This window comes from Archocentrus centrarchus, chromosome 9, assembly GCF_007364275.1.
Source record: "Archocentrus centrarchus isolate MPI-CPG fArcCen1 chromosome 9, fArcCen1, whole genome shotgun sequence".
Lineage (NCBI taxonomy): Eukaryota > Metazoa > Chordata > Actinopteri > Cichliformes > Cichlidae > Archocentrus > Archocentrus centrarchus.
Genome location: NC_044354.1, coordinates 13,106,075 through 13,234,206, shown reverse-complemented (window position 1 = coordinate 13,234,206; position 128,132 = coordinate 13,106,075). Strand labels below are relative to the sequence as shown.

The following is a 128,132-nucleotide window of genomic DNA, read 5'->3' as shown; positions in this document are numbered from 1 at the left end:
AGATGCAACTACTGAAGACAGTGCCGAAAATGCATTCAGGAACAACATACAGTGGTGTGAAAAAGTGTTTGCCCCCTGCCTCATTTTCTGTTTTTTTGCATGTTTGTCACACTTAAGTGTTTCGGAACATCAAACCAATTTAAACAATAGTCAAGGACAACACAAGTAAACACAAAATGCAAGTTGTAAATGAAGGTGTTTATTAGTAAAGGTGAAAAAAAATCCAAACCATCATGGCCCTGTGTGAAAAAGTGATTGCCCCCCTTGTTAAAACATACTATAACTGTGGTTTTTCACACCTGAGTTCAATTTCCCTAGCCACACCTAGGCCTGATTATTGCCACACCTGTTCCCAATCAAGACATCACTTAAATAGGAGCTGCCTGACACAGTAAGGTCCACCAGAAGATCCTTGAAAGCTTCACATCATGCCGAGATCCAAAGAAATTCAGGAGCAATTGAGAAAGAAAGTAATTGAGATCTATCAGTCTGGAAAGGGTTATAAAGCCATTTCCAAAGCTTTGGGAATCCAGTGAACCACAGTGAGAGCCATTATCCACAAATGGCGAAGACATGGAACAGTGGTGAACCTTCCCAGGAGTGGCCGGCCGCCCAAAATTACCCCAAGGGCGCAGCGACGACTCATCCAAGAGGTCACAAAAGACCCCACAACAACGTCCAAAGAACTGCAGGCCTCACTTGCCTCAGTTAAGGTCAGCGTTCATGCCTCCACCATCAGAAAAAGACTGAGCAAAAATGGCCTGCATGGCAGAGTTCCAAGAAGAAAACCACTGCTGAGCAAAAAGAACATTAAAGCTCGTCTCAATTTTTCCAAAACGCATCTTGATGATCCCCAAGACTTTTGGGACAACATTCTGTGGACCGATGACACAAAAGTGGAACTCTTTGGAAGGTGTGTGTCCCATTACATCTGGCGTAAAAGGAACACTGCATTTCAGAAAAAGAACATTATACCAACAGTAAAATATGGTGGTGGTAGTGTGATGGTCTGGGGCTGTTTTGCTGCGTCAGGACCTGGAAGACTTGCTGTGATAAATGGAACTATGAATTCTGCTGTCTACCAAGAGATCCTGAGGGAGAATGTCAGACCATCTGTTCGTGTACTCAAGCTTAAACGTACTTGGGTTCTGCAGCAGGACAATGATCCTAAACACACCAGCAAGTCCACCACTGAATGGCTGAAGAAAAACAAAATGAAGACTTTGGAGTGGCCTAGCCAAAGTCCTGACCTGAATCCTATTGAGATGTTGTGGTATGACCTTAAAAAGGCTGTTCATGCTCGAAAACCCTCTAATGTAACTGAATTAGGACAATTCTGCAAAGATGAGTGGGCCAAAATTCCTCCAGAACGCTGTAAAAGCCTCATTGCAAGTTATCGCAGACGCTTGGTTGCAGTTGTTGCTGCTAAGGGTGGCCCAACCAGTTATTAGGTTTAGGGGGCAATCACTTTTTCACACAGGGCCATGATGGTTTGGATTTTTTTTCACCTTTACTAATAAACACCTTCATTTACAACTTGCATTTTGTGTTTACTTGTGTTGTCCTTGACTATTGTTTAAATTGGTTTGATGTTCCGAAACACTTAAGTGTGACAAACATGCAAAAAAACAGGAAATGAGGCAGGGGGCAAACACTTTTTCACACCACTGTATTTTTTGTTGCAATGGATAGCATCATCAGTGCCTTGAGTGCAAGGTTCCAGACCACAGCAAACATATGTGAAACATTTGCACCTATTCTGAAGCTGACTGATATGACTGAAGCGCAGATAAAAACAACATGCCGGGCACTGGCAAAAATATATGACATGGATCTCTCACAAGAATTTGAAAATGAAGTGCTACACTTCCGCACCATATATGATGCTACATTTCAAAAAAATCTGTCCTCTCTTGAGCTCCTTAATGCCATCTGGAAGATGCAGCTACAGAGCATTTTTGGAGAACTTTGTATTGCTTTGAGAATTTTCTGCACACTTCCTGTCACAGTTGCAGGGGGTGAACGGGCTTTCAGCAAGTTGAAGCTGGTTAAGAACTACCTGAGATCAACAATGGGTCAGGATAGACTGAACAGCCTCGCCATTCTGTCGATTGAAAGCCAATTAGCCAAACAATTGGACTTTACAGATCTTATTAGTGACTTTGCAAACAAAAAGACCCGTCAGTGGGCATTTACTGGGATGTAAATTACATCTTTACATATCGTGTCAGCAAGGCTTTATTTCTTTCTCTGCAAGCTGAAAAACAATTTGTTGACATTTTGTGCTATCGCAGGCTCTATTGATAAGATGACATAGGACATTGATGTAAAAAGCAGAAACCAGTCACAACCTCTTTTTTTCACATTGAAACAATATTTTTCTGTTCATTTCAATTGTACCTTCTCATTACAAAAGTAATGTAGCTTATTTGATTTGATTCTGAGTGTACAGTTGTCTGTACAGGTGTTTGTAAATCAAAATTTGCACGTGTCATGGATCAAAACGTTAGTACACAAACCAGATGTAGCCTAATGTTTTAGGTATTTGAGCACAAGTAGGCCAAATGCATCAATACAGGTGGTGAATGAAAGAACAACTCATCAATCTGATCTGATTGTAGCTTAAAACCTTATTTATGCTTTTTTATTTTAAATAAATACCCCTTCTTTTTTTCCCTTTTTTTTTCTCTTTCTCACTTGCCTAGTGTACTGACATGGATAGGGGCCCACTGACATTGAGAGTGTACAGGGCCCAGAATTTGCTGCCACACCCCTGGTCCCATCCCTAGTATCTTGTGCTACTGGCACCCATCCAGCTTTGTTTATGTATTGCGTTCGAGTTAATAAAACTGAATTTTGAATGTAGCTCTTGCCCAGTAAGTCCTGCTCTATGATCCTCTGCCATGCCTGCCACAGCATTATATGACACATGGTGGTGAGGTGTCTAACACTGTTGCCTCATAGTAAGAAGGTCCTGGGTTCAAATCTGCCATCTGGCCGGGGCCTTACTGTGTGGAGTCTGCCTGTTCTCCCCGTGTCCACGTGGTCTCTCTCTGTGTATGCTGGCTTCTTCCCACAGTCATACTCACACCATAGGTGTGAATAGTTGTCTGTCTCTCTCTGTGTTAACCTGTCCAGGGTGTACCCTGCCCCTCGCCCTGTGGCAGCTGGAATAGGCTCCATTTTCTTTGTAAAATGTAACAAACTGGGTGCCAGGGTGGCTCAGCGGTTGAGTGCTGCATGGTGGTGCAGATGGCGCAGGTTTGAGTCCCAGCCTAAGATTAAGATTAAGATAGTGTTTATTTGTCACATGCACAGTTATACACAGTACAATGCACAGTGAAATGTATTTTGTACCTGCAACCATATATACACACACATATAAATAAGAAGAATTAAAAAAAAAAAAAAAAGTAATTCACACTATACACTATACTCTATATACTATACACTATACACACTTTTAAAAATTATAATATTTACATTGTGCAATAATGGTCCAGTTAGGGCTCAGAGTTGAGCAGACGGATGGCTTGTGGGTAAAAACTCTTCTTCAACCTTTCAGTCTTAGCCCTCAGGCAGCGGTAACGCCGGCCTGATGGGAGCAGGGAGAAGAGAGAGTGTCCGGGGTGGCTGGGCTGTTTTAGGATCTTCATGGCCCTCAGCCTGCACTGCTTGGTGTAAATGTCCTGCAGGTTGGGGAGGGTGGTTCTGATGGTCCGTTCAGCTGAACGAACCACCCTTTTTAGGGCCATGAAGTCCTGCTTGGTGCAGTTTCCCATCCAGGTGGTGATGCTCCCACGCATGATGCTCTCGATGGTGCAGGTGTAAAAGTTCCTGAGCACCTTGAGTGGGAGCTTGAAGTCTCTCAGCCGCCTGAGGAGGTAGAGACGCTGTCTGGCCTTCTTCACAGTGATGTTTATGTGATGAGTCCAGGACAGGTCCTGTGAGATGGTCACTCCCAGGTATTTGAAAGTGTCCACTCTTTCCACCTCAGCACCACTGATGACAAGTGGATGGTAGTCCCTCTGCTGCTTCCTGCTGAAGTCCACGATCAGTTCCTTTGTTTTGCTGACGTTGAGCAGGAGGTGGTTCTCCTGGCACCAGTTCTCCAGGCGGGAGACCTCTCTCCTGTAGGCTGTCTCCTCATTGTGAGAGATTAGTCCTAGTTGCCATTCACTGCATGTCTTCTCCCATCTCTCCCGCCTTCCTGTCTCTCTCCACTGCAAAACACCATCAAATAAAGCTGCAAAAGGCCAAAAAAAAATCTTAAAAAAAAAACAAAGGTAACAAACTGAGGGTTGTCTCAAGTCTTTTGCACAGTACTTGAAGGCAGCTGAAGTGAAACACTGCACTTCCATGACATTTTGCATAGTCACTGGTCATGCAGCTAAATTATGTAAAACATGTCTGACAATAAAACTTTCTGAAAGGTGATAAATGACACAATTCCACCTGACAGTGCACATGTATACCTCTATCATCTGAAAGAAATACTCCGCAGGATGTGCAGCTCTGACACATGTTCCCCTCAACTGATATTTACATAGTTTCACTTCATGAATCAATAAAAGTGGGTGTTAAGTCATCTAGACATCTAGATGTGAGCTTCACTACTTCACAACTTTGTGAAGTACTACTACTTCACACAACTTTGTGTGAAGTAGTGTGTGTGTGTGTGTGTGTGTGGGGGGGGGGGGGGGGGGGGGGTGTCAGACCCTTGTATTTCTCATATTTATTTGCATTATGGAGTTAAATAATAATAATACACAATTTATTAAATTATTGAATTTACAAAAAAGCACCAGAAAATGGATGATAGAAATCAGTGGCGGTTTCTGATATGGGCGACATGGGCAGCCGCCCAGGGCGGCATTTCATCTAGGGCGGCATGACCGCCCCCCTCCCCCCAACGCATTGCGATCGCCGCAGCAACGCCTACCGCACTACTCCACTTGTGGGATAATGGGCGCCCTCTGCTTGCTGTGTATTGCATGTAGCTTTCTGCAATGGTCAGACAGGTTGTAACAGAAGGAAAGGGGCAGGCGGGGGATTCTCTCTCTGTCTCGCTGTCACTGCTTCACTCGATCGTCACACACACAGCGCTGCCCCGCCCCCTTCTCCTCTCAGCCTGGGGTGCGAGTCGAGTGAAGCAGTGATGGCGTGAGAGTGAGACTGTCAGCCGGGTTCATTCATTCATGCCTGTACAGTTTGGGCCTGGTTACAGCCAACAGTAACCGCTGAATTATAAATAAAGGCGACTTTTGCTGGCAGTCTCTCGCCAAACCTTTCATCCTCACGGACACTGCCATATCAAGATTAACGCGAAGTGTATGTCCTAATATTGAAAAGTTTTGCGAGATCTCGCAAAAGTAACTCAGGATCTCGCAAAACTTTTGCGAGATATGCAAAACTGACTCTTTTTTTTTTTTTTTTTCCTCCCAAGTTCCACAGAATGAATCTGTGCGTCTAATAAAATTAGATGCACACAACTGATAGAACACAAAGCCAATTTCATTTATAATACTGTAAATATGGTCATTAAATCACAGTATTTGTGTGAACCCGAATCCTGATAAAAAAAATAACACAAATACGAATCTAGACAGTTTGGACAAATGTTGGTGGATGGCGCAGTGTTGCCAGATTGGGCAGCTTGTGAACACATTGGGGTGGAATATTATATAGATATTTCTATATAATTATAAAATTATATAGATATATAATTTTACAATAAAAACTTCCTAAAAACCTACCAAATATGGTGAAAAGCAGCCAAAATTTTAACAAGTTACCCAAAGCTTGTATATTTAAATATATATCACACCTGGTGCTATTAACATGAGTTTCAGTGGAGGTTTTGTTGTGTTGGGCTGGCAACTGTCAGTCAGATCTGACAACCCTGGGGATGGGCGGTGGTGGTGGCGAATTGTGGCAGATGGAAAGGAAAAGGTCAAAGCCATCAGGTGCACAGTTTAGGAAAAAGAGAAAAGAAGAAGAGGAGAAACAAGCAAAGATAAAGTTAAGCAGAAGCTGTGTAATATTTCAGTTTCTTCCATGTTTTTTCAAATAAAAATTTAAAAGAAATTCTGAGTGTGCCTGTGATGGTGGGGGGACCTTCTGTTAAAGCCTGTCTGTCAGACCATGGCAGAAAGCTACATACACCACACAGCAGTCGCTCATTACCCCCCCAAGTGTAGTAGTGCGGCGATCGCTATTGTGTGTGTGTGTGTGTGTGGGGGGGGGGGGGGGGGTCGCCGGCGGGGATGCTCGCCCAGGGCGCCAAACAGGCTAGGACCGCCACTGATAGAAATCATCCGATTAAAAACAATTCAACTACTCGGATCTTTTTCTTTGTACAGTGGAAGTTGTTGCAGTCCTGTTAAGCCTGTTCAAACCGGATTTGGATAACTTCTGTCACAATTTTCTACGCATATCTTATAAAATCTCTTCACACTTTTTTTTTTTCTTTTTGCTGGTGCTTTGTCTAATCTTGTTTAGTCCGGTTCATTGACACCACCAGGCTCTGCAGTAAATGCTGGTCAAACACTGCATGCAACACGCAATGCATTTTGTGAACCACATAAAGCCAGCTCTTTACAGTGTGGCTTCTCATTATAGCTGTAAAGCTGCTTCAGGGGTGGGTGGGTTTAATCAAATAATAACCATCTTTGTGTTGTTATCATTTGATAGTATCCCAAGATAATAAACTAAATGCACAGCCATGCATAAAAACTGAAGAATAAAAGTAAACCATAAATCTTTATCTACACCCTTTTTGGTTCTAATTTCTTATAATACTTATACATGAAAGAAGAAGTAAAGTCAAGTAAGAGATGCCTCAGTTCTCCATATAAGGCTCTGTGTGGACAGAGCTGAGTATCAAAGTGAGGAGTGATTCACACAGGTAAGAGCTTACATGGTCATGAATTTGAATCAGTTGATCTGTTTTAACTGTGCAGTTATGCAGTGTAGCAAAGAACCTAACATGAGGGTTTACAAAAACTTAAAATATAAACCGGTATAAAATATTTCTGCATGCAAAGATATTGTAATTTTATGTCTTTTGTGTAAAAAGCAAGTGTTATTATTATTAATTTTATTAATAGCTTTCTAAAGAAATTGAACACCTTTAGATGTAGAACATCAGCACCTGCAACTAACTGCCTGACACCTAACAAAAAGCAGAACACACATTTCCGGGTAAGAGGCAAAACCACACCACCTCACTCGTTTTTGCATTTGCATTTCCCTTTAAACAGTGCAGGCAGTCCTAAAGGCGTTATTTCTTTGGTCTGAAGGCAACAAGGAAGCACACAGCTCAAGATGCATTGCAGCTTCAATGGGACTCTGCTGATTGCAGTACTCCCTCCACTGCTGATGACAGAGTTTATTCTGGGAGTCATTGGAAATGGTTTGGCTCTGTGGATCTTCTGCTTCCACCTGAGGCCCTGGAAAAGCAGCACGGTGTTGCTGTTTAATCTAGCAATGGCTGATTTTCTGCTAAATATTGTTTTGCCTCTCCGTGCCACCTACTACATGTCTGGGATCAAATGGAAGTTTGGAAGCACTTTCTGTAACATCTGCCTCTTCATGCTGGCACTGAATCGCAGCGGAAGCACTTTCTTCTTGATGGCCATCGCCTTGGACAGGTACATGCGTGTGGTGCATCCCCATCACCCCATCAACTCTCTGAGTGTCTCTAAAGCCATAATCGGAGCACTCGGACTGTGGTTGGTCACCACTTCAATGACTGCTCATGTCTTCTCTTTGGCACATGACAACACAACATTCTGTGAGAGTTTCACAGTTGACACCAAGAGCCATGGTAATCTTTCTTGGCATAAGTTTGCATTTCTCTTTTCCTTCTACATGCCTCTCCTGGTCATCCTGTACTGCACATTCTGCATTGTTTCTCGCCTGAGAGGCACACAGTTGGCCCAGCAAGCCAAGATTAAGAAGGCCCTGTACTTCATCATAGTCGTGGTGGTGCTCTTCATCATTTGCTTCCTCCCAAGCAACATTACACAGCTGTTGATCTGGGTCAGGACCCAAGAATTATCCAGTTCCCTCCCTGAAAATGAAATCTGTCCTGCCATGGAGAACCTTACCGTTGTGTTTTACATCACTATTAGCCTGACCTACCTCAACAGCGTATTGGATCCTGTGGTCTACTATTTCTCCAGCCCTCTCTTTAAGAACATCTGCAGGAAGGCTCTTCATCTGCCTCAAACAGAAACTGCTGAAAGTACAGAGAAGAAAACTCGGGAAACTGCCTCCCAGTCAATCAGCCAGCTGTGATCACGAAACCAAGGAGGTATAACAAGCAGCTTCATAGCTAAAGGTTAAATTTAAAGTAAGTTGATAAACTGCCTCATTAAGCTGCAAATGCTTAATGAGGGAATTAAGCAAATTGCAAGATGTTTTATTCACTTTTAACTGCACTTTTTTTTTACTGCATTTGCAAAACATGGCAATTATGGAATGAGTAAAACTTATATGATTTCATAAAATCAGAAAATGTAACTGTCTTTTATAGAGAGCCTTAACTAGCTAAAGCTATCTGTCATTAACTCACATTTTGTAACAATAAGCTACTGGTTACAGCAGACACTGTTAAAGAAAAAAAACCCTCAATATTATGAACTTGAGTGATTCAACCTTTCACCAGTGAAACAATATCTTAGTTACCAGCACACCGACTTGCTTCAAAGATGTTATATCAATGCTGACTGCACTTTTAAAAAAATATATTATTAAATATATTTGCCTTGCAAAACATGTAAATGACACAGATACACTATATTGCTTGTCTGCCTTCACACAAGTATGAACTTGAGTGACATTCCATTCTTTATCCATGATGTCAGCCCACTTTTTTGCAGCTAGAGCAGCTTCAGTTCCTCTGAGAAGGCTTTCCACAAGGTTTAGGTGCATTTATGGGAATATTTAACAGTGCTTTCAGAAGTGCATTTGTAAGGTCAGACACTGATGTCTGGCCTAGCTCACAGTGTCCCAAAGGTGTTCTTTCGGGTTGAGGTCAGGACTCTGTGCAGGCCAGTAAAGTTCTTCCACACCAGATTCGCTCATGTCTTTATGGACCTTACTTTGTGCACTGGTGTGCAGTCACGTTGGAACAGGAAGGGCCATCGCCAAACTGTTCCCATAAAGTTGAGAGCATGAAATTGTGCAAAATGTCTTGGTTGCTGAAGCATTAACAAATTATCAAATTTTACACTTGGCAATCAGACAAGTACCGTTCTCCTACAGAAAGTTGGTGACCTTTGTGCACTATGTGCTGACCCTGCTCCATGATTTTACATGGCCTAGTACTTTGTGGTTGACATTCTCAGTTGCTTCAAATTTGTTATGATACCACTAACAGTTGATTGTGGAATATTTAGTAGTAGTGAGGAAATTTCACAACTTGTATCACAGGTGGCATCCTATCACGGTACCACACTGGAATTCACTGAGCTCCTGAAAGCGACCCATTCTTTCACTAATGTTTGTAGAAGCAGTCTGCATGCCTAGCTGCTTGGTTTATACACCTGGAGGCTCTTTTGGCAATATAGTGTATGTGTGTGAATTATTTTGAAGTATTTTTTTGTTGAAATAGTGTATTATCAGACATTTATAACCTCATATAAAAAAATGTATTATTGTTGTCATGGGAAAATTAATAATAAAAACATATAACAATTATTATGATTAAAAAATATCACATAATGTTTAATAGGTTTGTCACATAAGATTAAATCATTATAATGATATATGATGGTCACTTTTAGGTTTAAAAAACCATGTAAATGTTTTTTTTTTTTAACCTTTGGTCAGTGCTACATGTATGTAAAATAAAAAATGTTTATTCTCATCACTGAGATGTTGCCTTTTCTCCTGGAATTTTTCATTTGATGTCTAATTAACACAGAGTGTAGGTGAGTCCTTTACGAGCAGTGTAAACCACATAAATCAAGGGATCATAATGGAATGGACAATAACCAACCATCTGCACCTTCTTCCACTTATCCAATTCAGGTTCCCCACAGGGGCTGGAGCCTATCCCAGCTACCATAGGGCAAGAGCCCCTGTGTACCCCCTGGGCAGGTCACCAGCCTGTGGCAGGGCTAACAGACAACCATTTGCACTCACATTCGCACCTATGGGCAATTTAGAATCACAGATAACTCCATTAACTGCTCTTTGGACAGAAAGAAGAAGCTGGCGTACCCAGAGAAAACCCACGCAGACAGTAGGAGAACATGCAAACTGCACAGGGTCCTAGCCAGATAGTGGATTCGAACCCACAACTTTCTTGCATCTCTCAGTACATGCAGATGGAGCAGATGACATGTAAAATGTAGATTTATTTATCATATAAATGGAGATGTGCACTCCATCTACACTGAGTTTTTTTAAAAAATCTACCCCCCCCATCCAAAACCCCCCCCAACAAAAAAACAAAAACTTTCACATGTATATTAAAGATATTTCTGCTTGTTGTATTATAATTTGTTTACTTGTTAGTGGACATTCATTATAAAATATGAAAATTATTTTCGCTAACTCACATTCCTGAAGTGAACTGCAGTTACATAATTACAACTAAATTTAAGGAAGTTATTTTCCTATGGCCTAGTTCAGTAAAGATGATTCAGATGCTTTGGTTTCTCTGAATATAGTTTATAAATATAACCTCATGACACTTGATCTCCACCCAGAGGCCCAAGCTATTTTTTCTTTTAAGTTCTGTAATTTTTTACACACTGAGCTAAACTTATGGTATTTGGGTAAAAGTTCAAACAAGTCCTTGAAACAGATTCAATCAATAGACTTAATGATGCATATAGTGTTTTAGCAACCGACCTATCTGTCTAGGAGCCGACCTAGCAAATAGCCTAGCAGCCCCCCTAGAAACCGCACTAGCAACCGGCCTATGTGCCTAGCAACCGGCCTAGCAACTGACTGAGCTTCCTAGAAACCATCTGTCATTGGCAGGTAGGCCGGTCGCTAGGGCAGTTGCTAGGGTGGTTGCTAGGCAGATAGGCTGCATAGCATACCTCCCAACCTGCATAGCAACTGGCCTTTCTGCCTAGCAACAGCCCTAGCAACTGACCTAGCAACTGACCTAGCAACCAGCCTATCACCCCAGCAATGCGACTAGCAATGGACCTAGCACCCAGCTTAGCAACTGGCCTATCTGCCTAGCAACCATCGATTATTGGCACATAGGTTGGTTGCTAAGCAGCCTATCTGCCTAGCGACTGGCCTAGCTTCGCAGAAAGCATCCTAGCAACCAAACTATCTGCCTAGCAATTGTTTCTAAAAGGCAACAGTCTGCATGTATAAATGTACATCTCATATTCATAAACTCATAAACACAATCTGTACTAGAATATTGTGAAAAAATCTTGAGACACCCCTTTTGCTAGGAAAGTGGGTGCAGTGGTTTGTACAGTTTAAATGAGCTTGAAAGTCAATATTTGGTGTGACCTCCATTATCCTTCAGCACAGCCTGAACTCTCTTAGGTAGCTTTCTTGTCATTTCTTAAATCTATTGACTAGAGTTAATATATCCATCCATGTTCTTCCACTTATCAAATTCAGGTTCCCACTAACCCCATTAACTGCTCTTTGGACAGAGAGAGGATGCTGGTGTACTTGGAGAGAACCCATGCAGACAGTAGGAGAACATGCAAACTGCACAGGGTCCTAGCCAGATGGTGGATTTGAACCCACAACTTTCTTGCATCTTTCAGTATATGCAGATGACATATAAAATATAGCTTTATCATATAAATGCAGATGTGCACTCCATCTACACTGAGTTTTTTTTTTTTTTTTACATCTACCCTCTCCCTCCAAAAAACAAAACAAAACAAAAAACTTTTACACGTATATTACAGAATCTGTATTTCTGCTTGTTGTATTATAATTTGTTTACTTGGTAGTGGACATTCATTATAAAATATTCTAGTTATTTTAGCTATCTCGCATTCCTGGAGTGAACTGCAGTTACACAATTACAACTAAAGTTAGGGAAGTTAGATTTCTGATGGCCTAGTTCAGTAAAGATGATTCAGATGCTTTGGTTTCTCTGAATATAGTTTATAAATATAACTTCATGACACTTGCTCTCTCCACCCAGAGGCCCAAGCTATTTCTTATTTTAGATTCTGTCATTTATTTCACACTGAGCTAAACTTACAGTACTTGGGTAATAAGCTCAAACAAGTTCTTGAATCACAAAACACATTCAACAGACTTAGTGATGTAAAGTGTATTTAAAAATCTACAAATTTACATTTATATAGTGTTTATAAAAAGGCAACAGTCTGCTTGTATAAATGTACAATACAACTCATATTCCACCCAGACTTTACAGCTCAAATAAACACAATCTGTTCTAGAATACTGTGAAAAAATCTTTAGCTACCCCTTTTTCTGCTTCAATAATGTTGAGGTCCAGGATCTGGGGAGGCCAATCCATCCTTTGTACATGCTGACACCAATTTAAAGACCTGTTGCCACTGATTTTCAGTCCAGTTCTTGTGTAATTTGGCACCCCTCTGCCTTTTCTCCCCATTACCCTTTCTTAAGAATGGCTTCCTGACAGCCACCCAACAGTAGATGGATCACTCGAAGGACCAGATGCATCTCTCAGGTCCCATGTCAGGTCTTTGCTAGATTTTTTTTCTCATTTCTTAAGGACATGACTTTCAGATATTGTTCATCTGCTATAAACAGTGTTTTTAAGCCTGCCACTTCTACTTCTGTCCTCCACTTGTTTAGTTTCCTAAAATTTTAAAGGACAAACTGCACACTATGCAGAGATATATAGTTTTCTCTTTGGGAATCAACTATATTATACTAATTATAATTATATTTTATGCCAACGTAAATATCAGTTGAGGGGAACATGTGTCAGCACTGCACATCCTGCAGAAAGTATTTTTTTCAGATGGTAGAGCAATGAAGGTTAACTGGCAGCCCCAGGGCCACATCCACTCCACCAGAGCTTTCCATCCGGCCCCGAATATTATTGAAATCAAGACTAGCCTAGTGAGGAGGAAAAAAATATGAAGAGTTCAGATGCAAAAGCTGTTAAATGCCACCTCTGTCAAAAATTAGATAATGATATTTACGGAATCCTGTCCACATGTACTATATGCCAATCCATTATGTCAGTCATGATCCGTTAAATACCCATCTCTGACTAGTCTGATTTATCAAAAGCCACAATATGCTACTTCCCATTGCCCGCAAATACCTCCATGTCCCTAGAACCAATCAGAATACAAGATCAGACCATATGTGACTTCAAGTATTTTGAGCACTGCGCTGCACTGAGGAGCCGGCTTTTGTTGTTGGTGATCAGATTTTAAACAGATGAAGGTGAGTTTAGCCTTCTTTTGTGTAGACAAAATCTTCAAACTTGTCAAACTAAAGGAAATAAAAGTTGTAACGAGATTTCGATATAAGTAAACCTGTGGAAGGATCGCTACTGGCTGCCCAGCGAACTTCAGCTGGCCTGGGAACACCTTGGGGTCCCCCTGGATGAGCTGGTGGAGGTGACCGGGGTGAGGGAGGTCTGGGCTTCTATGCTTAGGCTGCTACCCATGCGACCCAACCCCAGATAAGCAGAAGATGATGGATAGGCTTTTTAAAAATTTGTGTCCAGGCAGACTTTTAATGTTCCTACATTCACTTAAAAAAAAAAAAAAAAATCAACAAAAACACCTTCTGAAAAGTAGATTGTGCATAGATAAACTTGTTGCTCTCACTTAACATTTTATTGTTTCCCACACTCATGTCTATAATGAGAACAATTGCACACAATTGCAGTGTTTCCATAACCATCAACATAACAGAAGAACATGTAAGTGCAAGATTTGCGCATCACATCATTGAAAATAGTATAAATTTGGAAGGAAAATTGATACATCAAATGATAATATATTGATTTTATTTTACTTTACAAGAACATCTGGCCCTCACAGTGCCTCCATCCCTTGGACAAATGTATATGTCAGGTGTGATTATTAAACAAATTGTGTCACTCATCACCTTTCAGATAGTTTTATCGGACATGTTTTAAATAACACAGCTGCATCACTATGCAAAAAGCCTTGAGACAACCCTGTTATATTTTGCTAGGAAAATAGTTTCAGTAATTTATTGAGACATGGACATACTTGGAAATACAGTATTTGAGGCAAGAACAGCATTTGTCCAATTCTAATGAATTTGAAAATCAATCTCAAGTCTTCAAGATTAGTTCTCCAGGCTTCTTGAAGGACATTGAAAGCTCTTCTTTGGATGTTGGCTCCGTTTTGTTCCGTTCTCTGTCAAGATGATCCCACACTGCTTCAATAACATTGAAGCCAATCCAGGACTATGATAGTTTCACATTATGTGTTTTTCCAGCCATCCATACAATTCAGGGTCGTGGGGAGGCACTGGAGCCTGTCCCAGCTGCCACAGGGGGAGAGGCAGCGTACATCTTGCACAGGCTAACACAGAGAGAGAGACAGAGACAACTATTCACACCTATGGTGTGAATGTGACTGTGGGAGGAGGCCAGTGTACCTGGAGAGAACCCAGGCAGACACAGGGAGAATATGCAGACTCCACACAGAAAGGCCCTGGCAGATTCAAACCCAGGACCTTCTTGCTGTGAGGAAACAGTGCTTTCACTGCATTAGCTGTGCATTTGGGCTAATTGTCATGCTAAAAAAAAAAAAACAGATGAAGCTATTACCAAGATGTTTTTCCAGATTATACTGCATACGGGATCAAAATCAGATGGTAATTTACTGAGTTCATCAATTTTCACAAGATCTCCAACACTCCTGGCTGAAATGCCTCAATTTTTTTAAGGACACACTGCACACGATCTTGAGATATGCCAAGCTTTCAGCATATAACTTTTTGGGAATCACCTTGTTGGTGCAAAAATACAATTTTATGACTTTTAAACTGCGTTTCATTTTTCCTAGATTTAACTAAAGAAATGGGAACAAATTATGTATTTTTGCGACAGTAACACAGTGCCTAAAAATCCTATTTAAAATTTGCTCTTTGCTAAGATGTCTTATGTGTAGACACAACAGTGGTTCATGCCTTGAGTTAGGTGCTTTTTTTTTATGCTTGAACAATTCATAAGGACTGGACTGAAAATGAGTGAAAAAGCAGCAAATGTCCAACGAAAAACTTGGAAAGACCTTCAGAAAGTCTGAACTATTGCTCAAGGCTACTTTAAAAATTACAGGAAAGTCTGTCTCCTTGGAAACAAAATAAAAATAAATTGTGGGTGGCTCAAGACTTTCACAGCATCATATGGATGACATTTAACTAAGAATTCCATGGGTGTTCAGTAAAAAGTTTATTTGTGGTTGCAGTTCTTCTGCAGAGTACTTTTCCACATAAATGATGTTCACTGATATTAAATTTACGGGGAAGTTGAGCAACACTTACACAGAAGGTATAACATTACCTAACTTTCAGGCTTTTCCTCTGGCTGCAAGTCAACAACACATTTGCAGCATTTTAGTAAAGAAAACACCTGCACATTTCACCCTTAAGATCATATCACGGTATGATATGATCTTAAGGAAGTTTCTGTTCTGTTTTAACCTTCAAAGCAGATTAAATCAAACTCTGAATTTCCAACAGTGAGGGCGTTTGTGGAAGACGCACCACACAAGCCAATCTCTGAGTTGGACCTAAATCTGGACACTAAATTCAAAGACGGGTTATTTTAGTTTAAAAAAAAATAATAAAAATTAACTCAACTATAAACAGAAAAAAAAAATGCAGCTTCCTATGAAACAAGTGAAGTCACATGAATTTGAAAAGGAAGTTATCGTTATCTATCTCAAGACTGAAGGCTACAGAGGCCCCCGACATTCATTTCATGTGCTACTCTCAGGGATCAAAAGTAGTTTTATTGTCCATCCTCCAAAAAAGCAAACACAGGTATATTTGCTTTAAATCTTTGGCAAAACAGATACAAAACTTGTGCATTGCATGACAAGTGCAGCTGAAGGAAAACAAGGGGGAAAAAAAAAAAAAGAGCTGTAACAACTTATGGCCCAAAATTCATTCATTACTCTTATAATGAATGTAGAATTCAGAATGCAGAGTTCAGCTCTGACAGGCCTCAGTGTGAAAACATACTTCCTCTCAAACAGTACACAGGAACTTTGAAGCCCGAGTAAAGGGAACTGCTCCTTCAGAAATGAGACTAGAGTTTTAAAGAAACAAAAATGATATGAACTAAAAAAAGTGTGTCTAAGATAATCAAGCTGTACATAAAATGGGAAAGTTGGGAAAATAGCATTTTAAATGAAAACAGATAACTAAGAAAATGGGGTTTAATATTAAAAAAAAGGAGTAATGCCTTTGTGTGAGTATTTCAATAAGTGACAAAAGAACAAATAAAACAGCATTAAACTTAAACAGCACGCCAGTAGGTAATAAACATCCTGGAAAACAAACAAAAAAAAAAGTTGCATTTTGAAATTCTTTTAAATAATTCCTCCACACAGTTTTCAATAATACCGTTTATTCAAACATTACAGCTGAAAGATAAATGTCAAGTGCAAATACTGCATCTCAGCCCAAAACAGACCAAGAAGGATTATATAAATATGGCTGAAGAAATAGTGCTGGTTTATCCCAATACTCCATTTTACAAGATAAGAAAGTCCTGCAAAGCAAAAGAAATCATTAATGCACAGAGAGAAACTGCTTTTAAGCTGCTATCATTTCTGAAACAGTGATGCAACTGAGAAACTGAAAATATGCACAATATGAGCTAATAAGATATGAACAGAGTTCTACTTGACATCAAACACAATGACATCTAACTATTTGTGGCCTTTGCTCTCCGGTAGAGTGGGTCCAGGATATCAGCTTCAGTTACCTTCAGGCAGCTCGGTGACGGGGAGCCATTTGTCAGCGTTTCCCCTCTTTGATGCGCTCTGTGTTTCATGTACTGACGAGCGAGCGAGTCTGCATCATCCTGACTGTAGAGCAGATTGAAAGAAACCACTGAGAACTAAAATTATATAATCTGAAAAGCTTAAACACATGTTTCTTATCCAGTTCTGTTATGAATGTCAGCAATTATGCTAAACTGGAAGAAAGAGCAAACAAAATCTGAATTCAAGTAATGCATTAGCTACAGTCTGAGTCCATAACATAACATTAAAACAGCTGTATACCTCAGCAGGGTATACAACCAGGGTTTCTAACAAAAGCCCATATACAGAAAGACAAAGCAGCCAGCCAGGTGCTGCTACTCAAATTTACTTGATTAACTGGTCATGTGTGAGCAGCTCTATCAAAGCAGAGGTTTTGGCAGTCTGAAGAACAGGAGCATCCAGGTGTGTTAACACAAAACTGAAGAGGAAAGACAGCAGTGATCTTAGAGAAGCAACTGTTGTTGCCCATCAAGCTGGGAAGGGTTATAAGGCCATTTCCAAACAGTTAAAAGTCCATCACTTCACAGTGAGAAAGATTATTCACAAGTGGAAAACAGCGGACATCTCAGCACCCAAAGTCAGACGGTGCTGCAAAAAACCCAAGAGCTACATCTTAAACTCCACAGAACTCAGCTAACATGTTAAATGTTAAAATTCACGACAGTACAATTAGAAAAAGAATGAATACGTTTGGCTGATTTGAAAGTGTTGCCAGGAGAAAACCTCTTCTCTCTAAAAACAACACGTCAGCATGGGTTAGTTTTGCAAAGCTGCACCTGAACAAACCACAAGACGTCTGGAACAATGTCCTTTGGACAGACATTGTCCTGTAGCCCATCCCAGCCTTGTGCAGGTCTACAATTTTGTCCCTGGCATCCTTAGACAGCTCTTCAGTCTTGGGCATGGTGGAGAGGTTCGAGTATGATTGAGTGTGTGGACAGGCGTCTTTTATACAGGTAACGAGTTCAAATAGGCGCAATTAATACAGGTAATTATTACAGAATAGGAGGACTTCTTAAAGAAAATCTAACAGGTCTGTGAGAGCCAGAATTCTTGCTGGTTGGTGGGTGATCAAATACTTACTTCGTGCAATAAAATCTAATTAATTATTTAAAAACCATTCAATGTGATTTTCTGGGTCCTTTTTTAGATTCTGTCTCTCACAGTTGAAGTGTACCTACGATAAAAATTACAGACCTCTCCATTCTTCATAGGTGGGAAAACTTGCAAAATCGGCAGTGTATCAAAAATGTATTTTCTCCACTGTATATGATTATACCACTCTCAAATTTTAGATATTAAAAATATTAGATGTTTTTGGACTCTGTGTGTTTGTGCTGCTTTCCTGTGAAGTGTTGGGTAGGGTATGAATCGTACCAGTTCTGACTGATCAGATAGTCCACCAAATCTTTCACGTGGTTAGGCTGCCCCCTCGACACTACGAGCTGCTTCAGATGGTTGAAGTGTTTCGTCATCAGCAGTTTCTGGTGTTGTCCATTTTCACTGATAAAAGTTAATACAGTCTCCCTGACCTGATGGATCACAAAAGAAATAAATAATATGTTAAATATACACTACCAGTAAAAAGATTCAAAGGAATGGGTGAGTGTGTTACAGTTTAACATAATATACAATGTATAATGTCATTTATATAAGAATGTAATAACAATGAATAGAAATCAAGCAATGCAGATATATTTCAATGCACCAACCATCAGCTATTATAAAATAGCAAATCTGCTCATATGAAGATCATGGGTTTATTTATGTATGTGGTAAACAACACAGTTTTTTTTTTTTTTTTTTTTAAACACACATACACACACACACACACACACACACACTTCTAACTTCACACCATCAGCTCACCCGAGCAAACTTCCTGTTTAACAGAACAGTGTTCTAATAACTAGAAACTACCAAAATTCCCACAATAGAAAAACAGGTTGACCTATATACTGGAATAATAATAATAATAATATTTATAAAAAAAAAAAAAAAAAAAAAAAAAAAAGATCATGTCTTCAAAATGTTCTGTCTTAAGAAGCTGAAATTAAATGTATCTGAAGTGGAAATATTAAATAAAGGTGAACTGTCATTAAGTGGTGGAAGCAGTTAAATCTGTAAGAAGCTGAAAACCTTCACATCTAACCTGTGAAGGAATACCAGCCAGTTCCCCAGTGTTCATAAGCTCATCCACTTGTTCAAGGATGGCAAGCGGGTTACAGACCGAGAGAAAGCCCTGCAAACAACAAAAAGACAGCAACCGGTTAAAGTTAAAGCCTAAACTTTACGCTTACATCTCACGTGTATTTACACGAATGCGGTCACCTGAATTTGCTGCTCCTTCTTACTGGCACAGGGAATGAGGAGGAGCGTTCCCAAGGCGAAAGCGGGCAGATTGAACTGTGCAAAGCGATTGGCAATTCCGATCAAATCCAGATTCAACAAGAATGGGCACCTCAGGAGGGAAAGAGGCAAAGATATTAAGAATTAACATGAAGTGGACATGATGCATTGCCCAGGTCTAACACCAATTCCACCAATCAGAAATGGATCCATGAAACAGACAGTGTACAACACTGTCATTAGTGCCATGACTGACCAACACTGACTGAGGTCGGGCTACTGGCATGTTGGATACTTGCATGCATGGCTGGATTATTCTAGCAGCCTTGCATGTTCTGATTGTTCTTGGTAGAAATCTGACCGGACGGAGGCACTGCAACCTGTACTTTTACCAGTCTTGGCTATTTCAGCAGAACAGTGCACACCCACACACTGTCAGAGTACTGCAGGCCTTTCTGGATCAGGAGCATATCCAGGCACTTCCTTGGCCAATACAGTTCTGATTCTCCACCTACTGAACATGCTAGATCAGTACGTTCAAAGGCAACCACATCCAGTGAATGTTGCACAGCACTCATCCAGGGTAGAAAGCAGTTCCTCAACACCGCTGCCCATGTACAGATGGGTGACAGGAAGAGGCTGTACCTTATTTTTAGAACTCTTGTTTGTACATCTATTACAGTGTTGGTTTCTAATGTCTATTTAAAAACACATACTTGTGTTTCTTCATTGACAAGTATATTTTACATGATTCAGGTGTGAAGACTTTCATTTGAGTGAGACATACTTGAGGAGCAGAACAAAGGTTCTGTAGAGCGTAGCCTGCTGATCTGGACTCAGGGGAACAGAAGCTGTTGGCAAGAAAACACACGAGACAAAGCTGCATTTAAGAGAAGCACCAAATACAGCAAACACGTATTATCAATTATCAGCGAACTAGTATTCAAGATACAGGTCACTTCTACATTAATGACCCTCATTCAGTCAGTCGTAATGTGAAGCTGTTTCACAGTGACAAATTAATTTACACGGATCAAGCAAAATATTCTGACCACTGCCTGGTGTAGTGGATACAACTGATTATCTCTACATCATGGCACCTGTTAGTGGGTGGGATATATTAGGGAGCAAGTGAACATTTTAACATCAACTTTGACAAAAAAAAAAAAAAAAAAAGATGTTAAGATGTTTGTTTTTTTAAACAAACTCAGATAATAGTCATTAATTATTCTGACCTTTTAAAACAAAGGTAAAGTTGTGGCCCGTGAGTTATTAACCTTGTCTTTTAGTGAGCTCAGCAACTCAGCATATCTTGCGCATGCCTGTTATTGGGTTGTATTGCTGTAACTATACACAAAGCCTAAGGTTACAAAATTCTTATTGCAGCATTTCAACATATCAGCAAATATAAAAGCATTTACTTGACAACCTAAAAGGAACAAGACACACATAACTGGTTCGTAGAAGTCCTGAATAGGCCTGCGACGATTCTTCGAGTAACTCAATTATTAAAAAATTTTTTTACTTTGATGCTTTGTTTGTTTGTAGCGCTCAGTTGTCACCATGTAAGCGTGAGCATTTCACCCACATTTACAACTAAAAATACATGTGAAATAGAAACTTATGTAGGAGTACGTGTGTGAATAAAAAGTATTACAAAAGTAAGACTGTGCAGCCCCCAGTTTTTAAACAAACCAGCAGCAGTGATGGTGATGCCGTCATAGATCAATGTGAATCTGTCTACACACACACACACACGCCAAAGAACAAATAGGTGGAGTCGTTAGTGAGAAGATGAGCTTAGGTGGAGTGGAAGAAAATGTTTTTCTAGCATACAACACTACCGGAACTCTTTTTGCTTGCTCTTAATGTAAGAAAGCCTTTCAAGAGTAGAATAAAGACTATTTTGTTTCATGCCTTAGTTTAAGCTGCATGTATACCTTATTTTGACACTAATGTACTCTTTTTCTTTCTTTTAATACAATTTTAATATGGGACATAAATACAGTAAAGGGGTTTTGTTTTTTCTTATGGATGTTGTATGCAACTATTAAAAATGGAAATTTCTAAACCAGAAACCAATGAGCAGTTTATTTCAAAAGACCTGCTTTTTACTTTTGAATATTTATCATTACTCATTAATAAGACAAAAATATTCTTATCTGATTACTCAATCAATGCAATAAGCGATTACTAAAAATAAATAAATAAATAAATGGCCGCAGCCCTAGTTTTGAACTGGATATTGGTCATATGCCATTTAACATCAGCACCAAACACTTAAAAATCCATTCTGTTTGCTAATGGAAGTGAATTTGATTGTTTTATTCATCTGTGTGGTACCTGAGACAAAAGGTGCCAGTATCATGCTCCTCCAGGTCCGGGAGAAACTTGAAATCTGGGGCGTGAGAATTAAAAATTAATAAATAAATATTCTTATTAGCCAAACTGCAGCACTGGTTGGAGACATTTTTCTTATTTGTGGCACGTTTGCTCCAACCGGATATTCTGTGGCATAGTGGTTAATGCATGTTTTAGCAAATGCAATGCAACTTCTTTTTTTCCAGCTGACACACACACACACACACACACACACACACACACACACACACACACACACACACACACACACACACACACACACACACACACACACACACACACACACACACACACACACACACAGAAAGAAGAAGAAGAAGAAAGATAAAGATATGCATGCTCATTCCAAATGCACAAATATCTGAGCATCAAATCCGGTGTTACGTTACTGTTAAGACATATACTTTGTGTAACTTTGAAATAAAATGTTTTCTCAGTGGAAAAATATGGCTTTTTCAAATTTTAAAATAAAAAGTGACAAATTACCTCCCACAAAGCAGGCACAGCCACGATTTCCTCTAGAACCTTCTGGAGGTGGCTGATCTAAGGAGGAGAAATGTGTGCATTCAGGTGTTATTTCCTAAAGATAACCAAGCTTTTATTTAGCTTCAGTGCATTTTTGGATGTTCAGATTGAGAATATTTCTAAGAACTGTTACCAAAAAAAAAAAAAAAAAAAAATCTTATTTTTACTACTTCTTTTCAGAGTGCATGAATGATGCACGTTCTCTCACCAGGTTGAAGCCCAGCAGCTTCTGAAGTAGACTGTTCCACAGCTGAGGGTCATAAACCTGGTACTCCAGGCACAGGTCTGCCACCAACCGCACAGCCTGAAAGGATAAAGAGGGCTTCAGGTTGCCTGCATACTGTGTGTGTGTCTAACATTTCTAACCTAGAGAAGTAAAACTGAAGTAACAAACTGGAATCATTTTCATGTTTTCTGTCATAAAGTACCTGAGGCTCATGGCTGTGGTTCTTCCAAAGCCCTTTAACCAAACCCTCTTTGGGACTATTGAGGAAGGACTGAACTGTGTACGGGATGTTTAATGCTTCCAGTTGAGAGACAAAGATGTAACACTTCAGGTAATATCTGCATATAAATAGAAAATATAGAAACATTGGTGATTATAAACCTTCATTATATTAACTTCATGGGTACTTTTCATAGCTTCTTACGGGATTTTGGTGCTGGGAATCTGCAACTTAGCCTCCAGAGTTTCTGAATCAGCGAGGCGAATGAGACAGAGCAGCACTCGAGTCCGATGGCAGAAGGTCAGACGAGGTCCAGATGCGCTAAGCGGCTACAGAAGGGAAAGCAAAAACAGATGAGCCACTTTCATTCGACACTTTATCAACTGTTGACTTCTCTCCTGTTATTGCTTTTACTGTTTGTTTTAAAATGTACCCAGGTTTCTGCAGTTAGGATAGGGTTTAGAAGACGAACAGCATCTTCCATTGCGCAGGACTGCAGCATGTACACCACCCTGCAAGCATTAATAGCACAATAAATGAGTAGAATGACTATGATCCTAATGTAGGGTGTAATGTAGGAAACTGTAGCAAGGATTCTTCTGCCAGTGGTTTCTGCCAGTAAGACAATTTAAAGCGACCAAATTTATTTTATTCATACTACACATACCAAACAAAATCTGTGGCTTCTCTCAAAGCCTTTCATGACAGAGCAATCTATAACAGCAACTCAGGTAACTTTGAGCAGGGTTGCTGTGCAGCTGGGCATGGCTGTGGCTGCTCTGTGGTCCATGTGAGTGAGCTTTAAGGTCTTGGTCTGTGGTTGCTAATGAGGGCAGAGTTCAATCAGCCCTCCCTGACTCACTCTGTTCCCACACTGCGCTGCCACTGCAAATTTCCTCTATGACTGACAGGTAACCTGTACTGTTTCAGTGAATTGTGATTACGAGAAAACTAGAAATAATGCAAAAGGTGATCATGATAACGTTACCTCATCAAGTCTGGGTCTTCCTCAATGTTGCTGACACAGTCACTATTACCAACATCCTAAATTAAAGAAAAAAAAAAGTTCAGCTGAAATTTCACACAGAGGAGATCCAGAGCAACAAATCTGCTAAAACATATAATGTGCAGATAACTAATGCAGTGATAAACTGACAAGATTAAGCTAAGACTGACAAACCTTGACCACCGCTGGGCCGGTCTTACAGATCCATTTTTCTAACAACATGTTACGGATTTTTAGAAGATCCACATTGTTGATTGCTGCAATCTCCTTAACAGCAGCATGTATGTCTGAGAAACAGAGACATACAGAGACTGATCAAGTATGCAGAAAATTATCTAACAAAAATCCAGGACAAACTGAAATGGGCTGAAAAACCACATACATCATAAGTTCAATTCAATTCAATTCAATTTTATTTTCAATTCAATTCAATTCAATTTTATTTATATAGCGCCAAATCACAACAAACTGTCGCCTCAAGGCGCTTTGTATTGCGGGTAAAGACCCTACAATAATACAGAGAAAACCCAACAGTCAAAACGACCCCCTATGAGCAAGCACTTGGCGGCAGTGGGAAGGAAAATCTCCCTTTTAACAGGAAGAAACCTCCAGCAGAACCAGGCTCAGGGAGGGGCAGTCATCTGCCGCGACCGGTTGGGCTGAGGGGAGAGAAAGACATGCTGTGGAAAAGAGCCAGAGATTAATATCAATTAATGATTAAATGCAGAGTGGAGTATAAACAAAGTAAATAAGGTGAATGAGAAGAAACAGTGCATTATGTGAACCCCCCAGCAGACTAGGCCTATAGCAGCATAACTAAGGGATGGTTCAGGGTCACCTGATCCAGCCCTAACTATAAGCTTTATCATAAAGGAAAGTTTTAAGCCTAATCTTAAAAATAGAGAGGGTGTCTGTCTCCTGAATCCAAGCTGGAAGCTGGTTCCACAGAAGAGGCGCCTGAAAGCTGAAGGCTCTGCCTCCCATTCTACTCTTAAGTATCCTAGGAACCACAAGTAAGCCAGCAGTCTGAGAGCGAAGTGCTCTGTTGGGGTGATACGGTACTATGAGGTCTTTGAGATAAGATGGTGCCTGATTATTCAAGACCTTGTATGTGAGGAGAAGGATTTTAAATTCTATTCTAGATTTAACAGGGAGCCAATGAAGAGAAGCCAATATGGTAGAAATATGCTCTCTCTTTCTAGTCCCTGTCATTACTCTAGCTGCAGCATTTTGGATCAGCTGAAGGCTTTTCAGGGAGCTTTTAGGACAGCCTGATAATAATGAATTACAACAGTCCACCCTAGAAGTAATAAATGCATGAATTAGCTTTTCAGCATCACTCTGAGAAAGGATGTTTCTAATTTTAGAAATATTGCGCAAATGCAAAAAAGCGGTCCTACATATTTGTTTAATATGTGCATTGAAGGACATATCCTGGTCAAAAATGACTCCAAGATTTCTCACAGAGTTACTGGAGGCCAAAGTAATGCCATCCAGAGTATCTGGTTAGACACCATGTTTCTAAGATTTGTGGGGCCGAGAACAAGAATTTCAGTTTTATCTGAATTTAAAAGCAGGAAATTAGAGGTCATCCAGGCCTTAAAGTCTTTAAGACATTCTTGCAGTTTAATTAATTGATGTGTGTCATCTGGCTTCATTGATAGGTAAAGCTGAGTATCATCTGCATAACAATGAAAATTGATGCAGTGCTTTCTAATAATACTGCCTAAGGGAAGCATGTATAATGTAAATAAAATTGGTCCTAGCACAGAACCCTGTGGAACTCCATAATTAACCTTAGTGTGTGAAGAAGACTCCCCATTTACATGAACAAATTGGAATCTATTAGATAAATATGATTCAAACCACTGCAGTGCAGTACCTTTAATACCTATAGTATGCTCTAATCTCTGTAATAAAATGTTATGGTCAACAGTATCAAAAGCTGCACTGAGGTCCAACAGGACAAGAACAGAGATGAGTCCACTGTCTGTGAGCACTGATGTTGGAGTCGAGAAAAAAAAATCTGGTCCAGTGAACGTGAAATATTAATTTACCTACTGCCTCATTAAAGTGTGCTCACCTGGATACGTCTGACCTCCTGACTCTTTGTAACGCTGTTCCACACTGTTGTGCTCGTACAGGGCCACTATGAGCCTGGCTGGTAGCCCAGTCAGTTTCAGGTACTCCGGGCTGTTCAGCTGACTAGTTATCAAAGTATTCTCAGTTGCTGAGCGCTGAAACTGCAGCTTCAACTTGGATAGAAAGGTCTCTCCTCTGGCCCGCGCTGCCTCCTGTGTGAGATCAGAGAAGGGGAAGAGAAGAAGAAGAAAGAAAAAATATCAACTAATGAATGGAAAACCTTCTAGTTGAAGATCGGAGGCGTTTAAACATTTCTGCAGGTGAAAAACGGCAAACACTGACGTCAAGGTGTGGATCCTTCAGCCAAGCATCTCCAAGAGCCAAACAGAACCTAAGTGATTGTGTCTTCTCGTAGCCTGTAGAGAAGAGGAAACAGCTAAGCGCATCTATACGAACATACCCCGTAGTGCAGTGTAGAGGCTAATGTGCAGCTCAAACCTGGTGGAAGCTCCTGGGTTATCTTGTGGGCCGTGGCAGCAGCCCACTCCAGACTTTGAATGCACTGGATGTACTTCATCATAGTCTTGGCCACCTTTATAGTCTCCTTATTTTGGCCATGTCCCTGACCCATTTTCCTTTGCTCTAAGAGTAAAGGCTTCATCTTCTTCTCAAACACATGGTTTGCTGCTGACATGTAGAGCTTGTCAAGGCTAACCTGCAGAGCGATAGAAAGGTTTTAACAATCTCACTGACCAAATTTTATGAACAAAATAATAATTTCTGTGATTAAACAGACTGAAGCAATTTTTGAGATTACGGTGGTTTAACCTTCATGAGTTTGCTAATCAGTAGAAGTGTGGGGAAGGTTTCCTCACTGAGCTCAGGAGCTGAAAAAGAAGAATATTTTAGTTTCAGTACTTCTAAACCATGTCATCACTTCTATCAGTCTTTAAATATAATTATTTATAATTAAAAGTTAGAGATGCTAGCATGCAGACGTGTTTGCACAAATAGCTGAAATTATATTAGGACCACTTCCTTTTAGACTACACAACACCATAGCAACAGTCCTCCACTGCAGATGTGACAAAAATTAATTTAGCAGTATTAATACAGAGGCGTGAAAAATAAATTTAGCAGGCATGAAAAAGTATAGTGGATAACTCACAAATAATCTTCCAGTAATGTTTGGTCTGCATAAGCAGTTGGAAAGGAAGTCGGCTACCGGAAAGGGGGTTTGGCAGCAGACTGTTTTCAAGAAGATACGTGTTCTCCATGTCTGAGGGTGGAGAGACTCGCTTGTAGGACTTCAGATGCTGGAGGAGACCCATTGCCTGTAGGTTTACGTACAAAAGCTTCTAGTCTGAGCATTTCATTGTGACGACAAAGAACTACATAAGCTTCAATATGTTGGCGTGTTTTTACCTGACCAACGGAGAGGCTGGTCACGTTCTCATCTGCAGCCTGTATGATGTTCAGCACCACTTCAATTCTCTCGTAGTTGTAGGGGCTAAGCTGCATGAGAGGACAAAATTTAACCATCATCTGAACAAATGATTTTGGTAATTTGGAATGGTTGTAGCTTTTAGATTTTTTTGTTGTTGTTGAAAATATTAAAAAACACATAATTTCAGCCTACAGTGTTTTTTAATGAGAAAATACTTTCACACTCAGACCTTGAATATGGCAGCACAGAGGCTGTCTGTGAGCTCGCTGGTGCTGTGTAACATTGGGATAATCTGCAGGACTCGTTCCAGTGCGTCAGCGTGACTCAGAGGCTGCACCTCCTCCTGACCTGCAGCTGGGTCACCTGCCCCTTCCTCATCCTCCTGGTGCAGGAGTAAGGTGGTAATGTACTGGTTGATTACACTATCCTGGTCTAGGCCATAGGTACTGCAGAAGGGAAAAGAACAACACACAGCACAGGTAAGAGTGTGATATATACATGCAGGTCTACAGCAGACATTTAAAAATGACCTACACACATTTGTCCCAAACAACAAATGGCCAAAAGTGACAACAGGGAGTGAGGAGCTGACCTGCAGTACTGGAGGATAATGTCTGGGGTGATCCTCCTGTTTTTCACCAAAACAGGGATCAGACTGCCCTTCATCTCAGGTCGCTGACGGAACACAGGCTGGATCGATATCTGGGAGAGGACCGGGATACACATGGTATTTATGTGAAGACAGCTCTTTATAAACCTATTTATTCAGACCACAGTACCCTTGGCCACCTAATTTAAATACTTCATTACCTCCAACTTGCCAAGCTTGATTCCCCACTCAGCATCAGTGATGACAGAGAGAAACTTCTTCTGCTCCTCCACCTCATTGTATAAACAACAGAGGTTTGCTCCAATCTTCGCCACAGCCTAAAAAAATAAAACACTGTAATGGATTTCTTGATTATAACACCTATTTTTGTAGGGGTATTTTTCCCATTAAACTGATAATGGCTTGATACTACTGATATCTAGGTGCTTATCATCAAGTTCTACAAACAGTTTCAGTTGAATCCTGAGAGCCTTGCTGCTCTGCTACACAGAAAGAATAAAGTGTAGATTACCAGTACCTTTTTTTCCCCAGCTCTCTCTCTTAAATTTCAGCTGCTAAAAACAGTAAAACATTCAATTAAAAAAAAAGAAGAGATTTTATTGCCTACCAAAATTTTGTCATAGTTTTGCCAGGTGTTGTCAATAACTTTCCACAGTGTTTTGAAAACTTCTGCTTTGGAGAGGAGTGTGCAGAGACCAATAGCCAAATCACAATCCACCACCCTCCAGTTGAACACCTGGAGCCCATAGACAGAAACATAGATATTTGAAAGTGCTGTATGTATATATATATATATAATATAGCCCGCTATATTTTCATGGCAGTGGGCTCGCCTGACTCACCTTGTTCAAGAGCGCCACAGCTACAGCATTCAGAGTAGATGTAGTCGTCTTCCTGAGATCGTTCAGGCACAGGTTGTACTTCTTAAGCTCTTGTGTATCATAAAGCTGAGAGGAGTAAACGATGATTTTCAGTACAACTGTCTGAGAAACACAACAAGCAGCACTGTAAATACTGCAGTCATACCTGTACGCTTAGCTTTATATCCATGACGTTTGAGGTGACGTGCTGCAGGCAGCTGCTGTATGCGTTGACCAGCACTCTGAGGGCCAACTCCATCTGACTGCACTCCTGCAACATCTGTAATATGTTGCCCAGGGGGCCGAGCAGAGGCCGCAGGTAGTTTGAACCTGCACGCATGTCGAGACATGAGGTTGACTTTCAAAACTGTGATTTGATAAGAAAACAAATGAAGTTTTTACTTCCAAACTTACCATCTTCAAATGAGCAGTGTGACAGACAGGAACAGTCCAGAGGGTACAATTTGGTATCTGCAAAAAAGTTGGGAAAAAAAAAAAAAAAAAAAAAAGTCATGTATTTTTAAGCATTTTTAATATAACCAGAGGTGGCCAAAGTGCTATACACATTATAAGACAGGCAAAATAAAAAATATGCACTATAAAAGAAATACAATCAAATCCATTAGCAAAATTTAATAAATATCAGTGACTACAATATTGAGACCAACCCTAAATAAACATTTAACAGATAATAAATCTGAGGATTTCTTACCTCGAGAAATAGGCAGCAAGCAGTTGGTAATTTCATACTGGACAGGCAGCACTGACACCGGGTCCAGAACAATGCAATCTTCATTAAAAACATCTTGAAAACTCCACTGAGAGTAAGGGTCTTTTTCTGCCTCCAGAGTCAAATCCTGTCAAGTTACCCAGTTAAAATGTATGAAAGCATTCGATTCACTCCACAGCTTTGTGAAAGAGAAGCATTAAATAAAAGTCACTGATTATTATTTCTTATTATCTCTCAAAGGTAGTCCGAGTTATTATTTTGTGACAATATTAGGACCGTCTGCCAACAAATAAAAAATTATCTAAAAAAAAGTATTTCACATTTCAATTCCTCTGACCACAGAACAGTTTTCCACTTTGCCTCAGTTCATTTTAAATGAACTGAGGCAAATTGCCAGAGAAGCTGGCAGCCTTTTACAACAGAATCATGCTTGTTTTAATGCAGTGCTGCCTGAGGGCCTGAAGACCACGGACATACAATATTGAGTTTTGACCTTGTCCCTTGTGCACAGAGATTTCTCCAGATTCTCTGGACCTTCTGATATTATGTACTGTAGATGATGACGTATTCAAAATCTTTGCAATTTTAAGCTAAGAAACATTATTTTGAAATTATTTCAATTTGTAGCTACAAATGTTTGCAGACTGGTGAACCTCTGTCTATCTTTACTAATAAGAAACTAATACTCTCTAAGATGCTCTTCTTACACCCAATCATGTTACTGACCTGTTGCCAAATAAGCCTTTTTTGCCCCCACCCCCATGCTTTTGAGACAGGTTACTGCCATCAAATTTAAAACAAGCTAATATTTTTTTCCTGCAGTAATAAAATGTCTCAGTTCTATCTCTGAATAAAATCTGGATTTATGAGATTTGAATGCCACTGCATTCTGTTTTTATTTTTATTTTACACAACTTCCCACCTTTTTTGGAAGCTAGATAGGAAGATACTTACCTTGGCTATGAAACCATAGTTGTCTGATAACTGACACTGATGATAGACATCCATAGCTATCCGTGTGCACTTGCAAAGTTCCAGGCAATCCAGGAGAAGATCTGTAACCGTTAATACAACATTACCTTCATTAATTTGGAAACTTCCAAATTAAAATGCAGTGGTAAGGCGAAGAGGGCCTGTTATGCTCATTTAGACCTTCACATTTTTTGCATGATTCACAGTTGAAAATACTCCTCATCTTGTACGTTTTATTTTAATGTTTTTTTTTGTTTTTTTTTACCTGAGTGACACACAGTGATAGCTTGACAGGCCAGATCATGGATGACTGCTGGCAAATCCATGTCATCTGGAAGCACCATGGGGACATCTGCCTCCAGCATCTGGCATAACATCTTGGCAGCAGTGAACAAAACCTTCCCTGTGCTGCTGTTATAGTGGTGCTCATACAGCTCACTGAAGACATGAAGAGAAAGTACAAATAAAACTATAAGCGTGCTTCAAATGTTTAAATAATGCACCGATTCTTTTACTAAGACCAAACAAAAAAAAAGCTGGTCCTGCCAGTCTCCACGTGCAAACCTCAGGATCTTGAGGGCCTTGTCCACTTTGCCCACTTTCAGAGCTCGTAAGGCCAAGTCAGACCAGAGCTCCTGCTCGGTACGCTGCAGCTGCCTCCCCAGACGACGCAAACCAGCTTCTGTGGATATAGTTTTGGTCTTGCCATCTGGATCGTTAGCCACAACTAGAGTCGCCATGGCCTTCCCCTTATGTGAACGGCGTCCACGGGTGTTTTCGTAGGCTGTGATGTGATGCTCCTGGATCTGTTTTCGAATGTTTGGATCCTCATAGTTGGAGGGAGTGAAGAAAACGTCAAAGTCCTCCTTAAAAACAGAAAGACTGGATTTTAAAACAAAACCAAAGAACAGAGGGAGCAAAGCTGAGAAACTGCTGAGCGAAGCTCACCTGCAGGTGGGCGATCGCCTTGAACATGACGAGGTTGTTCTCACACTCCACACTTTTAAGAGCGTCGCCTGCAATGAACATGAAACCTGAATATTCAGGTACAGATTTATAGAGTTTCTTGCCAATAATCTTTGGTTAGACGGCCAGTGGGACTCGCAGGCAACCCACGATACCATATTATCCCAATACTTCACTCACAATGCAATTATCATGATTTTTAACATTTATATCCTTTTTTTTAAACAGCAAATTATGTCCTGGAAGTTAAACTTTGGCAATATCTGTTTTATCCAATATGATATTCAGTTATTTCACCGCAAAATGAGATTTTCAAGCATACCAAACAGAATATAACCAGCTGGCAGCTAGTGGAGTCTCCTCGAATTGTGCTCAGTGACAGAGACTCATTCAGACTCATGGCAACATGCTGGCAATCAGTCTGCATTTATGAATTAGATAGCAATTATTTGCAAACCTTTGACAATTTTTCTGAGAGTGACTGCAGTCAATCCAAGTCAGACTGTGGCTGCTTGCAGAAATGTTGCCTTGAGCTGATTTAATGCAAGTTTGCTCGGCTAAAGTTATCTTAGGATAGTGGTGCATGAGATGAGCCCTCTTTTATACAGTATTCCTGGAGTATTTTAACTCATTTAATACAATATAGATATTTAGTGTCCCTGTATTGATACAATATTGCTACGCAAAATATCATACCATGCTGTATCAATTTTTTCCCCACCCCACATTTTTGTTTTATATATCAATTTTAGCTGACAGATATCTTGTGTGATTTTTACAGTCGCACTTATCAAACTACAATCCAGGCAAAGAGCTGGAGCTGAGAGGAATTAGCTAAATAGATTACTTACATTTTTGGATTATATGCAGGTATTTCAGAGCCTCCACCATCACCTGAGCTATGACCATCTGATGTTTCTTGTGCTATCAAAGAGAAAATTCAAATAAACTTATATGTTTCAGATCATTAAACAAATTTTAATATTAGACAAAGATAACCCGAGTAAATACAAAATGCAGTTTTTAAATGATGATTTAATTTATTAAGAGAAAAAAAAAAAAGGTTATCCAAACCTACCTGGCCCTGTGTGAAAAAGTAACTGCCCCCTAAATGTAATAATTGATTGTGCCACCTGTGGCTGCAAGAACTGTAATCAAGCATTTGCAATAACTGGCAATGAGTCTTTCACACCACTGTGTAAAGACTCACCACAGAGTGATGTGAGAGTGATGGGTAAATACTTTTTCACAGCTCTGTATAAAAGAAACAAAACATTGAAATGCCTTTAGACTTTAGGAAGGTAACATCTTCCATTCTGTACCTCATCAGATATGTGGTCTTTGTCCTCCAGCTGCATCCTAGCCCACGACGTGAGACGGTCAATCACACACTCTGCCTCTGCAGGCGACAACTTCTTCAGGAGAGTCAATATTTCCTCAGTCTGCAAAAAGCAGCCCAAGACATTTCATACAAACACATCAGGAACACAAAAAAGTATGAATAATCAACAATGTGTGATTTAAAACTCGTGGAGTTACATACCTTGCCTTGGCCTATGAGCTGGATGACATACAGGTAATTTATCTGGGATGTTGGTAGTTTGTATGCCTCAGCTAACGTCAGCGAATCTTCTAAGGACATTGGCAAGTCTTGCTTGATGATGTATCTAATCAGCGTCTGAAGACGATATGGAAACAGATGTTATTTTAACAGGTAGGAACAACAGAAGTCACATGTTAGAGCAGTCAATATGTACCATAATTTGGGTGCTGTTAGACAGGTTGAAATTGCGGATGCCGTATCCCCTGAGAAGTTTCCTGATCTCCATCAGACGGTAGCTCTCTTTTAACAGCTCCTGTCTAGAAAATAAATGAATAAATAGGTAGGAGGAAAAAACATACACTTGTGGATCATATTGAATGTCTCACATTAATGGTACTTGAAGAAGGCAATAATACAATCATACTTTGGTCCATCCATCTCTAGGTACTGCTCAACCAGTTTTTCCACGACGTTACTCCAGGGTACCACAGCTTTCTGCATGATCTCCAGTACAGCATTAACCATCAGCTGGAAGAAAACACCATAACATGAGATTTTACAAATCCCACAGATTTTTCTTCTGCTGCAAAGTTGATTTTTTTTCCAAATATTTATGCACATTAACTGTCATGTTGTGTAATGGTAACAGAAACTTACATCAGTGTCAGTCATGCAGCCCAGCACAGCCACCGCTTTAGCTTCCCATTCTGTGAAAAGTGTTGTAGTCTGAGAACTGCAGCGCTCCAGCAAATCCTAGTGAAGACAATATTAGGAGAAACACAGGAATCTTCAAGTATTTGATAAACTAAAGGTGAAGTCCCAAATGTCTGTGTGAGGCTGCAATGGAGTTTTACCTTGATGTACTGCAGAAGCAGCTCATCAAAAGGAATCTCGTGCTCTTTAGCGTACGGCTTGACGCTATTCTCCACTGTGGCAGCGATCAGCTCCGGAGCCGGCACTTTGTCCAGCATGAAAAAGGCCACACTCCACACAGTCCTCTTTGAAATTGTGAAAGGAGAAAATTCCCAACATTATTACCTCCGTAAGTATCAGGACATAATCCTCTACAAAAAAAATATTCCATGTCCCAGTAGCAGCAGCCAGGCCCTCTGCCCCTGGCTGCCACACACTGCAACTGACCCCACAACGCCTCCTGTTGCTGGTGAACCCCCAGAAATAATACAATGCATGCAAGAAAAAAAGTGTAATATCCCTAACACAGTTCGATTTCTCCAATCATCAAATGTCATCTAGAGACAAAGACACAGGAAGCACAACTTCCACTAGAAGTACACAGAACTACTTTTGTGACCTTCATCAGGGTAATGACCTTGTTTTTAAATAATTATACAATCATCTGTAACCTAAATAATAACTTGTGATACTCGGTTGGACCTGAGGTGTAGCTACAAAGACAAACCTTTTCAAAGACTGAAAGGGAAAGTGTGCAGTTGTATTTCCGATGGAGGTCCAGGAGCTGACGTAGGTTGGACACCAGGGACTTAAGGCTCTCCACCTCTTCTACACAATTACTGTTATCCTGCAAAAAAAAGAAAAAAACTCAAATTAAACAAAGTGATAATAATTAAGGTTCATTTTATTCAAAAAAAAACAAACAAATAAACAAAAACTTACAGATTTCATCCATGTCCATAAAGAGGGCAGTCCAAGCACAGCCAAGTCCAACCCATTCTGAGGCCACGCACCCTGGGAAAAAGTATTGGAGTCTTATTGTGGGGTTTTTGTGCATAGAAAGCACTCTGGTACCCACCAAAGAGGTTTGTGCCTTTCATCACAGAAAAATCATAAGATCTATGGCAATTAGTTTACTTAAAAACATTTTTCTTTATCAATTGGCCAGAAATAACAGAAAGACTTCTGTTAAGTAAGACTTTAACTGTATGTGGACCAAGTGTAGCCCCCCCCTCAAAGGCCCATTTTGAGACAGGGAAATCCCAGTATCCACAAGTCAACCCAAAGATAAATCTAAACATGCATGTTTTTTATCCTACAATTCAATTAGTCTATTTCTAAAGCAGTGACCATCACAGCCATCTCAGGTCCATTTCCTTTTGTCTTTACCTTTTCTGTTAGCTCCAGATTTCTTGCTTTCTGCTCGAGCCACTTTGCCAGGATTCTCTATGGGAACATAGAGGCAGTGCCTTTATTAAACATACCACTATTTGTTGGAGACAATGGTATTTTATGAATGGGGGACTGTATCCCACCTGCCCTTGTGGGACCACTCTCCTCACAAAAGGGACAAAAACTGTCCTAAACCATGGACAGAGGTCTTGTGAGGGCAGGTCCTCTGGGATGGCACTGAGGATGGTTTCAAGGCTCCTCTCATGGAACTCTGCTGCAATCTGTCCCTGTCACAAAACACCACAACAGACCTAGAAACCATTCCTGAACTAACACATTTTTAACCATTGTTTTTGGACTTATTGTTGAATTTATGACAAGTTATGAAGATATGACAAGTTTTATGTACATTAAACCGCGCTGATTCAATTGTTACCTCGGATCTGAGCCAAAGAAGCTGTGCGCCCTTCATGTCTCCTTCTCTTAAATGGGTGAGAATATCTCCGAGATTATCAGTGCTGTTCAGAAACTCAATCCAAGCAATTCCACTGTGGATGGCAAAGTAGCAAACTAAGACCACTTAAAACTGTACATAAACAAACACTGTATAACAGAATAATGCAGAATTGGCCACTAAGTGATTTTACTTGAATTTTTCTACACTGTGGAGGCTGCAGAAGGTGGCCAATCTGGCCAAGGCCTCTTGAATCTGTAATGAGGAGTATCGCGTGGCAGCATGGTTTAGCATCTTCTCTGCTGTCTCAAAGGTAGGCCATGGAGCCTTGAGGCAGTATTCCACCACATACTGCTCATCCTAGACAACATAAAAACAAAACACATAAATCATCATTTATATACAGTGGGGGAAATGATCATTTGATCTGCTGCTGAATTAGCAAATTTGCTCACAAAGAAATGAACAGTCTAATTTTTATGGTAAGTCGAGTCAAAGTTCATTTCTATAGCACATTTCAAACAACCTCAAAGTGCTGCACAGGTTATACAAAATAGGCTATATTAGCAAAAGCATTCGCTCACTCACCCATCCATATCATTGAATTCAAGTGTTCCAGTCACTTCCATGGCCACTAGTGTATAAAACCAAGCACCTAGCCATGCAGACTGCTTCTGCAAGCACTTGTGAAAGAATGGGTCGCTCTCAGAAGCTCAGTGAATGGATGCTACCTGTGCAACAAGTCCAGTTTGCTTCAGTTTGGTTTTCTTCACGTTGGCACTTGCTGATATGGTAGTTTGATGGACTCCCACCAGCTGTTTTCCAGTAAAAGTTTTAATGGCGATTACAGGAACAAGTGCTGCTGTTTTGGACACTAGAAAAACATTTTCTTTCACTCCAGCTGAGCCCACTTTTAACAGCTCTGCCTCTTTGCATTTTGCTGTTTGTTTGTGTATGTGTGTGTGTGTGTGTGTGTGTGTGTGTGTGAGACGGACTCCAGCTACACACAAACTGTGACAGCATCATCTTGGTGCTGCTGTCTTTTTTGTTGAAAACTGGGGCCTACACGGGTTTAACGTTGTAATATTTTTTATCCACATGTGTGCTCCTAAAGAAATTCATATTGCAGATCTGTTCTTAGTCACAAATGTGAGTGAAACACTCGTGCTTACATGGTGACACCTGAGTGGTGCAGATTTGTGGATTAAACGAAACACTGAGTTGAGGTTTTTTTTTTTTTTTTTATAATCGAATGAATCATTGCAGCCCTACTTCAGATCATTAACAAGCTCCTCCCACGTAGTTTTGGGCTGGTCCACCACCTTTCTTATGATCATCCTCACTATAGGAGGCAAGATCTTACATGGAGCTCCATACCAAAGGCGACTGACGGTCATTTTATACTTCTTCCATTTCTGAACAGTTGTCACCTTCTCACCAAGCTTCCTGCGGATGGTCATGTAGCTCAATCTAGCCTCATACAGGTCGACAATCTTGTCTCTGATGTCCTTTGCCAGCTCTTTGCTCTGACTCTTTGGTGGTGGAGAGGTTGGAATGGAAGAAACAGATTCTGTGGACAGGTGTGTTTTCTACACATGAGCTGAGATCAAGAGTAGTGATTGATTGTAATCAGTGTGCTACATGGACACACAGCCAGTCTATGGGAGTCAGAATTCTGGCTGGGTTATAGGGGACCAAATACTTGTTTCACTCAATCAATTTGTCACTATTGTGTAATGTGTTTTTTCTATCATAAAAATTAGGCACTATTTATTTCTTTGTAAGGGAGCTGACTGACAAATTCAGCAGGGGATCAAATCATTATTTCCCCCCACTATAATTATATCAATATTTTTTAAACAGCAATTTGACACCCAATTTAAAAAAAAAAGCTGTGTAATACTCACTGTGATCTTCATCAGATTGGTCTTGGCTTCTTCTACTAGTTCAGACCACACATTTTCTCCATAACCACCTACTGATGCTGAAGCCAGCTGCTCCAGCACAAAGTCAAGCTTCACCTTATAGACAAGCTGAACAAAAAAATAGGAGTATTTGTTGTATATAGCACCAATTAGGAAGGTAAATTACTGTAAGAAGCACCACTTAACTAAGGTAACAATAAACATAGAAAACCAAAACCTCGGAAATCCTGCTAGATATTATGTGGTGCAAGTATAACCACAGCAAAACAATCGTGGCACACTACAGCCAGGCCTCCAGCTGAAGTGATATTTTAAGTTGATTCGCGGTGCACACTGCCCCCACCCCCACAGAAGACTTGATTACCTCTAAATCCAGTTCAAATGCAATGGCAAACTTTTCAGCCTCTTCAAACATGTGTTTGTGAAGAAGTCTGCTCAGCCTAGAAACAAAGAAGAGTCACATAAGTAAAATTATATCAACATCATATAGATTATTCATCATGAACTGCAATGAAATTATGTACCTGTTCTCAGGCAACGCCTCTGTGAAGCATCGGACAACAACAGAAGCTACTGGCTCTCCTCGACTATTTGAAGACCCAGAGATAAAAAACAAACAAAAAAGCAAAAATCAAAAACAAAACACAAAGCTTAACGTCTGAACAGTAAGTACTGGCTGATAAACACAGTAAAACTCTTTCAGTCATATCCTACCTCTCTGGGTTCTCACAGATCCCCTCAACTAAAAAAATTGCATCCTGGAAATACAGAAAAAAAATACAACTTTAATATGAAGAAATATTTACGGACAGAAACTGCAGTAGCAAAAATTTCGGTTTGAGTCGACTGTTTACCATGTTTATTTTTGTATGGACGAGACACGAGACTGAGGAAACATCAAGAGAGTAGCAAATAGTCATAGAAGGCAGGAATCGGATTTGCAGTGAGCTGATCTGCAAAATTAAAACCCAACATATCGAGCTCAGAGCAGGACTGCAGAAAATCATCGGTTAAAGCTTCTTTATATTCAGTTGTACTTCTACCTGACTGTTGTCTTGCTTTGTCAGCGTGATCATCTTCATGCTGCCCTTGTCTTGGCTGTAACACACATTAATGAACATTTTCAGCACGCTTTAAAGAAGGTACGTCTCTCTCTGCACGTCGACGGCTACAGCATGTGGTCAAACTGATACGTACGCCACCATGGAGGCAGAGCCGCATTCTGCGGTGAGCTGAAAGTCATGAATGGCGAGATCCGGCCAACAGTGAATCATGACAAGGAAGTGCAGGTCCCAAAGACTCAGAACATCCTGAGACGCAAGGAAAAAAGATTTAGGATATTTGAAACTCAAATACTGATTGATATAACAGGCTGCACTGCTTTGTCAGGCAGCTAATGGGAATTCACCTCAGTGTCAAGGATGTACAAGAGATTATCAACCACCATCATCTTTCTCACACCTACAAAGACAAACAGAAAAAAAAAAGAAAAAAAAAAAACAGCTCCTGAAATCATCACTTGTTGAATCATGTCTAGAGTCAACATTTTGGAACAAAGAGTGTTTACCTGGAATTAAGCTGCTGTTGACAGACTGGGCAAAGCACATCTTTGCCTGACAAGGGTCCATCATCCAGTGAGTCAAAACATTTTCTTTATCGCCCTGTCAGGATGATGTTGTGATACATGATATAATAAGAACACAGAGTTTTAGCTTTGTGGTAAAGAAAAGTGAAACTACCCTCACTGACCACTTCATTAGGTACACCTGTTCAGCTGCTCATCAACACAACTATCTAATCAGCCAATTGCATTAGAGCAACACAGTGCATTTAGGCATGCAAACAGTATGCAGATTGTAGGCAGTGAGCACAAGGCCACTGATTTAGAATGAGTCTGATTTAATAACATACACACAGTGGTAAGAACAAAATTGGCCTTTGCGCACATCTCATAAATCTGACAGTGATTTTGCGTGCACTCATTTTTTGCACAGAGTGAGAACATTTCCATGCACGTATTAGTAAATGAGGGCCAATGAGTTCACTGTAGTCCACAGCCACCAAATCTCAATAGTGCACCTTTTGGGATGTGGCGAAATGGGAAATTCACATCAAGGATGTGCAGCCGACAAGTCTGCAGAAACTGTGTGATGCTGTCATGTCAATATGGACCAAAATTTCTGAAGGCAAAAATCTAACCTGGTACTAGCAAGATGTACCTATTAAAGTGTCTGTGTGTGAATCATATAAATAATGCACGCGTGCGCACACACACACACACACACACACACACACACACACACACACACACACACACACACACACACACACACACAAATTGATTCTTTTTGCTTGGCAACTGTTGTGGACAGCAAAGACAGAATTTCACTAGACAGGGAAACATGTTTTTTTACTGTGCATATGACAATAAGCTTTTAAACACCATTTTCAATTTGAATTATGAAACATACTCGGTTTTCCTGTAAGTGTTATTTTGTAGCAATGAGCCTGTTTTTAAGAGTAACACACCCTTGCAGTATTTAGAACTGTCTGCCCTTGTCTGCTTCCTTTAATATGCAGCCAATATGTCAGAATATGTACAGCTGGAAATCAGATGAATAAAACTGACCCCAATCATTAGGTGGACTTCATGACCCAGACTGAACATCACTGCTGTACTGCAACCCTCCTCATGGTAAACCTCGGTGGAGTAAAAATCTATCTTGATCAGAGACTGGAGCTGAAATGGACAAAATTATCATTATTTCTCTATTGCTAAAAGAAAACAAAAAAAATTCTACGACATAAAAGGAAATTTTTGCCTTAATTTACCTCCTTCAGAGCTCCTACATCCATTTTTTCAATGGCTGGAATGAAAAAAAAAGACAGAGAAACGTGTTACTTGGTTAAAAAAAAAGTGGCTCTGAAAAAAAATAAAACTTGGCAAATGTGGCACATAAATTTTGATACCTGTCTCAAGCTTTGCCAAGGAAAGGTTTGTAATGTAGAAAAAACCATCCTTTATAAGAAGGAACATGTAGTACATCCCTGTCAATGATAAAAACACAAGTTTGGGGAAAAAAAAAAACCCAGACATGGCAGCTAAAGAATTGCTTCTAAATCCATTTACATATCCTGGACATATTAATTTCTCATTAGTCACTGTTCTCATGTCACCTGAGGATGCCTTGTCCTCATCCATGATGAGATAGCGGTAGGTTTTCTTATTGCCATTGGATGGTTTCTCAACCAAAGCCTTCCAGAAGATGACAGAGGATGTTAATAACGTAATCCCTCATGCATCATGCAGTGCAAACTCACCACAAAAAAAAAAAGAAAAAAAAGAGCACAGTCACCAGGCTTTATTTTTACTGCTGCTGCAACCATGCTTTGTCCTTCAGACAAGCACAATATAACAGAATGCTAAGTCCACTGTAATCCTGCTCTGGAAGACCTTAAAGATAACAGCAATCACACATACCCTGGTTAGGAGGATCCTCTTTTGTGGAACGTAGATCAAATGAAGATTACCATTTCTTTCACAAACTACCAGAAACTTTCCCTTCAGGCATACATCAATGGCATCCACATCAGTTTCTGAAAAACAAAACGTTTGCTGTTACCAAAAAATTAAAAATTACCCTTAAATGATTTTGTAGAGAACAGCTGATTTGTATGCAGCCACGCAAGTAATCTGAGAGGATACATATAAAATGCAAATGTTTACCAAAATTAAGGAGCAGGAGGATGCTCTGATAGCTCTGATCAAACATGATGACTGTCTTGTCAGCAACAATAAAACTCCAGTTTGAGCCACTGTAGGACGTGAGACGGGGATCTGCCTGCACCTGTAAGACGCAAGATTTCCATAAGATCAGTAAGGGGTACTTTACTTTTCTTAAAACAATAATACTGGCACAGAAAGTCTAGAAAGCCACACACCCCCTTTGGCATGAGTGTGTAGTGAATAAACAGACTAGCGGGTATCCGTTACCTCGTTAGCACTGGATATTTTGACCAGTGTGTCCACCTGGTACAGGCCACTGCCGTTTTCCTCCCGGGACACACCGTCGAAACGGACGGTGTTTGTGTCCTCGTTGGTCAGAAGCTCAACGTCGCTCCACAGCGCCATTTCCAGGAGCTGAGCCGGGAGAGACGAGATCTGAACTACACTAGCTGCTAGCTGTCATTAATGACGTTATAACGCCAATGCTAGCTATTTAGCAGAGAATTACAGAAGCGATCAAATGTGAGATGGTGATATCTATAAACAATGGGAAGTGGCTTTTTATTAAGTAGATATAGCTGGCAGTAACTTACCAATTTATTGAAATGATCAGCTAGTTTAAACAGAAAGCGCCGACATAACGCCACAGTGTTTAGCTTTAGAATTTGGCGGGTTGCTGCAGGTTTTTAGGGGTGAGTCGTTGTGAAGTTGGTTCCCAGACTTTAGCCTGTCAGGTACAATTTCCTTACATTATACAGTAAAACATTCAACACTATCTGTAGAGACGGCATAAGTAACCCACGCCACACTCAATATTTTATTATACATGTTTAATGCAACGTACCTGTGATCCAATATTATTCATTTAAATGTTTAAGCTAATTTGACCAGCGAAAAGAGATGCCTGAAAGGCTAAAATGAGAGTAAAAAGAAACCAATTGAAGAGCAGGAATATCCGGCGAGGCTCTGGTGTTGCCAGGTTTGATGATTTACTGCCGCATTTAATGCAGCGGTTTAAACATTAGGACTCGTAGCCATGTTTGCATTTTTACAACAAGCGAGCATCATTTAAACAGACATTTTTTGTAATACGTTTTTAAAGGTTGTAAAACTAATGACTGTTTAAAAGTCATTTTGTATTACAATATTATGTATGTATTCTAGTGTTACAGTCATTGTGTCATCGTGCTATTTAACATCATTTGTCCAATATATCCACCATCCCTTCTCTGCCCAAGTCCATTATTATTATTATTATTATTATTATTATTATTATTATTATTATTATTATTATGATATTTTTGTTCCTTCAGTTTGGTATTTACCTGATTCGGGGGCAACAACTGGCAACTCAGTTGTTACCTCTAAGGAGCTAGTCAGCGGGCCTTAGCAGTGAGCTACCTCTACCTTTCCGTCTTCGTTTACAAAGACAACAAAGAAATCGCAGTTACGCATATATATTATACTTCGACATAATGTCGGTAAGTATCGCTATGTTATCATAATAAAGATGGACATGAATTTAGTAACCGCTTTGTAATTTTAGTAGAAGTTTCGGCTGCAGTCAGGATTTTTTTTTCATAAAGATGGCGCCTAGCGTGTGTTAGCTTAGCGGCCGAGTTAACGATAAAATTGCTCAAAATATCTTCGTGGTGAAGGTTTGAGCAACGAGCATAGAGGGATTTAGCTCTTGTAGACTAGATTATGGGTTACTCGCTGTCTATTTCACGAGGTTAATAAAACGCATGTAATCCAACATAATAGCAACACGTTAGGACACAGGAGTGACATAGCTAACTATTAATTAACTCTGCGGTGACCTGTGGATTGTGAGTCGGCCGCGGCAATGACTGCACCTTGAAATGCGATGTATTTTAGTCTTTGTGAGCCACACACTAAATATCAGTATATTTTGGTAGTTAGTGTTATATTGCAGTATTGAAGGATGTTAATCGCCCATCAGAGTATGTTGAGAAATGCTGAGCAATACTGAAAAAGTCGTAATTTATGAATATTTAGTTTATGCCTGGCTCCCCTCCTAACTACAAGGCTATTCATGTCTAATTTACTACAGAAGTGATGTTAATCTGTTAGAGTAGATGTCAGCCTTGAGGATTATTTGGAAGGAGTAATATAAACTGATCGGACATTTAATCGTTCAAGGTCTGTTGGTGAATGTTCATAAAAATATACTCTAACTCAGTGCCATAAAACTCCGTTAGCAGATTTTTCCTGCTTATTAAAAATATGGGAAACCACCAAAGTAAAAATCACCAGGATTGAAACTTAGAAAAAATTTAAACAGTATTTATTTTTAAGTTGCGTTTAATTTACTCGAGCTTAAAATGCATTTTTGATTATCAAAAATCTTTGATTACTCCAGAAGTAACAGGAAAATGTATAAACCTGTGTTGATTAAGGGGACTTCATGCCCACTGGTGGTGCTTACATGCAAAATCGGCATTTTGTTACAGTCCTACTGTTTGTTTTTTCATTAGTACACAGGAGGAACTCTGATTAAGTTAAGGCCATAGCAGATAATAGTTTTTCAGCTCTATAACACTTGGGTATACTGCACTTCACTAATTAGCTCCTGTTGTGATTCCACATATCTTTGTTTCAGGCGAGTGACAATGACTCTGTCGACTTGACCAGATCTGGCTCTCCAGTTCATCACAGAAAAAAGCATATGGAGTCATCGAAGTCTCCCAGAAGCTCCAAACATCACCATTCACGGTCAAGGTCACGCTCCAGAGACCGAAAACGTTAGTATGCACCACCCAGGCAGTACAAAAATACATGCGTTGGAGCTATTTTATACAATTTTGTCACGTCCCAACTTAGTGGTAACCTAGACAAAAAAGGGCCAGCGGCACAGAACAATCCAAGATACTGAGCAGTGCCCAAAATAACACAAGTTCTAATGATCCCTACTAGGGCTGGGTGATGTAGTCTCAAAATTGTATAGCCTGCCATAAAGGCGCTCGGTGTTTAAAATGTGTGGTCATTATTTGCAATTTACTATAGAAGAATCTCTCAGCTAACAACACCAATCTCACTAAACTCAACTCTCAAGATTCAGCTCTTGATTTCTGATGAGGCTGCTCACACGCAACATCCAGTTCAAATAACAAACTATCTGCTGGCTGTCTTTGGGTGCAGAAGAGGCGAAGAGAGGTGTGAGGTTTAAAAATTAGAAGTGCTTTATTGTCATTATACAATGTATATTAATGAATTTACTGAGCAGCTACACTTTCAGATACAAAGAGAAATGAAGAATGACCATAAAGTCATTTACACAGTGAATATACAGTACTATATATTAAAACCTGAACCTACCTATCCCAGTGTATCTCTTTATGTTTTCCTGCTAAAAGGAGCGCCAGCAAAACGGCTGCACGACCTCAGACACCTGTCCCCCCCTGTTTGTTTCTGTTGTTTGTATTTCTCTTGGATGGGTGTTCTGGAACGCAAATTTCGTTATATGTTTACATATAATGACAATAAAGTCTTCTTGAATCTTGAATCTAGCCACATACTCTACGCGAATCTGGTCGACTAAATACTATGCACAGTGGCTTTGCTGTATACTTGTCCGGGGATCATCTTGTCAGAGAAATTTGATCAGAAATTTATTTCTGAAATGTACTCTACTGTCTTTTTTTCTCCAGGTGACAGAAAATACAGACGGAGTCGCAGCAGGAGCAAAGAGGTAATTAATACCTTTGTTTCTATAGTTAGAAACATTTGATGTAATTTTAAGGAGCCTAAGTTATATTGTTAGTTTTAAGTCAAGGTGAGTATGTTTTCTTAGGTTGAACATTTTATAATAGCCAAAGTTAAGAAGACAAGAAATAGATGGTGATGGGAAAGGGTCACATGGAAAGGGTCTTTTTTTGCCCTTGTTGTGCTCTCATGTCTCAAAGGAAGCTTGTGTCCTTGGTGATCTGTCATTGTTTGTAACCATTTTAAAAGGTGAAGAGTAGTTTTTCTCCTTTTATTTTTTGTTAAATCCTGTGTGGAGATCACATGATAACATTTCTACAATAAATCATACTCAGCGTGCTAACGCACGAAGAGACTGAACAGAAGACCCTGCTGACATAGCAAAATAATATGCCTACTACTGGGACAGGTAACTATCTGCCATTCAAACTCCTATTTGTCTCACATTATGAGTAGAAAGTTGGATTAACTGTTGCATCTCTTGCAGCTGAGGATGGGCATAATTAATCTAATTAAACTCAAATTGAATCCAAACGCAATCAAATGTGTGGGTGTAAAGAGTACGTTGGATGCTCAATCCTACATCAACCTTTCAGTGGGCACAAATTAATTGGTTCTGCACTCATTTGCTGCTGCCAAATTGGAAAACAAAAACTCCTTAAAGTGTTTTCTTCTCGTAGTTTTAATGCACACTGAATGTAATTAAGGCTTGCTGGTTCCTATAAGCCAAAGTTGTCCATGCAGTAAATGCCCACATTTGCACTTTTTCTCTAAGAATTACATTCTGTGATTTTTTTTTTTTCTTTTTTCTTTTTAAGGAAATGGGTTTGAAATGACAAGGTTTTGTTCAGCTTGTCAATTTTATTACATACCTTATGCTGTACGCCATGGTACTAACTCTTTTTGTTGCACTATTTTCCTGAAAGAGACAACTTCTTCTTAAAACAGGCACGAAAGAGGGATTCTGAGAAGCCATCGAAATCACACCGAAAAACAGATGAACTGCAAGAGAGACTTTCAGCAGAGAACGGGGAGGAGCGATCCAGGCGCAAGGACAGGAAGTCCTCGAAGGGCCGGAGCCTGTCCAGATCACAGTCCAGAGAGAGGTCAGTCTGCTCAATAAAGTGAGCAGTGAAGAAAGGAGCAAGTCTCCTTACTGGCTGTAGCTTCTGCTGAGTTATTTATTGAACTTTGCACACAAGTGTGCCAAGAATGGTTAGATTACTTGTTTGAATTGGTTGCATTTGAGTCATTTTATTAATGTTGCTTTCAGACGGCACCACAGCAGAAGTAGGGACAAGCGGCGATCAAGATCACGCAGCCGGGACAAGAAGAAGAAGGCCAGGTCTCGCTCAGGTTCAAGGACCAAACACCGTCACCATAGCAGAAGTCGCAGTAAGAGCAGGTGGGCTTAGCTGAAATGAGAGCATCAGCGATGAAGCACTTTTGGACTTTTTTTTTCGTCTTAGATTTTACATCATTAACAGTATTTTTGTTGACTGACTGGGTTTTATCTCCAGGGAACGAAAGAAAAGGACTGAAAAGGTGCGCAGGAAGAGTCGAAGCAGAACTGTTAGTCCACCTGCCTTCCGGGGCCGAAACACAGCCATGGATGCTCAAGAGGCGCTGGCAAGAAGGTAAGAAAATGACTGACGGGCAGTTGCAGTGTGCATAATTGGCTGTTACAGCTTTAAAGCAGTGTTTTTTTTTTGTTTTTTTTAAACGTTTAAACCCCAACCCAAAAATTAAGACATTTATTATTGCATCTCAGATGGAAGTTTAATACCACAATTTGTGGCTGCTGTCAGACTTCTCATTCATATTGCACTTGTTAGATAGTAATGTTGTTCATAAGAGGTAGTTAAATTTGTAGCTAAGAGAAGAAATGATGAGTGGCTGGTTTCAGAAAATGTGGGAGCAGAAAGAGAGCTAGCAGAAGCTTTAGCATCATTATATCAATCTAAGATGTAAAGGACTCTGGTACAAGAAGACATTAAATAGTTCAAATCCTCCTGCTGGGTCCCATCATGGAGTTTGGTATCCTCTGGCAGCTCTTGCTGGCTCTTGTGCAAAGGAAAAAAGAAAGTGGGAAACAGGAAGGTACAGCACAGTCAAAAACTGTTTGCTTTCATTCTCCATTCTCATTCTCCACTGCAGCACCTGTCTCAGGTGAAGTCACTAATTAAATGAGAAACTCCTCCCTTATTCACAAGAGGTTGCCACCAGAGGTTGCTCTCCTCTTCCTGACACAACCCCCAAGAGATTTGTCTGCTCCTGGGACTGAACCAGGGATTTGTTAGGCAAATGTGGAAGCCACTGATGAAATAAATACACTGGCCTCATTAGCGGCGTCTCCACTCCCCCTGCTGGTGGAAAGTTTTATAAAACAAAAATACAGTATGGCTTTTATAGATTAGTGGTTGTAAGAATCTCCTGGTGTCTTTTCAGCATTCATGGTTTATGTCTGGGTGGAGAGATTTTGTTCATTTTAACCAATTGAACTAAATAGTCTTCAGTCTTCTTCCCAGGCTGGAGAGAGCGAAGAAACTACAGGAGCAGAAGGAGAAGGAAATGTTTGAGAAACAGCAGCAGCAACAGCAGGAGATAGCCGCAGGTGAGAAGTGCTAACCATGCAGAGTTTTGAAACTTGAGAAGCTGACTCACGATTCAGTTCATCATGTTGGTCTGTGTTTTGTTTGCAGCAGCGGCTGCAGCTGCAGCAGCTGCCTCAAACCCCGCCCTCAATGTGGCAGCTCTCCTGGCCTCTGGGACGCAGGTTACGCCTCAGATCGCCATGGCAGCACAGATGGCGGCCCTACAAGCAAAGACACTGGCAGAGACTGGTATTGCCGTGCCCAGCTACTATAACCCGTCTGCTGTAAATCCAATGAAGTTTGCAGAGCAGGAGAAGAAGAGGAAAATGCTATGGCAGGGAAAAAAGGATGGGGTAAGATCTGATTTTTGCTGGTGGTTTTAATCAATACATTAGTACTCTCTGCCTTCTTTCTTTAAGTTGACTCAACAAACTTTTAAAATGTCATAAATTACAAGATTTTTTTATTTATTATTATTATTTTCTAAGGAGAAGTCCCAGACAGCGGAGCTGTGGGAGAAGCTTAACTTTGGAAACAAGGACCAAAATGTTAAATTTCGCAAACTGATGGGTATTAAAGTAAGTAAAACTGTTATTTTAATCAGCTTTTTTTTTTTTTTTTTTTTAGGTCAGGTCCACCACTTTTAGCTTTTCAAGCTACAACTCATTAAATTTAAACTGAATGGTTTTGTCTCTGCAGGGAGATGACGAAGTGGAAGCTGCCAAACCACTCAACGATGAAGGCATCAAGACTCTTCAGAAGCAGGAGGAGATGTTTAGGAACCTTGATGTTCAGTATGAGATGGCTCGTTCTCAGACACACACTCAGAGGGGAATGGGCCTCGGCTTTTCCTCCTCATTCTCACGTGGAATGGATTCCATGTAGTGCCAAACTGGTTGTCGTTGCCACTCTTGATCGTATGGGACTCCCAATTCATTGCTAGCCCTAAAGCTTTCACGGATGTTGCTCTGAATATGTAATTTATTTAAAGACAAAGGTCTCACATATTGGAACATTGTAAATAGCCAGTTGCTGAGTTTGTCTCAGTGTTTATTAATCTGTACATCTCTGGAAAAGGAAGCATCATTTTGTTGGGTTGATGCTGGATAAAAAAGTGCATATGTTTTGAATAATGTGCTAACTTTTTAAAAAACAAGTCAAATGTATATTGATGTGATTGTTTGAACATAAACTAAATATGTGGTTCAAGTGAACACTGTTTACATCCATTAGCAAAAGGTATCTGAGGTCAAAGTAGCATAATCAGAATCCTTTAGTTTCTCTTCTCCTGATTGGCAGAAACACCTTGTATAAAATGCAATATGTATTCTCTGTATTAGCGGATGGGTTGTAATACATACAGTCTTCTGAATTGTCCTGTAGAGAGATGAGCATGGCAGGAATAATTATGGTTCAAACATTCTTTAAATAAATTAGTTTTGTGTCTGAAAAAAGGTTTTATAATACGTCACAGTACTGGATTTTATATGCGATACATGTGGGTAATAACAGTTGCTACAAATTAAGGGGATCCTGGGAAAGTAACATTGCTTATAATCTGTATGTTTCCAGCATCCGTTTATTCAACACTGTGAAAAAGTCTTGAGCTACTTTTTTTTTTTTTTAAATACTTTGCTTGCAAAGAGTAACATAGGAGGACTGTGTTGTATTTTTTTTAAAGTGGTCTTGAGTAATAGTTCTGCTTTTCCCCTCATTTTCAGTTCAGTCGTTGTACCTGACCATTTTCAGAGGAATGTTTTGGTTGTTTTTTTAAGCCACTTAACACTGACCTATGAATCATTCAAGCATAAAGAGGCACCCAACTAGTTTTAAATTGTATCTTTAGGTACTTTACTAGCAACCTGTTGTAAAAAAATTATTTGTTCTCATTTCTTTAAATCTATGAAAAATGCCAAAGATAACAATTTGACATGCATAAAATAGCAGTTTTGCATCAACAAGGTGATTACCAAAAAGCTATTCACTGAAAACTTGGCATATCTGAGCATAATGTGACGTGTATCCTAAAAAAAGTCTTTTTTGAGGAATTGAACAAGGACAAAAGAAGTGGCAGGCCTAAAAACTATTGTAGATAAACCGTATCTAGAAGTCACATCCTTAAGAAATAGGAACAAATTGAGCAAAGACCTGACACAGGACCTGAGAGATTAATTTGGTCCTTCAGTTGATCCATCTGCTGTTCACCAAAGACACAGAAATGCTCTCAGTGGAAGGGTGGCTGTCACAAAGCCGTGCTTAAGGAAGTGAAACAGCGAGAAAAGGCTGGGGTATGCCACATTACATATGAACTAGACAGAAAAATTAGTGGCCACAGGTCTTATGGAGTGATTAATCTAAAATTGAAATACATTTTTTAAATGATTGTCAGTATGTACAGAGGTGGTCAGGAGAGGGGTACTACAGTGAGTGCCTACAACCATCTGTAAAATACCATGGGCCTGCATTTCAGCCAGTGGTGAGAGCTTGTTCGAACTGATGGCGTTAAAAATGCAGAAGATTTTGATCTACCATGCAAGCATGACAATGATCCCAAATACACTGCCAATGCTGTAAAGGCATACCTGGATAGGAAAACAGTGGAATATTAACAAAGGTGGTCATAATCAAATACTGACTTTCAAGCTTGTTAGAAGTTTACAAATTGTTTTTTGCCATATCACAGGCTGTATTTCTATTGATCTATTTCTCCATCCATTTCCCTTTTTATAGCAAAAGAGATGCTTTAGACTTTTGCACAGTACTGTGTAACAAATGTTTTTGACTAAACCTTGCCCTAGTTGTTACCCAACCTTAGAAGGTTAATATGTAAATATATGCATGCCAAAAATAAACTTTTATTTGAATATAACAAGTTGTTAAAAAAAAAAAAAAACAGGTTGTGTTGATACTCGTGAAAATCCACTTTTACTTGCATATAAGACTGGAGTACAACACATGAGCCACACCAGTGATGAGGTTGTGGTTGGCAAACTCGAGGATGAGGAGCAGGATTGGGTATTCGCTGTGTCTCTTTTCAATGTTGGATTCCTCACTTAAGCCCATCCAGTGAAGCAGCAGTGTCTGCATGGCTTCAGGGAAGAGCTCTGTGGCTAGTTCCTCAGCAGGTGGCAAGTCACTGATACGCTCAATATGCTGAAATTTAAAGCCCTCCACTTTCTGGCTGATGCTGCTGTTGGCTGCATGAAACTGCTGGCCAAGCCACTGTCCTACACAAGTAAGCAAGCAGCTTGAATACACCGGGCCCCAGTCTTTCGCCTTTAGCAGGGCCAGCACAGTCTCTGTCGCATCCTTTTCTTCAAGATTCCCATTTATGTAACGATCAATGTTCTCCAGGAGCAGCAAGATGGTCTCCAGCTGCTCTGAGCAGCTCTGAGTTATGGACGAGAACTGTTCATCCAAGCTGTGCAATTTTTGTCTCACTGTAGCTATAACTGGTTGTCTTTGCTCAGATTGTAAGCTCTGCTTGGGGAAAAAACAATAATCATGATCTGCTGATGTATCAGCTGTGTCCATGCAACTAACATGTACCAGCTCCTTGTCAGTCTGGCAATAAGGAGTTTGTGAAATTGGATCCCTTGGTTGTGTGTCACACTGGCTGAGAGACCCTGAAGAGTCCAGCTGCATGCTGAGGTTGTAACTCACTTGCAGAGGGCTGTCACTGATCTGTGCTTTCCAGACGTCCTGGAAGACAGACGTTATTAAAACATGTATAGTGATATAAAAATAAAATTAACACATATACACAATGTGTACCTGGAAGTTCTCCAGCACCGCAAGCTGCTCTTGCTTGCTGTACATCTCAAAGGCGACTCGAAACAGTCCCTGAATGCTGTAGAACCACAGGCTGTTATTTGCAGAAGGTACCTTCAACCCGTGAAACCTGAAAGCTTAAACAAAATCAGGGGAATAAGTGTGACATTGTGTGCGCCCTGGTAATTCTTTAATGTTTACTTAAAAAAAGATGTTCATAACATCAGTGCAATAGCATGAAGTTATTTATGTTTTCCCCCTAAAAAAATAATGATATTCCTTCACCTCAGTCATATTTGTTTCATCTGATTGTTTGCACCGCAGTTTGAGAGCCACTGGTGTACGCTATGTTCAACCCCCATGGTATGTCTACATTTTACCTGAGGAAAAAGTTATTTTTGTCGCAAGGCCTTTCTTGGCGAACTTGGCGTGGTATCTGGGATGGTTCTCCGTACGGACATCAGTATTTGAGAGGAGATCGGCTCCCAAATAGAGAGGAATCGTTGAACCCTGAAAGAGAGGATGAATATCGAGCCACCTCCATATGAAGCCTGACGATAACACCGGCCACTTTATTATGTACATATATTCAGCTGCTGCAGATAGCTGCAAAATATCTTAACCAGCCAATCACATGGCAGCAGCCCAATGTATTTAGCCATTCAGACATGGTCAAGGTGACCTACTGAACTTTAAACTGATCAGAATCTCAGCCACGAAGAATTAGGTCAGTTCTCGAGGCAAAAGTTTGTCCAACCCGACAATATCAACGTGTACCTAATAAAGTGACCGATGAATATATGTTGGTAAACTAAAATTTTAAAACTGTCGTATTGTGTTAGAGCTTTTAAATCAAGCCTAAAATACTTTTGTTTGTTACTACATTATTTTAATGTTAATCATTATCAGTATGTTGTCCAAAAGTCTGGGACCGTCATGGATGGAGATCTGTTCACTATGCTCGTGGTGATCCACCACCACTTCTCTATAAGAGCAGAACCACCTGATAACCATTAACTCACCTCTTCGGTGCACTCTGTCAGTCTGAACGACGTCAGACCCAGCAGGTAAATAAAACGAATCCTCCTCGAGCCCCCGTCCAACTGCGGCAACGTTAATTGGATAACCGAGCTATCTGACATTGCTGGAAGTCACAGGTATGTCCTGTCCCCCTGAAAATGTCCCTGGTGGAAGGGAGACTGAAAATTAAAGTGAAAAATAATAATTAAAAAATAGTCAAACCTAACTGAGTGCACACGAAACAGAAACAAATTATTTTCAACCCTCAACGTTGACTGACAGGACACGGTTCGTTTTACACATGCGCAAAAATTTACGTACTTCCTGTCCCCCCTCCAAATTAAAAAAAAAAAAAAGTTCTTTAAAACACTTTTCTGTAAACAAAGCCGAAAAATCAAAAAAAAAAAAAAGTTCAACTGCAATAATGACAAATTACAAAATGTGTGTGCGTGGCGATCAAGTGAAGGAGTGTGCGAGGCCGTGACAATAGACCCTCTTACAGCCTAAGTCATCAAAGGATGCGCGCGCATTTTGGTAACGGTAGTGAACTGCTACTCCATTCAAATCAATAAGAACAAGGAGACTGGGCAGCATTTAAACATGATTTAAAGGCGATATCAGCATCAAAATATGTGGTTGTTGTGTGTTTGGCTGTCAGAATTTCTACTCTACCAAAAGTGGACTGAAGTTGTACCGAATCCCAGGGGATCACGGCTGTTTGAGAGAAAACAGAGGCCTCTGTGGTTGCAAGCCATCAAATGTACTGATAAAAATTGGACTGAGGACACGATCAGAAAATGCTCATGTTTGAAGCGCCCATTTTATATCAGGTAAAGTTATTTAACTTCCTTTGTTTATACCGGGATGTCAGGTATCTAAACAGTATTAGCTGGTAAGCTATTTGGCTTTTAAACTGTAGTGTGGATGGCTATTTACAGGTGAGGCATCGCTGGACTCAGAGAGTCCTGATTTTTAAATTAATATTTAATTGCACTATAGATTACAAAATGCAGTGCCAGATAAAAGTCTGACTAGTCTCGCATATGAATGGTTGAGCGAGTCTTACAGTGTGACTAGAACAGTATATGTATATATTATTTTTTTTTCATTGTAAATCAATAATATCTGCAGCCGGAAAACTCTTAGCAAGCTAGAAAAGCAATTTGAAAAAGTACTCATGCTGCCATGCAGGTACAATCCGCTGTGAGGACGTAGTTCTCTGACTTGTTTACAATGGCCCGAGCCTCATACACAGCGGTCCTGTTTCCTTGTCTTTGACTTGGAAGAACTTTTGCTTTCAAGACACAAAACTCAGAGTCTGTGTCATGATATTTAGCGTTCGGTACATGGTCGCAAACAACATAATTGTAAGCATCCAGTGACTTAAATGCGCTGCAACTTCTCTCCGGTGTATACACTGGTTTTCTCCACCAAATACACATATATATCCGCCCACGGATATTGGGCCACTTGTTAACATACCACAGGGATCGGAGTCGGTTGCTGGTGGTCAAAATTAATTTTTGCAGGTAGTTTTCACGATCTTTCATTGATAATCCTTTCTCGTAGACTGAAACGCTATTGAACTCTATTTCCGTTTCCAAAATGCGCGCACATCGCTACCTACATCATCATTGTTTACAAACAGTAAAAGGGGATATATACAAACCAGCCTCCAAACAATGACAAAGTCAATCTTACTTAACTAAATTACCCCGAACTAACTACTCTGATTGTTGTTAAGTGCTTGGGTAACATTTTTAATACTATGTAGGTTTCCCCAAAGATAAATGGCTTTGAAAGCAAGGGGGAGCAGCTCTCAGAAGGAAAGTTTCTGTTAGCCATCATCCATGCTCTACAGCACATGTGTCAAACTCAAGGCCCGCGAGGCCTGATCCGGCCGGCGAGATAATTTCATATGGCTATTATTAATTACCATGCACTGCAACAGCTGCTGCACAGGCCAAGACCTGTGCCCTAACCTGTTTTCTAATGACACATTGATCACTGATTAGCGGATAAAAACATCGGTCAGCATTTTTTACAGTGACATTTAAGTTAGTCCCCCCCCCCTCAAAATGGCCAAACTAAAAGTGGAAAACAAATTTTCAAAACGGGGGGAGGCAGAGGACCTGATTGCTGACATTGGAGATAAACCCGTGTGGCTTTTCCCTGCCTGTGACATGGCGAAAAGAGCGGATTGGTGGGACGGATGCAGGGGAAGATGTAGAGGGAAACCTGCACAGGTGAGCTGACAATGCGTCACTGCGTTACACACCAGGAAACTGTGCAGCAAAGTCCTGGAGACAGAGAATGTCATAAGCACCGTAACACAGACAGTGACCTTTATAAGAGGGAAAGGTTTAAATCACCGCAGTTTCAGTCTTTTCTGAAGGAAATACCTTCTGAATTTGCTAACGTTCCTTATCACACAGGTGTGATGAGCTGCCTGAGGAAATCTGTCAAGTTCATGGAAAGTGAAGGAAAAGACTCAGCAGGGCTCTGGGATGAAAGTATCCCCTCGGCTCGCTGCCTGTACGTTGGCGTTTTCACCGGTAAACGAGAGGGTTGCTTCCCTGCGCCTTGAGACCGGGGAATGGGTCCTGACTGTTGCATGTGCTTATGCGCCAAATGACAGTTCAGAGTACCCACCCTTCTTGGAGTCACTGGGTGGGGTGCTCGAGGGTGCTCCATCCGGTGACTCCATCGTCCTGCTGGGAGACTTCAACACACGTGGGTAATGACAATGAGACCTGGAGAGGTGTGATTCGGTGGAACGGCCTGCCTAATCTGAACTCATATGGTGTTTTGTTATTGGACTTCTGTGCAAACCACAGTTTGTCCATAACTAACATCATGTTCAAACATAAGGATGTCCATAAGTGTATGTGGCACCAGGACACCCTAGGTCACAGGTTGATGATTGATTTTGTAATTGTATCATCACATCTGCGGCCGTATGTTCTGGACACTCAGATGAAGAGAGGAGCTGAGCTGTCAACTGACCACCACCTAGTGGTGAGTTGGATCAGGTGGCAGGGGAGGATGCTGGACAGACCTGGCACACCTAAACGTATTGTGAGGGTGCGCGGGGAACGCCTAGCAGAAGCTCCAGTCCGTTAGCTCTTTAACTCTCACCTCCAGCAGAACTTTGACAGCATTCCGAGGGAGGCTGAGGACAATGAGTCGAAACAGACCATGTTCCACACCTCCATTGTTGAGGCTGCTGATCAGAGCTGTGGCTGCAAGGTCGTTGGTGCCTGTCATGGTGGTAATCCCCAAACCAGATGGTGGTCACTGGAGGATAAGGGAGCCATCAAGAAGAAGGAGTCCTATGGGGCTTGGTTAGCTTGTGGGACTCCAGAGAAACCTGATGGGTACCAGCAGGCCAAGTGGAACACAGCTCAGGCGGTGGCTGAAGCAAAAACTAGGGTGTGGGAGGAGTTCAGTCAGGCCATGGAAAAAGACTTTCAGATCGCCTTGAAGCAATTCTGGCAAACCATCAGGTGACTCAAGAGGGGAAAGCGGTGCTGTACTCACACGGTCTATAGTGTGTGTGGGGCGCTGCTGACTTCAACTGAGGCTATAGTTAGGCAGTGGATGAAATACTTCGAGGACCTCCTTAATCCCTCTGACACACCTTCTGTAGTGGAAACAGTGTCTGGGGATGAGGGGGATGACTCGTCCATCACTAGGGGTGAGGTCACTGAGGTGGTTAAACAACTCCTTGGTGAAAGGGCCCCTGGGGTGGATGAGATTTGCTCTGAGTTCCTGAAGGCTCTAGATGTTGTATGGCTGTCCTGGTTGACATGCCTCTGCAACATTGCGTGGAGATCTGGGGTGATGCCACTGGATTGGCAGACTGGGGTGGTAGTCCCCATCTCTAAGATGGGAGAACGTGCGCTCCAACTATTGGAGGATCACACCCCTCAGCCTCCCCGGTAAGGTCTATGCCAGGGTGCTGGAAAGGAGGGTCCGTCTGTTAGTCAAACCTCAGATTCAAGAGGAACAATGCAGTTTTCGTCCTGGTCGCAGAATGCTGGACCAGCTCTTCATCCTCTCAAGGATATTCGAGCGTGCGTGGGAGTTTGCCCATCCAGTCTACATGTGTTTTGTGGACTTGGAGAAGGCATTCGACCGCGTCCCTCAGGGTATCCTGTGGGAGGTGCTGTGGGAGTATGGGGTGTCTGTTGTTGCAAGCGGTTCAGTCAATAAGTCGGACTCGTTTCCTGAGGGTGTTGGACTTCACCAGGGCTGCCCTTTGTCATAGATTCTGTTCATAATTTTTATGGACAGAATCTCTAGGTGTAGCCAGGTGGCGGAAGGCTTCTGCCTTGGTGAACTCAGAATCTCACCTCTGCTTTTTGTAGATGATGCGGTCCTGTTGGCTTCATCAGGTGGTGGCCTCCAGCTCGCAGTAAAATGGCTTGCAGCTGAGTGTGAAGTGGATGGCATGAGAATTAGCACCTCTAAGTCTGAGGCCATGGTCCTCAGCTGGAAAAGGGTGAAGTATTCACTCTGGCTCAGGGATGAGTTGCTGCCCCAGGTGGAGTTTAAATATCTCAGGGTCTTGTTCACGATTGATGGGAGAAGGGAGCAGGAGATTGACAGTCAGACTGGGGCTGCGTCTGCAGTGATGCAGACAGTGCATTGGTCTGTCGTGGTAAAGAGGGAGCTGAGCGTGAAAGTGAAGCTGTCGATTTACCAGTCAATCTACGTCCCTACCCTCACCTATGGTCACAAGCTTTGGGTAGTGGCTAGAAGAATGAGATCGCGAATACAAGCGTCAGAAATGAGCTTCCTACAAAGGGTGGCTGGCCTCTCCCTTAGAGATAGGGTGAGGAGTGCAGCCATTCAGGAGGGGCTCAAAATAGAGCCACTGCCCCTCCACATTGAAAGGAGCCAGTTGAGGTGGTTCGGGCATCTGACAAGCATGCTTCCTGGGCGACTCTTGGGTGAGGTGCTCCGGGCATGTCCCACCGGGAGGAGGGCTCGGAGCAGATCCAGGACACACTGGAGAGATTATATCTCTTGGCTGGCCTGGGAGTGCCTTGGGGTCCCCCTGGATGAGCTGGTAGAGGAGGCTGGGGAGTGTGAGGTCTGGGCTTCTCTGCTTAGGCTGCTGCTCCAGCAACCCAGCCCTGGCTAAGCAAAAGAAAATGGATGGATGGATGGATGTGTGTGTCATCTGGTTTCATGGATAGATAAAACTGTGTATAATCTGCATAGCAATGAAAAAGGATGTTATGCCTTCTAATACTGCTACTTAAGGGAAGCACGTAATGTACAGGTGGGACACTGTGTCACTGTGTCAAATTTAAATAAGAACAGAATGGAATTATCTACAAATCAAATGAGTTTTTCATTTATGCTGTTTATTTGTATATAACATATCAACTAATAAAATATGCTTAGTATGACCTTTAAAGTACCAGGAAAATAATATACATTTATTTCGTCTATAATAACAATTACTTTACGCAGCTACTGCAAGTTTAAAATAATCCAAGTGGTTTTTCGCAGTCACGCATTGTAATGGTTAAGTTGTTTTATTGTGAAAGGACAAGGAAGAATCTCTTTTGCGCATGCGTATTGCATATCGTGTTTCCGCGTATGGATCGGGTAGCGCCAGCTATGGCTGAGCTTGATTTCGGGGATAATGAGCTCTTTCAGCAGCTCGATGACTCTGGTCCGCCGCTTCCGACGCACCTTCGCTTCACAGATGACGAAGTTGAGCAGGACGAGAAGAGCCAGCTCCGGAGCAGGCTCGAGGAGAGCGATGATTACATCCAGAGACTCACTGAGGAGAATATCCTTGTGGCACTTTGTGCTAGCACTAGCTTACATTTGCTAACATAGGCTGCAACCAAAACACAACATAGAAATGTCTACTAACAGCCCTTTTTCTGCAGACTTGGTCTTTTTTCTTTAACTCCTAGATCACATAAAGTATTACGAAGGAAACTGAGGATCCTGACACGACCAAGGTAATTAGGAGATACTCAGCATTGATCATTTCAAATGAAACGAAACTGTTCACCAATCATGATCCTGCGCTGTCTCTCCCCCTCACAGCGGCATCACAGTTGAAGATGTTAACGCTGACGGGCCTCTTCTTCAGATCCTTTATACAAACAATATCATATCAAAGTAAGTTAGATTTCTTTTTATTTTAAATAGGTTTATTTTCATAAGTAAAAGTCTTTCTTTGGTGAAATATCTGACATCTCTTGTAATTTTATAGTATGTTTAGTCGGATGCATCCAAACATGTGAATTACACTTTATTTTAAATTCAAAAACAATTGCCCTGCTAGGAAGTGTCGTCAGGAAATTGAAGACTGCATCTGCAGTGTGATTTTGAAGCACCAGAAACCAGATCGTGAGAAGAAGTCCTCCTTTCACATCAAACCTCAGGTGTTTACCCAGAATATAGACAGCTGTGGAAAAGCATTTGCCCCTTTCTTGATCTCTTCCTGTTTTTTTTGCATATTTGTCACACATGTTTTAGATTGTCTAATATTAAATTTAGTTTGATGAAGAGTAAATAAATAAATGATGGTTTAATTTATTAAGGGGAAAAAAATTATCCAAACCTACCATAGCTGTGGAAAAAGTAATTGTCCCCTAAACCTAATAACTGGTTGTGCCACCTTTGACAGCAAGAACTGCAGCCAAGCATTTCTGATAATTGGCAGTGAGTCTTTAACATTGCTGTGGAGGAATTTTGTTGTACTCTTCTTTGTAGAATTGTTTTAATTCAGCCACATTGAAGGGTTTTCCAGCATGAATCTCATGTTTTAGGTTGCACCAAAGCATCTCAATCAGATTTAGGTCCAGACTTTCAGCCACTCCAAAAACCTTCATTTTGTTTTTTATGAGCCATTCAGAAGTGCAGTTGCTGGTGTGTTTTGGACAGTAATTGCCCTGCTGCGTAACTCAAGTGAGCTTGAGCTTCAAGAGCACAAACTGATAGCCGGACATTCTCCTTCAGGATTTTCTGGTAAAGAGCAGAATTCATGGCTCCATCAATTATGACAGGTCATCCAGGTCCCAAAGCAGCCTCCAACCATCACATTACCACCATCATGTTTGACTGTTGGTACGATGCTCTTTTTATGAAATGCTGTGTTAGTTTATTTCAGATATAACAGGACTCAAACCTTCCAAAATGTTCAGCTTTTGTCTTGTCAGTATTTCCTAAAAGTCTTGGTGACCACCAAGTTGTTTTTTGGCAAATGTGAGATGAGCCTTTGTGTTCTTTTTGGTCAGCAGTGGTTTTTACCTTGGTACTCTCCCATGGATGTCATTTTTGCCCAGTCTCTTTCTTATTGTTGAAAATGAACAGTGACCTTAACTGAGGCAAGTGGGGCCCACAGTTCTTTAGTTGTTCTGGGTTCTTTTGTAACCTCCTGGAGTAATTTTAGTTGGCCGGCCACTTCTGGGAAGGTTCACCGCTGTTCCAAGTTTTCTCCATTTGTGGATAATGGCTCTCACTGTTTTCTTAGTCTTCGAAATGACTCTGTAAGCATTTCCAGACCAATCGATATCAGTGACTTTGATTCTCAACTGTTTATTTATATTGTTTTATGACATGTTGCTTTTTGAGATTTTTTAGCTTATTTCACTTTGTCAGACAGGATCTATTTAAGTGATTTCTTGATTCAGCAGGTCTGGCGGTAATCAGGCCTTGAGTGTGGCTAGTAAAATTGAACTCAGCCTTCCAAAATAATGCACTTAATCACAGTTCATTCATGATATAACAAAGGAAGCAATTACTTTTTTCACACAAGTCCAGGTAGGTTTGGATAGCTTTTTTCCCCTTTTAATAAATGAAATCATCATTTAAAACCTGCATTTTGTATTTACTCAAGTTATTGTTGTCTAATATTAAAATATGTTTGATCTGAAACATTTAAATGTGACAAATGTACAAAACAAAAATAAGAAATCAAGATGGAGGCAAATACCTCTGTAAATAACATCAATATCACTATGCTGTTTAAAAATACATGTTTCTCCCTCTATAAAGAATTCAGCTTTTGCTTTGGATGAAGATCCACAGAAAATGTCTTCTAGTAGGGTGAGAACAACAATGGAAGCCTTTAAAGTGAGTACATGCAATTATTTCTCAATGGAACACACTGAAGATGGGATGCATAGGCTCACAAGTAGTAACTAATTGTATTATGTTTTTTTGTTTTAGGTAGTTGGAAGTGTCTTATATTTCACTACTTTCAATATTGATAAACTTGGACAGCCTCTGGTGAATGAAAACGCCCAGCTGACTGAAGGATGGGAACTTCCAACGTATCTTTAACATGAATAAATCAGCCATTTATTGGCTATGAAATGGTGTAGTCTGTTTTAAAAAGTTTAAGACGTATAACTGTATGGATGAATGTAATATAACTTCCTGAATTGTTACAAAGATATCAGCAAGTCTTCAATCAAGTCATTGGAACTGATGGACAGGAAATAGAAATGAAAGATAAAAGGCAAGACTGGAACCATTACAAACCTTTTTTTTTTTTTTTTTTTTTTAATTTCCATCTTCTGTTTATAACTTTGCTTGTTTACTGTCTCCCATATTAATATATGATTATTCTGTCTCTGTTCACTGCAGACCAAAGTCTATGTGTTTCAACTGTGGTTCAAGCGGTCATCAGCTGAGAGATTGTCCCAAGGTACCATTAATGATTTATTAATATGACAAAAATCTAAGGTGAGCACATTTTTTTTAAAAAAAGGCCAGAAAATAATTTAATTTAGTAATGAATTGTTACTCTCCTAGCCTAAAGACATGATTGCAATTAATGAGAGAAGAAAGGAGTTCAATCAGAGCAACAATCAAGCCATGCAGAGTAACCAGAGATACCATGCTGATGAAGTGGAGGAACGGTTTGCCAAATATAAGCCTGGAGTCATGAGGTAGGATTTTTTTTTTGCTCTGCACACATCTTCATTTAATCTCAAGCAATATCTAATGGAGTTGGGTACCTTTAACATTTGCATCGGTACCTGATGGTACCTTTTTCGGAACTCAATTTAAAATTGGTCGCATAATAAATCCGCACTTCATTATTGAAACGTTTTCTTATGTGTTCACAACATTTTACACACCACAGCAGCTTCCTTGGTTGCTGTCTGCCAATATCTGTGATCTTGATGTCACTGTCACAGTGTAGTACAGTATTAAATATTAAAATAGTATTAAAAGCCCTGTTTCTCTGACAGCAATTTACCAAAACTGCCTAAATAATTGTCTGAAAAAAAGGTTGAAGACACTGTCAGTGTCTCACTAAAAATTTCATCATCATCCTTGGGTTCTGCTTCTTGCATGTTGGTGACAGATGTAATAATGTTAGCTGCAGATCCTTCAGCGAATTTGGATTTCTTGCTATCAAATATGGTACATCCTTCAGTTTTGAAAAGTGTAACCACACCTGAGACTACTATGGGCTTGCTGCCACCGCCCGGTGTTTTTGTTGTTAAGAGGTTGAAACTCCGGAAACACTTGGACCTATGGCCTTCATCGCTGTTCCTGCCGAAGGCCACAGGCCAAAACGCATCAGTGTTGCTGGAGCTTCAACCTCTTTGGACTATTGGTCTTCTCTGTGCAGCTTGGATGCAGGTGAAGTTGTTTAGGATTTTGCAGGATTCAGGATTGATATCACAAGGTTTTACGCTCTAACCCAGATGTGCTCAACACTACTGCTAACCAAACAATCCTAGTGTTTAGCCTTTTAACTTAATTTAATTTTTTAACTGTGTTGTGCTTTTGAACAGTGAGGAGCTGCTGACAGCTCTGGGCATCGATGAAAACACCCTCCCTCCTCTGATCTATCGCATGAGGCAGCTAGGTTACCCACCGGGTTGGCTCAAAGAGGCAGAGATGGAAAACTCTGGCTTATCACTGTATGATGGAAATGGTAAGTTTTTAACTAAAAATAGAAACTTAAAAATAAACCACATTTATTTTCTTTCTCGAAAAGAACTAGTAGAAAAATTTAAGTTCCTGAAGTCCACAGAGATTAGAATTTTTTTATTTTTTGTTCTTTTTACAGCATCAAATGATGGCAGTCTAACAGACAACACTACTTCACAAAACATCTCTTATGATGTTTCCAAGCTGGTGGATTTCCCAGGCTTCAATGTACCTGCACCACACAAAATGAAAGATGTAAGTGCTGCAGTTTGCTTTTTCAGCTGTGTGACCCTCCAGTACAGCCTAGTTTCCCATAAAATGTGAATGAATATATGATGCGATGTTTGAAAACCATTTAAACAAAATATTTCATTGAAAAAAGTGCAAAAACAGGTCTAATGTTGCTGTGTTGTTAATTTTGAATTTGATGCCAGTAACCATTTTACAAAAATGGGACAAGGGGAATGAAAGACTAGAAAAATCTTTAAAAACTTGTTGAATAATCTTGACAATTTTTTAGGTAAAAACCAACTGATCAGTAACATGATTGGGTATAGCCTGCGTTCTTTACACTGTTTAATTCAAATCGACTAAATTAAATCAAACTGCCTCATTTCTCCCCTTGGTGCGGTTTCTCTGTGCAGATATGAACACAGTAACTGCACTCAGGTGTAGAGCAAAGCAACCTTAAAGGAGACGGTCTTGGTCCAGTTCTGAACAAACTACAAAGTGATTCATTTAGAAAGTGATCCAACCTCAGTCTGACTCGGCTACACTGTACGCTGCAAGTTTGAGTGAAACGCCTTCCATAGCCAGGTGTGCTTTGCATTCTGGCACACAGCAGAGTGGACAAACTTTCGCAGTTAGCTATAAATGAACTGATTGCTCTCTAGTGTAGAAAACAGCACCTTCTTCTTATATTTACTTTGCTTGCTCCTACCCCAGATACGTCTGGCCAGTAAGTGGACTGAACATTCTCATGTGGATTGTGATGCATTTTGATTCACTTAGTTTTCTCTGTGGTAATAGAAACCAAACTGTGGGAAAAAGTTAGGTTTATACACTTATCAACGGCATGGGCAAAGAGGCCACAGATATTTCAGGCTGTTTCTCAATTTAAAATTGCAAAGAGCTCGAGGTGTTCATCATCTACTCAAATAAATGATATTAATGTCAAAAAAATGATTTGAAGAAAAAAAATATCTACACATGGACATAGGGACAGAGTGTCTGCAACATCCAAAATTCTATGGTGGAGATTATTGAATGGGCTCAACATTGATTAGAAATGTAAACAGGATCCAGAAATTACACCACTGCCACCTAACAATTAAAAATGTAAAATTCTGAAGAGGAGCGGGTTCATCTGACTAGTTATCACCGCACAGTTCAAAGTCTGGTCTGGGTGTCCATCAGTGCACTGTGAAGGCCTCGTGTATGATGAAACACAGGATTTGGAGCAACAGTTGCAGCCATTCAGATGACCATCCTGTTTGTATTCCAACAGCCTGGCCCGCAGTAAAAGTTCACGTACTAAACTGGGTTCTAACACTACTAAAAATACTCTGAGCTGTTAAGCAGCTATAACAAACAAGAATAGGAAAACATTTCATTTTTTTAACCTCAGAAACTGGGCGATGCTTGGACATGACCCTTTCATGACTTTTTGACAGATGTTGCTGGCATCAACTTCAAAATTAGTTTTTAAGACTAATTAAATGTCTGTGTCCAAATTTACTGTGTTGTACTATTTTCAATTAAATATGGAGTTTAAATTATTTACAAATCATTGCTTTGTTTTTATTAACTTGCTTCAATTTAAGGCTGTGATTTTGTCCTTCACCAGGAGTTGGCATCATGATGATGGTACACTGTCTTTTTTTTTTAGATGGTGGGACCTTTTTTAAAGTGGAAAATGTCACTTTTTGTTTCTGTTTTTTTCCTCTTTCCTTCAGGAGTTCATGCACTTTGGTTCGATTCCAATGCAGAGCAGCCACATGAAGCAAAACTACGCAGCCTACCTGTCCAGCTTCTTTCCTGTGGTATATATCACAGCTCGCTCCTGACATCTCATGCCAACAACTTCCCAGCTTTAACCAAACTTTTTCAAATGTCACCATGCAGACATCTTGAGCACTATATATCAGATTCGCTCTCATTCCTGATAATATCACTTATTTAGATGTTTCAGCCATTACTGTTCTTTAAAGCCACAAAAATCTACACTCAGTATTGAGGCTACTTTGCTCTGTGCAGTAGTCCACATGAGCCACTTTTAAAAATCTATTTCACACAGCCACTTTACTAACCTGACTGAACAGGGCTCCATTCAGTCCACAGGATTTAAACATTTCATTACTTTAATTTAAAATCTTTTAATGGCACTAACAAAGAAAAGAAGTGCAGTTTTGGCCAGAGTCTTATTACATGTTGCCTTTCCTTGCCAACAGCCTGGCGCCCCTTCCAACAAGAGAAGACATGAATTTGACTCATCCCCACAGCTGAGGAAGAAGACCAAGTCTAGCCCGGACCGGACCTCGAACAGGAGCTCAGATATGGATATTGAATCAGGTAAGTATTCATCTTGGTCACTCAGCCTGTATTCACATGCTCCTCAAATGGTTAGATTTCAAGAGTTGGGATCACATTCCTTCAAATTCATTCTGTGTGTATATTTTGAAGTTCCATCCATCCATCCATTTATTTTTTTCCTCTTGGAATGTGAAAACAATATGGATCTTACTAACTTTTATGACTAATTTAGGTCATGCTATGTGGGCAGAAACAATGCTGTCATATTCTAAACAGATGTTCAGTTATTTGTAGCTCAGCTGCAGAACAATACTTAATAAATAGTCTGTGGATGACTTTATTTCTTCTCACAGATCCAGGAACACCTTATCATATTCATGGCCCTGGTGACTTCCAGTTCCAGCCACCACTGCCCCCTGGCTCTCCTTGCTTCAGTTCTCCCCCTCCTTTACCACAAGGCACTCCTCCTGCTACACCCACACCCCCACCTCTCCCTAAAGGTACACCTCCACCCACACCCACCAATGGCTCTCCAGCTGTGCGAGGGTGTGACTGGGTGGTGGTTGATGAGACCGCAGAGGGAACAGAGGACGACATGACACTGGAGGAACTGGAAGAGCAGCAGAGGCAGATCATGGCAGCTCTAGAAAATGCTGACACAACCACTAATAGTGACTGTGAGACACCTGCAATGCAAACTCCCGTACCAAGTTCACCAAGTGTGTCCACATCTGCACACATGGACACGGAAACAGAAGACATGGATGAAGAAATGGATTCAATGAGACCTGGAGAACCTTCTTTTAGCAATGAAATTCAACCAGACATTCAAGAGGGTTTCTCTCAAAGCCCTGGACCAGTCAAAGTTGAGGATGACAGCCCTCAGAGTCCCGACCCAGTGAAAGCCCAGGACAGCACCCCTCAGAGTCCCGACCCAGTGAAAGCCCAGGACAGCACCCCTCAGAGTCCCGACCCAGTGAAAGCCCAGGACAGCACCCCTCAGAGTCCCGAACCAATGAAAGCCCAGGACAGCACCCCTCAGAGTCCCGAACCAATGAAAGCCCAGGACAGCACCCCTCAGAGTCCCGAACCAATGAAAGCCCAGGACAGCACCCCTCAGAGTCCCGAACCAATGAAAGCGCAGGACAGCACCCCTCAGAGTCCCGAACCAATGAAAGCGCAGGACAGCACCCCTCAGAGTCCCGAACCAATGAAAGCGCAGGACAGCACTCCTCAGAGTCCCAAACCAATAAAAGCCGAAGCTGACAACCCACAGAGCCCTGAGTCAGATTTCCCTAATACGGTGGGAGGAGATTGTGCTTCTGTCGAGAAGATAACTGCTGTTCCTCATCGGAGCAAGTTTGCAGCTGGCATTGTTCCTTTTGAAGATACACCAGAATTCACTGAAGTTGCTGAAGCCACAGGAACATATCTTAGAATCAGAGACTTGCTTAAAAACTCCCCTCGAAGTTTGGCAAAGAAGAAGTGAAAATGTATTGCCTTGATTCAGAACACAGTATATTTTAATGGAAAGTCTTGTTTTCATCTCCATTGAGCATTTTTTGTTTTTGTTTTTTTTTAGCAGTTTTTGTACTAAAATGAATGTCTATGCCGTGTGTGTACAGTTGATGTGTAAAATTCAATGAGGGAAATCAGAATCAGAATCAGAAGGTTTTATTGCCATATGGGTGAACAGGTTCACAGCATTAGGAAATTGCTGCGGTACTTCGTGCTTACAGAAAAAAAAACAAATAAGTATAAAAACTATAAGACAATATACAAGTATACAAATTGCAAATATACAGAGATATTAGAGCTATAACTATAGCACAATATTACAAAATTACAAAATATACAGTGCAGAGACTAATTAAAAGATAAAAGAATGTAGACTATATTCCACTAATATGTACATCAGCCTTATAAGGATGCTGCAACAACTGCTTTTGACCAGCTAGTTTCAGATTTTTCCAGCATTAGTGTACTGTTTACTTCACTGTAAAATTTGTACAATAGTAATTTCTTGACATGGATTACTTTTCTTACTGTTGTGTTTTTCTGTTTCTCCCACTTGAATTTCTCTAAAATAGCTGAGTAAACATGATTGTTTCTGTTTCGGTGGCTTAGTTTTGTCCATGCATCCATACCTAGATGCAGATTTTGCAATGCGTATGACAACGGCAAGCGTGGCCAAATATGCAGATTAACAGTCTACACTTCATTGTGTAGCTATTTTTAGAGGAGCTCAGTGGACAATTAGCTGACTTGATCATATTAGAGCTACCTTTATAATGAAATCGCAGCACGATGAAATTCAGTTTAAGTACAATTTATTTTTTGTTTCTATGATAGAAGTTGGGTCTGCATTCATTCTTTACTACCGTATTTTTCGGACTATACGTCGCTCCGGAGTATAGGTCGCACCAGCCAAAAAATGCATAATAAAGAAGAAAAAACATATATAGGTCGCACTGGACTATAAGTCGCACTTTTTTTTGGGGGGGGGGGGGGGGGGGGGGGGGGGGGGGGGGGGGGTTGATAGAATCCGAGACTCAGAGCACAAATTCCATCTTGAACGGCAATTTAAAATAATAATGGATTAAAGAACAGGACGAACACGGTTACACCTACGTTATGCTAACGTAGCACATTCAGCTACATGACGCACAACGAACACGTGTTCGGTATTGTAACGTTGTAAACACACTTCCAAAGTCGGCGATATTCACAACAAAGGTCGTCTTTATTAACAGAAAAACGGCTGCTGTAGGCCACAGCCACGCCAACCACAACTACAACAGCGGAACAGCAACACACACACAGGCAAGCTCTCGGTCTTTTTCTCTCTCTCCATGCTGCCTTCACGAACCACCCGAACAGTCCGAAATCCCACAACATCAACACGCTCTCTAACTAAGAGAATCGCTACAGTATGTTAACGTAACATTAAGTTATTCAGATAACCATAGCATAAAGAACATACTAACAAGTTAACCAAACCATCAATCCATTGAATTCTTCATCCTCGGTGTCACTTCTAAACAATTCCGTACACTCCGTAGACGAAGCGCCGCTTCCTCTTCTGTGTCGCGTTAGTCAGACTCGTCGTCAGCTGCAGTTCCAATTATTCCAGCCTTTCTGAATCCCAACAGGATGGTTTGGTTGTCACTGAAGCCCATGTTTTCTTGATCCATCCAATGACTTCCAGGAAAGTTGGGTGGCGCATTCTCCCAGTTGCCGTTAAGCTGTGCTCTCCATCCATCATCCACTGCGCCCACAGGTTACGCAAGACTGCCTTAAAGCTGCAGTTCACGGAGATGTCAAGTGGCTGGAGTATTTTGGTTCATGTGTTATAAATGTCACATATACGTCGCTCTGGAGTATAGGTCGCACCCCCAGCCAAACTATGAAAAAAAGTGCGACTTATACTCCGGAAAATACGGTACTTGAAAAATAGATTTATCACAGAGCTGATATGCAACATGTTAAGAGATTTTTAAGAATTACCAGTCTGGTATCAACTCTTTAAAAGTAAGATTATCCAATAAAGTGAATGGGGGTCCATTGACCACTTTATTAGGTACAACTTGCTGTTACTGGGTTGGACCCCCTTAATTCTTCATGGCATAAATTAAACAAGGTGCTGGAAACATTCTTACAAGATTTTGGTCCAAATTGACATGATGGCATCACACAGTTGCTGCAGTTTTTGCACATCCATGATGAGAATCTCTTGTTCTATCACATCCCAAAGGGGCTCTGCTGGATTCAGATCTGGTGACTGGAGGCCATTTGAGTACAATGAACTCAGTGTCATGTTCAATAAACCAGTTTGAGTTGATTTGCGCTTTGTGACATGATGTGTTACCCTGCTGGAAGCAGCCATCAGAAGATGGGTGTGCTGTGGTCATAAAGGGATGGCCATTGTCAGCAACAATGCTCAGAAAGCCTGTGGGGTTTAAATGATGCTCATTTGGTACTAAAAAAAAAAAAATCCCCCACACCATTTCCCCACCATCAGTCTGAATCATTGATACAATGCAGGGTGGCTTATTGTAGCCTCAGTTTCTTGTTTTTAGCTGAGAGGAATTGCATCCAGTGTGCTCGTCTGCTGCTGTAGCCCATCTGCTTCAAAAGATGCTTGTCAGCATACCTTGGGTGTAACAAGTGGTTGTTTGAGTTGCTGTTGCTATCCTATCAGTTTGAAGTGGTCTGGGCTTTTTCCTCTGACATCAGCTGGAGCGCAATGGATAGTTTCTCTTTTTCAGACCATTCGCTGTAAACCCTAGAGATGGTTTATGAGAAAATATCCCAGTAGATCTTCAGTGTCTGAATAATTCAGATCAGCCTGTCTGGCACCAACAACCATGCCACATTCAAAGTAACTTGAATCACCATTCTGATTCTCCGTTTGAACTTATTGCAAGTCATCTTGATCGTGTCTACATGCCTAAATGCATTGAGTTGCTGTCATGTGATTGGCTTTGTTAGATGACTAGATAAACAAGCAGTTGAACAGGTGTACCTAATGAAGTGTCTGGTGAGTAGATGCAAATCCACATACGTGCAGATGTGAGGCAGGCTTATCACGCAGAATACCTGACAGCGCAAAAGGCAAATTCACTGAACCTCTCATAAAATCATGTAACCATTCACCTGCATCAACAGACAGGCTCTGGATTTCACATTTTAAAATTCAAGTTCCTAATATCAGGGAGTAATCAGTCAAGTCTAATTTCATGTCTCCTTTTTTATTGTTAATCTATTGAAGCTTGTTTAGACGACTGAAAAAAAAAACAATCAAGCAAACAAAAACAAACGTTTTTTGCTATACGTAAGATTTAATTTAAAGATAAAATTTTCAAGTAATTTTTCTCTATTTCGAGCTATTTTCTCAGACGTTTGAGTTAGTAAGTCGAAATTTTGAATTATGGATTGCAAAAAAGAAACAAAAATCAACAACTCCGGAAAGAAGCTTATTTATTGTTGATTGCCTGAAAATTGAATCGTTTTGCTCTCTCAGTAGCGATGGAGTGCTCCATCTTGCTGCACATATCATCTTTGGTCGGTTCCCGCCCCTGACGTTCCCCGCGGCCGTTGGACAGGCGGCTCGCACGCTGGGCTGTGCCTACCTCCCCGTGTGTGAGTCGAGCGTACTCCTTATAAAAGTCGTCGCGGTTCTCCTCTTAGCTCGCTAGCCGTGTAATTTTTTCCCCCTTGGACAACGAAGTCTGTACGTAAATACATCAGGTCAGTACTTCCTCACGCTGAGGTCATATATCTTACTGTATAAACCAGCGGCTTATAAACATAGGTGAAAGTTGGTCAGGTGTTGTGGAGGTTACTTGAGGTGTTAGTTTAGCTAACTAGCTAACCAGCCCTTATTGCTGTAGTCTTGACCACCGGCTCGCTGAACTGCTTTGGGCCTTGCTGCTAGCGTTACTTAGCAACTAATCACGTCTGTGCCCCCCCACCGGGATCCATTTAACCCGAAGAGGTGACTGTTAAGTAAAGGCAGCTCAGCGCCACAACATTATACGGGAATAAATTTGATAGAGTTTATCTAATCTAACAATTAGTGGTGCTGGGTGAACTTGTAGCAGCAGTGTTCCCTGCTGGAGCTTCGGTGACATTGCGGAGACTTTTGGACTTGTGGAATTTGCCTCAGTCACTTAGCTTATCACACCGTTATCCTTTAGACGGCTATTGGGAGGTTTTCAGTAGGTTTGTGAATCTACTGAACCGGTGTTGTGCTGATGTCTCCCATTCTCAGCGGAGAAGAGCTACCATACAGCTAGCTGGTAAGGTGAGTTAGCTGACAGGACTTTCAGTGCAGGGTTACCAGATGTGCCACCTCATCGAGAGCTCCTCGGTCCGTTAGCCACCGGCAGACAGAGATGACAAGGCGAGTGTCGTTTACAGGCAAACTAGCTGACCTGACACAAAGATAACTGAGTTTACAGCTCAGCCAGTGTGCAGTGTCAGTGAAGCTGCTGTTAATAATAGCGGAGGTGCTTTCGGTTTCAAGGTGTGACTTGGGCTGGTATAATTAAGCCTTTTTTGTTTCAGACAAAAAGCTTAGCTTGTTTGGACTAGTGGCATGGCTAAAGCTTCGGTGTGTAGTAGTCATTGGGACTGAAAAGGCCTCCTTGATATAGCTTTACTTTACTGATGCTCAAGGTATATGAGAAAATGGCTTACACTGTGGTCTAGGGGGGCTAATGAATGGCATGAATGCATTATATTTATTTCATGCCACTGTATTATTTTTCACTACAGTGATAACTTAGTAATAACACATTAGATGCAGAAAATCTGGATTTTGTCCTTCCAGGTGTCATTTGTGTCTAGGCACACATAATCTGTGTAGGACAGGGGTGTGTCAGTATACTGGCAGCAAAGTGAGGATTGCTAAATTCAAAACCAGTGAAGCTAAAGGACACAGGATGCTTTTAGCGCTTATTCTGTCCCTTTGGCACTTTCCTACGCCTTCATTTGTTAGCGCTATAGTAGGGGACTACATAATATCCCTGCAGATGTTTCCTCAGAAAGGAAGAGCCAGAACTTGAGGTGGCAAATGCAGGAGAGAGAATGTGCTAGTTACATAATTCACACATCTGAAGATGTAAAGGTGTTAGTTTGCTGCTTATGGATGACATAAAATACACCCTACTTGGTTTTTGTATAAAACAGGAGTTGAAAGGGATGCCTTGACAGCCAGGAATGCAGACTTAACTCAGTCAGACACAACTGGATTTGGTCCAGTAGTCTTAAAGTCTCTAGCTAATATTAACCGTTTGGAAGACCATGTGGAATGAAGGCAGTCTGACTTGTGTAACCATTAACCCCTTCCATCTTTGAGCTAGTATGTAGAAGAATTATTAAGACTTTTTTTTTTTTGCTTGGACGTTGATTTGTGGTGGAGGACAACGAAGTCATCATTTGAAGCCATATCACTCATATCCAATACTTGGACAGACACTTAGCATGCAAATGTATGCATTTGTGAAAATGGAAGTCAGCTATGTTAATGTGGAACTTTGAGAAGTCTCAGTTCTGCTTTATAAGCTGATGTCTACCTGTTTCTTTTTATTTTCACCAGAAAGGAAAAATAAAACCAGACTACATGTGACTTAGTGAGTCTTGTTCAGAATTATACGTTTTGCTTGTACCAGTGTATTAAATCTCTTTAACTTTTGCAAAGCTTGGGTATTTGGCTTTTTTCCCAAGCTACAGATTAGACTGAGTCAGTGGCAAAAGATTAACATTACTGCAATGAGAAATTCTTCAGTGTGAGTGGTTCATGTTCAGCTGACTGCATCAGCTCACCACTCAGAGCTGAAGTATTCTCTGTTCAAGCTCACACGACTTTTGTGGCCAACCTTTGTGTGTTTTTTTTTTTTTTCTTTTTTTTTCTTCTAATATTAACTGTCCCTATAAGACACATAATCTCATATTGTTACCACATTTCATGGGTCAATCAGACTAGATAGTGAACACATGCATAGACAGTCGTCAGCCATAGTGCCTTTCTTGTTTGGCTTCTTTTTGACCTGAGGGCTTTAATCAGTCATCACTCAAAGACACAGCGGGGTAAAAGTGGAGCACTGCCTTCAAACTGGGTCGTGTCTGCTGATGGCTACCTTTCACTCTCTGCTGAGAAATATCTTGCTTGAGAGATTCCCTTCTTAGGTTGTTTGGGTAAACCAGTGTAGTGCAGCTCTTAGGCCTTTGCAGGAATGAAAAGTATGTTTGCATGATGCTGTTGAACAAGTCCTATATTTAAATTCTGCTCTTTGAAGACAAGCATCTCGACTGACTCAGAACAGGTTCACGTCACAGTATATTTTGCAGTGAAGTACTTTTAAAGCACTTAGTAATTTCTTAACACAGACACAGCTTTTTTGTTAAATTGTCCTGGGATTTTTCAGGCATTTGCAGTCAGATTGTAGGGATAACTGAGTTTGATAAAAATCATTTTCTTGATATTATTCAAACCATTGAACTTCTTGTTTTCACTCATAAGGTGATAAGGCAAAGCCCAAGACAGAATTAAGTGTCAACAATAAAAACTCTTGCATGTGTATTGGTAGACTTTCTTTATAATAAATTTTTTTTGCAGATTACATACAAAAAGTGTTGTAATGTTTATATGCACATTGTCTAGGCTGGATGGCTATATGTGCAGGGTTTTTTTTCTGCATATAATATACCGACATTTTCTTTTGTCTTCCCCCAAAAGAAAATTTCTGGTATTGTAATAGGAAAAATAAAGTGTGCTGGTGTGGTGCAGTTTCATTTACTTGAGCTTAAAATCCATTTTTGTTTGTCAGATGATCAAAAATAAACTGCACAGACTTCATTCAAATCAGGTAACAAAGATTCCTTGCCATACCTGAATGCGGCCCAGTTCTGCCAAAGTGCATATTAAAAACCCCCACATATGTATAACTGTCAACATACTATATACCTGTGTAATATTAATTGAGTCATGTTGGTGATTAAGCAGCTCTTCCTTGCTTTTGGTTGGTTACATGATTAACATCAGACCCAACATACCAGAGTTTGTGTACCTGTTCTGCTGCCTTCACAGTGGTGTGATGCAGCCCTCCAGAGAAATGGAGTGTGATGCTGGAGATCTGTCAGTGAGTTGGTGTGATTTTTAATGAATGAGGTCAGTAAATGGTAAATGGACCAGTTCTTATATAGCGCTTTTCTACTCAGTATGAGCACTCAAAGCGCTTATACAACCTGTTTTGCATTCACCCATGCACTCCCATTCATACAAGCACTTCCATTTTTACTAAGCTAAGTGCTTTTAATTACCTAACATTCACACGCATTCATACTCCGACAGAACGGTCGGAGAGCAACTTGGGGTTAAGTATCTTGCCCAAGGATACATTGGCACGTAGCCCGGAGTAGCCAGGATTCGAACCGCTGACCTTCCGATCAGTAGGTGACCTGCTCTACCTACTGAGCTACAGCCACCCCAGTAGATGTATAAAATATTATTATTATGATTGGATGTCACAGAATCAAGTAAGTGACAAGCAGACCTTGTGAAAATGGAGCATCCAGCCAGTCTGTTTATATGGTGAGGTAATCTGACAAACAGGATAATCTGCTGCCTGCGGTTGTGTTTCTGCAGTAATCTAGTTTTATAAAAAGCTGCCAGCCAGCCTTACATGATGTTAGATGCCAGAATGATAGATTGAGAGAGACCCTCTGTGACACGGCTTGTGCGCTGTGGTCAAGGTCACACATTATCAGCTATTCAGACGTCCATGATGGCAGTACCACAGACTGCATATTGGTCGGCCTATGGTATTTTTAGGTCTAACTGATGTGTATGCAGAGGAACTTGTTGTCATAACAAAATGCCTCCATTAACACAGCACTGAAAATAAAGTCAGCGGGCATGGCTTAAAGGCACACTGCTGTTTAGCAGTTTAGTTAAATAAGTTTGTTTTGGTTTTTTTTTCTTTTTTCCAAAAGCACCTGCAGCAGAATCAAAGCCAGGGGAAGTCAGCAGATGGTACACTGTGGTTTATTGACTCATGAGTAAAAATATGAGTAAAGGTACACAAAATCAAGTAATGTCTCCCCCCCCCCCCCCCCCCCCCCCCCCCCCCTCTCTCCTAACAGGGTCCTTTTTGTAAGAAGCGCTTTTTCTCCCTTCTCCCTTTTCCTCATTTTTTTTTTCTTTTTGTTTTGATTTTGTTTTGATTTGTTTTTGGTGTGGAGAGAAATCGCATCACCATCACAGAGCAGCGGTCAGTTGTTTTGATGGTCTGGGGTCAATCTGTAACCAGTGACGAACACAGGCCTTGTGGTTCAGATCACAGGAGGAAACATGAGCACAGCCAAGGCCAGCGGCATCAAAGGACCTAGCAAGATAGCTAGGCCACCTGGAACAGGGGCTCCCAAGACTAACCCCAGTACAGGTATGAATCTGTATCTGACCTCTTCAGCTGAATAGCATTTGAATGTTCTATAGCCCTGTTTGAAACAATGTGAATTTTTGTTTTTATTTTACCCTAAGCATGAAAAGTGATTCCTGACTTTGTGGAATAAATGATTGGTAATTCTTGATGCAAGATTTACTAACCATACCCTTTTAAGTGGGCAGGTATACACTTTTAAATAGATGAGTACATTTATAGTGTAAAATAGGCATTAAAGCAGAGTTTGGAGTGTTTGCACTGCCTTTGTGACAGGTCTTTCTGATTCAAGTTAATTACTTAATGAGTTTTAAAAAAAAATAAAATAAAAATAGTCTGCTCTCTCTCCAAATGCAGCTAAAACTGCTGTTGTGGACAAAGCAGCTGCAAGTGCCAGTGCCAGTGCAGGAGAGTCCGGGAATGCGGAGGAGAACTTCCAGATTGGGGATCGAGTATGGGTGAATGGAAATAAGCCAGGCTACATACAGTTTTTGGGAGAAACACAGTTTGCCCCAGGACAGTGGGCAGGGATTGTTCTAGATGAGCCAATTGGGAAGAACGATGGGTCGGTGGCAGGGGTGCGCTACTTTCAGTGTGAAGCCCTGCGAGGGATTTTTACCCGCCCTTCCAAGTTGTCTCGCACAGAGGGGGAGGCTAATGGAACTCAGACGGCACCGACCTCCCGCGCGGCATCACCCACTCCCTCAGTTGGAAGTGTAGCCACAAAATCAGCACTGCCTTCAAGTACTGCAGTAGCCAAGAAGGCCTCTTCCACAACTGCGACACCACCAGCTACACCACCTTCCAACCTTGCACGCACAAATAGTGAATCTGTCTCCAACCTCTCAGAGACCGGATCAGTCAAGAAGGGGGAAAGGGAACTGAAGATCGGTGACCGTGTGTTGGTAAAGTTTATTACAGTTTCTAAAAGGAAAAAACAAAACAAAAAACAGTTTGTTCCAGTTTTCCTTCCCTGAACATTTCAGCAAAGTTACAAAAAGCTGAAGTTCTGCCTTTTAAATTTTTAGCAACATCAGCAGTGCTGTGAGAAGCTAATGACTCATGAAACCCTCTTCCAGTTTTTGGGAAGTTAACAAATGAAACCTGGTTCCTTTCACTCATGCTTTCAACCCTTCAATTCTGAGTCAGTGGAAGTAGTTTAAGTAACACTGAGTATACTGACTGTCAGTATTACTGACAGTCCTGTAGGTCTGCTTATATATGCTGATAAGGATCTTGCATCCTCCTTTCAAACCCCCCCACCCACCACCACCACCACTTTTTTTTCTTTCCCTTTCCAAAATCAGGCGTGTGTAGCACATAAAGAGGAAGTGTTACTCATTGAGCAGCAGAGGAAATGTGCTCACCATTACCAAATTTAGTAAACCTTGCAACTGTGCATTTTAAAATCATTTGTAAATTATTTACATTCTATTTTGGATGTTGCCCACCCCCCCAAATAAAAAAATAAATAAATAAAAATAAACAAAAAGTTCTGGCATGCTTGTGTCTGTTGCTTTTATGGAATTATCTCCCTTGGGATTTATTACCAAGCAAAGCTGATTAATTTTTATCCTGTCATCTGTTATGAGAATTAGATGTTGGCTAATGTTCGGTGTATATTCTCTCAGGTTGGCGGTACAAAGGCAGGAGTGGTACGCTTCCTTGGAGAAACAGACTTTGCCAAAGGCGAGTGGTGTGGCGTGGAATTGGACGAGCCCCTAGGAAAAAATGATGGGGCAGTGGCAGGCACAAGGTACAAAACCCACGAGATCTGTAAATAAGTTGTGTGTAAACTCAACCATAACCCTCCATGATTTATTTACATTATCTATTATTGTGGTTGTATTCAGATATTTTCAGTGCCAACCCAAGTATGGCTTATTTGCTCCAGTGCACAAAGTCACACGCATTGGCTTTCCTTCAACCACGCCTGCCAAAGCAAAAACAACAGTTCGGAAAGTAGTGGCCACCCCGGCAGGCCTGAAGAGAAGCCCCAGTGCCTCATCCATCAGCACCATGAGCTCCGTGGCATCTTCTGTTAGTGCTAAGCCGAGTCGCACAGGCCTGGTGAGACACTCATTTTTTTTTTTTTTTTTAATTTATATAGTGTATATTACCTGCAGTGTTGGGGTGAGACACACTCAGCAGTATGACCATGCTACCTTTCTGCTTTTTTACAGCTAACAGAGACATCATCAAGGTATAACCGAAAGATTTCAGGCACCACAGCCCTGCAGGAGGCACTCAAGGAGAAGCAGCAGCATATTGAGCAGCTCATGGCTGAGAGGGACATGGAGAGGGCAGAGGTTGCCAAGGCCACAAGTCATGTTGGCGAAATGGAGCAAGAAATTACCTTGCTCAGGGATGAGCATGAGCAGGTCAGCTCAGTCACTGATCCTAAACTGCAGTTAGAATTTAGTATCTATTAATTTTATCTCTATTAAATATTTGTCTGTGATTTATTTATTTATTTTTTAAAGATGGAGGCAAAGATGGATCAGTTGCGTGCCTTGGTAGAAGCTGCGGACAAAGACAAGGTGGAGCTGCTGAATCAGCTTGAGGAGGAGCGTAGGTAAGAATTGTGTGACTGAGTGATACTCAGGTTCTAGTTTTACTGTTTTGGGATCCATTTGAGAGACTTAGGGGGGAGAGTGGGGGCAGCACAGAGTGCTGTTGTATCTTACAGTCATGAGGTAATGAGTTTGTCTCAGTTGGCATTGCTCTTGATCACTGCAGTTAAGAGGTTGTTAGTGCCCCACTAGAGTTAATATTTTTCTATTAAATAGGAAGGTGGAGGACCTTCAATTTCGTGTTGAGGAAGCTTGCATTACCAAAGGAGACCTGGAGGTAAATACACCGCACAGATACACACTACTGACTTTATATCTAAGTTTACAGTTCTGAAACAGTGGACGCTCAATCACCGTGCCCAGGATTCACAATACACAAAATAAAGGGATTTTAAATTTGGTAAAGCTTACAAAATTGGAGGGGTTCCTCCACGGTCCAGTTTGGTTAAAAAAAGGATTATTTTGAACTGTGAAAAGCTTCTCTACTAGAGCCCCAGAATAAACTATTGAGCTGTAAATAAGCATAATCTTAATCTAATCTTAATTCAGTCTTCTAGATTCAATTGTCCCAAGTTGCAATATGAGAATGCCATAGCTCAGTAATATGTGTTCATTTCTAATATCTTATTTATTCCACAGTGTTGCACAGGAAACCACCTCTGTTACTCTGAAGGCATCCTAGCTCAAAATAGATCTTAGGAAGGGTTAGAAAAGCCATTTTTCTTCTCTTTAAACATGTGTACTAACAGTTGAAGCTGGAGAGAAGGTGTACTAATGTTGAGCTATAACCCTCAGTGCCTCCCTGTTCAGTGACGTGATCTTATTGCTTCTTCTTCCTTCCCGTCCTCGTCTTTCATGTTGGTCCAGTGCTCAGCATGGAACCACTGGAAATGCTTCTTTGTTTTTTCACTACCCAGTCACAGTCCTGATTTTTGAGCCTGCCCACTGCAACTAAAGAGGAATAACACTCATGTTAAGCCTTAAAATGTGATGTAATGTGTGTTTTTAAGGTTCCTAATCAAACCTTTCCAACTTCCTTACCATTGACTGGATGTTGTGCATCAAATTGTTAAACAGTAAACATTACATTATTTTTTTGTCCAGTTGTCTCCACTGAAGACCTGGGATAACCTGTGGTCTATGCACATTTAAAATTGGTGCTATTTCAATTTTCCAAACAAACCTTCTTTTTAACTTTCATTGTGTTTAAATTAGAAGAACAACATTTTTTTCAAAGTAATGCTTTATTAAGTTTCCATAAAAATCCATATTTGTAGCGCCAATAATGAAAAGTCCAATGAGATCCTTTCTATTTGTTGAGCCCAAAATGTTTCTGTTACTGATTGATTTGCCATGAAGTTGGTCACAAGTCTTGCACATGGTGGTCTGATAACTGCTGGTTTCTCATATAATACTTAATATATAAAATGTGGACAGTGGCCTCATCACCAAAGAGAGAAAGCAGTGTTGGTATTGGCAGTGCTACAAGCCATTTATAAAGCCAAAATGATAAATGCAAACAAATGTCTTGTCATAGGTGAACTTGGACATCTTCTGTATATTAACATGCACTGACTTTGTGTTAGTGGCATACAGGGATTAGCAGGAAACTCCCAGCACTGCCTTCTCTCCATGCTGTGGTGAAGTCATGTTAACTTGATTTACTTGCTGGCTTGGCACACATTATCAAATTTTCTCTGTATCATAACAACCAGTGTGATTTGTTTACCAGGTGACATTTTTGCATGGTTACTTGTAAACTGCTTCCATCAACATACTCATCCTGCACATCCATGCTACATGCCCCACATCTTCGCTGCTTGTGTTTTTTCCCCACAGTTTCTTTGAAAAATCCCTATTTGCAGCTGTTTATGGCACAGCCTGAAAGTTCTGCATGGGGGTGTTTTCTCATTTCCACTCATCCACCACTATCCACACCCACCCAGTGTCCTTCCCTCAACCCTTCAAAATCTCACCCAGTCACTCACAAAGACACACACACACACACACACACACACACACACACACACACACACACACACACACACACACACACACACACACACACTCTATCAATGTCATCACTATCCAAACCCCTCCTTCCTCTCTCCTGTCTCCCTTCCTCTCTGTCTGCGTTGGGCTGGCATGTGATGGTGGCACTGGTGTGTTTTCTTCCTCTCCCCCTTGTTTACTAACAGACGCAGACCAGACTGGAGCATGCCCACATTAAGGAGCTTGAACAGAGCCTGCTCTTTGAAAAGACCAAAGCTGAGAAACTCCAAAGAGAGTTAGAAGACACTAGGGTAATGAATTCTGCTCTGCAGCATGTTGCATTGGGAAAAAAGGGCCTTGGCCAAAAAATGTGCAACAGTTACAAAGAGGTGGCAAGCAGTAACCGGACTCTCGCTGTGTATGGGCTTGTGGTAAATGTACCCTACAGATGCATTTTTTTCCCCTCAGCTTTACATAAGAAAAATAACCCTGATTTTACAAAACAGATTAAATCATAAAATAGAAAACTGTACATCTTTAATTTAAAAAATGTAAATAAACCAGTTTTCTGCTTAAAGTTACTATGCAAGTGAAATGTCAGGGTTTGTAGTATTAGTTACTTTTGTCACCCCTTTTCAACTATTAAGCTATATCAAATTTACACTGGTCCACTCAAAGTCATGCATTAAAAATATTAATTTGTTATGACCTCCAAAACATTAACCATATGCATCTGTCAGCTGTCTAGAGAAACAGCTGTTTTACTTCTATTTTCTAGAAGATTCTTTACTGGTATCACTGCTTAACCAGACAGATGAACTCCTACCCCACCTTGTCCCAAGCTAATCATTTTCCCAGTTATCCTATGTTCTATTTTCCCAGTCCTTCCTGGCATCCATTTGTCCTGCTTATTTGGTGTCCCTGCATTTTGCTAGTCTAAAACCTGATCCACCTCCTAGATTATGCATCTACCTAGCATTACAGTCACAGTGAAAATATAGTTTTGAGGAGGAAAACTGTCTGTATCAAACACAAAGGGCTTGGGAAGGTTAAAATATGCAGTAGCTTTAAAAGCATGATAGGTTTATAACAGAACTTGATTGATTTTATAAAAGTACTATGACCTGTCAGTGTTCCATAAAATATATTTTTAGTTAATGTATTTATCAGTGATGACACTTTTTAGTTACACTTGGTGGAAAATGTCTTACACACTGCTGTAGCTCCATACATGCTTTCAGTGTTCACTTCCATTATTTGGACCATATACTTTATAACCACAAGAGGTCAGTATAATGACTTATTTTTAACATCAAATGTTTTGTATCCCTCTCATTAAGAAAGCAAATTGAAAGATTTCTCACCCAGGAAGCATGTTAAATAACTTTAACAATTTTTAAATAGTAAATTATTAATTTTTGTATTATTAATATATTTTTTTTGCACACAGAAATGTAATGGGCTAGCTTGAGATATGTTTTTAAATAAAATATTCCCACTTTTAAAGGTTGCTACTGTGTCAGAAAGATCCCGTATTATGGAACTTGAGAGGGACCTTGCGCTTCGAACAAGAGAGGTAGCTGACCTGCAGCTGCGTCTCGGGATCCAGCAGGGCTCTGAAGACTCGAATTCCACTCTTTCTCCCCTCCTGGAAGAAATAAACTCTCTGAGGGATCAGTTGTCTTCCCAGGTAACTAGTCATCAGGAAGAGCTGGGTAAATACAAGGAGAAGCTAGAAGCTCAAGAAAAAATCCACAGTGAGGCAGTTGCTCAGCTTCAGGCTACATCTGTAAGGCTGTCTGGTGACAAAGAGCAGTTGCAGATGCGTTTAAGTCAGGCAGAGAAGGAGAATACTGAGATTGTTAAACTGTGGCGTTCCAAGTTGGAGGCTACTGTTACCTCTCACCAGCAAGCCATGGAAGAGCTGAAGGTGTCCTTCAGCAAAGGTGCAGGTGCTCAGACAGAAGAACTCGTAGAAACCAAAAGTGCACTTGAGAAGCTGAAGTTGGAGCACAAGTCAGCTCTGGAGGAGGTTGAAGCCAAACACAAAGCTGAAGCCTCAGCATGGACTCAGGAGTTGCAGGCACTGAATGAACAGGTCCTGGCTCTGACTGAGGACAAGGAGCGAGTGGAGGAGTCACTCCGGTCCAGTGTTGAAAAAACAGAGGAGCAGCATCTTGTGGAGATGGAGGATGTTCTTGGAAAGCTTCATGCTGCTGAAATTAGGGTAAAGGAGCTTGAGGAGAAGGAAGCAGCGCTAGCACAACAGGCTCAAGACAAGGATAGAGAAACCAAAGAACAGATGGCTGAAATGGTGGCTCTGCGCAGCAAAGTAGCACAAAGTAACCAGGAGCTTGTAGATCTGAAGGCTCAGTTAAGTGAGGTACAGAGCCAAGGAGACAACCAGGGTGCTAAGGTGGGTTTTTATTAATTTCATCACCATTTTAATACTCCACTTTTATTAAGTGCCATCTTTTATCTAAGTGATATCATTATCATTGGTTTAGTGTAGCATTTTTATAAAATTGTTTTTGTTCAGTTATGCCCTGCATTTTACTTTGTGGTAAAGGTCGCTGAATTGAACACTCAGTTGGAGGGCAAACAGCAGGAAGTCCTCACTTTACACCAGAGTCTGACTGCTGTAAAGCATGAGAAGGACACCCTGGAACAAGAGCTTAGAGGCCTGGTGAGACCTGGTTTTTGGTATTTCTCTGCTGCAATTTCTTGTCACTTATGACTGGTTATTATTGTTGCACAACATATCTACATATATATGTGCAGTAAGCCAATGTCAGCTAATATCAACTCATCAAATATATGAACTGATCTCTGGATCAAACAGTTAAAACATCACATATTGATGGTTTGTCTAGTGCAGAATTGTATAAAGTGTACTTTTCCTTCACTTTGGCCACAGAAACAAAAGGTGACTGAAAGCACAGAGGAGCAGACTAAATCATCAAAAACTATGCAAGGTAAATGACATACCGAGTTATTCTGTGTTTGTTTCCACGCATTGTTTTCACATCATTTGCTCTCTTTTTTTAGTTTGTAAATTTTTCTAATATTTATGTTTTTAAAGAAACACTTGAGAAACTGAGTAAGAAGGAAGAGGAATGCATATCCTTGATCCAAGGATCAGAGTCATTAAGAAGTCAGCTTGCTGGTAAGCACATCAGTGCTGTATTGATCTGTTAAATGAAAGAAGTGTTCCCTGTTCCATAGCAGTGTGTATTTCAGGGCTTTCAGATTGTTTTGGAGTAGCAGGGGGGCATGCCAAAGTAGCAGGCACCTTATGACCGAGACCGAAGCATGACGGCAGCAGACGATATGAATAGTCACATGGCAGTCATGAACCAATCAAATGGCTCAGATTGAAAGAACGTAAATATTGCAACGCGTGTCCACATGGCACTGGAAATGGAGAGAGCGGACGGCGCAAAAAAAAGTTTTTAGGAAAATTAAAATGTAGACGGCGCAGAGTGGTGGAGTAGGTGGAAAATGCACCTGCTGCCGGCATAATTTGAAAGCCCTGGTATTTGTTTTCCCTTTGAACAAACTCATCGTTTTCGTTTACAGGGTTGGAGAGGAAGCTGAAGGCCTCAGATGAAAAGAATGAACAGCTTTCAAAAAACAAAAGCAAGCTGGAAAATGATATTTCAGACATGATGAAGGCATCAGGTGATAGTTCTGTACAGCTGACCAAAATGAATGAAGATCTCATACAGAAAGAAAGGTACCACACTTGAATTTTCCATCCTTAAATATGACCTGATTACACTACTTAATCACATGAAAGATGGATACTTCTTTTGCCTTTGTTTTAGTTCACCTTATTTTTAATTTATCCAGCTGGTCACTGCATGTCTTCCTTTTCTTTTGTCATCACCCAGGAGGCTGGAGGAGTTACAGAATCAGCTAGCAGAGGAGAAAGAGAAGGTGGCACGCTTGAATGAACAACTGCAACAGGAAGTGTCCCACAAAGAGCAGGAGCTGAAAGAGACTAGAGAGGCACATCAGACTGAATTAAGTAGCCTTCAGGAGAAGATCACGACCATGGTCAGTCACAAAAAAGATATATTGAAATATATGTTGAGCTAGCATTTTACAATCCACACATCTATTTTTAGTCACAGATGTGAGTGAAATTCTTACAGCCTCTCTATTTCACAAACACTTCATTTAACGTGAAAATAGTTTACTGATGGCAAGAATTACTCAGTTTTTCGACAGACTTTTATATATAAAATATACTGCTTGGTATTCATTGCATTTAAAAAAAAAAAAAAAAGATCAATAAAACCTGTGTTCTTCATTCATTTTAATGTCATTAGTTGTTGCCTTTCTTGTTTCCTGTTCTCTAGGAGAAGACTGTTAAACAGGGTGAGACGCTAGTTGAGGAACTCAAGGCCTCACATGAGAAATCCCTGAATCAGTCATCTGAGCTCCACGCGAAGGAAGTCGAGACGCTGCAGTGTCAGGTCAACAAGTTGGAGCAGGAGTTCTCCTCTTCCAAGAGCAAAACCCAAGAGCTAGAGAAGATGGTATCTGAACTGCAGCCATACAAAGAGCAGGCTCAGGTAAGCACAAACACCTTTTTTTCCTTTTTTTTTTTTTTTGTGTCTCATCAAAAATGATCAGGAGAAAATTTGATAGCCTCTAGCACAGGGCTCTTCAACTCCAGGCCTCGAGAGCCCCTGTCCTGCAGGTTTTAGATGTGTCTCTGCTTCAACACACCTGAGTCAAATATAGACGTCATTAGCAGGACTCTGGAGAACTTGACTGCATACTGAGGAGGTGATTCAGGTGTGTTGGATCAGGGAACCATCTAAAACCTGCAGGACAGGGGCTCTCGAGGCCTGGAGTTGAAGAGCCCTGCTCTAGCAGTTTTACACAGAAACGATGTGAAACAAAACTGTTTAACTATTTATTTTTTTGTTATTTATTTATTTTTTTGCCATATAGATTGTTTGTGATGAATTGCCCCTCACATTACAGTTAATAACCAGCTCTGTATTGAATGGCACAATGGGTTTCATGCGTGCAGGGGTACAGCTGTATTTTAAGAGAAATGATTTATTTTAGATGCTTTATGGATAGATAGCATGTATGTTTATCATCAGTTGAATCTGGATTGCCATAGATTTAAAGTTTTCAGACCTCTTTGGGGTTTTTTTTTTGCTGACTTTAGATCTGAATGATAAAATTACAAAACCCAAATGACAAAGTGTAAACAATGGGAACAATTTTAGTTATTGTTCCCATTTATTAAGGCATACTAAAATTTATCTTTAAATAAATCATACTGATTAACAATAATAGGAATACTAATAATAATTTTTGTATAGTGCCCCTGATAGCATGGTTCATAAGCCTGCTTTTTAAAAAATTTTATGTATTAGAACATTTTCACTTTTGAACAAATGAATGAAGGAATTTATCTAAATTAATCAATGCTTGCTTAAAAGGTTCACTTCACATTAAATTTTCATGAGATGATAAAATCTAGCAAATGTTTGTGCAATGGGAATGCCCAGAATCATTTGTGTGTCTATACTTTTATACAAGGCATTCGTAATAATGGTGCCAGTGATGTGCATTACAAATTTTGTGAACCCTTCTTAAATTTCCGGCATTTCTGAAGTTAGTACTCACAAAATGCATTATGAGTTTTCTTTTGAGTCGGAGTGTCTTCCAAATAAGACAATCAAGATGTGATTGAAGATGTGACTTTTAAATTCAACAGTTTAACTAAAGTATTAGATTAAGCAATAACCCTTTGTAGGGCACTCATTGAAATACTTGGAAATTCCGAATTTCAACCTTTGAGTGTTATTGGATGCAAGTCCTTTTATAGTTGACTGCTGCTGGAACCCATGGACTTAATCAAATTTAGAATTTGATTCCATGAGATGCTTTTGCAGGCCCTTTCTGCTTTTTTGAAAGATTTATTTGATTAAAAGAGAGTTTATGACCAAAGCAAAGTTGGGATTGTGTATGGGGTCACTGGGGTCAAGATCAAGGTCACTTTTACTAAAAATAGAAAAACTGTCTGCTCAGTAACTTGTGAATTATTTGACCTACACTCACCAAATTTCATGGGTAGATAGCTTATGACCAATGCAATGTTGTGATTGTAAGTGGATCACTCAAGCAAGATAAAGGTCACTGTTACTTACATTAGATTTTACTAGTTCACCATATCAAGATAATGTGCAGTGATCAACTTCTGAAGGTCAAGGTCATATGGTTAAATCTTTATTTCTTTTGGTAAGTTTTTTCATGTCCACTTCATATCTAAGATGAAGCTGTGGTGATTATTATTTCATGAGGAAATATCTGACTGTTGTCCAGTGACTTTTGAGCCTGTGAAATGGAGAGATAATGTATAATAAAGCAGCAAAATATTTTAGATGACTCTGTTACTGAGAGTTTTACATTGTGCCCATGAAGCTTAAAGGGAACTATTCCCAAAGCAACTGAGGGAATATTTTTGTTAACCATTTGAATTAACAATGGAAGTGACTTCAAATCACATCTTGATTGCTTCATTTCAGATGCATTGTCTGCATCACTGTCCAGATAGCTATCAACATAGCTGTCTTTAAATAAAAAGCTGAAGTGAAAATGTTCAGCCTCTTGATATATATATTTTATGTACAGTTTTTGAAAATCATTGTCGTGTAAGCTCTGGTGTGATCTTTTTATGCTTCTGCAGCTTAACCTTTCCATTTGCATATCACTGATATCCATATCTGCTTGGTTTATTTTGAATTCATTCATTCCTTTCCTTGAGTACTCCCTTCCTTTTTTTTTTCTTTCATCTTTTGTTTTCCTAGTGTTTTTCTGCTGAGCTTGACTCCTACAAGCATAATGTTGAACAGTTGTCCAAAAAACTGGAAAAGCAGAGCCTAGATCTGGAAAACGTGTGTAAGGAAAATGAGGATCTTAAAGCTGAAAAAGGCAACCTGGAGAAGCAGCTTTCAGATGTGCAGGCTAAGCTCTCCGCCCTTGATATTATTCACCAGGAACTCTCAGACAAGAATAAAGAACTGCTTATAACCAGAGATGAACTAACACAACATCAAGAGGAACTACTGGCCACCAAGAAGCATTCAGATGAAGAGAAGGCTTCGATGAACAAGGAATTTGAGAAGCTCAAAAGCTGCCTTCAAGAAGCACAGACTGAAATCAAAGATCTTAAACAAAGTAAAAGTGAATACCTGGCCCAAATTGAGGAGCTCCAAAGACAAAATGCAGAGAAGAATGATTCTCTGCTAAAGCATCAACAGGACACTCAGCAAATTGAGGCAAAAAAGAAGCAGCTACTCGAGGATTATGAAAAAGTCTGCAAGGAGAGGAACCGGTTTGAAGAGGACCTCAATGAAAGCAAGTCAAAGCACATGTGTGAGAAGGACAGTCTAATTTTAGAGAGAGATTCTGCTAGAAATGCCAAAAAGTCTCTTGATGCTAAGAATGCTGAGTTGCAGGCAAAACTGAAATCCCTGAATTTAGAAAAAGAAGACCTTACAATGAAGAATACCCAGCTCCAAGCCCTAGCAGAAACACTGACAAAAGAGAAAGCAGAGATGTCCTCTGAAATCAGTGCAGTCATGCTGGACAAAAAGAGCCTTGAGAATGTGAAGGAGGAGCTCCAGAATAAGCTTAGTATTATGAAGAAAGACTTGGAGAGCTGTGTTCGTGAATGTGAAGAACTTAAGGTCTCAAAAATGAGCTTGGTCCAGATGCTTGAAGAGTTCAAGACAAGCAGTAAAGTGACTGATTCTGAAAGGATTCACCTGCTACAGGAGAAAGAAGACCTACTTGCAATCCAAAGAAAATCCTCTAATGAGAAAGAAGAGCTTCTCAGAGAGATACAAGAATTGAAGGAAAGGCTTCAAGTATCAACAGAACACCTGACCCAGACCAGGGAGAAATTTGATGAAGCTTTATCATCTTTTGAGCAAGAGAAGCAGGTGCTTCGCCTTCTGAATTCTGAAACAGAGATGTCTCTACATGCTTTACGAAAAGAGAAGATGAGCCTGGATTCAACACTGGAACAGCAGAAAATGGACTATGAGCATTTGACTGAGGAGAAGGGAGAGTTAGAAGAGAAGCACACAAAGGCCATATCTGAGAAAAATGCTGTTTCTCTTGAACGTGATAAGCTAGCTGGTGATATCCGAACGTTGAAGGACCAATTGGCTAGTTCCTCCAGAACTAATGTTGACCTTATTCAGGAGAAGACACATTTATCAACAATGCTAGAGGAAACCAAACGGCAAAAAGAGGAGATTGAAGCAGAGTTGACCTCTTTGAAACGGGAAAAGACTAACCTGCAAAATGAACTGCAGAAACAGAACTCTGATAATGAAATGCTTGAGAAGTACAAAGTACAACTTGTTGAAGAGCACAGTAAATTAAAAGTAGATTTTGAGAAGGCTAATTTGGAGCTTGGTAGTCAGGTAAAGAAACTTACAGAAGAACATGAACATCTACAGTCATTACAGACCGAGGCCGAGAAAAAAGTGCAGTCCTTGCAGAAAGAAAACCAGGAGCTGCTTCAGGAGATCCAAGAGTTGAAAAGTCAGATTAATTCAGTGTCCGAGGCCAAGCACATGCTTGAGACACAGCTACAGGCTGAATCTAATGAACGGAATAAAGCAGTTTCTGACCATGATTGTCTTTCCAAGCAAATTGAGGAACTGCAGAAAAATTTAGACAAAGTTGCTCAGGAAAAAGAAGAAATTTCATCTAACCTCAGCAATGTTGAAGAGCAAAATAAGTCATTTAGGGTGGACATGGAGGCTTTGAAAACACAACTGAAGCAGCAGGAACAAGAAAATTCCCAGTTAACAAAAGATAAAGCTGAATTATTCTCAAAGCTGGAGGAGCTGGGGAGACAGATGACCTCACTGTCCACAGAGAAGGAAGCACTAGAGCAGGGGATTTCTTCTCTCCAGATGGACCAAGAGAACTGGCTTACAGAACGGTCAAGGCTTCTTGAAGAGTTGGAATGTTTGCGGGTTAGTCAGGAGCAACTACAGGCTGATGCTAAGGCCCTACAGACAGCCAAAGAAATTTTGGAAAAGCAGTATCAAAATGCTGTTGCAGAGGTATCTGTTTCCACCGCTGCAAAAGAAGAAATTTCCTCCAGCATCTCACATCTAACAGCTCAGAAGGATGTCCTGCAGGTGGAGAGAGATGGCGCCATCCAGCAAGTCAGGGAGCTGGAATCACAGCTAAAAAATGCCATTTCTAAGCAGCTTGAGGTATTTCTCCTCCAGTAGTAATCACTGACTAACACATGTTAGAATGGCTGGGGCTATGTTACCCTCACTGCATGCCTGCTTGTTTGTTGCCCTGTCCCTTTGTTCTTTTTGTCTTAACACTTTCCATTTACTAATCACTGTCTACTTCTCTTAGCTCCCAGCCTTAGCCTGTGGGTTTATAACGTGATCAACTGTTGGGCAAAAAAATCCTTTCGATTGTGATTACATAGGTGTGAGGTGATCTGTATCATGCTCAATGATAACAGCGATTTTTAGAAACACCATAGCTTAAATAGTTCATTATCTGACTTGTCTGTCAGTGTCCGTTCTGAGGCCACAGGTTTCAAGAGTCAGAATGTACTAATTATTTTCCCTCACTGTGAAATCTTTTTTTGTTGTTAATTTTCAGGCAGACTATAATAGAATTGCAAGAATCTGACATCTGATAATTGTCTAGCCATTTTAGGAAATAATTAAGCATTTAGTTAATTTATTAAGTAATATTAAAATAAGAAAATTGAATGTCACAACATTATGGGTAGTTTAATCAAATCAGCACTTTTTTTTTTTTTTAATTTATTTAAATTTTAGTTAGTTGGTTAAAATCACTTGGTGGTGGTAACCAACCATCTGCTGCTTTTAATTTCAGTCTGTTGTTCTGACCATTTAGGCTACAGAGGCCTCTGGCAAGACTGCTGAGGCTCTCGAACAGCTGACAAAAGAGAAGGCCATTTTGATTCAGCAGAAGAACGAAGTCCAGTCTTTGCTGGAAGGGCTGCAGACTTCCAAGCAGGAAATGGAGACCCAGGTAAGAGATGGGTCTTTGTAGAGGAACTGCTAATAATGCAGCCTTTGGTGAACTGGCCTTTCTCATCAAGCAATACTGTATATGTAATGGTGTGAAGTCAATTATTTTCCATGTAAATCTTCTAGTTCTAAATGTATCTTTTTTTTTTTTTTTTTTTTTTTTTTTTTTTTTTTAAAGCTGGAAACATTGAAGAAAGACAGTACTAAGTATCAAGAAGACCTTAATGTATCCAAAGAGCAGCTTTGCACTGAAACTCAGAGGACCAAGAGTATGTGCCAGGAAATGTGAGTCCATCCTCATCCTCACCTTTTCTGTTACAGAAACATATTTATTTTATTTTTTTCCCATTGTATTCAACTAATACAGTTAGCAGGTTATAGTAAACAGGCAACCGATATGGGGAAGAAAAGCCAGTGTGCAGTGAGTGTGAGTTGCCAGAATTGCTTGAATTGTGATGTTTTTTCTCCAGTGAGGAGCTTAAAGAAGCAGTTAATGTGAAGTCGCAGTCCCTGCTGACACTGCAAGATGAAAACAACAAACTGACTCAGGAGCTTGATAACAAACACAGAGACCAGAGTGATCTTGTGAAGGTTCAAAACTTTTTTTTTTTTTTTTTAAATCTTAATAAACCCACATCAGTGAGTTTTTTTTTTTTTATTTACTTTTTTTTAATCTGTAGACAGTGATTGAATTGTAACTGTTCTTTTTCCTTTGCTAGCTTAAGGATGAGCAGTCAAAACTCAAAAACCAGTTGGAAGAGTTGAAGCAAAGGTAAGATAATCTGCCTCCATTTTGAGATTCAGGCAGAGTGGACCTATTATGCTTTTATTTTCTATGATTATGTTATTATAAAGAGGATGTTCATATTAAACTTGACCAAAGTTTAAAATGATGTCAGCCTATGTGCAAGTAATCCCTTTGAGCTAAAAGCTTCAGACTGCTCTAAATGCTCAGTCGACGACAGTCAGCGGAGCTTCTCTGATGCCGTCCGTCTATCCATCAACTTTTTGCTAAATTTGCTACTCCTTGGGCATTTATGTTTGAAATCTTCTGAAACTTGGCACAGATACTCTCTGGGTAAGGTTCTACAAAACAGGGAAATGGATTTTCAGCTTTTGACTTTTTAAATTTTTTAAAAATTAATTTTCAAAGTTTTTGAGAAATGTTATACACTAATGTTTACCTTTTAATCCCTACTCTTCCCTTATTCCTAGGCTGACTCTTCTGAAACTTGTCATGAACATTCATTTGGCAATGGTCAACAAAATATTGGAAATAGATTTTTGATTTTTCACAAATTTTCAAGATCTACTGTACACTGGTGTTTAATATCAATCACTACTCCTTCCTTATCTGTTGGTAAATTCGGTGACCACTTTTGATCGACAAGCAATTGAACAGGTCTCAAATTAGAGACTGTCTGAAAAGAATGCCATCTAATTAATAAACACAGATTGGCAACACGCTGCAATGAGTCTGAGTCAGTCTGTGCTGGTCTCTTTGCAACTGGTTACCAGCTGGTTTTACTCTGGTTATGTTCCTATACAAAAGCAAGGTTAGAGCGTCTATCATTTTGCAGTTAAATTGCCGTCCTCACTATTTGTGGAGGAAATTTATAGCCCTCATAGAGTCGACATTCTGGCTGGACTCTGAATGTATGTTGCTAATGTGAATTTCTGTTTGCCTAGATGGCAATAGATTTGTGATTTTACCACAAACAGATTGCATATAATTGCCAAATACACCCTATTCAATAGCAGACTGATTCCATCTGTTTGCTGTTTCATCACTCTCTTGATGCACCAAAGTTGCTTTAAAGACAGCAACTGACTTTAAAGTAACAATTTCATAGGCAACAACATTACAAATTCATTGCACACATTTGTAATAATTTTGTTCGTGCTGCGGTCCTCATCCGGTGTTTTTCCTAGAATGAGGAACTTTGCTCTGGCAGTGACTACTGTGGTCCCACTGACTTCGTATGGCTGGCTTCGTATTTGTGTACGGCTTTGAAAACAAGTATGGAAATTCTTTGCATTTCCCTCATGCACACTTGTTACCAGGGACATAGATAGACATTTCTTTTGTACAGCTTGTGATTGAAAGACTGAATCCACAGTTATTTACAAGTAGCTAGTGAATGTAATATTTAAAAAAAAAAAAACCCCAGATATCCTGCTATAATCTTGCTCTTTTTATTTATTTATTTTGTTTGTTTGTTTGTTTTTTTCTCCTCAGCTTGTTTTCATAACTTCCAAACTGGCAGGCAGGAGGTGGGGCCCTTGAACACCAAGTTCAAAACAAGCTAAGATGCAGCAAATGATAGTGACCAAGAAAGAAAGGGAGATTGACTGAATGAGTTTGTTTCAGACAGAACTTGGGGGATGTATCATGTGCCGGTGCAAGATAATGATGGATTATTTGATGTGTCGGTCATAGAGTGCTACTTTACTACAGTGCAAGAATAAAAATATGGAGCTAGAAATGAGCATAATAGGTCCACTTCAAAGCCTGTTTATAAGCAAAGTAAGCGCATATTGTTTCATCTGCTTGAAAATATACAGTACATTGGTGATATAAGTGAATATCATGCTGTTCCTTTCTTTTAAAGCCTGCCAAATAATGCCTTCAGGTACTTTGCTTTGTGCATTTTAATATTACTCCATGTCAGTCATATCACAGGCCACATATGCATTGACTGGCCACTTCATTAGATACAAAATGAGCATAGGAATGGGGATAAAAAGGGGTTTTTTTTAAAATTACTTTGAATGTGAGATGGCTGTTCGGGATGGTTGTTCAGGCTGGTCTGAGTATTTCAGAAACTACTGGTCTACTGGTATTTTCCCACCCAACCACCTCTAGGGTTTAAAAAGAGAAAAGTGAGCTGCAGTTACAGACCCCATCTGGCGTGACTCTTGATTTCTGCTGTGACATTTTGATTTTAGGGTCAGAATGTGGTGTAAACAACATGAAAGCATGGATCCACCCTGCCTTGTTATCAACGGTTCAGGCTGCTGCTGGTGGTCTAATAGTGTAGGATGTTTTCTTTGCACACTTTGGGCCTCTTAGCTACAGCTGAGCATCGTTTAAACACAGCCTACCTGTGTATTCTTGCTGACCATGTCCATCCCTCTATGACCACAGTGTGATGGCTGCTTCTAGTAGGATACTGCTTCTATGTCACAAAGCTCACATCTCAAGCTGGTTTCTTGAACATGACAGATGTCAATTCAATAGAGCACCTTTGGGATGTGGTGGAATAGAAGATTCACATCATGGATGTGCAGCGGACAAAGCTGCACCAACTGTGAAAACGCTATCATGTCAACATGGATGGAAATCTCTGAGGAATGTTTCCAGCAGCTTGTTGAATCTATACCATTTAGAATTATGGGGGGTCTAACCTGGTACTAGCATGGTGTGCCTAATGAGTTGGCTGGTGAGTGTATATTGACCACATGTCTGTAAACTTGTATAAGACATTAATCTTTGTAATTTATCCTACAGCTCCATCCCATCTGCATGACATGTTCTTTGATGGCTTCAAAGTCCATCGTACTGGATCTCAGTTTTATCGTATTCAGTGGCATTTGCTATCTAACAAATAGCAAAATTTTGTCCATAGAAATAAGTGTTCTCTGTCTCCTGAAATCTGTGAAATAGTGAGAGCGCCTTGAAGGAACAGTTGGACAAGGAGAAGACTGCCCTCCAGCAGTCCATCCATAAAAACAGTGCCTTAATGTCAGAAAAGGACCAGCAGCTGGAAAACCTCAAGACTGAGGTAATTTCATCACAAACCTGTCAAGTGTCTTGTGCAATAACTGACTCAAGCAAGTTCACAATTTTAAAGCACAAACTTAAGTTTTGATCTGATGCTGCAGAAAAATCAAGACATTTTTTAATTGACTGATTCTGTGCACTAGAACGCTAAGTGTTTGTTCAAAGGAATGTTTTTATGTTAGCTAGCTGTTAAATGCTGTATGTGGCTTTCACAGTCATTTCCTTGTCATGGTTGGTATAACCTTAATTAACGGTTCAAGGCTCATTTCTTTAAATTCGGAGGCTAGCAACAGGAAGTTACTTCTGGGTCATAAAATGTGGCACAGCTTTCATTTTTCTGCTTACAAACGATCTTACACCTAACATGAAACATCTGGAGGTGGTGACACATTTCTGTATGCTTTCATTTTCTTTTTTGAACTTCATGTGGAGGACTAAACTCAAATTTTGACTTGAAGATTGTCTGAGATTGTATTTGTATCAGTGCTTTTGTAGTTTAAAAACACAATGTTTGTTTAAATAATAAAGTGATGAAAAAGAACAATTTTGTTCCTATGAATAATAGCATGGGTTGTTTTTTCTTCATAGCTGGCTGTTCTGCATGGGGAAAGTGCCTCAGTTAAGACACTGCAGGGTAAAATTCATGCCTTGGAGCAGGACAAAGCTACTTTACAGGAACGTGTTCAGAGATTGGAGAAGGACCTGGCCACAGGGCCCATCAATCAGTCCTCAGGTAACACTGCACAGCAGACACTGTTGAGGGGTGTACTACAAATCAGGTTCAGCATAACCAGGCTCTCTTTTTGTCACCTGGCCAAGATAATGTATATTACAACAGTGGCTATCAGCTTTTTCTGTTAAGCCAGGCTTCTGCTTCGGGCTCTGTGCATGCTCGCATAAAAAAAGGGGGTATTTGATGTGTAATTTCCCGGTTCTTCCCACAACGCAGCAAAGGCAGCATGACTTCCTTCAGCAGCATTAGTCATTTACTGCTCAATAGTTTGCATATATAAAATGTATTCCTTCAGCAGAGAATCCACACTGCTAAAAAAAATAAATTAGAGTTATTAATCCAAGTATAGCATCAAGTCAATTCTTGGAGAGGGGCTTTTGATCAGTTTCAGCTGCTTTGGTGTTGATGAAATCAACAACAGCTGCACTAAAGGGGCAACAACGAGACAACCCCCAAAACAGGAATAATTTTACAGGTGGAGGCAACTGACATTTTATCCCTCCTCATCTGTTCTGTTTTTTCACTAGTTTTGCATTTGGCTAGGGTTAGTGTCACTACTATATTATGAGGTGATACCTGGACTCTACTGGATATCCCCTGGACTACTGAGTACCATTTTGAGTTGGTGCAATGTAACTTTGGCAAAATGGACTAGTCTGCTGCATCATTCTTTCACTTTGATTTTTGAGGCGTCTTTGAATTCAGTCCTATTGGTACAGGAATCCACCGTGATTTATTTATATATATTTTTTTGCTGTTCTGATGTGTTTTCAAAGTGTTGCTTTTATTTTTTTTAGCTGTGTGTGTGTGTGTGTGTGTGTGTGTGTGTGTGTGTGTGTGTGTGTGTAGCACTTAGAGCATACTGATAACAAAAGGAGTCAATGAAAATATACTATTAAGGCTGATTTTAATCAAAGCTCTACAGACCTGCTTGTGCTTCAGACTGGAGTTACTATTGTGATTTGGCCAGGTCCACATACCTTAATAACCCTTTAATCTCACAAAATTAGTTAAATGCAAACAAAAAACTAGTTTATTTCTGTTTTCCAGGTGATGCAGTGTTGGACCAAATGAGGGAGGACAAGGAGACTGCAGAGAGTCAGGTGTGTACCGCTGCACTCCTGAATGATGCCAATCAATAGACTGACAGTTTTGCTTTCTTTTTTTTTTTTTTTTTTTTTTTTTTTTTTTTTTTTAATTAAAAAAAAACAAAAACATTCAGCATAATGATGCTTTCCTACTCTGCCCACTAAATTGTCTGGTTTGCCATTTCGAGGCAGTCGTATGGAAACAGACTTACTGAATGTTGTTTGTGACTGACTGGGCTGTTTGCTCATACAATACTACTAAATGAGACAGCACTTCTGTTTTATAGCAGCAGGCAGTGGATTTTTATAGTTCTGTTGACTCATTTGATTCTTACAGTATAATGTTTTATGGAGGTGAATTTAATGGCGTTTGATTTCACTGAAAGTATGTGAAGCTTCTATAATATCAGGTCCTAGCAGTGATGACTGATTAAAACCAAAAAAAATTGGTAACACGCTTTTATCGTCCCACCTCTGAGCATTTCAGTAGCAGCAGAGGGATGATGGTGTGTTATCAGTGGCACGAGTTTCCCTCCTGTGTTTATTCTAAAAATGTTATACTGTATTATGTGTCTGTGATGACTTGAGTCTGTTGTCCAGCAGAAGTCCTAATTTGAATTTCAATTTTTTTTTTTTGTCCTTCCCCTTCTCCTTCTTAATTCCAACTCTTCTCCTCTGCCCTGTCTCTGATGTTGGCAATGCTGCACCACCATCAGGCAGCGGTTTGTTATTGTTTTTCATCAGCTTCACTTGTGCATGTTTGTCTGTCACTATGGCTCTTATGTTTCATGTGGTTGAGTCACATTATTTGGTGTGAAAACGACAAAACGTCTTCAAAAGATGAATCAAGCTTGATTTATTCAAACCTTTTAAGTGTTCAGTGAGCACTCTGTTAAAATTCAGTTATCACAGAGCAATTAGCAGTCATCAGAGTTGATCATCATAAACGGGCTTTCGCTGTAACTCATTTCAAGCTTTGATTTTTCTTTGAAGACTCTCAGTAGCCATTCACAAACTTTTAATTTTTTTAGGATTTAATTTTTGGGAATATATAGTGACACACAGTTGCTGTGTTGTTACATTACTATAGTTAGTATCCACATTGTCTTAGTAAGCAAAGTCTTAGCACATAATCCAATAAATCTAAGAGGAAAATCCTCATTAACTGTTTATAATAATTAATTAGAAATTTGATGGATAACTGCTTGTTCTCCAGGAGCAGCCTTGATGCTACTGTTGTCTCCTTTACAGATTGATTTCCTGAATTCAGTCATTGTGGACCTCCAGAAGAAGAACCAGGAACTCAAGGACAAACTGGAGACAATGGCCGCTGCTTCCCTTAATGGAAATAATCCAAGTGAGCTGGATAACTATGATAGGTAAGTCCATTTCACAACCAACTTTCTCATGTTTAAAATGATGCACACTGAGTGGTGGTGACTCTGAGCTGCCTCTTCTCCTCCTCTGCAGCCACGACAAGCAACCTGCGAAGAAGAAACCTCCCCCGAGGCTTTTCTGCGACATCTGCGACTGCTTCGACCTCCATGACACAGAGGACTGTCCCACACAAACGCAGATGCCTGATTCCCCTCCACACACCACCTACCACGGCAATAAGGGCGAGGAACGGCCCTACTGCGACATCTGTGAGGTCTTTGGCCACTGGACCGACTCCTGTAATGATGACCAGACCTTTTAAAGCCTTGTTTTCCAAACCCTCGTTCGCACAATCACTATATTTGCACATCATGTTGGATTACGCTGTGCTTCTGGGGTCCTAGTTTATGCGTGTGCGTGCATTTTGTGTGCTTGTTTTTGCCAAGCATCTTTGTTGTCCACACCACCCCTTAAACACTCTTACAGGAGAATGGTCTCTACAGAATCTCTTCAGTCATCCAGAAAAAGTGCTACACATGAAATAAGTTTGATTTGTGATTGACTGGAGGAAAGATGTTTGATATCCCGGGTTTGTGTGAGTGAGACGGTAATCTAGGTGGATGTATCATTCTGGGAGAAGCAGCAGTCTTCTTCAAATCGTTTATTTATCAATATGTTAACACCGTTTGCACAGCTTGTCAGGGGGTTACAGAGATAATATACTATAATAAAGTTGTTTATTTGAAACTGTAAATGACTTGGTTGGAAAAACAAATATCAGTTTTGCGCAAAGTTGGGGAGTTATAGTATATTTTTTTAATGCCTGGAAATACTATGTACTTAAAGATTTGATAGTGTGTGTAAATTTGTGACAGGGAGAGGTTTGCTTGCTCTAATATGGAGTTAGAGCAGTGAAAGCAGTCCTGTTTGGCTTTAATATGGAACTTTTTGTGTTTTTTACGGAAAGGGACTGCAGGAAGATTAATAAGAAACAGTTAAAGCTCGTAATTCTTACTTTAAGCTCTCAGTTCCAGTCAAATGGCCTTTCCGAAAAAAGTTTCATAGAAGATATTTAAAAAAAAAAAAAAAAAAGAAAAGAAAATAATTTCTGTATGAAACGGTGAAACACTTCGGAATTTCTCTCAACATGTTTTCAGTATCTGTGTATAATAAAAATAAGTTTATGGGTAAATGAAGCATCTTTTTGCATAATTCATAATAGACTCTCATGCCTGTATCCTGCTTCCAGCATGCATCATACAGTGATCACTGTATACTAACTACACAGACTTTTGTTTTATACAAATCAGAATACTTAATATCACGGAGAAATTTGTTTAAAATAGCAGGAGAGACTGCACACAGGTTGATGCATGCACACTGAGAAAGCTCCAGAAACCAAATTGTTTTATTGTTTTGGTAACTTGTAAAATATTCTGTTAGACAAGCTTTGTCTCATTTCATAGTAATTTAAAAATAATTACTTAAAACCTTTTCTTTCTGTCTTACGTCATGAAATATTGTAACTGTTGCAGTTATCCCAAATTCCTGTGCATGTATGAAAATGCCTGAGGCATTTATTCACTTCATAAGTGTGTGATAAATATTCATAATATATCCCCTTAAGGACTTCATGGTTACTGTATGTCTTTCACATCTATAAGCACTATGATCTCACAGCTGCTCCCTTTAGGGGTCGCCACAGCAGATCATCTGCCTCCATCTCACCCCTCTGGACATGTCCAAACCATTTTAACTTTGTCTCCACGCTGCTCAACCTAGCTGTCCTTATTCACTCATTTCTAATCCTGTCCATCCTGGTCTCCTGTCTTTTTGTCAGTGCCACCTTCTCCAAACCATACATCATAACAAGACGGTAGTGAGACCAGCTAACTTTTCACTCTTGCTGCTATCCTTCTGTCACAAATCACCCCTGACATTCATCTCAGCCTACTCCACCCTATTTGAAAAAAAAAATGTTCACAAACAACTGAATGAATACTTTTCGTCTCACAGTACTTATAAGTACCGATCAAGTTCCAGAACCAACTACAGCACAGAAAACAGCTCTTACTAAAGTCATCAATGACCTGACGATCAACCCTGACTCACAGAGTTTCAGTCTTTGTTCTACTTGATCTCACTGCTGTCCTCATTTTGATCAGGACACTTTAATTCAAAGGCTTCATGATTCTTTTAACAGGTCAGGTTCTTGATTGATTTTCATCATACTGTATGTAAAGGGTAGACATTTATGTTTCAATTAGTAGCTTTAGATCTGAGTAAGTAAAAATTCGATCAGGGGTTCGTCAAAAAAAATTTAAAAAAAATTTAACCTGTACAGGGTGTACCCTGCCTCTCGCCCTATGACAGCTCCCAGACTCCTCTCCAGTACACAGGCGTAGACCTTCCCAAAGTAGCGTGAGCCCCCTGTAGTTGGAACATGCTCTCCAGTACTCCTTGAAGATGGGAACCACCACCTCAGTCTGCCAAACCAGAGGCACTGCACCAGAGCTCCACATGATATTACAGAGTATCAAGCAAGACAGCCGTACAACAGCCTTCAGGAACTCAGGGCGAATCTCATCCACCCCAGGGGCCCTTCCACCAAGGAGCTGTTTAACCACTTCAGTGACCTCAACCCCAGTGATGGTCAAGTTGTCCCCCTCGTCCCGACACTCTGCTTCCTCCACAGAACACTTCTCAGTGGGATTAAGGAGGTCCTTGAAGTATTCCTTCCACAGCCCAACTAGATCCCCAGTTGAAGTCAACAGTGCCCCACCTGCACTTTTCCCCTCTTGAGACGCTTCACAGTTTGCCAGTCATTTTGAGGCAGTTCAGAAGTCTTTCCATGGCCTCACCAAACTCCTTTCACAACCAAGTTTTAACTTCAGCTACTGTCAGAACCACGTTACACTTGGCCTGGAGCCCCACAGGCTAACCAAGCCCAATAGGACTCCTTCAGCTTGATGGCTCACTATCTGGTTCAGGGATTACCATCACAACAGGCACCAACCACCTTACAGCCACCTTAAAAACTGACAAACAGAACATGGTCCACTCAGATTAAATGTTCCCAGCCTCCCTTGGAATGCTGTCAAAGTTCTGCTTGAGGGGGACATTAAAGGTCTTGTAGACTGGGGCCTCTGCCAGATGCTGCCAATGATGGACAACAGAGTTGCCAGCTTGGGCATCCTTCAGCAGAGGTGAACCCCACTGTATCTAGCCAGTGTCTCTCGATTTCACTGACGGGATTTAAAAACTAAGTTTAAACAATAGCTTCCATGTAAGTAAAACGGTCAGTCTGGATGTTCTGGATGTTTTTGGGTTGGGTTGGGTATGGTAAAATGCTTAGTATCAACATTATCCAGTCCATTTAGACTCATAATTTGGCTGGAATAGGATGCAAACACAGCAGATTGATAACACTATACATTTAGGAGGTAATAGATTTATTATGCAGTTATCTCAATGGTGTGTTCACAGTCAACAGAGAAAAACCAGGAAGGAAGGACCCAGAGGAGAGGGATTTTTGGGTGAACTCTAACACTGGTTTAGCCTGTTGAATCTAACATGGTCAGGACTGGTTTGGAGGGATAAAGCTGCATTGACCCACACCAGGTTAAAAAAAGCCAGATTTACAACATAAACCCAGCTTTCTGCTTCGGGGGGTTTGGTGCGGTAGGAGAAAGTGGTGAGCTTCCGACGCAGACTGCCATTTCTCCAACTCCACACTCAGCTCCACAGTCACTGGTTCCAGTTGGCCAGTGACAGAGTCAAGCTCTTTATTTCCTTTTCCTTTATCTGCTGAGTACAACATCAAGCAGGATTACACAGATTGAAAAACAAGAGTTCACTGACCTTTAGCCTTCTTTATTAATATCCTCTACCAGATATAAACCACAGCATCTACAGCTGCTCTGACTTTCAAAGTGGTGAGGTCTGGGACTTTTATCAGATATATTTTACTTATGCAAAAGCAATTTTGAGATGAAACAGTTATCTTTTCCAGCTCATTATCTCACTAACCTTTTGACAGCGCTGTATTCTGCTGTCCTGCACCGCTGCCTCCCCTCCCTTTTTTTTCCTTGTCCTCCTTCTTCTTGCTCTCTTTATTTTTCTTTCCCAAAGCCTAAAGATGTATGAAAAAAATATCATAGACATGTATGTACATTGGGCAAGTTATAAAGTTCTTAGTGTCTTTTTGTTTTTAAATTGCTACACTTTTGGATGTGTTTTCCTATTTTAAAGTGTTTTGTCCAATGCAACTGAACCAAATGACGGCCTCAGCAATGCCTCGGCTGCATAAACTCATATATACCATGCAAACTTGCCTTTTGATGTGTTTGTGTAGCTTCCAGCTCAGAGTCTGTGTGCAAAGTGCCAAAGTCACAGAGGACTTTGACCTGTTGGCCTCCTCTGACCAGGCTTTGCAGGGGGATGTGTACAGAACCAAGGATTCGTCTGATGGGGGCATCTTGGAGCAGCTCAGGTGCAGATTTTTTCTTTTTGTCTTTATACTTGGATTCAGATTTAACTGGAGACTATAAAGACACGACCAGTGGCATTAAATTACTTTACACTTATGCAGTTTCATCAAGGCTCTCCCCATGGCTATTAAATTTCTGTTGACTGACTACCCCAGTTCTAAAAAGTTGGGACACTGTGTAAAATTTAAATAAAAGCAGAATGCAATGATTTGTAATGCTCATAAAGGAAAGGCAGAGTTTCTCGTAAGTAAAGATGGGCAGAGGTTAACCAATCTGCAAACAGCTGTGCCTATAAATCATGGAACAATTTCAGAATAATATCCCTCAACGTAAAATTGTGAAGACTTTGAATACCTTATCATCTACACTGCATAATATCATCAAAAATCTGTCTGTACAAGGAGTCTCTGGACCCTCAGGCAGTACTGTATTAAAATCATACAGTACTGTACTGGAGTACTGGAATAAAATTTGAAACCTTCTGATTATCATCTGACTACCGTGTGTCTGATATTGAACTATACGCTCTGTCATGTGGCCACAGGACATAGAGATTAAGAACAAGCAAGGCTTTAAATAAATGACTCTGAGCCTAAAAACAAGCCCAAACCAGAAGTAAGTGTATCTGTCTACATCATTACATTTTTTAACACAAGTTTCCATGTTCCACAACAGTCCAGGATTTTCCTGAAAAGCAAAGTAAATGGTAGACTTACTTCTTTCTCCTTCCTTCCTTTCTTCTCTTTTACAGTTTGGCTAGGTTTGGTCACCAAGACTTCTTCAGAAGTTACAGGCCACGACAGGACCTACAACGACAAACCTAAAATGAGTTTTGACGCATTTTACAGCTTGTACTGGTCAACAAATTTTCAGACGTCTGCTTCAGAAATAAAATGGGGTATTTCTTATGGCATTTGATGTGCTGAATCTGGAGAGGTACTTTTCTCCCTTATTGGATCTGGATGTTTGATTTGGAACAGATTATCACCAGATGACTTTCCTGATGCAACTGTTCCATTTCTCAGGACGGTGAGATCCAGACCAGAGAAAAAATTAATAGTGAACAGAACTGAGTTTATTATGGGGCCTGGGGAAAATTAATTGCACAGATAGTGGAGTTTTGATCATGAATTGTGAGCTTATGCCTCCTCGTCTGTTCACAATCCCTTCATATGGTAATATTTCACATTTATACATTATGCAAGAAGTGAAAAATCCGAAGCAGGTCTCTATAGAGAAGATGTAACACAAAACATTATATTAGAAAGCATATCATGGTCATTCCACCTCAATTCATAAAAAAAAAAAAAAAGTTGTAAATGCAAAGGTTATGAATTTCACCGAGTCACAGTTTCAAAACTCATATTGTGTTTGATGTGGGGTGTTTTAGTTTACTTAAAAAAACCCAAAAAAACATAACTCTGCAGCATTATAGACTTCCTGCTACAAGGAAGGTGAAACCAGAGAAGAGAGCCGAAAGTCAATTAGAGAAATAATATGTGAAATTTGACATACCCGATACATTTCCAGCTCATACAAGCCCAATTTCAGCAAAATTAGATGAATAATTTAGGAAGAATGGCCATCCCATCTGGAAATCAGCACCTAAGTCCCATTTCGTCATTTTTGCCAAAATGGTTTTTTTTTTTAGAAACAGAGCCGAGGTTCCTGGCACAACTTCACTTACTTCCAAGGTGCATGGAGAAGGGCAGGAAGTCTGAAGAGTGGTGACCCGGATGAAGAGCTTTAACCTCTTCAAAATGTGTTTTCATTTTTTGTTTCAGTTAAGTGCTTTTGGTCCCAGAAAGCGTAAGAAAACTAGAGCCAAAACTAGAGCCCAGAGTTATTAAAATTTGGACGCAGACTCGTGTAATCATACACCCCCTCTCAAACCTTATTTTCTGTACCTTTTCTTCCTCTAACCTAAGATGTAGTCCCCGATTGAGGAATTTCTTTAAATCTGCCAGAGCGCTCACAGTGTGGGTTTGTGTGTCACTGAAGTCCATGCTCTCTGACCACGACAGTTTGGATGTGCTGTGCCTTAACACTGTTGAGAAAGAAATGAGGAGAACGTACATGTCATGAATACTAATATTAAGCTAAAAGAACAGGAGATTAAGTGGTAACTTATCAGTGTCTTTGATGCTTATAAATGTGATAAAGGATCAGGCTCGTCATTTGGTTTCAGGATATGTGGGCCTACAACTCTTTACTGTCTGATCTGACTGTATGTTTCCTTGAAAGCACTTGTGTAAAGTCCACAGACTTTGATAAGAAAAAATTCCATCTCATTTGAACAGGATGCATCACTAAACTAAATTAACTGTCAAACAGGCATTTTTTCCAAACACTTTTTTATGCTTAATGTCACCCCGTGAGTTTTTTTTTAATGTGCAACATTTTACCTCGAATATGCACAGGTCAGATGAGAGAAGTGTTATTACCGTATGCAGTGTCACAGCAGGATTCCTCATAATTTAACACTAAAACGCCAGCATCCGGTTTGGACGTCTGTTTTTCACAGTTCTTGTTCGATTGTTGGTCGTCTGTCACACGTGCTGTCGATGCCGTGTCGGATTTTGCCTCAGTGTCAAGTTTCTGTAAACAAAAAATGTCAAATTTGAGCACACCTTTAGCAGTTCATATGATAGCTATCACTTTGGACTGAGTTTTTTGTGATGTTGCAGACTTAATATATTTTTTGTAACCTTTTTCATATATTCACACTTTCATATTGCAGCATCAGTGTCTAACAAGGTTTTTTTTGGGGGGGGGGGCATTTTTGCCTTTAATGGACAGCAGTACAGTGAAGATTGACAGAAAAGCAAGAAGGGGACACAGGTCGGACTTGAACCTGGGCCAGCTGTATTTGGGCCATGTGGCCTCTGGTCACCTGCTCACTCACTGAGCCGACCCCAGCATCCATGACAAAATTATTTATGATCTTTGCTTGTGACAAGTAATTTAGCTTCATATTGCATTATTTTTTCATGTAAAATTTATATTAACAATATTTTTCACTGTCAACGCTTGAACTTGTTGGACTTTCTCCATAAATATAAGTAAAACTTTGGAAACTGTTGCATTCAAGAGGAGTGATAGCTGTATCTCCCCTAATGTAATACCCACCTGTTTTTAAAGATGCTTTGAAAGTACATTTTTTGGCAATTAAATGAAGTAATCTGTTTGAAGTAATCTGATTGAAAGCACCGAGTTAATGCTGCACAGTATTAAGGAAAGCAAAAGATCTGAAGTTCTGACTGAGAAAAGTACAAACTGTTTTGATGAGCTGTGAGATTCAGATGAGAATTGCATCAACAAATATAACAAATATCTTTGGCACTACAGTATGCACAGGAACAGTAAGGCCTATGTGAGTGGGTAAATGCATTACTGATTTGAGAACTGCATTAAAAGTAGTGAGAATGTCATGATCCCGGGCCTTATGCCCAGCATTTTGTGTTTTTCTTCTTATGATTCAGTGTTATGGTGTTTCTTAGTTCATTCATTTAGAGTCTTAGTTTGTCTACTGTTCCATATTTGTTATAGTTATTCTGTTCTGTTCTGTTCCCTGTGTGGTACCCCTGTGTCTATTCTGTCCCTTTGTCGTGTCTCTGGTCTTTTGTGTATTGTGGTGTTGTTTACTTCCTGTGCAGTGTGTCAAGTCTGCGTTTTTGTCTTCATCTAGTTGTTTCCTGTTTTATTTTGTCAGTTCTTGTCCCATGTGCTCTGTGTATAGCTTTACTTCCCTGTCTCGTTTGTGTAATTATTTTCAGCTGTGCCCTCACCTGTTGCCCATTCCCCAATTACCCTGTTGTGTATTTATAGTCTCAGTCTTCCCTTTGTTGGATTGTTTTGTTGTTTTATGGCTGTGTCTGCTTTCTGGCTCTCTGTTTCCCTGATGTTTCTAGTTTGGTCCCAGTTTAGGTTTATTTTGTCTGTTTGCATCATCTTTTGGTTCCTGTTGCCACTGCGCTCCTACCTAAATAAATATTCACTTCCCATCACTCTTACCTGCCATCTCCTGCGTCCTGCAATTGGGTCCTCACCTCCATACACAGTCACACAGCCCAGTCACGCACTGTGACAGAGAATGACATTTCTGATATGAGAATTGCACCAAAGCCATTGAGAAAAACTGTAATCAGATGCTTAACACGATACCCAGTTTATGTTCAGTTTCCCTCCAGCCTTCTTTTCGTGATTCCTGTTTGATTATGTTGATTAGATTAATGTCAAAGTAATAAATTACCAGTGCACTACATTGTGATATCCCAGCAGTTATAATCACTCAGTTATTTTTTTTTTTAATGGTCAAAAAGGGATAAAAAGTATTCAAACTAATTTGATTTATTTTGAAAATATTTATGCTTTTGTGCCAGATAGTAACCATGGTATTCATTACTTAACTGCCATCATCAGTTGGTAAGATGCATTTGCATAATATTATTAAAAATGTAACTTAAAGGCATCACACCAAAGGACAACAAAACTTAACACTTTCAGTGGTTTGAAAACATTATTAAATATTTGAACAATCCTGAGAGATTTACCCAGTATGAAAATCTCACAAGCTTCACAGGTCATGGACTCATTAAATATTTTCTTTTTGATTCCTTGTATGCTTTTTGTTTATAATCTTTTTTGTTGAGGATGGGCTGTGCAGCAGGCAGGAGGTGGCCCCAAAATACAGGACAAAGCAGCTTTATTGCTGAGCACTTACTAAATACAAACTAAAGCAAATCAGGAGCAATTATTTCAAAACTAAGACTCTTCAAGGAACCAAAACTACAAGGAAAGACACAACCATGAGGGAGCATGCAACCAAGCACAAGCAAAGACAGACAATATATATACACACACAGGATAAAGCGGGAACAGGCAACAGGTGGGAGAGCAGCTGAAACTAATCACAGATAAAGAGACAAGGAAAGTAGAACTAAACCTAAAGCAAACAAGACAAGAGACTATCAAAATAAGATAGAAAGAAACTAACACTAAGACAGACTCAAGCATCCAAACTTGACACAAAGAGAGAAAAGTAAACAAACATTCAAACCGGAGATGAAAAGGAGAGAATACAGAAATGAGACAAGAACAGACTGGACATGAAGGAGGAACTAACATCATAAAACAAGAAACCAAAATGAACTCATAAGCACTAAAAAATAATATTCTATCCATCCATCCCATCCATTCTCTTCCGCTTATCCGGGGCCGGGTCGCGGGGACAGGAGCCTAAGCAAAGAAGCCCAGGCTTCCCTCTCCCCAGCCACCTCCTCCAGCTCATCCGGAGGGACCCCAAGGCGTTCCCAGGCCAGCCGAGAGATATAATCCCTCCAGCGTGCCCTGGGTCTACCACGGGGCCTCTTCCCGGTGGGACATGCCCGGAACACCTCACCTAAGAGGCGGCCAGGAGGCATCCTAATCAGATGCCCGAGCCACCGCAACTGGCTCCTTTCGATGTGGAGGAGCAGCGGCTCTACTCTGAGCCCCTCCCGGATGGCCGCACTCCTCACCTTATCTCTAAGGGAGAGGCCAGCCACCCTTCGAAGGAAACTCATTTCTGCCGCTTGTATTCGCGATCTTATTCTTTCGGTCACTACCCAAAGCTCGTGGCCATAGGTGAGGGTAGGAACATAGATCGACCAGTAAATCGAGAGCTTCGCTTTTACACTAAGCTCTCTCTTCACCACGACAGACCGGTGCAGCGTCCGCATCACTGCAGAGGCAGCCCCGATCCGTCTGTCGATCTCCCGCTCCCTTCTCCCATCACTCGTGAACAAGACCCCGAGATACTTGAACTCCTCCACATGGAGTAAGAACTCGTTCCTGAGCCGGAGAGAGCACTCCAACTTTTTCCGGCTGAGGACCATGGCCTCAGACTTAGAGGTGCTGATTCTCATACCGGCTGCTTCACACTCGGCTGCGACCCGTTCCACTGCGAGCTGGAGGCCACCACCTGATGAAGCCAACAGAACCGCATCATCTGCAAAAAGCAGAGATGAGACTCTGAGGCCACCGAGGAAGAAGCCTTCCGCCACCTGGCTACGCCTAGAAATTCTGTCCATAAAAATTATGAACAGAATCGGTGACAAAGGGCAGCCCTGACGGAGTCCAACACCCACAGGAAACGAATCCGACTTATTACCGGCTATACGGACCAAGCTCTCACTGCGGTTGTACAAAGACTGAATGGCCCGCAACAACGGGCCAGACACCCCATACTCCCGCAGGACCACCCTAAGGACACCCCGAGGGACGCGGTCGAATGCCTTCTCCAAGTCCACAAAGCACATGTAGACTGGTTGGGCAAACTCCCACGCACACTCGAATATCCTTTGAGGATAAAGAGCTGGTCCAGCGTTCCGCGACCAGGTCGAAAACCGCATTGTTCCTCCTGGATCCGAGGTTCGACTAACGGACGGACCCTCCTTTCCAGCACCCTGGCATAGACCTTACCGGGGAGGCTGAGGAGTGTGATCCCCCGAAAGTTGGAGCACACCCTCCGGTCTCCCTTCTTAAAGATGGGGACCACCACCCCGGTCTGCCAATCCATTGGCACTGCCCCAGATCTCCACGCGATGTTGCAGAGGCGTGTCAACCAAGACAGCCCTACAACATCCAGAGCCTTCAGGAACTCAGGGCGAATCTCGTCCACCCCAGGGGCCCTGCCACCAAGGAGTTGTTTAACTACCTCAATGACCTCACCCCCAGTGATGGTCAAGTCATCTCCCTCGTCCCCAGACTCTGCTTCCACTACAGAAGGCGTGTCAGTGGGATTCAGGAGGTCCTCGAAGTATTCCTTCCACCGTCCGACTATAGCCACAGTTGAAGTCAGCAGCACCCCACCCGCACTATAAACCGTGTGAGTGGAGCACTGCTTTCCCCTCCTGAGTCGCCTGACGGTTTGCCAGAATCGCTTTGATGCCGTCCGAAAGTCTTTTTCCATAGCCTCACCGAACTCCTCCCACACCCGAGTTTTTGCTTCGGCCACTGCCCGAGCTGCATTCCGCTTGGCCTGCCGATACCTGTCAGCTGCCTCCGGAGTCCCACAGGCTAACCAAGCCCGATAGGACTCTTTCTTCAGCTTGATGGCTCCCTTCACCTCCGGTGACCACCATCTGGTTCGGGGGTTACCACCACGACAGGCACCAACCACCTTGCAGCCACAGCTCTGAGCAGCAGCCTCAACAATGGAGGTGCGGAACATGGTCCATTCGGACTCAATGTCCTCAGCCTCCCTCGGAATGCTGTCGAAGTTCTGCCGGAGGTGGGAGTTGAAGATCTCCCGGACTGGGGCTTCTGCCAGGCGTTCCCAGCACACCCTCACAATACGTTTAAGTGTGCCAGGTCTGTCCAGCATCTTCCCCCGCCACCTAATCCAACTCACCACCAGGTGGTGGTCAGTTGACAGCTCAGCTCCTCTCTTCACCCGAGTGTCCAGAACAAACGGCCGCAGATCTGATGATACGATTACAAAATCGATCATCGACCTGCGACCTAGGGTGTCCTGGTGCCATGTGCACTTATGGACATCCTTATGTTCGAACATGGTGTTCGTTATGGACAAACTGTGGTTTGCACAGAAGTCCAATAACAAAACACCATTCGGGTTCAGATCGGACAGGCCGTTCCTCCGAATCACGCCCCTCCAGGTCTCACTGTCATTGCCCACGTGAGCATTGAAGTCTCCCAGCAAGACTATGGAGTCCCCAGATGGAGCACCCTCCAGCACCCCACCCAGCGACTCCAAAAAGGGTGGGTACTCTGAACTGTCATTTGGCGCATAAGCGCAAACAACAGTCAGGACCCGTTCCCCAGCTCAAAGGCACAGGGAAACTACCCTCTTGTCCACCGGTGTAAACTCCGACGTACAGGCAGCAAGCCGGGGGGATACAAAAATACCCACCCCAGCTCGCCGCCTCTCACCGAGGGCAACTCCAGACTGGAACAGAGTCCAGCCCTTCTCCAGGAGACTGGTTCCAGAGCCCAGGCCATGCGTTGAGGTGAGCCCAACTATATCTAGCTGGTATCTCTCAACCTCACGCACTCGCTCAGGCTCCTTCCCCACCAGAGAGGTGACATTCCATGTCCCAATAGCCAGTTTCGATAGCCAGGGATCGGTCCGCCAGGGCCTCTGCCCTCGGCCACCGCCCGACACACACTGCACCCGACCCCTACGACACGTCCTGCGGGTGGTGGGCCTACAGGAGGGCGGGCCCATGTAACCTCTTCGGGCTGCACCCGGCCGAGCACCACGGGCTAATGCCCGGCCACCAGACGCTCTCCCTCGAGCTCCCTCCCCAGGCCTGGCTCCAGGGTGGGGCCCCGGTAACCCTATCCCGGGCAGGGTAAACTGTTCCCTCGTTGTTGCAAACATAGGGGTCTTTTGAACCGCTCTTTGTCTGGACCCTCACCCAGGACCAGTTTGCCATGGGAGACCCTACAAGGGGGACAAGCCCCCGGACAACATAGCTCCTGGGATCACTGGGGCACACAAACCCCTCCACCACGATAAGGTGGCGATTCACGGAGGAGTCCTCCGTGAATAATATTCTACTCAAATCTAAAATCACAAAACGCAAAACCCTGGGTCCAAGACCATGACAGTAGTTGAGTCTAATTGATCCTCAGGGTTTGATTGGTTCCTTAATTCCAGGTGTTGATTGTTTCTGTATTTTCTTGTATTCTGTGTTCTGAGTTCCCATTAGGTTCTGAGTTTTGATTTGTTTGTTTTTGTGAGCTCTTGTCAAGCTTCCTATATTCTGCATTTTCAGTTACTCACTTTTGGTTTTACTTTGATAGTCATTGATCTCTTGTGTTTGGGTTCAATTTTACTTCCTTGTCTTGTTTTAATTAGTTTCAGTTGCGTCTTGTCACCTGGATAACGTCCCTCTATGTTCCCTTGCCAAAGAAAGGGGACTTGAAGCAGTGCACGAATTATAGAACGATAGCACTGGTCTCACGTGCCAGTGCTATCATTCTATAATTTGTTCCTTCAGTTGTTTAAATTTTACCAAAGTAAAGGTTAGGGTTATGATTATGGGTCCCCTTCCCACATCCTCATTCACAACTCATGATGACATGACCTTGAATGGGGCCCTTCAGCTAAGTATAATTGTCTATTAAAATGTTCAAACAGAATCAGATTATGGCGTGACTCCACAGGACAGTGTTTCCAGTTTCAAATTGCTATGATTTTAAAAATATACGTATGGGAGAAAAAAAAGCCATTTACTGCAATAGACACTTAACACAATTACACCAGAAATGTTTAGCAGCATTTTAAAATTTGTCTTTGATTTATAAATGTTTAATATTTATTGTCTTTGTCCAGACAGTCACACATTAGGCCAATTTTGAGATTCTGGCACAGAGTTTTAAAAGATTAAAAATGAGGTCAAGCTTAATGATAACAGGCCTCTGTAAAACAAATAAGAGTTTACCCATTTACAGCATGTTAAATGAGGACAATGCTAACTAATTAATTTTATCTCACAAGACAGTGAAACTGCCATGTCATGAGTAAAATCCAAATGTGTTTTTTTTTTTTTTTTTTTTGTCCTGGTAAGCACTGAAATTCAAGTTAATTTCATTAATGCTTCAAATTCACTTTTAAAGTTCCCTAAAAATTGAAGATGGCTGTTTGAATTACGAGATTTTGCCTTTAGATGAATGAATCATACCTTAGTTACATGTAATGAAAGAAATACTTTAATCACACATAACTAAATGGAAGGTGAAAACGTCACAGCGCTCAATTTGTGTTAAAAAGAGAAGTTGTAGTGGAGAGATTGCATAACCAATTTGGAAGCAACAAATGATGAACTTATCAGCGTGTGGGTAACATTATCTTTTTACGCAGGAAGGAAACATTTTGTGTGAATGTGGAAAAAAATAGCATTCATTATTTTCACCATTGTATGTTCAATGCAATGTTTCAAATCACATTAGAAACACAGAGTGATATCTTGAAAAGCACTTAAACTTACTTATATGGTAAAAGACTGAAAGGTGTAGGAAGGATACGTCACCAAGTGAGCAAGCGTCTGATGACTAAGGAACTCGTAGGTGATAAAATAGCAGTAGCTGACAACAGGGAAATCAGGAGCTGTGTCATCCACGGTCATCAGAGGGTCTGGGATTCCCATCAACCTTCCCACACTCACCGTGGCTGATGCCATGCCTACTACCAGATCTGTGCACAAGAAATGCATCCCGATGATATAATCTGTAAGCACACGCTTGACATGGATGAAATCAAGAAAACTGGAGCCCTCACTGACAAGAGTCAGAGGGCAGTTCACATTCTCACCACTCATCTGGGCCAAGCCCCTAAAATGACGTCTCTCATCAGGGGAGATCCATGAGGCGTCCAGATAGGAAAGCTGTGGGAGACTGTCCACAGTCAGTCCCGGATATGAGGGCGCAAGCGTGAAAGGATTTCCCTCTAGTACCAGGGTCTTGAGGCAAGGCAGGGTGCTCAAGGCATTCAGCAGAGCCGGCTGGTCCTGAAACTCACAATCACTGAGGTCCAGACACACCAGCTGTGGCCTAAAGACAGACAGAGGTGCTGGTTTTACTGGACAGATGTGCACGAGACAACTAGTAATGCAATTGAGAAAATGAAGAAGATCACAGCTGTTAACTGTGGTTTAAAATTGCTATTAAGAATTATTAATTATCAGTATCATTAACAAAAAGAACAAATATAAATAAATAAAGCAATTTTTACATAGTGTGCACCTGCAAAGGAAATGTACTCTCATTTTTGTTTAATTTGTGCCTCACTTGTTCCCTGTCAGATACTGTGTGTGTGTGTGTGTGTGTGTGTGTGTACCATCCATCCATCATAAAGGCACAATACTGAGCTAGGCTGTGGGGATTAAACAATGCTCAGGTGGTACTAAGGGGGCCGAACTGTGCCAAGAAAATATCCCCCACACCATTACACCACCACATTATCCTGAACCACCGATACAAGGCAGGATGGATCCACGCTTTCATGCTGTTTACATCAGATTCTAACTCTACCATCTGACTGTTGCAGCAGAAATCAAGACTCATCAGACCAGGCAACATTTTTGCAGTCTAATTTCAGCAAGCGTGTGTGAACTCAGTTTCCTGTTCTTATCTGACAGGCGTGGCACACGTACTACTGTAGCCCATCTGCTTCAAGGTTCCACCTGTTGTGCATTCATGCTTAGCTTAGCATAGCTTGGCTGTAACAAGCAGATGTGAGTTACTTTTGCCTTCTTATCATCTCAAAGCAGTTTTTCCCTTCTCGTCTGACCTCTGATATCAACAGAGCATTTTTGCAGAGAACTGTTGCTCACTGGATATTTTCTCTTTATCTCTGTAAACCCTAAGGTTGGTTGTGTGGGGAAAATCCCAGTAGATTAGCAGTTTCTAAAATACTCAGACCAGCCCGTTTGGCACCAACAACCATTCTCAGTTTGAACTTCAGCAGGTCGTCTTGTACATGCCTAAATGCAAATGCAAATGAGTTGTTGCCATGTGACTGGCTGATTAGATATTTGCATTAATGAGTGATTGACGAAGTGTACATATTATATATATATATATATATAAAAAAGAAAAAACTGAGGAGGAAAAAACTGTTTTTCACAGAAAAAGAGGAGCTATACCTCCTCATCCCTGGGTGTAATTTCCACCCAGGATTGCACTACTTTGCACTCCATTACTACACTATAACTGTGGACAGAAACAACACAGGATGTTATCACCTTGTAGGCTGTGTAAGAGGTTTTGAATTTATCTTAAAACGTTATCACTAAATGTCAACCACGGTGGATATCAGTTATACAAGTTCTCAGTGTACTAATTCCATTCTGCTTCCATGACGTATATCACCCTCCACCACATCCCAAAGTCTCTTAAATCACCTTTCTTCCTAATTCTGATGTTCAGGTTGTTTGCGTTAAGGAGCAGTTGAACAGGTGTGCCTAATAAAGTGGCTAGAGAGTATATACAGTGGGTACAGAAAGTATTCAGACCCCTTTAAATTTTTCACTCTTTGTTTCATTGCAGCATTTGCTAAAATCAAAAAAGTTCAATGTATTTTTCATTAATGTACACTCAGCACCCCATCTTGACAGAAAAAAAACAGAAATGTAGAAATTTTTTCAAAATTTATTAAAAAAGAAAAACTAAAATATCACATGGTCATAAGTATTCAGACCCTTTGCTGTGACACTCATATTTAACTCACACGCTGTCCATTTCTTCTGATCCTCCTTGAGATGGTTCTACTCCTTAATTGGAGTCCAGCTGTGTTTAATTTAACTGATTGGACTTGATTAGGAAAGGCACACACCTGTCTATGTAAGACCTCACAGCTCACAGTGCATGTCAGAGCAAATGAGAATGATGAGGTCGAAGGAACTGCCCAAGGAGCTCAGATTAGATTCAACTCACTGTCATTGTGTACACAAGGCACACAACGAAATGATCGTTCCAGATCACTCATCCAGAGACGAGCATCTGCGATCTTGCAGCCAGAAATCGGCGCTACCGTTAGGCAATGTGGTTTAAGTGTCTTGCCCAAGGACACAACGCAGCGCAGGGACAGGCTCGCCTACCCACAGTGCAGTAGTGCAGTGGGTAGGCAAGCACCTACTCACTGTGCTACTGCCCCTAATATAAGAGAGACAGAATTCTGCCAAGGCACAGAGCTGGCCAAGGTTACAAAATAATTTCTGCAGCACTCAAGGTTCCTAAGAGCACAGTGGCCTATATAATCCTTAAATGGAAGAAGTTAGGGACGACCAGAACTCTTCCTAGATCCGGCCATCCAGCCAAACTGAGCAATCGTGGGAGAAGAGCCTTGGTGAGAGAGGTAAAGAAGAACCCAAAGATCACTGTTGCTGAGCTCCAGAGATACAGTAGGGAGATGGGAGAAAGTTCCACAAAGTCAACTATCACTCCACCAGTCTGGGCTTTATGGAGTGGCTCGACGGAAACCTCTCTTCAGTGCAAAACATATGAAAGCCCGCATAGAGTTTGCCAAAAAAACACATGAAGGGCTCCCAGACTATGAGAAATAAGAGTCTCTGGTCTGATGAGACGAAGATTGAACTTTTTGGTGTTAATTCTAAGCGGTATGTGTGGATAACACCAGACACTGCTCATCACCTGCCCAGTACAATCCCAACAGTGAAACATGGTGGTGGCAGCATCATGCTATGGGAGGTGGTTTTCAGCTGCAGAGACAGGACAAGTACAGGACAAGTGCAGCTAAGTGCAGAGATATCCTGGAAGAAAACCTCTTCCAGGGCAGCATGGTTAGAATACCATACAGTTAGAAGGCCTGGGTTCAATTCCACCTTGGCCCAGGCCCCTCCCTCTCTCTCTGTGTGGAGCTTGCATGTTCTCCCTGTGTCTGCGTGGGTTTCCTCCCACAGTCCAAAGACATGCACTTAATGGGGTTAGGTTAATTGGAAGCTCTAAATTGCCCATAGGTGTGAATGAGAGCATGAATGGGAGTGTGGATGTTGTCTGTCTCTCTGTGTTAGCTCTGCGACAGGCTGGCGACCTGTACAGGGTGGACCCTGCCTCTCGCCCTATGTCAGCTGGGATAGGCTCCAGCCCCCCCCCCCCAACCCTTGGACCTTGCTTTGTGCACTGGTGTACACTCATGTTGGAACAGGAAGGGAAAATTGAAATCGTCCAGAATGTCTTGGTATGCCGAAGCATTAAGAGTTCCTTTCACTGGAACTAAGGGGCCGATCCCAACTCCTGAAAAACAACCCCACACTATAATCCCCCCTCCATCAAACTTTACACTTGGCACAATGCAGTCAGACAGGTGCTGTTCTTCTGGCAACCACCAGGAGAACCCAGACTCAGAATTATCAGACAGAGAAGCGTGATTTGTCACTCCAGAGAACACATCTCCACTGCCCTACAGTCTAGTGGTGGCGTGCTTTACACCACTGCATCTGACGCATTGCATTGCACTTGGTGATATAAGGCTTGGATGCAGCTACTCGGCCATGGAAACCCATTCCATGAAGTTCTCTACGCACTGTTCTTGAGCTAATCTGAAGGCCACATGAAGTTTGGAGGTCTGTAGCAACTGACTCTAGAGAAAGTTGCAAACCTCTGCACACTATGCGCCTCAGCATCTGTTGATCCCACTCTGTGACTTTACGTGGCCTACTACTCTGTGGCTGAGTTGCTGTCATTCCCAATCACTTCCACTTTGTTGTAATACCATTAACAGTCGACTGCAGAATATTTAGTAGTAAGGAAATTTCTCGATACATCTGTGGCCACGGAAGTGATTGGGAACACCTGAATTCAGCATTCTGGATGGGTGAGTGAATACTTTTGAATATACAGTAACAGCAAAAAGTGTGGCCACCTGAGTGTGTCCAAACTTTTGACTGGTACTGTATATGTATGTATATAAATAACCTTTAAAGGTTTTGCAGGTTGTTATAGGTGGGATTTTTATTTTATTTAATTTTTTGTTTTATTTTTGTTTTTTTCCCATTTGCTGTTTTGGCTGGTAATTGCTGGTGTTTCAGTAGTGATGCAATCATCAACAGTTTATTGTGACTCACAAATGAATGACAAAATCATGTAAAAACCCTTTCAAGAAACACCTTCAACTAGTCTCAACCAGTTATTAAAAGTTTCCCAGTTTTCATTGTAGCTGCATTTCATTTTAGTTGTGGTTTTTATTATCATATTTTACAAAGATGTGTCTAGCTTGTGACCTCAAGTCTGAAGAAGTGCATGGATGCCCGAAAAGTTACTATTTTTTGAAGGTACTATGGCAATAAATTATCTCCCAGGAGCGTTCTGGTGTGCAGACTGTCTTTTTCTCCTAGTTTGTGACCTGCAATCTTTGGGTGTAGAACAGGATGGTGACAGGGTACCCTGCAGAAAACCCATCATGACAGCCATTCAGTAAAATTACAGCTTTTCACAGTGTTGCTTTTCAAAAACTAAAGCCATTAAAAATTTGGGAGACTGTCGTAATAGGTGGGACAAGGGGTGAAAGCGATAAACATGCTTTACAGTCCCACATAAAGAGGAGCATCTGCTCACCCTCCAAAGAGAAAGATTTGGTCCCCAGGTGTTTCAAGTTCTAAATATTTTCCATAATGTCAAACTGTCTTTTTGAGATGATCTCAGACCAACAATCGGTGGTAACACTTGAAAAATGACCCTAAACACACACACACACACACACACACACACACACACACACACACACACACACACACACACACACACACACACACACACACACACACAGTCAACCTGCAAATATTTTTTGTGGTTTCATGGAGTACTGTGTAAATGTCTTGAGCCCTTCATTTCTCTATATTTTGCTTCCAATGAGACAGACTTTCTTGCAGTAGTTCTTCGGGCTTTCTGAAGATCTTTCAGTTTTTCTATGGACATTGCCTACTTTTTTACTCATTTTTCATCCAGTCCTTCTACGCAAACATTTTTTGGTTGTTTGTTTTTTGTTTTTTTTTTGTTTAAACCACTGAACACTGACCTATAAACAGCATAAAAAGGCGCCTGAATCAAGGGATGAACCAGTGTTGTGTCTACACATAACAGTCAAATTAACAAAGAACCAATTTTTTTATTGCATCTTTGTCACTTTGTGACCAGCAGCCTGCTGCAAAAACACATTTGTTCCCCTTTTTTTTTATGAATCTGCTAAAAATGCCAAACATAACACAGTTTTACAGACATAAAATAGTATTTGTGATAATGTGATTCCCAAAGAACTACTGTATAAGCCAAAAACATGGTGTATCTCGGCATGGCGTGAAGCGTCCTTACAAAAATTTGAGGAAACTGGACAAGTGGAGCAGAAAAGAAGTGGCAGGCCTAAAAGAGTATCTGCAGCAGGATTAGCAGTATCTGAAACTCATGTCTTTTGAAATTTACAGCTCAAATCATACAGTAACACTTCCTGTGTTAAGTAGACTTGAAGTTACATAAAATATTGTTATGTTTTTAGATGTTTGAAGTTCTGTTTAATAGAGGATTAATAACAAAAACCACTGAGCTCTAATGTGAAGCTGTAATACTTCTTTTTGACAGCAACAGGCACAGACATCATCAAGCCTACTCTTCATTTGTAAAACTGCAAATGCTCTGGGGTTTTTTTCTTACTGTTTTGTGGGTGAGATGAAAAGATTTCATACCCAACAGCATCTATTACAGTCTCTGATGGCCATTTTGGCAGGAAACCAGCTGGTGTTGCATCAGTTTAATCAGAGCAATGTGAGGTTTCACAGACAAACAAATCTGCATTAAAACAACCAGGAATGAAATAACGTCATCATCCTACCTTCTAACAAATTAAAAAGTATGCAGTTGCACCTGAGAATTTCATTTTGACCTGGTTAAGTTTTCTTAAAGAACAGGAAGTTGTCTGGTTTTGTGTGTGTGTGTGTACTAACCAGTGTCTTCCAGTAAGATGAGAGATGACATCATGGGAACCCAGAGTGTTTGAGCTGAGGCTGAGGTACTGCAGGTGAGGAGGAGGAGGAGGACAGCTGGTGAGGGTGTTTAAAGACGACAACTGGTTTGCACGTAGCTCCAAAATCTTTGAAAGAAGATTGCAATAACATCTTTAGGTGGCATAAATCCCCTGGAAGTACAAGCACTAGAACACATGATTATCAGGTAGATTTTAATGGGGTGCATATGAGCTTCAGTGTCACTTTATTCTGTCACTTTCTGTGATTGGCATTATTATGGTAGGAACTAACTCAGAGATTTTTAATAGATGCATCTATTACATTCACAAAGTTGAAAGTTGATTGCCTCCCTGCCCACACAGCAAGGTGACAACAATACCACATCAGCCTTTTTTAAGCTGAGGGGTAACCAGTCAGTCAGTGATCTCAACATCACAGTATCAGCTACACCATGTTCCCTGATGTAACCCTTCTGGGCATCATAGACTTTATAAAACAATAGATCTCCAAATGGAAAACAAACAAACAAAACACTAGGATCTCTTGAGCTGATTTGCTGAGCTGTCATTCTCATCATGCATTAAAGCCCAAAACAAAATATATGGATGTGTGTGCTTTACAGTGCTTGGATTTTATGCATTTTTGTGACACTGAAAGAAAGAGAGGGAGAGAAGCAAGGAGAGATAAAAGGCAGTGAAAGAGAGAGAAAAAAGAGTAAGAAGGAAAAAAGAAAAAGAACAAGTGAGAGAGTGAAAGTACACTGGTTGCAGGACTTGCTATTGTCAACTTCTGGTGTTATCTAAAGCTGTGGTTGTCAAAAGCACCACATTCTTTGGTCTTGCTGAAGAATATTTTTTCTTATGTCTGAGGATTCAGCTCTCTCTCTCTCTCTCTCATGCTCTATGTTGTGCTCAACCGCTTGACCCCTGCACATAGGGGAGATGCAGGCACGCGGGACCTCCCTAACAGTCTCCATCTCCAACCCCAGTAAGACTTGTTTACCCAAACTGCTACATGTACAGTACCAGTCAAAGTGTGTCCAAACGTTTGACTGGTACATGCTGTGTTTGACCTGTATGGGATAACTGGATGGGGCTGAACAATGTAATGTGATATTTTAAGGCGTTGTATAAGTAAGGTGTCTTCTTTGTTTCTTTGAATTCTTCAGCTGCATGCTCTGTACTGACTGAATTCCTTCTTGCAAGAATAAATTTTCACAAGACGGCTCTGGCAGTAGACTTTTTTTTTACTAAAATGTACTAATATTTTCACAACAGTTTTCACCTGGTTGAGAACCTCTCCTGCTCCCTGAACACCACCTCATTAGCCAAAGTAGCCCAGCAGTGTCTCGTCTCTACTTTCTGGAAAGGAAACCCCATCTCCTGCCTCCTGTCCTCACCACATCCTACAGAGTGACTATCAAGAGCATCCTGAGCAGCTGTATGAGTATCTGGTAGTGAAACTGCACAATATCCGACTGTGGCGGAGAGTGAGTACAACTGAAAAGATCATCAGAACCTCTCTTCCCTCCATCACAGACATTTGCCACCCACATTGCATCTGCAAAGCCACCAGCATGTCTGTTTTTATTGCATTCATGTATTTATTTCTCAAAAATTAACAGGAGCTGGAAGAGAACATGGGGTCCAGAGGAGTCCAGATGGAGATGGAGGAAGAGCTGGTTCCTGTTGCTATGGCACCAAATGAAAGAGAATATAAAAGTTAAATTCAATTTTATTTATATAGCCCCAAATCCCAAGATACAGTCATCTCAGACATAATTATGTGCATATTATGGTGAGACTAATTCCAAGGCTCACCTATTGATTTTAATATACATGTGTGCTGTCCCAACAAGCCGATGGTTAAGGACTTTTTAAATTTAGTGGACTCTTTTAGCTTTATCCAGTGGGTATCAGGCCACACACAAGAACGTGGACACACACTGGACCTTGTTTTATCGTTTTATCGGACTAAATTTGAGCCCTGGCTGAATGACTCTACTCGTGCTGTTAGACGTGAATGCCGAAAGGCTGAATGGAAGTGGAAAAAGGACAAGCTGCAGGTGTCTTTTGAAATATTAAAGGACTGTTGGCGTCACTATCAGGCAACTGTAAAAGAGGCCAAACGAGAGTACCTGTCAAATATTATTGTGGGAAATAGTCACAAGCCTCGTGTACTGTTTGATACTATAAATACTGTTCTGAATGCCCCTCAATCTACTGGCATCGAGCCTTCAACTGAGGCTCGTGAGAAATTTCGTGATTTCTTTGTGGCAAAAGTAGAAAATGTTAGGGCTCTCATATCACCTCCTGTTTGTGACCCCTCAGTCTCTGTTCCCTGCTCTGCTGCTGCTTTTCACCAGTTTGCGCCGATCACTCTTTCTTCTTTATCTGAGATTGTCGGCCTCTTAAAGCCCTCAGGCTCCCCGATTGATGTCATCCCACCTCGATTTTTTAAAGAGGTTTTTCCAGTATTAGGCCCTGCTGTTCTTGCTGTTATTAACAGCAGCCTGTCCTCTGGGGTGGTTCCTCAATCTTTTAAGCACACGACAGTGTTGCCATTGATTAAAAAACCCGGATTAGATTCCACTGTATTGTCAAATTTTAGGCCTATTTCTAGGCTCCCTTTTCTATCAAAAATCTTGGAAAAAGTCATTTATAGCCAAATGAAAGCCTTTTTAGATGAAAATGACATCCTTGAAACTTTTCAGTCTGGTTTTAAGCCCCTCCATAGCACCGAGTCTGCCCTGCTAAGGGTGTTTAATGACATAACATCACCATAACATTTTAATTTCTCATCTAGAATGTTGGGTGGGTATTCAGGGCGCAGCTCTGGAGTGGTTCAGGTCATATTTGACCCAAAGAACATTTTCTGTTGGCCTAAACAATTTTAGATCATCCTGTGCACCTCTATCATGTGGGCTCAATACTTGAACCACTACTGTTCTCTCTGTATTTGCTCCCCCTTGGTTCTATCCTTAGGAAGCATAAAATTGCTTTCCACTGCTATGCAGATGACACCCAGATTTAGATGCCCCTAAAACAAAGTGATGCGAACACCGTCCATACTCTAACAAAATATCTCAATGACATCAAAGCTTGGATGGCTTCAAATTTTCTGAATTTTAATGATAAAAAGACAGAGGTCATTGTTTTTGGTGTGGGCAGCACGGGGAGGGTCACTCCTGTAGATCTGGGTTCTTTATCTCAATATGCTAAGCCCACGGTTACAAATTTGGGTGTCAAAATGGACAAAAACCTTAAGCTGGAGGGTCAGATTAATGCTGTGGTTAAATCTAGTTTCTTTCATCTGAGACAGCTTGCCAAGATAAAAAATATCTTGTCGAAAGATCACTTTAATACAGTGATCCATGCCTTTGTTACAACCAGGTTGGATTACTGTAATTCTTTGTATTTTGGTGTTAATCAGTTCTCACTGTCTCGTCTTCAGCTTGTACAAAATTCTGCTGCACGGCTATTGACTGGAACACGTAAGAAGGAACACATCACTCCGGTTTTATCTTCTCTGAACTGGCTTCCTGTTTATTTTAGAGTTCATTTTAAAATTATTTTATTTGTTTTTAAGTCCTTAAATGGCCTTGCACCACCCTACCTCGCAGAGTTGCTGGATCTACACTTCCCTTCCCGCCCGCTCAGATCTGCTGACCAACTGCTTTTGGTCGTACCGAGGACTAAGGGGAGGCTCAGGGGGGACAGAGCATTTGCCGTGGCAGCTCCCAGGTTGTGGAACGCTCTGCCTATACACATCAAACAGGCCTCTTCACTAGCCATTTTTAAATCTTCTCTTAAGACCCACCTTTTTCACCAGGCGTTCAAACAAGCTTGAGATGTTTGTATCGCAGTGTATTTATTTCTTTTTTTTTTTTTTAGTCTAATTTTATCCTGACTTTTGATTGTGTATTTTATTTTTTATTTTATTGTTGCTCTTTTGTTTTTATATGTTACTGATGCTCTTATTTATTGTTATATTTTATTGATGCTCTTATTTTTGGGTGTTGACTTTTATGTTTGTCTTTTGTTGTTTTCCTTCTTCCTTGTTCAGCACTTTGGTCAGTGCTTGCTGTTTTAAAGTGCTCTATAAATAAATTGGCTTGGCATGTGTTCAAAGAAATTGTTAATTCAATCTATCTGTAAAATAAACATCCTAGTAACCACAAGTAAGCCAGCAGTGTGAGAGCTAAGTGCTCTACTGGGGTGATGCGGCACTATGAGGTCTTTAAGATAAGATAAGCCTGATTATTCAAGACCTTGTATGTAAGAAGAAGAATTTTAAATTCTATTCTGGATTTAACAGGGAGCCAATGAAGAGAAGCCAATATGGGAGAAATATGCTCTCTCTTTCTAGTCCCTGTCAGTACCCTGGCTGCAGCATTTTGGATCAGCTGAAGGCTTTTCAGGGAGCTTTAGGACGTTGTAATGAATTACAATATTCCATCAATATTCCAGAGCTCTGACTCTTTGTCAGCCTGGCTACAGTGCTGAAAAGAAACCTAGGGTTGTTGTGAGTTGCACCACAGAATCAGGCACTATTGATTTGAGGCTTTCCTTTCCAGAGCCAAACCAAGGATCTTTCATTTACCAAGAAACTGTGTTAACCACCACACCATTGGAGGTATCAGTGATTCCAAGACCTTATATTACCAAATCACCCCAATAGAGCACTTCTCTCTCAGACTGCTGGCTTACTTGTGGTTCCTAGGATACTTAAGAGAAGATTGGGAGGCAGAGCCTTCAGCTTTCAGGCGCCTCTTCTGTGGAACCAGCTCCCAGCTTGGATTCGGGAGACAGACACCCTCTCTATTTTTAAGATTAGGCTTAAAACTTTCCTTTATAATAAAGCTTATAGTTAGGGCTGGATCAGGTGACCTTGAACCATCCCTTAGTTATGCTGCTATAGGCCTAAGCTGCTGGGGTGGGGTTCCCATAATGCACTGTTTTTTGTTTTTTTTTTTCATTCACCTTATTTACTCTGTTTATAATTTACTCTGTATTTAATCATTAATTATTATTAATCTCCGGTTCTTTTCCACAGCATGTCTTTTGTCCTGTCTCCCTCCCCTCAGCCCCAACCGGTCGCAGCAGATGACTGCCCCTCCCTGAGCCTGGTTCTGCTGGAGGTTTCTTCCTATTAAAAGGGAGTTTTTACTTCCCACTTAAACACTGTTCCCAAATGCTTGGTCATTGAATTGAATTGAATTGAATTGAACTGAAGCAGGAAAGGTAACTGCTTTATATTGTTTTTGAGGAACCATGAATTACTATCTAATGATAACAATGCTGTATAAAGTATCTACACTTAAATTTGTTAATTGCTTCAAAGTCAAGCTTCAGCAGGACTGTGACTTGCCTTTAAAGTGCTAGGAAGGTTTGCTGTGGGGATTTCTGAGATTTTGTTGGCACTCAGCACCAGTTCCTCCAGCTTTGAGAACTTTAACAGGCCATCATCAATGTCTGTTACCTGAAAACACAGACAGATGAAAGATAAAGTTTTACAAACGTGTAAGAGCATAAAACATTAAGTAAATTTGTTCTTTAATGTTTTTTTTAACAGAATCAGATGATGAGTCATCCGAGGTAAACTGGTAGCTCAGAGTGGAGAAATTGCATCCATTTATTTTTTGAGCCTATTGCATATGGCAATTTTGGGACAAAATTAACCTCAAATAAACCCAAAGTGTTGTTGAAGGATACCTTACAGATTCTATTATAAAGATACCATTATATCAGATTAACAGCCAAATATCAGACTGATCTGTTACAGGTCTGGACTCAGGCAATCCAGTTCTGCTTAATGGGATGCTATAGTGATGTCAGAGGTTTGCATTAGGATATCATTATTGCATAATTGTACAAGGTCTGGTTAGGTGTGAACAAATTTGTGTGTCAAGAATCAGATTTGAAGAAAAAGAGAAATACTAAAAGGTGCATCAATATTTCAGCCAAAAATCAGCCTGATATCAGCCTTTTTGACTCATATCAGCCTATTGTCAAATAAGAGGACATCATCATTTACATCATTTAAACATTTGAATATACTGTGATTAAACAGAGAAACAGAAATAGGATAACAGCCTCGCCACCAACTGTCAGCCAGAATTGTTAATTTTAACATTTACATAATTTTTATCCTTTGGTTTCACAGTTGGTGTACCCCTAATGACAGGTCTACTCACACCTCTGTCAACAATATGAAGTGCAGTGAAGTAGTTGTAAATGAAGTGGGTGTGCAGGCGTTCAGGTGCGAGCACAGCCAGTCGTCTCAGAGGCAAAGCCTGAGGGCTCCATGATACATCATGCTGCCATGGAGAATGAGGGCAGCTCAGCAGATCCAGGAGAGCATCCGTGGACTCTGTCTCTGCGCGCTCCTCACCATCTTTGGTGTTTCTCTGCATAAAAAATACACGTGTTTAGTTTGGTAGGCTCGTTAAAAACAGGACTGTTAGTGTTGTGAAGTACTGGAGAGACATTCAGTGTTTAAGATACTTACCCATGTACCATTTCCACAGGGAAAGTCATTCAGACACAGGCGGCAAATCAGCTTCTCTATCACAGCAGAAAGGGTGCTTGAGCTCATGACTGACAGTAGTTACTGTGTAATGTTATCTCATTAAAGTAGCTTTACACCATAGTTACGCTGCAGCTACAGTATGCCTGTCAGTGGTCAGTCTTTGGTCTGTCAGGAAAAGGGCTTCTGGTCTTTGTTTACAAATGCTTCTGAGTTGCCTGGCAACATCTGGGGCTCCATGCAGGTACCCTGCATGCCTGTGAAACATTAGGAGGGAGTTTTTCATCAATGGCTCTGATGTCCTCACTTGTAGTAACCATTAAAAATCAAAGCAATTGAATAACAATGAGGAAAAAAGGGAAATTCCTTTTTAGACCTGAAAATTTCCATTGCTTATCAATATTACAGTTTATGTTCCATTTCCTCCTTCCTTGTACTAGAGTACTAAAATACTTCCTTGTAGTAGAGTATTCTTCTTTGTAATTCCTGAGTTTAGTTTTCATCATCGTCAAGGCTCAAAAGTCACAGCATAAATAGGTGACTGTCACCAAAGATTGTAAAAACACTGTTTTTTTTTTTTTTACTTCGTACTCTAAGTTAAAAATGACAACCGAAAGAGCATGAAGGCAAAAAGTGGCATCTCCCACAAAGCCGGCCTCAGGCATACTTTTATCCTCACCTTGTCAGGTGTAAACTATTAGCAATTAAGCCTTGGCAACTCTCAGAGACTCTTTCACTGCCACTCCAAGGAAAGTAGGGGTTGCAGAGAGGGATAACAAAAATACGTGACAGGGACACATAATGGTATTTAATATCAATCATTAAACCTGTGTTTTTCATCCAATGGCAAAGTGAATTTGTGCATTTCAAAACATTTTCACCTCACATTTATTATGATTAACACAGACAAGATAAAGACTTGATACAAAATGTAATGCTGTCAACAGTCCCATTTGCATTTAGGCACCGTGGTGACACTAAGATGTTCACAAGAGCCTGATGGGAATCTTAAATTTGCACTGGGAGGCTTCTTTTTTGAGCACAATTTGAGTGAATATTAACTGATAAATTTTACTAAAAACACAGATTTTAAGCCTTGGGGAGATACCGAAGCCCTAACATCTGTCAGGGCAGTCAGGATAAAAACCCCTGAGACTAGAAGGCATATGAGCCAAGCCAAAATTACTACTAAAGGGGACACTCCTGTACATTACACTGATTATTTATGCTCACAAGCTTACAGTGAAAGGGACACATTAGAGTTCTACTATATATTTAAATCATGAGTCTAACTTTTTTTATGCAGAATACATTTTTCCTTATGAATTGAATTTTCAATCTATAAATATTTCTTTTTTTACACTCCACTGATTAAAATAGGTATATTTCCTCAAAAGTTTTAATGGTGGAGGGGCTTGCTGGGAAATATATTACTTGTACTTCCTGATCTTGCTGGTTGTCATTTGTGCAAAATGTGCCCAAACCTGTTGAGATCAACAATACCACAATGTGTTTTTCAGTGAGTGTCTTACAAAGCTGAAGCGGCATTTTAAATTGTGTTTAGCAAGTAGAGCAAGGAAGTGTGTTCAAAAGAGGAAAAGAGAAGAAAGTAGGATGAGTATACCACCAGGACTTTGGAATTGAGCAGTGCTGCAAATGACTTTCCTGAGTGCAAGGCCCGAAAGGTTAAGATCTGGTGGGTGAGTAGTAAAGGACTGAAACGTTGTTACTACTTGAAATTTTGCACTTATACTGTGATGTGTGTGTGTGTGTAATATATGTATAAGTTGATCCACTGGAAACTATTGTTGAATAAGCAACTCTATAAATGCGTGCACTTGTTATAAGGTGGCCTATCTAGTCAGCCTGTGAGGCTTTTCTCATCTCTTGCTTAGAGACATTGCAGTTGTCTTTATGTTACTGCTGAATCTGTTTAGGGCTTATGGTAGTCTATTTGAAGAAGATGCTTATGTTTATAGCATAAGCTTAGATAAATATCTCCATTCCCCTGACCTCTAACTGTGATTGTTGTCTGTGGTAAAGATCAAAAGCTAGAATTATGTGAGATGCTGTCAAATGATCACCTGCCCATCACAATGTTGTTACACCTGTGGGAGATACTAAAGGAAGTTCTGGAATTACCGGGAGAATTTGGATTCACACTCTGGGACTCATGAACATCTGGCAAAATTTTATGGCAACCCATTAGTAATTGTTGAGACATGTTGTTGTCAACCAAAATGGTGACGAGACCTCTAAACCAACATTCATGATAAAATTAATTCCTGTGCTGATAAAATCCCGTGGGACTGAAGGATCAAGGACATGGACTTGAAATAATGATGCAAATTAAAAGACTGAAAATAGCAGTTCTATGATATGAGTAATGTGCATATGTTTGGTGGAATTATCCGGTAACAGTTGCCCAGTAAACCAGAAGAATGGAATTAGTACTTTGAGATCTTGTATAACTGATATCCACTGTGGTTGGCATTTAGTGATAATGCTTTAAGATAAATTCAAAACCTCTTGCACAACCTACAAGGTGATAACATCCTGTGTCGTCTCTGTCCATAGTGTATTAATGGAAAAATACATTGACTTCATTTTACCTTTTCTGATTAATTTCTATGAAATTTGTGGCCAAATAAAGTATATTTTGAATATATCTTTAATGCTTTCATGAGTCCACAGAAACTGGAACCGCTGAAGATACAGACGAAGATACAAACTGAGCATCAGAGTGGGGAAGAAAGATGATTTAAGTGACTTTGAACATGGCATGGTTGTTGGTGTGAGTATTTCAGAAACTGCTCATCTACTGTATTGTTGATGACATGTCCATCCCTCTATGACCACAGTGTACCCATCTTCTGATGGTTGCTTCAGCCAGGATAAAGCATTATGCCACAAAGCTCAGATCATCTCAAACTGATTTCTTGAACACTACAATGAGTTCACTGTACTCAAATGGCCTCCCCAGTCACCAGATCTCAGTCCAATAGGGCACCTTTGGGATGTGATGGAACAGGAGATTCTCATTATGGATGTGCAGCAGACAAATCTGCAGCAGCTGTGTGATGCTGTCATGTCAATATGGACCAATATGGCTATCCCAGATGTCACGGGGGCGAGGGGCATGTGTAACTATGTATAGTTAAATTATATTAAACACAGTCAATGCTATTGGTTTGATTATAGACGGAAAACAATACATTTGTAAGTTTTGAAGAATGGACTTGAATAACTGATACACTCACTAGGTGCCATTTAGTGATGACGCATCAAGGTTAATCAACCTCTTACATGGCCTACAAGGGGGTAACATCCTGTTGCTGATCATTAAATGTTGCCATGAGTACACAGAAACTGAAAAGTTGTAGATAACCAACGGGAAATGAATTATCTTGGTACTGGGGTTGCATAAGGAAAGGCGTCTGTCGGAAAATTGTGCCAACTCAAACATGCAGAGCCACCTGCTGCAGCAACCCCTTATGATTACGAGAGCAGCTGAAAGTTGCGTCAGGTGTTTTAAACCAAAAACAGTTGGATTTGGCCGCCTGGAGCGCTACAGTCAAAGTTAAGCAGGCTGGCTGGGCCTTCTTTTGAAATATTTGGATAACAAAAGAGGAAAGCAATGTGATTCAGCAACAGAAAGAACAAATGGTGATAAATCAAACAAGTCACTCAGTCTCTTTGGGTTTTCTGCACTGCCACAATCAGTTAACTATGGGGTCACTGATAGACACAGTCAAATCATTACCTGCTGTTCATCATTTTTTTTTTTTCATTTAATCAACAGACATCAAAACTCTGTGGCAGTTTGTTTCGCCTACCCACAATAAGCCACTGTGGTGAACGGGTGCCCTACAATTGCAAAAACAGAAACATTTCAACATACAAGATTCTTTCTACGATAATACTACAAACGTCATCTACTGAAACTGAAAAAAATCCCTCATTTTGCTATATAAGCACAACGTGTGCCAGTTTATGATCATTAACTCAGCAGCAAACAGAACACCATGGGTCTTGCTAAAGGTAAGCTGCTTTTGAATTATAGTTAAATGATATAAATGTTTTATTTGTCCCTGTAGAGAGTGAATCAGAGCTTTGTGTACAGCTGCTATTTAGCTTCATGTTGTGGCGTGTTCAGAAGCGTTGCAGTTTTAGAACTGCGTGAAGCACGGAGTCATTTTTGACCAGATGCTCACATTAAACAAATATGTTGGACTGCCTTCTTTCACCTGCACAATATAATGTCAAAACTGTCTCAGAATGATGCTGAAAAACTAGTTCATGCATTTATTACGTCTAGGCTGAACTTCTTTATTATGAGGGTGCTTTAAAAGCTTGGTAAAAGAAAAAAAAAAAAGCCTTCAGTTAACCCAAAAGT

General features: G+C 40.8%; 7 protein-coding genes across 19 annotated transcripts; 4 read left to right on the top strand and 3 right to left on the bottom strand.

The window, feature by feature from the left end:
- Positions 1 to 7,326: 7,326 nt before the first annotated feature.
- Positions 7,327 to 8,301, top strand: LOC115785357 (hydroxycarboxylic acid receptor 2-like). The gene has a single exon (XM_030736894.1). It carries the CDS (start codon positions 7,327 to 7,329, stop codon positions 8,299 to 8,301), a length of 975 nt encoding a protein of 324 aa, XP_030592754.1.
- An 8,249-nt stretch (positions 8,302 to 16,550) lies between these two features.
- On the bottom strand, positions 16,551 to 41,782 carry kntc1 (kinetochore associated 1). Its single transcript, XM_030738420.1, has 62 exons — positions 41,691 to 41,782; positions 41,365 to 41,511; positions 41,098 to 41,218; positions 40,852 to 40,967; positions 40,548 to 40,626; positions 40,341 to 40,418; positions 40,203 to 40,237; positions 40,000 to 40,110; positions 38,938 to 39,031; positions 38,779 to 38,831; positions 38,568 to 38,680; positions 38,414 to 38,468; positions 38,225 to 38,323; positions 38,085 to 38,128; positions 37,895 to 37,957; positions 37,735 to 37,810; positions 37,353 to 37,478; positions 35,639 to 35,805; positions 35,428 to 35,539; positions 35,135 to 35,278; positions 34,989 to 35,045; positions 34,542 to 34,613; positions 34,327 to 34,446; positions 33,761 to 33,904; positions 33,564 to 33,659; positions 33,331 to 33,434; positions 33,121 to 33,223; positions 32,907 to 33,041; positions 32,686 to 32,805; positions 32,215 to 32,287; positions 31,346 to 31,413; positions 30,962 to 31,263; positions 30,663 to 30,835; positions 30,380 to 30,480; positions 29,408 to 29,552; positions 29,110 to 29,166; positions 28,862 to 29,025; positions 28,678 to 28,782; positions 28,443 to 28,571; positions 28,036 to 28,152; positions 27,818 to 27,927; positions 27,455 to 27,671; positions 27,204 to 27,293; positions 26,947 to 27,112; positions 26,607 to 26,665; positions 26,277 to 26,493; positions 26,121 to 26,194; positions 25,780 to 25,990; positions 23,871 to 23,983; positions 23,679 to 23,734; positions 23,124 to 23,202; positions 22,895 to 23,019; positions 22,673 to 22,808; positions 22,453 to 22,548; positions 22,206 to 22,262; positions 21,681 to 21,735; positions 20,125 to 20,188; positions 19,320 to 19,449; positions 19,141 to 19,230; positions 18,366 to 18,520; positions 16,928 to 17,030; positions 16,551 to 16,711 (listed from the first exon to the last, which is right to left on the bottom strand). Exons 2-62 carry the CDS (start codon positions 41,500 to 41,502, stop codon positions 16,694 to 16,696), a joined length of 6,630 nt encoding a protein of 2,209 aa, XP_030594280.1. The 5' UTR covers positions 41,503 to 41,511; positions 41,691 to 41,782; the 3' UTR covers positions 16,551 to 16,693.
- Positions 41,783 to 42,454: 672 nt separating this feature from the next.
- rsrc2 (arginine/serine-rich coiled-coil 2) lies at positions 42,455 to 49,131 on the top strand. 4 transcript variants are annotated; one of them, XM_030737201.1, is made up of 10 exons: positions 42,455 to 42,578; positions 43,721 to 43,862; positions 44,769 to 44,809; positions 45,772 to 45,929; positions 46,097 to 46,228; positions 46,344 to 46,460; positions 47,352 to 47,437; positions 47,529 to 47,770; positions 47,906 to 47,995; positions 48,117 to 49,131. In XM_030737201.1, the coding sequence occupies exons 1-10, from the start codon at positions 42,573 to 42,575 to the stop codon at positions 48,300 to 48,302; spliced, it is 1,200 nt and encodes a 399-aa protein (XP_030593061.1). In that variant the 5' UTR covers positions 42,455 to 42,572; the 3' UTR covers positions 48,303 to 49,131. The 4 variants fall into 4 exon arrangements, with proteins under 4 accessions (XP_030593061.1, XP_030593060.1, XP_030593059.1 ...); XM_030737200.1 differs by having other exon boundaries at positions 47,526 to 47,770; XM_030737199.1 differs by having other exon boundaries at positions 47,340 to 47,437.
- A 1,192-nt stretch (positions 49,132 to 50,323) lies between these two features.
- On the bottom strand, positions 50,324 to 52,491 carry LOC115785503 (uncharacterized). The gene is made up of 4 exons (XM_030737202.1): positions 52,211 to 52,491; positions 51,569 to 51,698; positions 51,192 to 51,325; positions 50,324 to 51,119 (listed from the first exon to the last, which is right to left on the bottom strand). Exons 1-4 carry the CDS (start codon positions 52,328 to 52,330, stop codon positions 50,343 to 50,345), a joined length of 1,161 nt encoding a protein of 386 aa, XP_030593062.1. The 5' UTR covers positions 52,331 to 52,491; the 3' UTR covers positions 50,324 to 50,342.
- Positions 52,492 to 57,798: 5,307 nt separating this feature from the next.
- zcchc8 (zinc finger, CCHC domain containing 8) lies at positions 57,799 to 66,436 on the top strand. Of its 2 annotated transcripts, XM_030737437.1 has the most exons (15): positions 57,799 to 58,017; positions 58,153 to 58,195; positions 58,284 to 58,358; positions 58,525 to 58,624; positions 60,240 to 60,317; positions 60,414 to 60,517; positions 60,640 to 60,705; positions 60,834 to 60,894; positions 61,002 to 61,138; positions 61,997 to 62,139; positions 62,275 to 62,390; positions 64,091 to 64,177; positions 64,586 to 64,706; positions 65,021 to 65,577; positions 65,617 to 66,436. In XM_030737437.1, the coding sequence occupies exons 1-15, from the start codon at positions 57,822 to 57,824 to the stop codon at positions 66,154 to 66,156; spliced, it is 2,424 nt and encodes an 807-aa protein (XP_030593297.1). In that variant the 5' UTR covers positions 57,799 to 57,821; the 3' UTR covers positions 66,157 to 66,436. The 2 variants fall into 2 exon arrangements, with proteins under 2 accessions (XP_030593297.1, XP_030593296.1); XM_030737436.1 differs by having other exon boundaries at positions 65,021 to 66,436.
- A 3,320-nt stretch (positions 66,437 to 69,756) lies between these two features.
- Positions 69,757 to 97,351, top strand: clip1a (CAP-GLY domain containing linker protein 1a). 7 transcript variants are annotated; one of them, XM_030737048.1, is made up of 28 exons: positions 69,757 to 69,917; positions 74,316 to 74,614; positions 74,969 to 75,516; positions 76,243 to 76,367; positions 76,465 to 76,681; positions 76,795 to 76,992; positions 77,095 to 77,186; positions 77,401 to 77,461; positions 79,383 to 79,487; positions 80,684 to 81,592; positions 81,746 to 81,862; positions 82,094 to 82,151; positions 82,259 to 82,342; positions 82,756 to 82,912; positions 83,070 to 83,235; positions 83,541 to 83,756; positions 86,016 to 88,448; positions 89,119 to 89,256; positions 89,434 to 89,540; positions 89,726 to 89,846; positions 89,975 to 90,027; positions 91,868 to 91,888; positions 92,923 to 93,040; positions 93,628 to 93,772; positions 94,823 to 94,875; positions 95,577 to 95,582; positions 96,112 to 96,239; positions 96,331 to 97,351. In XM_030737048.1, exons 2-28 carry the CDS (start codon positions 74,524 to 74,526, stop codon positions 96,557 to 96,559), a joined length of 6,696 nt encoding a protein of 2,231 aa, XP_030592908.1. In that variant the 5' UTR covers positions 69,757 to 69,917; positions 74,316 to 74,523; the 3' UTR covers positions 96,560 to 97,351. The 7 variants fall into 7 exon arrangements, with proteins under 7 accessions (XP_030592908.1, XP_030592913.1, XP_030592914.1 ...); XM_030737049.1 differs by lacking the exon at positions 69,757 to 69,917 and adding an exon at positions 69,997 to 70,473; XM_030737053.1 differs by lacking the exon at positions 79,383 to 79,487.
- A 2,330-nt stretch (positions 97,352 to 99,681) lies between these two features.
- Positions 99,682 to 123,928, bottom strand: LOC115786035 (leucine-rich repeat-containing protein 43). 3 transcript variants are annotated; one of them, XM_030738038.1, is made up of 12 exons: positions 123,719 to 123,928; positions 123,405 to 123,617; positions 122,579 to 122,689; positions 117,188 to 117,333; positions 111,046 to 111,284; positions 110,765 to 110,928; positions 103,172 to 103,325; positions 102,635 to 102,774; positions 101,444 to 101,533; positions 100,572 to 100,781; positions 100,267 to 100,369; positions 99,682 to 100,044 (listed from the first exon to the last, which is right to left on the bottom strand). In XM_030738038.1, the coding sequence occupies exons 1-12, from the start codon at positions 123,803 to 123,805 to the stop codon at positions 99,860 to 99,862; spliced, it is 1,842 nt and encodes a 613-aa protein (XP_030593898.1). In that variant the 5' UTR covers positions 123,806 to 123,928; the 3' UTR covers positions 99,682 to 99,859. The 3 variants fall into 3 exon arrangements, with proteins under 3 accessions (XP_030593898.1, XP_030593899.1, XP_030593901.1); XM_030738039.1 differs by having other exon boundaries at positions 99,682 to 100,041; XM_030738041.1 differs by having other exon boundaries at positions 102,704 to 102,774.
- Between the last annotated feature and the right edge of the window lie 4,204 nt (positions 123,929 to 128,132).

Bases quoted from the DNA above. Each gene is read 5' to 3' on its own strand.
- clip1a (XM_030737048.1), top strand. From the start codon at position 74,524: ATGAGCACAGCCAAGGCCAGCGGCATCAAAGGACCTAGCAAGATAGCT. The intron at 79,488-80,683 runs GTAATGAATTCT...CCACTTTTAAAG, and splicing joins GAGAGTTAGAAGACACTAGG to GTTGCTACTGTGTCAGAAAG. The intron at 93,773-94,822 runs GTAACACTGCAC...TCTGTTTTCCAG, and splicing joins GCCCATCAATCAGTCCTCAG to GTGATGCAGTGTTGGACCAA.
- rsrc2 (XM_030737198.1), top strand. The intron at 44,810-45,771 runs GTAATTAATACC...TTCTTAAAACAG, and splicing joins GTCGCAGCAGGAGCAAAGAG to GCACGAAAGAGGGATTCTGA. The intron at 46,461-47,339 runs GTAAGAAAATGA...AATAGTCTTCAG, and splicing joins CAAGAGGCGCTGGCAAGAAG to TCTTCTTCCCAGGCTGGAGA.
- LOC115785357 (XM_030736894.1), top strand. From the start codon at position 7,327: ATGCATTGCAGCTTCAATGGGACTCTGCTGATTGCAGTACTCCCTCCA.
- LOC115786035 (XM_030738038.1), bottom strand. From the start codon at position 123,805: ATGAGCTCAAGCACCCTTTCTGCTGTGATAGAGAAGCTGATTTGCCGC. The intron at 103,326-110,764 runs GTGACGTATCCT...TTTTGTTTACAG, and splicing joins ATCAGACGCTTGCTCACTTG to AAACTTGACACTGAGGCAAA. The intron at 100,782-101,443 runs GTAAGTCTACCA...GTGTCTTTATAG, and splicing joins AAGGAAGGAAGGAGAAAGAA to TCTCCAGTTAAATCTGAATC.
- LOC115785503 (XM_030737202.1), bottom strand. From the start codon at position 52,330: ATGTCAGATAGCTCGGTTATCCAATTAACGTTGCCGCAGTTGGACGGG. The intron at 51,326-51,568 runs GTAAAATGTAGA...ATTTTGTTTAAG, and splicing joins AAAAATAACTTTTTCCTCAG to CTTTCAGGTTTCACGGGTTG. The intron at 51,120-51,191 runs GTACACATTGTG...TCTGTCTTCCAG, and splicing joins CGGTGCTGGAGAACTTCCAG to GACGTCTGGAAAGCACAGAT.
- zcchc8 (XM_030737436.1), top strand. From the start codon at position 57,822: ATGGATCGGGTAGCGCCAGCTATGGCTGAGCTTGATTTCGGGGATAAT. The intron at 58,018-58,152 runs ATATCCTTGTGG...CTCCTAGATCAC, and splicing joins CCAGAGACTCACTGAGGAGA to ATAAAGTATTACGAAGGAAA. The intron at 64,707-65,020 runs GTAAGTATTCAT...TTCTTCTCACAG, and splicing joins AGATATGGATATTGAATCAG to ATCCAGGAACACCTTATCAT.
- kntc1 (XM_030738420.1), bottom strand. From the start codon at position 41,502: ATGGCGCTGTGGAGCGACGTTGAGCTTCTGACCAACGAGGACACAAAC. The intron at 29,553-30,379 runs GTAAGTATCTTC...GTAACTTGACAG, and splicing joins ACTATGGTTTCATAGCCAAG to GATTTGACTCTGGAGGCAGA. The intron at 26,494-26,606 runs GTTAAACCACCG...ATCGCTCTGCAG, and splicing joins TGATTAGCAAACTCATGAAG to GTTAGCCTTGACAAGCTCTA.